This window comes from Haemorhous mexicanus, chromosome 9 (assembly GCF_027477595.1).
Source record: "Haemorhous mexicanus isolate bHaeMex1 chromosome 9, bHaeMex1.pri, whole genome shotgun sequence".
NCBI classification, from domain to species: Eukaryota; Metazoa; Chordata; class Aves; order Passeriformes; family Fringillidae; genus Haemorhous; species Haemorhous mexicanus.
Genome location: NC_082349.1, coordinates 19,983,334 through 20,127,512, shown reverse-complemented (window position 1 = coordinate 20,127,512; position 144,179 = coordinate 19,983,334). Strand labels below are relative to the sequence as shown.

The 144,179-nt window shown below is 40.6% G+C and overlaps 4 protein-coding genes and 1 long non-coding RNA gene across 9 annotated transcripts; all 5 read right to left on the bottom strand.

Annotated features, from left to right (window-relative positions):
• Positions 1–73,831: 73,831 nt before the first annotated feature.
• On the bottom strand, positions 73,832–97,013 carry LOC132331205 (uncharacterized). 4 transcript variants are annotated; one of them, XR_009487508.1, is made up of 7 exons: positions 96,821–97,013; positions 96,129–96,216; positions 92,478–95,958; positions 91,189–91,333; positions 88,397–88,501; positions 87,914–88,032; positions 73,832–73,920 (listed from the first exon to the last, which is right to left on the bottom strand). It is a non-coding gene; the product is annotated as an uncharacterized LOC132331205 (long non-coding RNA). The 4 variants fall into 4 exon arrangements; XR_009487510.1 differs by lacking the exon at positions 73,832–73,920 and adding an exon at positions 87,655–87,834; XR_009487507.1 differs by lacking the exon at positions 73,832–73,920 and having other exon boundaries at positions 87,655–88,032.
• Positions 97,014–98,206: 1,193 nt separating this feature from the next.
• Positions 98,207–103,174, bottom strand: LOC132331203 (pancreatic alpha-amylase). Its single transcript, XM_059854414.1, has 10 exons — positions 102,986–103,174; positions 102,230–102,376; positions 101,833–102,030; positions 100,309–100,539; positions 99,752–99,885; positions 99,544–99,666; positions 99,333–99,432; positions 99,000–99,121; positions 98,765–98,890; positions 98,207–98,514 (listed from the first exon to the last, which is right to left on the bottom strand). The coding sequence occupies exons 1-10, from the start codon at positions 103,154–103,156 to the stop codon at positions 98,325–98,327; spliced, it is 1,542 nt and encodes a 513-aa protein (XP_059710397.1). The 5' UTR covers positions 103,157–103,174; the 3' UTR covers positions 98,207–98,324.
• Positions 103,175–107,733: 4,559 nt separating this feature from the next.
• On the bottom strand, positions 107,734–116,122 carry LOC132331204 (pancreatic alpha-amylase-like). The gene is made up of 11 exons (XM_059854415.1): positions 115,979–116,122; positions 113,597–113,812; positions 111,970–112,116; positions 111,488–111,685; positions 110,733–110,963; positions 109,700–109,833; positions 109,492–109,614; positions 109,281–109,380; positions 108,948–109,069; positions 108,713–108,838; positions 107,734–108,164 (listed from the first exon to the last, which is right to left on the bottom strand). Exons 2-11 carry the CDS (start codon positions 113,762–113,764, stop codon positions 107,975–107,977), a joined length of 1,539 nt encoding a protein of 512 aa, XP_059710398.1. The 5' UTR covers positions 113,765–113,812; positions 115,979–116,122; the 3' UTR covers positions 107,734–107,974.
• A 910-nt stretch (positions 116,123–117,032) lies between these two features.
• Positions 117,033–131,062, bottom strand: RNPC3 (RNA binding region (RNP1, RRM) containing 3). 2 transcript variants are annotated; one of them, XM_059854413.1, is made up of 15 exons: positions 130,808–131,062; positions 129,785–129,832; positions 128,551–128,669; positions 127,861–127,941; positions 127,048–127,159; positions 126,507–126,575; positions 125,770–125,915; positions 124,662–124,787; positions 123,785–123,921; positions 122,846–123,007; positions 122,582–122,676; positions 122,444–122,502; positions 121,778–121,910; positions 120,873–120,945; positions 117,033–118,176 (listed from the first exon to the last, which is right to left on the bottom strand). In XM_059854413.1, the coding sequence occupies exons 1-14, from the start codon at positions 131,045–131,047 to the stop codon at positions 120,886–120,888; spliced, it is 1,587 nt and encodes a 528-aa protein (XP_059710396.1). In that variant the 5' UTR covers positions 131,048–131,062; the 3' UTR covers positions 117,033–118,176; positions 120,873–120,885. The 2 variants fall into 2 exon arrangements, with proteins under 2 accessions (XP_059710396.1, XP_059710395.1); XM_059854412.1 differs by having other exon boundaries at positions 117,033–117,255.
• Positions 131,063–135,771: 4,709 nt separating this feature from the next.
• LOC132331201 (pancreatic alpha-amylase-like) lies at positions 135,772–141,408 on the bottom strand. The gene is made up of 10 exons (XM_059854411.1): positions 141,219–141,408; positions 140,463–140,609; positions 140,066–140,263; positions 137,834–138,064; positions 137,317–137,450; positions 137,109–137,231; positions 136,898–136,997; positions 136,565–136,686; positions 136,330–136,455; positions 135,772–136,079 (listed from the first exon to the last, which is right to left on the bottom strand). Exons 1-10 carry the CDS (start codon positions 141,387–141,389, stop codon positions 135,890–135,892), a joined length of 1,542 nt encoding a protein of 513 aa, XP_059710394.1. The 5' UTR covers positions 141,390–141,408; the 3' UTR covers positions 135,772–135,889.
• Between the last annotated feature and the right edge of the window lie 2,771 nt (positions 141,409–144,179).

Here is a 144,179-nt window from a genome sequence, read left to right as displayed (position 1 = left end):
ACTTCCCATTTTGTTTTGGTGACATTAGAAGGAAAACTAGACAGGAATGAGACAGGAAGATTGAGCCTGTCAGCCTTGTGAGTGCTGGTAATCAGGCCCAAATCAAGCACCAGAGAGGGGTGGTTGGTAGAAACTATCTGTAACAAATAGAGAGAACTGCTACCAAAATTGATGCAAAATAGATTCTTATGAAGGACAGAAATACCTCATCTGTGTCCCTACCTGTTCCACACTTCATTGGCCATTACTCTCCTTTTTGTCTGGGCAGCTTTACTCCCTTTTAGGCATTTAAGTCATTGCTATTATGGAGTATTTTATGCTTTGTTACCAAAATGTATTGCAAAGATAGCTGACAGTAAATAGAGGCTAATAGTGAGGATAATCAGGTGTCATTGAAATCCATCTCTGTAGCAATGTTAAGAAAGAAAGTGGTGTAGCTTCAGAACTTAGGAGCTAGTAGAGCTGTCTGTGATTCCAATTTAGGAAACAAAAAGGATTCTGTAAAAAATAAATTTCTTTAATTGCTTAACTCTGTTGTAGAGTAGTTGCAAATAACATGAAATGTGTATATAGTTGCTAACTGAAAATTAAATAATACAAACCTTTGCCAATAAAAGCTTATAATTATACAGAGAAATAATAAAGGGTGTCTGCCCAGATACCTCATTATCTGCATGATATGGCATCATTAAATTATTTGACTAAAACAGTCAATGTGACAACAGAAAGGATTCTCATTAGTACTCTTCTATCATATTTAGGAAGAATCCTGAGATTAAAAATTTTATCTGTGAGCCAGAAAAGGATTGTACTCTCACCAGTAATTAAAATCTCTTCAGGTTTTCTGGTCTTCTAATGGTCTAATATTGAAATTCCTGCTGTGGGAAAGGCTTATATCACTTTGTAACTCTGACTTGAAAGAGATGAACATTTTTAGTGTTCAAAAAATAATAGGCTTTCACTGAAGAAGCCATTAAGCACCTTTCTTCTGTATGTTTTTCCCCCTAGTGTTTCAGTTCTTTCTAATCCTCAATTCTGTAAAAGTTAATACTGTCTATTAGTATAATTTACATCAGATAAAGGGTGGCTTTCATAAAGCCAAGCTTTATGTGTACCTGAAGGTATTACTTGAAGTATACAACCCCTCCTGTACCTGAGATGAAATGTCTTTAATAGACACTCACAAACATTTATGTTCATGAGAAAATTCTCATTAAAAATACAGTCTACTTAAAATCAAAGAAAATATGAACCTTTAGACATCAGTAAATGTTCGTGATTGACTTTCTGATAGAGAAAATTTACTGTGCTAGATTTATGAATTAGCAATCATTTTCCAAGAGAATTGACCCCTCTTTAAATTGTTTGCATAAGGATTTTCAAAAATCATTTGTTGTATTCCTCCAACTGTTTTGGTGCTGGGCTAGAAGGGCAGAACCTCCTCCCTGGTGCTGCTGGCCCCGGGTCCCTTGCTGCAGCCCAGCACAGGGCAGGCTTGGCTTTCTGGGCTGCAGGAAGAGATTTCTGGGCCTTGTTGAGCTGCTTGTGCCACAGCTTCTCATTGCTGATCAGCTTTGGTGTCACTCTGGGACACAGATTGGCCCTGGTCTTTCCTGGAATAAGTATCCTCTGCTTTCTCCATCTGTGGCACCTTTTGTAGCAAGGCCTCTGCAATAATTTCCATAACACAATTTCTATCAACCCAGAGCTTTCCAAACTATAGGAATCTGTAGACTGTTACTTTTAGATTTTATGTTTATGAAATCTACTTAGAATAAAAATTGCTTCTGCTATCCTCCTGTTCTTATCTGATGGAAGCTGTATGTTACTTTTAGGGAAGGTGCAGCCAGTTCAGATCTGTTTCCCAAAACACATGAGATGCACATTAAGTTTCCCCTCTGGATTAGTGTGAGTAATTCCAGATGCACTGCATTTATGCACTAGCTGTGTGAGACAATCTTCCAGAGAATACTGATTGCTACACCCTAGAAACATCTTAAGGAGTGAACTGGAATAATTAAGATAAAGATGATATCTAATAGGTATCACACCTATTTAATTCTATTTGACCACTAAAGAATTATCATAGAGAAAACCTGCAAATAAAATTATCAGGCAGTATCTATTTTTCTTTTTAGACAGAGACATTGGAAAGTTTTTTCTGCAATTTTGCTTTTATTGTATGGCATAAAGAGGCTCTTTGGTAGGAAAAAATGTATTATTATGCATTCAAATATCCCTTTTGACAGGAACAGCTGAAGCTTGACATCTATGTGGTCTTGAAACATGATCATGCACGGTAAGGCTCTCTGCTGGCAAACCTGCAACACTTAGGGTTGCTGCAAAGAATTCCATTTTTCAGTATGATGAACCCTCGATTCTGATCCTCAGAATCCTCTATTCTGAGCATGCATCATACATAAAGAAGAATCAGTTTGGTTGTAAAGATGTCTGAATCTTAACACAAATGTAAAAATGGTTACCCCAGGTAACGAGTCAATAGCAGCCTGAGCCACTTTATATCTTTATTAATATATTTCCTATTTTTAGTATATTAAAAAATTGCCTTTTGAGGTATTGATAGTTTTAAAAAGTTTGCACTCTCTAACTATATCGTTGAGATAGACTCAAAGTAGGACACTGACCTGGGCACCAGACCTGCAGTGATGGTCTGAATCTCAATCTTGTAAATATCTTCAGATTAGCTGTGAAGTGAACTGAGTGAAAATCTTGGATCTGAGCTCATTATGGTTTGGGGACAGCTGAAATTGAAGAGGTTTTTATTGTGCCTTTAGTTTATGACTCCTGATCTTTTATTTCATTAATGTTATTTTAATTAAAAATCTGAAACATTCACCAAAGTGATAAGGATCCCTTACACAAAAAGGCTGCTTGAGTGACTTCCTCTAATAAGATTGATGTGGCAATATGTATCATGATCTATGCCCTTAAACTGCAGTATTTCCCACATTTGTATGAGATATGACTAAATAGCTGTATTTGATCAGTTGAAAGTGCAAGCACAAGCAGAAAAGAATTAAAATGTATTTTAATTCATAGGGTTTTCTTATAACAAGAGCTGAAATAGTTGTAACCCATGCTGCTTTTGTTGGCACTCCATACATATGTGACAAGTATGGATAGTATAACATTTTTAGGAGAAATGTGGCTTGACTGGAATAATGGCTCATTAACATTCTGGTGAAAGGATATGGTTTTCTTCAGATAGTTTCATGGGTTTGCACCAATTTAAATGTAAAACCTTGAGAGACATTTAACAGGAGCGAGTAACACACAGTCATCAATGAGGTGACCCTTCCTTGTGTCTGAACACAGCTGCCATTGTCAGGGCCTTTTGCAATCAAAAATTATCTCTCTTGTAAAGAATAATGACTGGGGTTTTTTCTTTTAATGTGTGTATTCTTCCCTATCTGAATAGACAGTGAAATAAATGGATGTGATCTAGAACTGAAATCAAACTTTCACTCATCAAAAAAAAATATTATATCCCCAGTCTCTAAAATTGTGGTCTTGTTTTCATAACAAAATAAAGGATATTTCTTCCTCACCCCTGGATTCCTTGATATAGTTCACATATAAGTTACTATACCTTGTGGCATACCTTGACTCCCAAGGGATATTATGGTTCAGGCTGAGCTTTAGTCATCTCAGATGTCTAGAGTCACTGTCTTCTCCATCTCCTTGCCTTTAATACCTTCCCTTCTGAAGAGTCAACTGTTCTGACTTATTTGACTTGTTATTCCAAATACTTTTTCTTCTTTTATTCTGTTATTTTCATCACCACTGTATTATATCCCTCCAGGGAACACCTGATGCTTTGGGCACAGTGCTTTGCATGTGAATTAGACTATTCTGTTCTGTATGAATTTTTGTAATGTGTTTATTACCTCAGGATCTGGGCACCTCCCAGTGGTACATTAAGTAACCAAATCTGTCACAGCTTATTTGCTTCCTTAGACTTGCAGGGGAATATTTTCCTTTGGTGTGGTTTTCTGTTGCTATTTTTGAAATATGAGACATGTTTACTTGTGCTACAGAGAGAGATGAAATAACCGTCTCTCACACTTGGGGCAGAAGCATTGAGTTCTTGGATCCCAGGGATATTCCCCCCACAGTAAATTCCCAAATAAACAGGAGCCTCTGCCCAGCTTTCACAAAGGCAGAGATGTGACTTTTTTAGTAAAAGGGTAATAATTACCACAAATGCAAATACAGAAATAGTAATTGAAATGCTGATAGAAATATTATAGAAATAATACAGAAATAGCTCTTGGCTACTCAGAGAGTGCTTTTAACCATACAATTCAAGTAAGATTTTACTGATGATCTCTTAAAAAAAAAAAAAAGACCAAATTACTAGCTTGCCATGTAGCAGTGTGTCTAAAAATGTTTCCTGGATGTTAAACCTAATTTCCGTTATAGATAATATAGTTAACAATATTGGTGAGAAAAAGGGATGAGTTTTGTTTCCTAGAACACATTTTTCTTTTATTGATTTCTCTAATAAATTTAGTAATGATTATTTTTTTGTAAATGCGATCATATATGCAAGTTACAGTTTATTTGGTGAATTATCTTCAGGTGTACTGTATTGGCTTCAGTTTGTCATATATTTGTGTGCAGTGGCATCATCAAACCTGACATCCTCAAAATGGGAATTGCCTATAACAAAAACACAGATGAATTCTAGAAACTAATTATTTTTATAAACATGAGGCATTATTTGTCTTACAGATTTTTGAGTTAAAATATTATGAGGGAACCAATCGATTCATAGGTCTCAGAGGATTGAGTCAGAACTGGGTTTGCAGTTGTTATCTGATAAGGACTGTTGATGCTATCATCTCTCTCCATCCCCTGAATAGTGAACACGAAGGCTCTTCCTGCTCAGCAAGGCTTATTTCTGTTAGATTGGCTTCTAAACCAACCTAATGCAGGTCACAAAGTGTAGTAAATTGGCAGCTGCTCTAACTGATGAAAAAAATAATTGCAGTGTGAGGCAGGGGAAGTTCTAAACTAATTTTTCCTTTGCAGAAAATAGGTATTATCAAATGCAGAGAAAGCTATGTTAAAGTAACCTTGAATTTTTGCCTTGAAGTCAAAAGCAGCTGGAATTTTCAGTCATGGTAATTGGTACATCTGAACAGTTGCATAATGAAGCTCCAACATCTAAAGAAGTTTTGTGCACATCCCCCACCCAATTCAAAGGTGTTATTTTTCCAGGAAGGAAGCCTGTAGAGCTGGGACTTTGATTCACACCCTTCAGAATGATGTCCTTGGGACCTTTTTAATGCTTTGATGTGGGCCAGAATGGTAAGGCTGTGTATCTGAAATTGGCACATTTTACATTTAACTTCAGGAACTCAAAATCAGGTCATTGTAATGTCAGAAGAGATAACATTGGGATCTCAGCATTAACTATGAGTATAGTCAGAAAATGAAAAAAATAACCAGGCAATTTTGAGTCTCTTTTCTCAAATTCTAGGATGTAAAGAAATATATATACAAGTTAGACTACAAAATATTGAGAGATAGTGAATTAATTATTTATACTGCTTTATGTTATGAAGGTGAGAGGCTGTTGGTGGGAAAGTAAATGTGAATTGTGTCAGAAGGGCATAAACAGAATCACAGAATCACTTAGGTTGGAAAAGACCTCCAAGATTGAGTGCAACATTTGACTGAGCCTTGTCAACTAAACCAAAGCATTAAGTACCACACCCAGTTGTTTCTTGAATACCTCCAAGAATGTTGACTCCACCACCTCCCTGGGCAGCCCCTTCCTTCACCCTTTCAGAGAAGAAATTCTTCCTGATGTCCGACCTGAACCTCCCCTGGTGCAGCTTGGAACCAACCTTCTTATCCTGTTGCTGTTTGCCTGGGAGAGAGGCCAACCCCCACCTGACTGCAACCTCTTTGGGATAGTTTTAGAGAGCAATAATGTCTTCCCTGGACCTCCTTTTCTTCAGGCTAAACATCCCCAGCCTCCTCAGACTTTCCTGATCTGACTTACTCTCCAGACCCTTCCCCAGTTCCCTTGATCCCTGGACACGTTCCAGCAGTTCTAAGGAACAAAATTCCTTGGTTTCTTTCATCTCTGTGATTTCCAATGACCCAATATGAATTGTAAATATGTAGAAGATTGCTAGGCAACAAAATCTCATTGCATATTCTTCACCAATTCTAGCGATAATGCCTTTTAAAATGCCTGCAGATTGTTTTATCACAAACTTCAGGATAATTTCCCTTCTACGCCACAGCATTTTGGTCTAGCAGAAGAAATTCTTTCAAAAACTGAGGTAAATATCTGGTGCAGCTTAAGGATACACCCTGAAGCAGAACATAATGTTTGCATAAGAAATTACTGACTTATCACATAAATTTTCCTGTGTAATTTGCTAGTTTGCCTCCAAGGGGCATGTAAACCTGAGAAAGAGAGAAGTCAAATGTAAAATAAGTATTTCTGCTTTTAAAAAGCTGTCTTATCTGAGGACTTAGTATGTTGTATCCTGATAGGAAGGGGTTTGTCTCTCTGGGATACGTGGAAAATTTTGTAGGCAACTTGTGCTACTTCTCAGTTGATGCATTGAAGTTGCACTCCCTGCATGTTATGCTGCAGCAGGGTGATATTGGCGTGTCCTCTTGCTTCTTAGAAAATGAATTTCAACATCAAGGATATTAAAGATGACAAAAGTCTATACAGCTGAATTGCCAGGAACTGGTAATGGTTTATCAGAAAATTTTATCTTGTTTTAATGTAGTGTAACAAAGAAGCTATTTTAAAAAGATGAAGACCTTACACACACGAGGTGAAAATGTGAACTACATATAGTCATCCAAAAGATTGAAGGGAAATGGTGACTGTATGATGTTAAGCATGCTTATATATAGATTACTTGGAACTGAAAATGCAGCTCTAAATTAATAACAGCAGTGAAAAGAAGCGTAAAAGGGATGGGCTGGTAGAGCCTGATACAAAGCATCACTGCTTTAAACATTTATTGTTTGAAACACTGCTGGTTGGTGGCCAGCAAAATTGTAATGTTTGCACTGAGTATCTTCTATTAATCACATGGGTTGTTTGAGAAGAACATTGTTGGATGTCATGGGTGAATTGGGAATGTGGTGCCTCTCCTGCTTCTGACAAGTGAGGGGATTTGTGTGTGTGAGCCAATGTCCCTCCTAAATCATTAAAAAAGGACTTCAGGTTCAGTGGCCAGCAGATCAGATTGCTCTTCGTTGACCATCAGAGATGTTTTTATCATTGATTCTCATTTGCTTCTCTCAGTCAATAAACTACACACAGCACTATCTAAAATAGCTCTCTCTGCTGAGGTCAAGTGTCTCCCACAAGTCATCAAGTTCATGACATGAAAGGGTCAGAGGTGTTCGCTGGAGAAAGGCAGTGATCACCTGGGATTAATTTAAGGAACCTTGTGGTTACAAAGCACAAAGAAGGCTTTCCCTAGGAATTAATTTTTAAATTGATACTTATTAAATTCAGCGAAGCAAAACCAGACTGCATCACTGATCTGTTCCCTGTGTAATGTGCGTGTGTATTCCCAATAATTTAAACCACTGAAAACCAGAAAGATGCTATTTTTGTAGGACTGCCCACTGTCATACACTGGAGAAAACTTATACAACTATCAGCATCTATTTTGGGGCTATAATCCATTTGTAAGATGCAGACCATCTTTAGATGGTCTTCATGCAGAACTCAGTGCATGAACATGTAGACTCACTGTGTTCCCAGCAGAATCTTGGGTTTACCTAAACACCACAGAAGAGAAAATGTAGCTCTTGAAGTATCTTCAAAAATAGCATTGTCTTTGTGACTTATCACAGTCTGGGCTTGTCCTTTTGTTGTGCTCAAACCACGGTGCTCAATAAAGAGTGGTTCTGTTGAATAACTGGGAAGAGACTTTCTGGCCAGGCTTTTGAGAACCATGCCATGATGGGCTCTGCTGGAAGCCACATTTTGCATATCTTACAATAGCAGCACTTTTGTCAGTGCCAGAACTGTTGTAGTCAGTCATCATTCATGGGAGTGTAATATCTTTGTAATGCCAAGTGGGAGAAGGACAACGACACCAGGCTGCAATGCATGAAACATGCACATCCTAAACACATGGAAATGTCTGTGACTGCAGATGGCCATCTCCAGTCCATTTTAAAGTAAGCACTTGACCATTTGTGCATCAGAATGTGATTCACTAGACCATAACACCGTGAAATGGTACCATATAATATTCTTTCTGTCATTAGGTTGGCCATGAAATCTCAGTGCTACCAACATATATTAAGAGGAAAATGACCTACTAAAGAACAGACCTCATCTTATTAAATGAATGATAAAATTGAGCAATACCATTTAAAAAAAAAATAAAAGGAGGAGCAAATCAGGTAAAAATTGTGAAATACTGCACTAATTTAGCTGTAATGACAACATAAGTCACAAATTTAGCTTTTGGAGACGTGTGAGGGAAATTACAGTGCAGTATTGCAGATGTCAGTTCACATGTCAGCCTTGTTCTTGTGATTAAAAGGAATGTCTGCAAAACCTGAAGCAGCAGTATTATTCATATGAACGTTGAGAAAACAGATTGAATGCAGCTGAAACCACTCAGGTGGAAGCAGAAGCTTTGTTGTTCCAGGCAGAATACACGAGCAGAGATGACAAAGTTTTAGTTGCAAAGATCACACTGGTGCCACCACAATATATACTTTATAGTATCAAAGCAGAGCTCACATCTGGCTGACATGCCAAAGGTTGCTTTGCTTTGCTTTGTTTCAAAAGCTTCTCTCTTTTTTTCCTTTGCTGCATGAGGTGGTGGCATTGCTTAGCTGGGAGATGGATCTAACAGCTCTGTGGAGTGCAGTGTTCTCCAGCATTAGGACAATCCTCTGTTTGCCTGTTGTGAACAGACCGTCTGCTTTGCAATGCTCAGGTGATGTAAAGAAACCAGATCATGAAAAAAACTGTTTCTGAGTGCCTGCCTGCACATTTCTCTCCCAGTAGTTTTGGTTCAGCAGTTCAATCTGCACTGACAACTGGCAACACAAAGCCAGATTTTGAATAGTTTCTGTTAACTAACATGCAGATGGGGACTTCTGAATGTGCCTGGGCACAAACTTCCATGGAAGCTTGATCAGGAATAAGCTTTTGATTGTGATTCATCAAAAATCCCTTCAAAACAAGAAGTAAAGTGAGAGAGGGGTCTTATATAATGGGACAAAAGGAATATATATATATATCACCTGGTTTTCTCACAGTGCAGTGCTGGGAGCCAAGCCATCTTTGGCATGGCTATAGTCTGCATCTGTCACCTGCTTTAATGTTGACTGTTCATCTTTTCAACATCTACTTCTTTCTGTTTTCTCTCATCATCTCCTTTTTGCTCCCATCCTTTCACCATGAAAGGATTAGTGTAGGTGAACATCTTTTAAACGCATCCCATCCAGATTCATTTGAAACCTACCATTTCAGAAGCCTTTGAGCCTTTACTTAAATCTTTTAAATCATCTCTATACTGATCTCTGCTAGAGACCAAGCATATGATAAAAACTATGAGCTAGGGAAAAATTCCTAATGCCAGAGTGAAGTCAGCAGGGATGGTCCAGATCATAAACCTGTTTCCTTCTGTAAGGGCAATGATTGAAATGCCAGTCCCTGCTATGCAAGGTGGCTGAAATTGCAGAATTATGATAAGCACTAGCACAAACTTTACTTGGTTTGCTTCCTGGCTGGGTTTGCTCTCATTTTGCTAGCTGAACTGAAAAAGGAAGGAAATTATTTGGCTGATTTTACATCAGGGAGAGATGGCAGGAAACTATTTTTTTTTTTTTTTTTTAATGTACATTTTCTATTTTGTAGTCCTCAAAATTTATGTTGTTGAAAGTACTGTTCAAAATACATCACTGGAATTCTGCAGGAACACATTAGAGTTTTGTGCAATGCTAAATTTTATCAGTTTGCTCTACAAAGTGTTTCTCCTAGGGTGTATAGTTCCTACCAAGCAAGAGTTGCAAAAAGGAATGTGGGTGGCACACTCTTTCTATTCCTGTACCATCATGCTTCGTATTGCCTGAATTTATTCATCTGCATTTTCCTCTGGTTTAAAACCTGGTTCCAAATTTTCATGACACTTTGAAAAGATCCAGAAATAAGCTTTCTTTTGGTCCTTACAATAATTTTCTCAGACTTTTCAAATTCTTTTGCTCAGTCTTGCAAAACTTTTTATTAAATAATTTTCTTCAGTAAAATACTTGTATCTTTCCCCAGTCAAAGAAAAATGTCCATCTGAGGTCTTTTCTTTCAGTAGTTCTTGTCTTTGGAGACAGGTATTTATTTGAATATAATTGCATTATTTCAATGCTTACCAATATTCTCCACAGATTCTTAGCAGTGAATCCCTCTCCTAAATTGGCACACACTGATCCACTGATAGCAGAAGTGTGCTTCTTCCTGCTTCAAATTCAACCAGAAAAACTTTCTTGCTTAGTCTCATTGGAGTATCGAATTGATTAATAGAAATGTGCTTTGCAGAACATCTGCCCCTGACAACAGGGCTGCAAAGGGATGCCATCCCCATGCAGAGAGCACAGCTGGGTGTGCTGATGTCAGCTCCTCCACTGGCCAATAACACTTTTTGGAATCTAAAAGTTTTTCTTCTATTTTGTGTAACTGCATTATGGTCACTGTTCTGCCTGCACAGGTTAAGAGGTACTTTCTATATCTGAGAGGCATTACAAACCATCAGTCTTCCTCCAGCTAACCTTCACTTTCCACACAGGTGAAGTCACTTATGAACTATTATTATTATTATTATTATTATTATTATTATTATTATTATTATTATTATTATATCATCATCATCATCATTCCCCTGAAAGTACAAGCATCTCTGATTGGGATTTCTTAGAACACTGCAAATAGAAAACTGACAGTGGAAGAAAACTCTAGAATGAGGCTCCCTTTTATGTATCCTGAAGTGATTTTTGCTGTTTCATGGTAGCTTATGAAGTTTGGTTTGAGACTGTCCTGTGACCCAGTATGGATAACCCAGTAATTATCACTGTGCACCTTGGCATCCAAGGAGGTCCACTGGAGCTGAGGGTGGTAGGAAGATTTCCTAGCTGTATGTAATGAAATAATGAAGCAGGAATACCTGGTTCATGTGCAGAGCTATCTGGAATATAGACAGTCAACTCAGTCCTCCCATAAATTTTTGAGTTCAGTCCTCTCAGGTGGGAAGAGACAGGAACAATTTCTACCCACTATCCAATTATCAGCAAATGAGACTGCAGTCTGTAAAAAGGCAAACCATTCTAACAAGCTTGAAAAAAGGCTTTTACCCCACCTTTACCATTAACTCTTTTTATATCACTCATGTCTACCTCTTTCTGTTATTCTTTTGGTTTTTACCACACTGTGACAAGGATAGCAGTGGATAAATGCTACATCATGAACACCAAAAAAGCATCTTCTATTAGAAATTACATCCCATCTATGGCTGGTAAAATTGTATATTAATTCTTCTTTGGGCATCAAAGGTATTATAGAATATCTTGGGTTGGAAGGGACTTAAAGATCAACTAATTATATGAAGAAGAAAACCTTTAGGAAGAGTTGTCACAAATATTTTCTTATATAAAAAAGGTTTTTTTGTAATCATGGTAGACTAACCTGAGAAATAGATTTCTCTTCCCATTTACTGTGTATCCAAGCATCTCATTCTCAGACCATTTAAAAAGTAATGGAGTCATGCCAGATAGACAGAACTCAAAATTTTGCTGAGTGCAGGTAAAATAAGTCCATTGCCTGAAGCTGATATGAAGGGAACCTGAACAGGAGGTACAGTTACACCAGTTGGGAGGTACAGTTATAAAATTGCACATTTCAAATAGAAGACAAATACTTTCAGGACCACTTTCTTTAAAAACCTCATTTTTTCAATACTTCAATGCACAATAGTGAACAAAATAATAAAGCAAGTAGGACCAGAAGAAGATTTCCTTTACAACAAAGGAAATTAACCACATTGCAAAAGAGGTTTGGGTTGATTCCAGTAATATAATGAAATGTGTATTTTTAACCATCACTTTTTACATTTTTCCTTTTGACCTAATACTGGGGTAGAGAGCTTTAATTAAAATGGATTACTGTCAGTGAGCCCAAGCACAGGGACAGAAAGATTAGGAAGCAGCAGGCAACCAAGGAAGAGCATAATAACCAGAGACAGACTTAGGTTTCAGATGGAAAAAAAAGCACCATAGCTGCCACCTTAAATTCTCCTGTAGCAGCTTTCTACTGAATAAACAAAAGAAGGTACATTATAAAAGGCTGCACAGGTCAAAATATGAGTTTACTTTTAATTGGAAGACTTTATCATCTTCTGCAAGATTTAATTGCTTAAACTTTTAGTGGCTTAAAATCTATATTAAACGGAAGGCAGGGGAAAAATAAAGGGAATAGCTATAAGAACAAGTCATGGAGATGGATGGGGAAAAAAAGTGGCTTTGCTAATTTTGGAAGTGAAATAGTATCATTAAACAAAGAAGATTAATAATTCATATATGAATTTATTATTGTTTTGTAGTGTGAAACCAAACAAGCAAGATTTCAAAATAAAAGGTAAGCCATTGAGAAAAATGAAATGAAGGATTTGAATTTAGAAAAGATGAGTTTTAATTCTTTCTCATGTGACCTAACATCTCTAGAACATTAGGAGTTTTGCAATAGTCATAGGAGATGATGGTCTTCACCTTCCACAGGTACGTAACAAAGAATATTCATTGGAAAATGAGATTTGCTTTCCTTTCCCTCCCATAGTTTATCCAGATACATTAGATAAAATTCCTGTCTAAATAGGACAAAATCAACTGGGTTCTGTTTTTCTGGTTGGGGTTTGCTTTGGTCCTTTTTTAGCTAATAATGCAATCTGATGTCTACATCAAGCAAAGTGACACATTAAATACACAATTTTATGTTTGTTGTTAGTATTTTTTGATATTTTTGTCAAAATCTCTGAAAACACACCCTGTGGGCGTTTCACTTTTGTCACTGGCATACTGCTCTCTCCCTAAGGGACAGTTTAGTCCTGGGAAATCACAGAGGAAATATTGTTAGTTTTCTTCTGATATTATACACAGTTGTGGCACATTAATTCGGGATTACACCAATAGTCACTGTTTTCTGCACTGATTTTTACTTAGACTATTATTTTCTGGCACCTTCAGGAAGAGGAGCACCAGATTACTACGAGGTGGAGGAGGAGAGAAGCTGGAATTGGGCTGCAGGCTGTGGGCTGTGCCTGCAGAGTTCTGTGGCAGCACAGAGAACTTGTCTCTGCCAGACCTTGGGGGGAAGAAGTGGGAGCTGGCAGACACCCTGCAGACAGGAGCCTGCCAGATGAGTGACTACAGGCACTCACCCCCATATTGGGACATTTAAGGGTGTTGCTGACCATGTGTGACAGGTCACTGATGAATGCCATCCAGTGGTTTTTGGAGCAGTGTCTAAACCCAGTAAGGGTCTGGGCGTCCCCCGGCGCTCAGTCCCTGCCATAGCTGTCACACCATGCTCCAGAGGGACAGGAGTCAAGGCACACTTGTTAGCACACTGATCCAGAAACACTGGAACACTCTCATTATCTGTGCAAATGGAGTCATTACAGGACTCCTCTAGGGCAGAATTTCATTTTTGCTTTAAATAGCTTCACAAGTTCGATGGTGATTTCTGCTTCCCGTGAGATGTGCAGAGCACACCCTTGCTCCTGTCTAGGGTTACCCACTCAGAGCAAGAGCATGCAGTTTTCCTGTCACTGCAACCACTAGAAATGGTTAGTGGGGCTGTGAATGCAGTTTCAGAGAAGGTTTCTGTTCTACAATTTCTCTAGAAATCTCACTCATTATTTCCACCTCTTGGTTCTTTGCAGACATCATTTTGAAAGGAATAATGCCAGTCATTGCTGCCTTACAAGAGCTTCTTTCATGAGCTCTCTGTAAAGAGGTTTAGCTCACAGTAGCCCATGTTTGTCATAATCTGGGACTGCTAAACCCAAGCCCTGTTTTACAGCATGCTCTGATTTCGTGTAGTATGTCTTAAGCTTAGACTGGAGCCCAAAATCTGACTAATAACTCTTTAAAAATTTACTAGATTTATAAAATTGGTAAAGAGGTGACAGCAGCAACAGAGTGTGAAACCCTGAAATTAAGATATATCAGTTCAAACCTGCAGAAAATAAGTCAAGTACAGCACTGAACAGCCAAACCAAATATCTTTGTATTGGCACGTCAGAAATTTGATTTATTGAAGTTTTTCTTACACTTATGTTCAGGCTGTTGAGTGTAGAGAGAGAGAAATCTTTTCAGTGGTCATAAGGACTCTTCAGTGACACAACACTGACTGTTGTAACTCTTTCTTCAAACAGTTTCTTGTAGGTTTCAAAAGTCATCACATTTTTCCATTTAGCCCCCAATGAAGATCAAAGTCAACATTCAGTCCTCACAATATGAGTGGCTATTTGTGATAGGAAATCAAATTCAGTTTTAAGTTTAGTACAATTATTAAAATAGAGCTACCCTTTTTTCTGAACTGGGGTGACAGTACATTCATATTTCGGAAATTTCAATATTTTATAAAAGGTCTACATAGCTAAGTGTGTTCAGTGACATATTTAGAAATATCACTGGGCACGAAAGTTGAAATTAAAGACATGGTGAGATTTACATGTCAGAATGAAAAGCAGCTCATCATAAATACCCCTGGTTGCTGTAGTTAGTTTTACCACCAGCCTTCAGGTGTGCCAGTGAAACACTGGACTCTGCAGAAAATGCATTTTAAATACTTGCAATTTTATTTGTTACAGATTTTAATATTGATGATGACTATATTACAGCAGAGTGGCTGAAAAGCTGACTTGGTGCTCAGGGCATTTCTGGCTTCTCTGCCTGATTGATTTTGCTGCCCTGTTTTGGCCTGGAATGAGGAGTTGCACCATAATGACACAAATTCCTGGAGCTAGCAACACATGTTATATGCTGTTGGAGAGTGTGAAATGCACACTTTCCAGTGCTAATAGTTATTTGTTTATTTTTAATTTCCTGGTTCATGAAGTGCAACTCCCCTTCAGACTGTACTGCTGCCTGCTTGCTGTGGCCTGCAGTTGTCCAGATTTCTAATTGCCTTCTCTCATGTCGAGGGAAAACTCAAGGGGAAATGTTTCAGAAGTACTGATTTCAATGCTGCCATTTCCATTTTTGAATGTTTCCTTCCACTGGATTTATAACTCGATAGCCAGAAACATAAGAGGATGTCACATTATTAAAATAAAAAGAGAATTAGGTCGATTCCCTTCAAGAGTGTTCCATTCCCAGTTAATGTCCAGGTTAAGACTCCCCTTGTTTTCATACAGAACATGATCCAACCATTTTTTTCCTCCAGTTAATCTGCCTTTCCATTAGCTCCTTAGAGAAAACAGTAACACACTAATATTCTTTTGGTTTCATGGCCAAATATGGGTATTTCTCCAGGCTCATTCATTACTATTCATCTAATAGCTACTTTAAGGTTTATGAGAAAAAGTAAAACCTACCACAGGGATAATCTCAAATATGGCAAGCAGCTTTTGCCAAATGCTTCACAGCAGCTCTGCAATTATCTTATTGCTTTATTTCTCAGAAGGGAAACACTCTTTCCTCAAGCTTTTGCTGTAAAAACTGTGGAACTCTAAAAAATTACTTCTATTTTAAAGGTCTGATTTCACATGAAAATTATATGCATTGCAAATGTTTTCTTGGCAATTTACTTGTCATAAATGCCTATTGTACTGAAAAACTCTACATGGAATTGGATGTATTTATTCTGCATGTGCTTAGGAATTTGTAAAAAAGACACAATGACAATAAAAATAGAAATATTATGACTCTCTGAAAACCCCCAGATACAATGATTGTTTTCAACTCAAATGTAGCTTTCTGAGGTCTGTGTAAACCAGGCTTCCTAGCAGGGATTAGGTACATGCTATTGTACTTCCATAATGAGGAGAGCACTGAACCAAACAAAAATATTGTGCAGTATTGAGAGAAGACATTCAGAGCTGGTGCACATAAAATAGTGCAGCTAAGAGCACATAAGGCTCACAGGACTGCTGTGTTTGGGCCATTATTGCTCTGAATGCAAAGCTTAGCTTTGTTGTTTAAAACCTACTCTGAGAAGAGTTGCAATGGCCCTCACTCTGCTCCAGCTCAAAGCCTGCATCCAGAGTGGAGCTTGGAAAATCCTTCCCAGCTTTTGGAGGGAAATGTGCCCAAGGGGCAGTGGCTCTAGTGTAAAATCTGAAATAACTTGATTTTCACATTTCTGCTGGAGTGAGCCTGAATCCAGCCCTCAGTATTTTCACTAGCCTGGGGGAAGCACAGCAGGCTTTGAAGTGGAGAGTCCTTCCTGGCACTAGCAGGACAGAGATACAGATGTTTTCACCCAGGCTGGTGAAAACTCTTTGAATGGGTTTCATGTCCAGCTGTCTGTCACTGAAAGCCTCTCAGTTTTTAATTGTCAAATGATTAGCTGGATGGAATGCACTGCCAGGGAAAGTGGAGAGGTCAGTGTCCCTGGCAGTGTTTAAATGGCACAGAGATGTGATACCTGGTGACAGGGTGCACCTGTGACCTCAGCAGGGCTGGGTTAATGGCTGGATTTGGTGATCTTGGTGGTTTTTTCCAGTCTGAATGAGTGTGTGACTCCAGTGCAGTTGCTCATGGCAGACTGCCCTGCTGTGTGTGCAGATGCAGTGTTGGGGTGGCTGCACATGCACTCACAGGAGGGCTCTGGTTTCTCTTTGCTCCTCCTCCAAATGCTGAAGATTAGGGGGGTTTCCTCCCCATAGTCTTGGGAGCATCCCATTTTGCTTAGGAGAAAGCAGAGGCACACAAATAGAGCTTGAGGGTGGTATTGTTATTATTTGATTAAAATTGCTGGGGAATTTTTCAGAAAAAATGCTAGAAGCTGTTTGTTCACTAAAACTAATCATTTTTCCTCAGAAAACAGTCCTCTGGGTAATCTCTTGTAATAAATTATTTCATTTAAATGTATAATTCTGATGTTTCCTGCACGGAATATACTGAGAGGTTTAAGGTAAAATTAAGCATTTTGTTAGGAAGTAGTTTTGAGGGTTTTGTCTGTTCAGGCTTTTTGGAATTGTGGATTTCCTCTTTCAACACAAAAACATCTAAGACTGGAAACCTGTGCCGCCTGTCTGACCAGATTTGCTGCATATTTTTGGACAGAAAGAAAATTTAATTGGAAGAAAATTGTGTAAGATATTCCTTCCCCAAAGGTTTTATGCCACACATACGGTGAAAGAAAGCTGTTTTCATTAAAACTCTAGCAAGGAGAGGATTAGAGTATGGCCAGAGTTGCTCAAGAAGCCCTTAATGGTGTCAGAAAGTACCCCCAGCTAGTGCTGGTACATCAGAGCTGTGTGTCATCTCTGGTAGGGGCTGAGCTCAGTCAGCTGGTGACTCTGGTTTGTTCTCCCACATGCCAAGTGTCATTAGAGAACTTCTTGGAAAATCTTTGTCTGGTGCAGGCAGGGCAGCTCCTGGAGTCAGGAGAGACAGGTGGAGACTGCACCCCTGGGTGCTGAGGTCAGGGCTCACCTGGGGCTGGGCTGGGAGCCTGCAGGGGCCTCTCGGGGCAGGAGGGCTCTGCTGAGGCTGCCTTGGGAACAGGGATTCCCTGGGGAGCTGCTATCAGTGCTGGGAGAGCCCCCAGCAGAAAAGGGCTGGATGAACTCTTCCTGGCACAGGAGTGGTGCTCTGCTGTGGACCTGAATTTGGCTTCCTGAAGATGAGGATTAAATATGAGTTATTTCCTCTTCAGCCTTGGGGCAGCAGCACTCACTGGGAAGAGCTGAGCGAGGGGCTGGATGGATGTGAGCTGTGCACCTTCCCTGCCCTTTCCAGCAGGAGTGCTGGAGGATTTATCCATGATGTACACTGGGAATTGGTCTTGAGTAAGAGCAGCAAAAACCTCAGCTTGCCAATGTCTGCAGTGGGATCACACCTGGCTTGTTTTATGTTGCAGTAAGAGGCAATGCCCAGCTGTAAGAAGGACTTGGCATGAAGATCTTGAGGTAATTTGATGATACAGGATGACTTTAGTGAAGAGTTCAAGGAGTGCTGAGTTGGAGGTGGCTCCAGACTGCTCTGGAATTGTTGAGCTGAGGCCAGTGCTCAGCCCCCCTCGGCTGGTTTGGATGCTGGACCTGAGGCACAGCACAAAAACACTTGCACCATTAGATAGCCCTGGAGGGACTTCTCAGCCCCTGTATTTGGCAAGCACAAAACAGCTGAGCTGGCCATGGGTCTGCTCTGTATTCACCTCTGCCTTAAGAGGCCTGAGCCAGGCAATACCTGGATCCAATAAAGCCCATCAGTGCTGCTCTGGGAAGGCTCTTCCAGAAGAGATGGTGTGCAGTGCCATGCAGCAGGCTCCTGCCTAAGCCTCATGGAGGAGACCCAAATTAAATCATATCTGCAGAAGCTGCTGTTCCCTAGATACCAATATGAAAATAATCCATTTCTAAAGATAAATTCTTCTCATACATCAAAAGTAGAGTACATCAAATGCTGCAAGAAGGAAAAAAACAGTAGCTGTAGGGATGGTTTCAGAAATTTCAGAGTGTGTAGAGGAAACCCAGAGCTGTTAGCATATTTTTTTTACCTTTTTGACAGCGAGTAAATGTTCTGTGGCAGACAAATCTGCAGGAAATAAAATTTTATGATGTGCTGTAACCATCCTGGTTATATATCTATACACTACTGGCAGGCTATCAAAAGACACACATTTCCAGCGTTTCTGAATGTGACTTGAAAGCAGCTTGACTTCTGTAATCATAAACACTGACAAGTGTACTCTGCCTACATGGACCAGATGATGTCTCTCTTCATATTAGCATGGTGGTGTTGTACAAGCAGTCCAGTGAGATCAAAATTAACTGAGAAGAAAAGGGAAATTTCTGTCTTGCCTAAATATTGGTCATAAACCAATGTGCCTATAAAAGGAAACTGCAGCTCCTTCTGTTTTCTATCCTATTGAGTTACTGCTCAAACTAACAGTAACTAGTGCTGGCAATTATTCCTTCTTCATTCTGTGCATCTCAGTAGTATGAAAACAAACTCTCTTTTCATTTATCCTAAGATAATCCCTAATGGAGGGGTGCTACTGACCATGAAAGCAATGATAGCTAATTGCAGACATAAAATACCTCTCTTCATGTGTGTACATTTTATAAGAACTCCTCAGATGAATCTGTATGGTGCACAGCTGTACTGTATCCTCTCCAAGCCAGCACTGTCACACACAAGCACATAACCCAGGTGTAAGCATATCATTCCAAAACACCTCCCCTTTTCAGCTCCTATTCCCACCTTCTAGAAATTATGCATGTGGTTTCTAGCTCAGTTGAAAACCAGGAGTAATTAATGATTTAATCATCTTTTCTTATGGGAAGGTAGTAGTTACCATAATGAGTGCATGATGAAAAATAATAACAAGCATACAACTTAACAAAACCCATTGGGCTCTGTCCTTTTACAAAGGCAGTGCAGTGGTGTGTGTGTACCTAATTACCACGCTGAAGAACAGAAGCAGTAAATGTAAACAATTTGGCTCTAATCTTGTTGTCAGGACCTTCATCATTAATGGAAAATGTCCTTGTTCTGGCTGCTGTTGTCTGGGCTGATGAAAAGCTGTTCTGTCGGTGTCACATGCAAAAATTGCTCTGTGCAGCAACCTGGGGGTCGTTGATAAAAGAAGATGAAAAAAGCAATACCAAGCTGAAAAATTAATTATTGTATTGAAAATATGCTTTACACTATACAAGGCTGAGGTAGAACAAAATTAAATCCCCAGGGAAAAGCCACAAAGTACAGTAATATAGAGTAAATTAAAGGAAAATACGCAACTTAATGGAAATGACCACTCAATCAAAGGATTTGACAGTGGTCCATGATTCTGCTGTTTTACTTTCAGGCATTTGGACTTTCACATTTTTAGTCTATGCTCTTTATTTTGCTCTTAATGTAAAAATGTGTTAGCTAATCCTCTCTAATGCTTGCAAATCAAGGAAAGTTTCAAAGATGAAAGTAGAGCTCTTCCTGGGTAGCTTTTGTCTAAGTGTTCTTAGCAGTAGAGGTTCTTAGCCATAATATACTGCCCATGAATCAAAGAGAATAATTTCACTACAGCCAGAGGAAAGGCTTGTGGATGTCTGTTATTTAGGAGGCAACAAATAATGGATGATGTGGAAAATATTGAACGTTAAGTGCTGTCTTGCTGCTGACTTACAGAAGGCTTTAATGTTACTAGATGTTTGTTTGATAGCACTAAAACTAAGAAAAAAGGGTCACAAGAATATTCCAAAGTTAAGGAAAGAATGGACTGCAGGATAATTTTAGAGAAATCAGAGGTTAATAGAAAAGTTTAACCAAAAAAAAAAAAAAGCAAACTTGCAGGAGAGCCTTCAAGGAACTAGCTGAGGTGTCTCGAGGGGCAGAAGAGACAAAGCAGAGAAATGCACATCTAGCATCTATATTTAAAAGGAATTTACTCCTTTCTTGTATTGTGCAGCTTGTCACCTGGCTCAAACATCTAAAAAGACAGCAAAATATTAAATAACAGCATTGCAAGCACCAGGAGACTTACAGCAGTGTGAGAGCACCCTAGAGTGATGCCAGACAGGATAATAAGCCCAGTCTAATGTACAAACAACTGGTTCGAGGGTGGGACGCCACAGCTGGGACATATCTTGATACTGCCCCAAACTTATGAAAAGCAAAGCAAATACAAATCAGATGTGTTCAGCTGTCATCCCAATAAAGGGTTCAAAAGCTGCTTGTTTTCTTGTCCATGTTGTGCTGCAGCCCAGGTGTCACAGAGGGGTCAGCACGCTCTGTGTTTCTTTGCTGCTGAGTGACAGCTCTGCATTCCGAGCACCACTGGCTGAGCACAGACCTGTGGGGTGGTTTTCCAGCTACACAACCACTCCCTCAGATTTCCCTCCAGCTCCCTGGTTCAGGATCTCAGCCACATCAGGCTTGCCATGGGCACAGTTTGCAGGAAGCAGTGGCTCTCCCACCATCACTGACCTAGAGCCTGGTGCAGGGGCCACCAGACCAAAAGCCAAAGGTGGGATTCTATCACAATTCCTGTGGCACATCCCCAGGGGCACAGGCGGGGTCTGTGGGCTCCTGTGGCTGTGGGAATGAAGCCAGCCTCAGGGAAAAGCCTCATCTCCATAGTGGATACCTAGGAAAGGGCTTCTTGGGATCATTACTGGGAAATTTCTCCTCCTGATCCTGAAAACAGCTCAGTAAAATAAACACAATTCTTTTCAGAGAGAAAAATATAGAGTGCACCAAGACATTCAGTGTACCAATTTTCAGCATACTTTCTGCATAATTAGCATGCTATTAGAAAAAATAACTAGAAGGCACATTTAGAAATCTTTTTTGCTCAGGGCTCTTCACTGTACAAAGCTGAAATACCGTGACAGATTTTAAACAGCAATTGCTATTTATACTGGTACTATAAAACCTCCTGAAGTGAATTTTTCTTTAAGCTTCTCAGCCTAAACCTCGACTACACATTCTCCCTGTGCTGTACCTGTGGATGCCTAGCATTAACTTAGTCAGGGATGCTGTGTTTAGCCTTTCCTCAAAGTCAAGTCAAAATCTACCATGAAGCTCTGTGCAGCTGAATGCATTAGTATTCCAGAGGTGAAGTCAGAACACACCTGTACACTGACTTCTATTTTGAATCAATTTTATAGCCTTAAATGATTAGTGCCTGAAATAAATGATTGAATATGCCTCGAGAGAAAATGTGTGAGGAATAAAAAGATGAAAAATGCTTGGTTTTGTGGAGAGACCTGGAGCAGATTTATCTTGTTAGAAAAGTTGCTAGAGTGACAATGAGGTAAAAATCTGAATTTTCTTTTTCAATTAACAGATTTGCTAAGACAGTTTTCCCAGAATGTTTAAAATCTTTTCTAGCATAGTGGTTTATCTTGCACTGCCTGTATGTTCCTCCTTTTATCTGTAAAAAGTTGCACATATACACTGGGGCTGCTCACTGTTAACCAAAACTTATGACAAATGTTCCCTGTTGAAAAGGGACTTGATTGACTTATCCATGGCCAACTCCTACACTGTAAGATCATTCCACCCACCTGTGATTTGAAAAGATGACCTAGGAATGGATCTGAAGTCCTTAGGAGTGCTTTTAAACAGTGTGTATGTGGCAGGGCAGACAGTAGCATCCCCTCAGAACTGGTTTTAAGATGTATTTCTTGTAAGGCCTCAGCAGAGTTTTACAATTAATTCATACAGAAATTTCTCTTCTAAGTCTTTGGGAAATAAAATCATTTAACTGGAACAAGATCACCTTTTTTTAGACTCACTGAGCAGAACCTGAGGAGAACAGCATCTCCTGCCTCCTTTGGATGGGAAAGTGTTTCTACCTTTCGTTTGTAGCAGACCTTATTTGTCTGGACATTCATATGATTAAGCATATTGCTGAAAAAGCACAGGCCTTATGTGATCCTTGTGCAGGGGAACATAAAGTGTCCAACCAGCTTACAGTGAGGCTGGATTAGCATTGGACAGCTTTTCTGCTCCTGACAAGCTCACCCAGACATTCCAAGGCTTATGTGTTTTTACCTTCCAGACAGATGGAAAAGGCAATTTCAAACAAATTAAATAAACCAAACCTACTCTTTTGAAAGGACTTCTTTCAAAAAAAAAAAAAATTGTTATTTGATTAACAGTAGAACCCTCCTTACCACCTTCTGCAAAATTGCCACCCTACTAAAGAGAGCAACCACCTTTCTAAACCTTGGATCCCTCTGTGTAGGGGCTTCATGATTTTATCCTCCAGGGATTCAGACCAGTGCAGCTCATTAAAGACAGATTGTTCCCATGGAGGGTGAATCTCCCTGAATTTGGCATTATGTCAGTACAAATGGGGTATTTCCACAGGCTTTCATTCCTGGTGTGCTGCTGAAGCCCAGACCCCACTGCCTCGTGCTCCCTCCCCTACAAGGAACAAAAGCACACTTTTTATTTTTGTCAAAACCATGGCATGCACGGGCCACCTCTGGAAGATGCACATGCCAAGGCCCAGAGCAACAGCAGAGGACATGCATGGCTGACAAATGCTGCAAGGTGTAGCCTTGAATGCAACAACACATCTCCCATCTGCAATTTTCCTTAAAAATCACACAGCCAAAGCTCATCCTCTCTCTTTCTTGCTAAAGTAGGTGTTTTGTTGTAAAGCAGAAATTAATTCCCTCATAATTAGTAATTTTCAAAGGACTTTGCCTTTTCCTGTAAAAGCAAATCCTATACTTGATCCACTTACACTACATGATACTGCAAGCCTTTCACAGACACTGTTAGCTGCTCATTTATCTTGCACTAGTGATAGTCTTTGAGCTGACCTGTGGTGTGACTTTAGCTGAATGGAATGTAAAACAGGAGCTGATAAAGAGCATTTTTACATCTCAAGGTCATAAATATTGAACAGATTCCCTGTCACGCTTGTAAAGAAGAGTGTCACGCCTCTTTTGGTGTTGCAGTCAGTCTTTGAAAAGCACAGGCCTGGCAGGAGTGCTGGGGTAAATATAGAATACATCTTCACACTTCTAAAGGAGTACAGAACCACTTCTATAAATTTAATAATAAATACAAACAGTTTGTGCTTCAAAATGGTACATTAATGCACTGCTAGCACTGTAATAGCAGACACTCAAAATCAGAATATTTTAGAAGGCTGGGCTGTTCTCATTGTAATGTGGCCAAGCTGCACATCCCAAATTATATATGGCATATTTTAATAGTCAGAATGTATTAAAACTTACATTTTAAAATCCACTTTCTTTTTCAATATGTGAAGCTTCTGTTAATGAGGAGTGAATGACAAAGGCAGATTTGGAGGTGATCTCTTCAGTGGTTAGAAATTTTCAAACTCCACGGTTTCACATCTGTTTTGACCATCAGGTTGATTTTAAAATCATGCTGGATGAAATAACCAGTTCTCTCCTCAGATGTAATTAGTTTCCCATTTAAATCATCTCAAACTCTGAACTGTAGGTTTTTTTTAGTTTTCTAAATGTGGTTAAATATAAAGGGTTTGCATATTTTTTAAAAACATGTAGACATGGAGAATTTAGAGAACATCAGCAATTCCATAGTCTTCCTTGTCAAAGTGTCTACTGGGAAATAGAAAAGGCTGAGGGATAATTCATAATTTTTGTTTGAGACTAACACTGAAAACTCCACCAAACTGATTTGTTTCGAGGGTGCTTGGCTGCTACCAGTTTGTAATTTGTTATCTGGACTTATTACAATGGGTGAGGCATCTTTGCTTCTCTCTCTTCACACCAAGAGCAGCATTAGTGAGCACTTCAGTTCAGACCTATTTTGATGATCTGAGCATCAGACAACATTTTGTGATCCTGATGTGGTCTCTAAACAACACACTAAAATTTGTATCACTTTTGAAGGCTGAATTCAGCACAATTTAAATATACTATTTGTCTTAACTGCTGCTTACTGCAGAATCTGAATAAGTACATCACATTTAGATTTCACTTTTTAAGAAGTGCATGCTTTGTCATAGGTGGAAAAGTTAGAGACTATTGAACTCCTCTCTGTTTCATCTGCTAAAGAGCTTTAATTAAAATGGGGATCTCATTAGCAGAGACATTAATCTATAATTTATTGTTTCATTTTTCCAAATGATTCCTAAAGCATAACTTATGTGACAGGTCCAAACAATTGATAAAACCAGTCTGCAGTCTGACACAGGTTGAGTTTTTTAACAGACTTATCAAAAGTCTTTGACATTTTAAAAAATTTCTGCCTGTTAGGGAGAGTAACGTTCTTCCCCATTAGAGAGACTTTTTCATCAATGGCAGTGATTGATAGAGAGAGTCTATTCCTGCTAGAAAATGACCCCATCCACATTCTGAATCGAAATAAGACACTGGAGTCTTAGTTGCACAGATGTGTCCTTGCCCAGTCTGCACAGACAGAGCAGCACAGAGAGTGCTGATGCCCAGCTGTGGAAGTTTGCTTGCTCTGCCTGTCTGAGCTCACTTCTGCACCCACTCAGTTTGTGCTCCCGAATTTCAGGCAGCCACTCTGCACACTGTGTTGCAATTGAGGAGTCATATCAATTGAACAGTATCCAAAATCTCTCTCTTATCTCTATCAGGTTGTGCTGTATCATGGCCTCAGAATGTTCATCAGTTAAGGTTTTTTTTCCCTGCTGAGGATATCAGTTATCCACTCCCAGAACCACCAATCATCCAGGAAAATATGGACTTTCTCCTTCTTGAAGCTTGCAGAAGAAAGTGATGGAAGTAAAACTGAACTTATAAGTGCTTCTCTTTTTCCCCTATTACGAGCAAATTCAGCAATGTAAATGGGCTATAAAAAAAAATTTTGTTATTCAGTGAGCAAGAAACTTCGATTTAGTTACCTGCACCAGACTGTTCTAAATTGCACATCCTGTCCAATGCCATCTAAGCCTCATGAAGCTAAAGGATTGCTGTAATTGAGGGCCAGCCATCCTTTATTTGCTGAACAAAACAATACCAAGCAAAACCACAAGCCCTTTTGTGAATCTGAGACAAATGGATGTGATTGAGGTTCCTGAGTCAAAAAGGAAATTGGAGCCCCAGTGATGTGGTTAGACTTGAGGGGTTGTGAAGACTTGGAAAATACTGGGGGGCCAGGGCTTTTGGAAGGCTTCTCCTCAGCTGGCAAAAGCCACAGGGCTTGTTGGAACTCTAGGGCAATTTTCCAGCAAGGAGGTTTAGAAGTTGTGCCATGGAAGTCGTGTATGACACAGGAGATGTTTCTTGTCAGAAACTTCTGAGCTGAACTCTCTGCTTCCCACCTTCTGAGCCCTTGCAGGCAGTGTCTGCTCCTGACTCCAGCAGGTGGGGGGGATTGTCCTCCCACACTTTGTGTCTGGCTGCCAGCCTGAAAGGGCAGGCAGGAAAGAAGCCATGATGTGGCCTGAAAGGTTCACTCAGCTGTTGCTTCAAGAAAAAAGCTTTGCCTTAATATATACTAAGGGGTTAAGAGGGAAATGAAAATTTTTCTTTCAGTAAAGGCAAATGGCTAAACAGTTTTAGCTGAAATCTGCTAAAAGCCATTTGCCCCTGGGTGGCCACAAAGCAGGAAAATATCACCAGAGAAGGAAAATGTTTCAAAAAGTTCTCTGAATGAAAGAAACAGAAAGTTATAATGGCACTCCTGACTTAACCTTACCAGCTCCTGCTACTGGAGCTTACTGTAATGCTGCATCTTATCTGACCCAAATCCTAAACCAAATAGTTTTGCTCTCTGTTCCTTTATGTTTTGCTGCTGGCTACAGATAAAATTGAGCATGTTTCATTCAAAGAATATTAGTGTCTAGATACTGATTGTTCATCCACTCCTAGACACAAAAGAAATAGTAAAGGGTATTTGCCTCAACATAATGACTTCATCAAACAAATGGAACACAAGTATTGTAGAAACAGTACTGTAGAAGCAAAGAGAGTTTTCATAAACTGAAGAACAGGAGGATAGGGATGACTATTGCACTTTCAGGGAACAAAACTGGTGATTCCTTTGATAAACAGCATCATAAAACAAAGCTGGGTGTTATTAAAATGTGTCTTGTCCCTGTAATTTTGTAAAAGATGGTGTAAATCTTTGGGGCTCTTTTGCTTATATCCTTCAAAATAAAAGGACTCTTAATTCATAATTTATAAGCACAGCCACTCCAGTGAGTGTTCCTGCAGGCTACTCTGACTACCTTAGCAACCACCAGAGAATGCTAAGCAGGAACAGCAGTGACCCTTTTGGACATAAATAGGTTTCTCCTCATACCAATTGATAATTTCTTTTCTCTGGACTGTTAATTCCTTTGTCCTCTTCTACCCAGGGTGTTAGCTGGTCATCTGCACACTGTTGTAAAGATGAAAAGAGTGGCAATAACCCGGAGACATCTTCAGTGCTCCATGCTGACAGGGCAGAGGCAGCCTGCATCGATTGCCACGTCTAACTGGTAATGAGAATGTAAACTCAGCCTTGTGCTGCTCTCCATCAAAGCAATGCAAGTCCAGCCTTCCTTCTGCACAGGCCTGCATTCATTTCTCCAGCTGTCAATATGTCCTGATAGAGCTTTTAGAGACTTATCAATATTTAACTGCACTTCTATTGACTCAGCAATTACACAGTAATTGATTTAAGATTGATTATAACCATGTTAACGTTTTAATGGTCAAAGAGTAATATAACTAACTGAACATGATATTATTTTAGGCTTTTATTACCTTTGTCCATGTTTATTATTGTTCCTTGTCACCAGATTTTAAGTTTTGTTTAATGTTGTATTGTTCATCAAAAATAACTGAGAATATTCTTTATAGCTTTACTCTTTGCCAGAATTAATTCTTATTTTTACAGCATAATGTTTTTACTATAATTAAAATATTCAAGTGGATCTCTTCAGAATATCTTGTTACTAGGTAAAACACACGAAAAGTGTGAGTACTGGCAACCAATCAATTAATCCCCTGTGCCACACATGAGGCAGTTAGCTAAAGGATAAGACAACTAAGTTATTTTATCAACTGCAGTGCTGTATCCAAGAGCTGGGTTTGATGAATGATGCTTTTCATTAATCAGTTTTATTGATTTCTTGTGTGGAGAGCTCTGAGACCAAGCTGGAGCTACAGCAGGTTTGAGCTCTGCCAGCTGTGGAGATAGAAATATCAGCCAAGAAAAATACCCAAAAAATAAAACCAGGAATGTGGAAAGATGGAATTTTTTCCCAGTGCAAGTGATTAATTCAGCCCAGTTGGTGCTGCTAACTCTTTGTTTCTCTTGGTAGGTGAGGTGTAGTGAAGGTAGTGTGAGATCTGTTGTGTACAAGAGCAGTGGGATGTGAGGGCAGGACCAGCTGCAGCCAGGACCAGGCTGGGATTTTGCCTGTTGGACAAAATTTTGCCTGTTTTTTGTTTGGTTGGTTTTGGTTTTTTTTTTTTGGTTTTTTTTTGTTTTGTTTTTTGGTTTGTTTTTTTTTTTTTTTTAAGCTAGCAAAATAAATACAAGTGCAACAGAAAAATGAGAAGTTAGACTGCAGGTGTTCAGAGAGTGTCCCTATAATCCATTTTCCCATTTTCACCCAGTCTTTTCTGAGATGCTCAGAGCTTAATTTAAGAAAATCTAACACTGTATTTTTAGCTGTCTCTTGTCATGACTTACCTCGCTGGGGCACTTTCTAAGAACCCACTTCTGAAGTTTTTCTCAAGACACAGAGGCTGGTTGCTCTCACAAATAGACCTTGGGAGACTGAGTGTTAGATCTGGGCCTTAATCAAAGGGGAAAAAGAGGAAAGGAATCTTCAAAGGATGCCTCAGTATGCAAACCAAGAGGTCTGTGAGCTATTTCACTGCAGAGCCAACTTGTTCACTGGTATCAACTAAAAATGATGTTTTCTGCAATGAAGTAGGGAGGTTTGAAGTTTCTGAAAGTTTGTGAATCCTGCTTTGAAAAGCTCCCAGAAAGCTGCCACTTGCTGGGCTGCTACATCAAAGATGGCAAACCTTACTCTTCAGCACTGTCATTGCAGGATTTGGTCAGACTTGCAGCTATTTATGGATGTGCAATTGTGGCATTCTTTCCTGTTCCTTATCAACCACTGGAAGTTTTGTAACTTTCAGGCAGGAGCAGTCCTGCAGACATCCTTTCAGAGAATTGTCAGGGTTGGAGGGATCTCTGGAGATCATCCAGGCAGGGTCACCTGGAGCAGGTGACACAGGAACATGTCCAGGTAGAATTTGGATGTCCCCAGAGAGGGAGACTCCATGACCTCCCTGGGCAGCTGTTCAGTGCTCTGCCACCTTCAGTGCAAAGCTCTTCCTCATGTTGAGGTGAAACTTCTTGTGCTTCAGTTTATGACCATGACCACTAGTCACAATTTTATTTTATGAATGTTAGATGGAATGGAAGCTCTTCCAATGAAAAGGAATTTTATGCATACTCCTTTTATTTTTTTTCTCTCCTTCCTTTCAGCTATTCCATCCTTCTTCTCAAAGCTGAGGTTCAGTCTGATATTGTATTTAGGGTGGCAAGTGTAAAAGTAAAATAGAAGGAAGTCCTTTAATATTAATACAAGCAGTTTAATTGGCATGTAGTGAGAAAAATCATCAGAACCTTCACTAAATACTAAGGTTGCTCCTACTGTGTACAGAGATTCCTTGAGATATGTGGTTCCAACACACCCACCTTGTGGTGCCATTTCAGCACAGCAGCTCAGACTAGGCATGGGAATCAGCACTTGCCATAGCAGACATTAATGTGGTAAATATGGCTTCAGGATTCCTTCTGCCATCTACAGTGCCCAGCATGAAAGACTTTGACTGTTGCCTTCTCACCACTCCAGGGATGCCAGAACCCAGAGCCTCTCCCAGCTGCAGAATGGGATCTGCTCCACAGCAGCCTGCTGGCCTTTGGGGGCTTGCCTGGGTTTGTATCAGGAGCTGCAGGGCAGAACCTTCACTGGAGCAAGGTGGAAAACACCTTCTTTACCAAATAATGTGAGAGGCTGCACGAGTGCCAAAACACCATCTTTACCAAATAATGTGAGAGGCTGCACGAGTGCAGGAAGGCTTGAAAGGCAACAGGAAACTTTCTTGAAGAGTCCAGGGAGTTATTCCTGAAGGTTTGAGAAACCTATTTTTTGGTAAAATATTGGTTGAATCACTATAGAAAGAGCCTCATACTAAGGCTGAATTTTTTATAAAAGAAAAAAAAAAACCACAGACATTCTTACAGCACTGGAAAAAATAGGTCCTCCTCCCCCAGAAATAATCACAGTTAAGAAGCTGGTTTGGAAATTAATTTCATTTCTGTCTTGCATCTAGAGAGATATTAGATGTACATAAACACCCAGAAAACCCTTTTGTTCTGACCTTGTTGCAATTTTCACTACTTTGCACCAGGCCTGGGCCTGCAGTGGATCATTTGACTCCCCTCATTTGCTGAAAGCAAATTAGGACAGTCAGAAAAAGTCAGTGTGCTGCCTCAGAAAAAGTTTCTGTGTTCAGGATTCCTCTGCATCCAGTCAATTTGGATAAGGACTATCAGGTGAAAAAGTTGATTCCTGCTCAGTCAGACTGCTGATGGGGAAATAAATAAAACATTTTAAAAGGACAAGCCTGTCCACATGTCTACACTTGATTTTAAAACTTCATGCTTTATTTAACATTCTTATACATAGGTAGAAAGTACTGAATTTCACATTCAATACTTCATTTTAATTAAAATATAATACCAGGGGGGAAATCTCAAACACACTGCCTGTAAAAGAAAAAGGAAATAAACCAAGCAAAAGCCTGGCATGACAGAGTTTTAACTCAATTCTTAGAGTCTCCTTTTGTACCTGTCCTGCCTGAAACAGAGCAGCTGAAATTTTAGAGCCATTGGGTGTCACAGTTTTATTTGAAAGTAGAAGAGGCTGCAGCTGCCTCAAATTCCTCCAAATTATGTCTGAGATACCTCAAAGTAAATAGCTGGGGATACTTGAACCTGAGAAGAAGTTGGTCCTTAATTCTGGATCCTTGTTTGCTGTATGCATCCAGAGGCTCTTTGTTTCTCCCCTGACACCCACAGCAGCCCACAAGGAATGCATTTTGTTTGTTTGTTTGCTGCTGTGTTTGCTTGCTTGTTTCTCACGAGCTTTGGGTGAGATTTGGGTATAGCTATGCTCTCCCTGGCTGACAGTCAGAGCCCAAAGGAGCTTCCCCAGTTCTCATCTTCTCTCAGACATCTGCAGAGCCCAGGCAGGAATTCTGTCCAGCCTTCGATGCATCTCTTCTCATGCTGCTTCTTCTCACCTTTGTGCAAAATCTAGGTGGATTCCTAAAGGGATTCTGTGATTTTTAGCTGCTGCCAGAGATGGCAGTAAGATTTAATACTTCCCTTTCATGGGGGTTTTTAATGCAGTTTGTGTTTTAACTAATTAAATTCTGATACATGATATACATCTCTCGTTGTGGTTACAGTTCTGCACATTATATTTTTTTTTAATGATCAGTGCTTTTTTTTCTATTTAGCTTCTTTATAATGACTTTATAAACTTAAAAAAAAAATTCCTTAAAATATACAGGTAGCTCTGCAAAAAAGTTTTCTGTTCAAGTTGGTCAAAAGAAGCTTGGGCCTGCAGCTACACAAACACCTGTGTCAGGCTGTATATTATAATGTGGCTCTGAGAGACAAGGCAGCAAGGGCAGGACTGAACTTTTACAATGCTTCTCCTACTTTTTAGCTTCATCTCTTTTGGGACAATATCAAAAGGAAAAGGAAAAACCCTTAGCTGTCATTTATTATATGTTGACATTCCCTGGCTCCAAAGGTAGCCCAAACCCAGTTCCAATTCCTTCACTTCTGTGTAACAGGAGGTCTAGAAACAGTTGTTTTGCATGACAAATTGCACTGTTACAGCCACTCTTGTAATTAGTATGGAAGGTAGATATGTTAGATTTAGGGGGGGGGAATGTACAAAAGATTAATTGCAGTCTATTAAAATTCTAAATTCATCATCACTGGAAATTTTTTTGTCATTTTATACCAGAGTGGAAAAACTTCAATGCATCCATGAAACGAGTCCAGCATGTGCTAATCTGCCATGCCAATATCATTCCAACTTGAGGGCCCAAATGTATTATAAAGCATAACTCCTCCAGAGCTGAAATCTTCAGGAAGGCTTTGAGGGCAGAGTCTGTGAAACACAGATTGAAGCTGCCATGGTTCATGTATAAACACAGAACTTAATCTAGCAGAACCCGTAAAAGCAAGACCTTCTTAATTGCCCCAGGTATCCAAACAGAAGGGGTGTTATTAGAAAGTCCATTTTTCATAATGGTTTGGGGCACTGCTTGTTTTAAAATGGATTGAAAGACCTCCAAAGCAGTGGAGATTTCCATATGTTTTAAATTAAACAGTTTTAATGTCTTTTATATTGGCTAGCAATTGCCACAGTAGAATTACTTTTTTAGCATAATTATGTCTGCAAACATGCAGTGTTTAGGTAGATTATTATAAGTCTATGTCTCTCTCTTTTTTTTCCTAGTCAGTTGTATCATAGAATATTAAAGATTTTTAATAATGTATTGTCAGCCACTGAAGGGGCATAGAAGAGGAGATGGTCTTTCTTCATTAGCCTCTTCCAGGATAGCAGTGTGACTTCTGAGAATACCACTCAGGGCCATTTAAATCAGTACATCATTTCTTTCTTTAAGGTAATCATTGAAGTATTCCCTCAAAAAAGTAACCTGATGAAGACAAGTGGGGTCAAATCTGACAAAAACAAATTGTTCTTCACTACTGAAAATCCCATTTGGTAATGAAAAGATCAGTTCAAACCAGGATTTCTCTTCTGAGCTTTGAGAAACTTGTATTTTCTTACTACAAGTGAACAGAGGTTAAGTGCAAAACAAACCTCTTCTGCCCTTCTTGTCTGACTGCAACATACCAAAAAAAAAAAAAAAACCAAAAAAAAACCCAGAAAATCCCTGTCACTAGCACTTCTTTACTTTTTCATAATATCCATAGCTTAATTTATCCTAAAATTATTATAGCTTGATGATCAGCCAACTAGGAACACTCATCATAATGTTCACTGGCTGTTTGCAAAGAGTTACATCGGGGTAATTTAATGCAAGTTACTTTTGTGAACACTTGCTTAAAATCCAACTCACAGACAACATAAGCAGCTGAGACATCTCATTGTGATAGTGCTGGGAAGAGCACTTTGTACCTGCCCCTGGAACTGCTTATAGGAACAAGCTAAAATCACAGGAAATGCATCCTGGAGAGTCCCAAAGTGCTGGAACACCTCATCTTTGTTTCTGTATCAATTGTTCTCTCTCAGTAAACTTTTCCCCACCTTTGTCCCTGCTGGGATAGCCAATGGTTGACATAATTTCTTCTATTTCATATGCATAAACCTGCATGATGAGTCATTTTTTTATAAGCTTAAGTTAACTGTTAGTGTTTATCCTGTGTGAATCATGACCTAATGGGCTCTATGTGCACTTAAGAAATTAGTGGAGAGTATTAAATACTCTGAAATCACTAGAATGGCTTTGCTATTTGTTTCAGTGCAGATGCTGAATCATCAGATGCTGATGTTTGTCATCTAATAATGACAAACATTTTAGCAATGAAATGGCTGGAAAATGGGGATGTCTTTGCCATTGCCCAGAGAGGGACTCACATCCAGGATAATACCCCAGAAAGCATTTTGATATCTAGTTTTCATTGCTGGCCACAACCATCAGGGCACAGCATTTCTTTCCTTCTAATGCCATTCCTTCTCCCTCAGCTCTGGACCAGAATTCATTCTTCCAGCTCTGTCTTCTCTGCTGTCCTGAACCCCTTCTCCACCAGTCTCTAACTGATAATTCTCATTCTAACTCGGGAAGGAAACCAGCATTCCTTGCCTGCATTCACATTCCACCTGGCCCTGCCCTGAGAGGTCTGTGCTCCCAGCACAAGGCTGAGCCTGCCCAGGGATGGCCCCTGGGGGGACACAAGGCTCCTCCTCCAACTGCTGGTGGCCAGAGGTGGCAGAAGGGACACAAGGAGAGGCCAGCAGGGTCATAGAGAGTCAGGGAATGTTGAGAGAAGGAAGGGAAAGGAGAAATGGAAAAGGAGAGTGGTTAGTGGGCAGAAGCCATAGAAGAGGAGGGATCAAAAAGGTGAAGATAGTGATGAGGGAGACTAGATAATTTTTACATTTTTTTAATGTTTAGAATAGAAAAGCACATTGAGTTGCAAATTTAAAATAAATGTTTAGTAGCAGTATTTATAGAAATATGTCCAAAAATAAAAGAAGAACTTTTTGCAACAGGGACTATTTTTGCTGCTACAGAGCCAAAACAAACTGTAGGTGCTATAATATTAAACCAAATGAAGCAACCAAAAAAAATCACTGGTACTTATATAGGATATAAAGACACCCTGAATGTTCATAATTTCTACCCTGAGTTCATTGTTCTGTAAATTTGATTTTTATGTCTGTATAAAAAAAAAATTTGTGAAATTTTCAGTTTGCAAAGTGAAAATTTGATCAATTCAGAAGAAATAGATGATGGTGAATGGGAAACTGAGCTGGTAAACACAGATTTAAAGGACCTGTGAAAGTTCTAAGGAGAAACATCTTTTGATCTTTGAAGTTCTGCTGCTCTGTCAACATCATCCATAACTTTGACTGTCCTTTCTATTCTGAAATAGCTGGCTAAGTCATAAAAATAAATAATAGAGATACTGTCCAAAGGTTATTTTAATCATGGATATTGACCCAACAGTAAAACGAGGATGGAAAGGTTTCTTGGTAATATATTTGTAATCTCAGGGTTTTCCTTCTCACAGTAGCCATGGGATTTGGTACAGGAAAGGCATTCAAGAGGCCACTCTGCCATCACCAAATCAGCCAGGAGTGGTGTTGTTTCACATCTGTTTTCTGGCCACCTCAGAGAAGCAGGTATAGTTTCATTTCTTATGATTATCTGAGGCTGCAGTAATAAAAAAAAAAAAAAAACAAACAGATACTGTTGTACTTCAAAGGCTAGACAGAAATGAAACATTTTTTCCAAGCAAATTTGGAAGGCATGTTCTGTCCTCACTGCTCTTCCTTTCAAAGTTCTCTTCATTTGCACTCCATTTTTGCATTGTCTAAACACATCCCAGTGAACTGAAGCTGGTTTAAGGGAGCTAACAATCATAAATTATTTGCATTAATTTTTTGCTTGAAAAAACCTTGGCCAACATAGTTCTAAAATGACCACGTGTCTCTTTACATTTCCAGAGGAAAAACAAAAAGGAGATTGTAGAGGTGGGAAATAACTTGTAAATGCACTTGATTGCAAACCTATTCAGCCTCTGAGCCTTTTTCTGTGATAGTCAAAAAGGCCCTCAAACTACCCTCCTAAAATTATGCCTTGCTGCAAATGTTTATACAGGAACTGGCTCTACAAGGTAAAAGAGCTCAGTCCCCAGGTGTTTATCCAGTGTTTGCATGGCTTCCCCAATGCTTATGATAAATAGCACCTCTCCTAAAGCAGTGCTTGTTTCCTTCCCCTGTTTGTAGGCAGCTGTCATGTACCCAGCTGAGTTTCTGCTCAGCTGATCTCCTGTGTGTGTATGTCACCCTTCTAAACAATCTTCAGAAGTCCAATAGCACTGGTTGCCTTTCCTGCTGGGCTTGGCAGTGTTTGCTTGTGCCTGAGTGAGGAGCTCCCTGTGTGATCAGTCAGAGGCTGAGGGAGGCACCCTGCCCAGAGACAGGGCCTGAAGGAGCAATGCCTCCACCCAGCTCTTTGAGAGGGGAGCAGCCAACAGAGGAAAATAGAGAGGACTGGCAAGACTGGTGTGATTTTGTCTCCACTCACCAAAGAGAGTCAGTATTCAAGGCTGCAATAGATAATTATGAGCCCTTCTGTGGAACTGGTCAGTAAATTAAGCTGTGATGTGCTCAGAAAAGACAAATGACAACAGTTCTGCTCCTTTCCTTGATTCTGCTCCTCATCCTAGCAATGAGAGCATTCTGCAGGCCTTCCTCCAACAGACTGGATTTCACATTTCCCACTGGAGTCCCCTGAAGGAAATGTATGGGCAGTAGCACTGTTCCTAAATCCTTAGGGAATTGAACACTTGGAGTCAAATGCAACTAGAGCATGATTATATAAATCTTGTAAGAATAGACTTTAATTCTCTAGAAGAAAAAAATAGACATTCTTTAATTACTTTTGCTAGCCTTTCCTCACTTTAGATTTGCTCTGAGCGTGAATCGCAGATATGATAATGTTATCCTCCTTCAAAAATGATTGTTGGGATGGCAAAAGCAGGATATGGCTGCTCCTTTGAAATTCTGCCCTTAGGATAGAGAGAAAAGTTGGGCTGACTCAGAAATTGGACATTTTAGTGTGCTTCATTTCTGTCTCAAAGGTGAATTCTTGTTAAATGCTAGGTTCAAGTGCAAGAGCTGAAAACCTGTGACTACAATGTCTGAGCTGCAGGTACAACCCAGAACTGAAGACAGGAGGACAAGACAGAAGTCTCAAGATGAGACAAAATAATTGCTAAAATTGACAGTTAAACAAAAAGTAAAAAAAAAAGCAAACCTAATTCAGGTGTGCATGAGTGTATGTACAATTTTTTTATTGTTTCACTAGTAAGAATATAGTCATCTAAACAGATGTCATGATGACTGAATTAATGTGTGGAGGACTAATGCCAGGTAGATTGAATGTGGAGTGGAACACCTCTTCTCTGACACAGGAAGCACAAGCTTTCCAGAACAGTAAATGTCCTTTTTGCAAGTCTGCTCAGGGTCTGGCTGTGACCCATCAGCCTGGGCTCAGCTGACCTGAGTAAAAAACTCTTCACTGATAACTGATTCAGCAAACAGAGCACAGGGGCAGTTCAAAGCTGCCTAAGGCAGGATGAAACAGAGGTGGCAGAGAGCAGTGTGGTGACCACAGTGGAAAAGGGATGGCCACCATTACAAAAGCACCACAATAGCAGATTTACACTCACCAGGGTGGCAGAAAAACTGCCCAGCCCAGCTCGGGGAGCAAACACTGGTCTGATTTGCCTCTCAGGTTGCCTCAGAGCCCAGGTGTCCTGTTCAGACAGGGTGTCCTTGTTCCCACTGGAAGCTGCAGAGGCTCATGCTCCAGCTGCACCATGGTGCCTGGCTCTGTTTTGCCTTAATTCCATAATACTTTTGGCAGCAATTCTCTTTTTTTTTTTTTTTTTTCTTCTTTTTCACTTTATTTGGAGAAAAATAGAAAATGGCAGAAGTGCTCAGATATGGAGCTACACTTAGAGAATCATAAGTTCCCAGTTTGATACTTCAAAGTGCCTTCTTTCATATTAATCTAGAACACAGTTTTCAAGGAAGTGACAGAGAGTCTGTAATTTTATGTAGAATATTAAAATAATTGCTTTCTATAGCTGCTTGCATTCTAAGTCAATCCACTGTCTAAAAAGCTACAATATATTTCAGTGCCATTTTTTTTCAGCTACAACACTTTAAAACACAAAAAATTCCCTTTTCCAAGTCAGTGCAGACAGAATGCACTGAGTAAGAATCTGCCAATTTCCCTTCATGCTTGATCTTTGCTTCCTTGATCATTTCTGTAATCTCTATCACTTTGGCTGTCTATGCCTCCACTCGTAGCATTAACCTTGATGTTTTGTAATAGATGTCTCACATGGCCTTTGCTCTTTCCTGCTCTCTCCCTTAATTTCCTTGGCTATCCACACTAGTGGCTTCTTCTTTTATAGCCTATTTATTTCCCAGTGTTCTGTTCTTTCCTTGGACTCCCATTTAATTAAAGCTGTACTGTCAAGCTGAAAATCACATTTCCATCTGAAAATGTTGTGTCTTCTCTTGTTACACAAAGCCCTTGAGGTGACTGGCTAAAACACAGGGAGGGCTGGGGGGTGTGGGGAGTGTGCCTTGCCTTTTGTCATTTCACTTACCTTGTGTAACATTCCAGCATTATTCCACTGGCTGCCACTTCTGCTGCCTTAGACACTTCTGCCACTGGCTGTTTGCAGGAGGAGGAGAGAAATAACCCTTCCAGCCTCCCTTCATTTCCCCTGTGGCCTCAGAGGAATACAAGTCAGTACTGAATGAATTAAGGTGTATTACTGTGCTGCCCTAAAAGAAAATTAAACTCCAGACCTCTTGCTTCACCCGCTGTTAGGGAAGGACCAGGATGTGTATGGGCAGTTCTGGGATGTTTTCATTTGTGTTTCATGACTTCTGACAATGCAGCCACTTCTGTGTGTTCTCTGCTTTTCCCTGCCCTCTTATCATGTACCAATCACAGAGCAAATATGGCCCTCTCAAATAAACCAAATATTGAATACAGAAAAGCTCTTTTTGTCCATAAGTACCCTCAATTAGGAGAGAAATAACTCCTGCTGCACCAAAACTCTCTATTTAGGGGCTGTATCTACTTTTTAAATGTCTAATTTTAAAAACTCACCCAAAAGAGTGTTATAATGCTATTGTCATCCCTTACTTCAGCAGATACACTTATACTCCCAGCAAACAAGACATTGTGTTGCATACTTCAAGCCCATTTGAAAATAGGCACTGAGAATAGTAACAATAACCCCTATAAATTATGAATATGGAGATATTTATGTGTTACTGTAAAACAGAGAGATAACACACAGAACAGAACTAGGAAATGTGGTGGTGATTTATATCTTTAAATAACTTATGGCCTTCTTAAATTAGGTGCCTGGAAAGATTGCCCACAGTGACACCATAACTGAGCTGTCCAAGTTCACAAGGACTATTATTTTTTTCTTATTTTCCTTTTTTTCTTTTAACTACTTCATAGTATTGCTGGTGGTGAGCACAGAATGTTAGAGCTGTTGTAAGAATTAAGATCACTTTGAAAAGGCAGGACAGGGAAGGAGTAGGGAATAAGGGGTTATCTCTTTCTATGAAAGGAAAAATAGAATTTTCTTAATAGAATTACTGGGTTTCTTTTAAGGTTTTGAGCCATTCAAATTTTAAAGATTTTAACACGAGAGGGAAAAGGGCTTCTGAGAACCCAGTCCACTGAAAACCCTGGACTGCACAGCCACCTTACCCACTGGGTTATCCCACAAAAGGGAAATTTCTCCACACTAATATCAGGATTTTTTGAATAATTGCAATGACAGATTTTGGCAAAAGACCTTTTACCAAAGGGACTTTCATGCTTGCTTCAATATAGAATGTTTTATTCCTGCTGGTAAAAGAATAAATGCTGTCTGGCCAGCTCTCGGTGCTTTCTAAGTGTATTATACTCTATATTGAGAAAATATTACAGTAAATAGATGTGAATTTACTAAGCTCTGGAAAGGAATGGCTTGCTCAGTGTGTGGGTGAATTTCTTAATAAAGGTGCTGGGTCAGGGTTAGATGTCTGTTTACCAAAGAGGGTTATCAGTGCTTTGCCTCATGCATTGTCACAGACCCCAGCTTTAGATCAGGGTGTTATTGCCTGGCAGGATTTCTGCTCCTAGTCTGAAAGTGCTCAGTCTCAAACATAAAAAAAATTAAAGTAGAAGCTTCTTTCTTGTTTAGTTTAAACAAGGTTTTTTTATTGTCTATAAACCTGATAAGTAAAATCTTTTTTTTATAATAATTTAAGATATTATTCCTGAAATCTAGACTGCACTGAATGGGTGATTCAGGCACCACGAGGAGCCTCCTTCCCTCAGATAAATGGAAGCATTGGATACCCTCATGGCTGGGAAAAAGAGTCAGATTTTCGTTTATAGACCACTTTATACAAATATTGTACTTTAACACATTATTTTTTTCACATGCAGACATGAGCTATCCCTCTGATCAAAATGAAAGTTATTCAGTTAGCTGAAATTAGCTGTTGGGAGCAACACAGGGAAGGCTTTTAAGCCCTAGAAAGGGCTTAAAACAGTGGCTGGAGAGCTGATTGAAGGAAATGTCAAAATTAGAAAATAGGTCTTTTCACATCAAAAGTCCCAACATTTTATTCTAAAGATTGAAAGAAAAGGATTTTATTCCTGAGGGAGTTTCAGAGCACTCTGATGTCTTCCACAGTCCTGACACTACTTGACTTTCTGCAACTTCTTGGAAAGAAGTTACAAAGCAAAGGTTTCATTTGTTGTTTCAAAATCTCTGGGACAGATCTTTGGCACCAGTATTTCCTGAGACTAATGAAAAATTATATTTTGAGGGTGCTAAAGATTTTTACTATTTAAATTCTTAGTGAAACCCCATGCAACACTGCTGTTAAAATTCTGATTTTCTTTGCGTTGCTGGTAAGAACTCAGACGCTGGGAGATGAAAAAACTGGATAAGAATAATTCCTTTTTAGCAGAATAACTAGCTGAACAAACAGTATGTAATTTTCTTAATAAAGCTGACAGTGGAAGTGTCTTTTTGGATATTCATCTGCTTCTGGATGGTGTCATAAAGATGCCAGAAGCACTCTTTCCACCTGCAGTTGCCAAAGGGATTGTGCCCTTTTCTGCCCAGGTCCCTCAGAATGGTTATCCGTGGCTCTTTGTTCCCAGCTTCAATTACACTGAGCATCTTGGAAGGTTTATTTTCCATTTTCAGTTCAGCAGCATTGCAGGCACAGAGCACATTCTCATGTGTTAGATTTTATGTACTGTTTCTGTATTCAGTGCAGGTTCTTGGTTTCAGTCTCTTCTTTGGATCTTTCAAATCTGTTCCTCTTGTCATGCTCTGCCCTTGTACCCGAGATGAGCTGAGATAACCCACTGCAGGTATTTTGGCAGTTGCAAGAAAGTGTCATTGGCAGGGTATAATTCAGCATTTTCTTTTGCTCTTGATCCTTGAAGATTGTTGACCTGCAGAATACATAGCTCAGCCTATTAAATATATCTTTTAGTTGCTTTCACAGGGAACTTGAGGAGATAGTGAGGTACGAAGGCAGGATTATGATTTTGCCTTCAGTCCAATTAAGTGGAATTTATATCAAGGGAAACTTCACAATTAAAGTTGGCTTGCACAAGGATCAGTTTTGTCCAAGTCTACTAATGGGATTTTAATTTTTGATTGATCTGATTCTACTTTCACACAGTACAGATGAAAGGAACTACAGTGAACTCCCTGAACCCTCACAACTGGAAAAAAAAGGATAATTTCTGCCTATGCAGCTTAGCCTTTTTAACACTAACTGCTGAAAAACAGATGCACATACCCAATGGCGTGTGTTCAATTTTTCCATTTCTCATGCTAATGTAGAATAGTTAACGTGCTCTCTCTAAAATGCCTGCTACCTTAATGTGTAAGACAGAGCAAAGTAAAATGAGTCTTATTCCTCTTTCATTTCACAAGAAAATTATTCTTGGCTATTGCTTTATATAGATTTGCATGATGGTGACTTGGGTTAAATAGACTTCTCAGCTTTTCTATCCAAATTTATGATGGGAACAATTCCTTGTAAGTCTCATTATCACAATAAAATCCTATTACAATATGATGGGGGGGAAAAAACCCAAACAGAAACATTTACAACATTTACTTGCAAGTCTGCTTTAGTGATTGGCATCTTTATGATACCCAGGTGCTCTGCATGTTCCTTTATGAGAATTGAATTACATGACCTGGAAGTTCAGAGTAAATGTTTCAGCTTTTCTAGTCCTTGAAAAGCATTAAGGTGGAGAAGATGCTGCAATACTTGTTAGTGAAACTATTTGGAAATTGAATTACAGATGCTCTCAGGGCCACATCCTATCCTTATGTAATTTACAGAGGCAAGTTATCTCCCTGACCCTCAAACCTCTGGTACAACTGCTTCCTTGCTAAATAAAAACAACTAGATCATCTACTCTGACAAGCCAAAGCTGGGAACCGTTTTTTAAAGCCCAAGTCTAGCATGTCCCTTGCTTATTATTGCAGGATGTCCCTTCCTTCTGCAGCTGGAGGTGCTCAGCCCTCCCTGGATGATGCTTGCTGCACCTGTGGGCAGTGCCCTCAGGGGTTTGGTCTGTTTAGGGGTGCTGAACAGTCTCTGAAAACTCCAAAATGCAAACCTCCCTTTGAAAGGGGTTATCTCACACCAAGTTTCCTCGTTACCCTTTCTGCAGTGCCTGGCTCTGGAGGAAGGTCAGGCAGGGACCTGGAAGGGCAGATAACAGCCCTGCCCTTGAGCTCCATGGCTGGGGAGGACGGGCTGTCCCTGCTGCGAGCTCCCAGGGCTGGGGCTGTGCTGCCAGAGGGCAGATGGGAGAGGGGAGATGGGCTGGGAACAGCAGCTCTCTGTAGGTGCTGGTGGGCTGTTCAGGGCATGAAGGAAATGGGCAAAACCCTTTCTTTGGTCAGGATACTTCCCTGCCAAAGCACACCTGAAGGGGTCTCCTCTCTGTCTGGTTGTGACACTGCAAAGTTGGACCCAATGACTTATTAGTTCATTCAATGAGGTGTTTAGCTAAAATTCTAGATACTTTGTGTTACTGAAAGTAAGAATAAGAAAACAGGATGGCATGAAGAATGACATTGATATTGCATGAAAAGAAAATGTCAAAGTACATAATGCAGTAGTACAATAAAGGTTTTTACCAGATTTTCTCAAGTTTAGAAGAGTCAGTTTCCTCAGATTTAGAAGAGTCCTGGTGTATAAAAGAAACTTATTTGGGCAAAAAAAAATAATGCTCCTGAGCAAACATATAATATTATAGAAATTACATTGTGTTATATCAATTTGTGTCATTGATTCTAATATCTGGTGTAGAAGGAAATTTGTAGCACTTTAATATAGGCTGTCACAACTGATCCCAAAAGTGTTGGACACCATGGTTTGTTTCCTAGGGGAGAATGTTTATACTCTAAATAATATTTAGCTGGCAAAAAAGAAAATTCATAAGTGCTAGAACTCCTAGATAAATTGTAAAAATGTGAACCAGATAACAGCAAAATAAGACTTTGTTAAATTGTAGTGGACTATTCTCTTCTTGGAATTTATTCCAGCCTCACTGATAGAGGGCTCATTATTTGAATGCCATCATGGCTGGTTTAGTTAACTACTCTATCTTGCAAAAATGCCAGAAAAATAAATTTTTATTGGGAAAGGTAAATATGCCAGGTTACACAGGTGCACAGGTTACCTGGACCCTTCACCTCACAGGTTTCCAAGGTTGAAGTAATCCTTTAATCTTCTGAGTGAATCTCAAGGCTCTCTTTTTTAATGCTGTACTACAGTTTCATCTACTTTTTCTTTTTTTTTTTTTTTTTTTTTTTTTTTTTTTTTTTTTTTTTTTTTTACTTTTCTGGATCTCCTTGCTAAATCTGTTCTGTGTTTATTAGGTGCTGGAGGTGTCCCTTCAGCCTTACTGACAGCAAAGGCTCTGGTGAAGCATTTTTCATAAAAAAAAAGAAGATGATTTTCCAGGCTATTCAAAGGGTCATTACTAATGGCAAGGAAAAGGTTTTGAACCTGATCTTGGCCAAATGACAGAAGAGATCAGTGAAAGAAAACATAAGGATGTCACAGAAAATGGAACAGGATAGTAGAATGGGAATGCATACTGGCTGAATGCAAGCCTTTTTTATCTAGGAGCTGATTTCTCATTCAGATCATTTAATTAAATGCATTGATGTTTATTTATTACCTTCTGGTAAATTATGGGGGTTTTGTATATTTTATTCTCCCTCTTTCACATTAACAATAGTGCTTGTCTTGCACCCCAGAATGGCAGCTAGTGAAGAACACACCACATGCTCACTCACTTTGGCCAAGGAGCAGCTGCTGAGCCTTTATTGTGTTTGAGAAGCTGTGCAATTTCTCACCCAGGGCTGGGGAGATTGAGATGGTGCAGAGTCCTAAAGAGCCCCAGTGGTGACAACCTGTAAGTAACAAGAACAGGAGGTGTTATGTCATCTTGGCAAAATTACAGCTTTGGAATATCACTTTAACTATGAGTAATTCCCTCATAATCTGTATTTGTGTTGATTTTGGACTGCCTCCTGAAGTCCTTAAAGGTGTGCAGAGCAAGTGTGGGAATGCTGCAGAGTTCCATGGGGGCACAGCACCTCAGACAATAAATGCTGAGTAAAACCCACAGACTCTGCTCACACCATCAGCTCAGTCACTGGCCTTGCCTGTGCTTGAGTCCTGACTCATGGAGCCCCCAAACCCATGGGAGTCCCTTCCCTTTTCCTTGTTCAGTGACTGTTTAGGGTGATAGTGTCCAAATGCCTGGGTGCCAACACTGAGAAAGCTCCTAATTCTAATCATGTGCTTCAGATTTTTTTGACTTTTGTGATTCACTTCTTCCTCATTTTAAATGCAAGACCTAGTTCTGAGTTGTTCAGTGCCAGGTCCAACTGAGGAAGTATAATAGCAATTTTTACAATGTCTTTCTATCGCCCTTTCCTTTGAACATAATTTGAAATCTATTTTGTCAGATAAATCATCAAATATCCTTGTGATTTCCATGTATTCTTTCTTTCTATAATGCCAATTAAATGTCTGGTGAAAGAAATGGACAAGCAATGTTGGGCAAATTGAACTTGGCCTGAGGCTCACCTTATCTCCAAACTGACTCCACAATCTGTGGTTTGAAGGGCCATAGAAGTGCTATGTCAGTAGAAAGCTCCAGCAAGAGAGAAATAGCTCATGTTATCATCTAATGTAAAGGGGAAAAGATAGCAGAAATAAGTAATGTAACTCAGTATGAATTGTGCAAATTAGGATGTTTTGCTTCATTTAAAAAGTTTCAAAAGCTAGAAAGGGTTTGGTACATAATACATCCATTACAAGGAGTTGGTATAAATCCCTCAGGTGGGCATTATTGAAATAAGATATATATATATATATATATATATATATATATATATATAAAAGATCTGACTTTTCTCCAAATAATTTTATCTGAAAATTCCTGTAAAAATTTTTATTTGCAGATAATTGAAAATTCACATTTGGTATGTGAGTTCAAAATACTGTCTCATCATCTCCTGTGAGGAAGATCAGCATAGCACTCCCATGCATTTTGTATTTTCCTATCAATTGTTGTCCCTCTCCTGCTTTCTATTGTATTCATTATTCTGAAAGTTTTGAATTTGCATATGTAAGTATTATTCAGATCTGTATCTTTTTAAAAAGCTAGTTTACATCTTCATAAAAATTATCTATAAAAATGCTGTCAGCATTGAAAACAAAAGGAGTAAGAATGTCTTGTCAGTGAGCTGCTGATTGGATGGAGCTTTCTAGATTTGCCTGCAATTTCTGGTGCCAGCACCAGTGATCCTGTGTCAGCCTGAACCTAGACCTAGATTTTTATGTAGAGATTTAGGTGTATTAATAACTCAGAGAGGTCTGGGTCTCAAAACCAACATTCCTCATTTCTCTTATCTGTCAACTGGTGCTTTTCCTCATCTTGCATCTCCTGATTTCTTTAATTCCACGTGCAGCAGTATTTTAATTACACAGTTGATTTCCACAACAGGTGCAAAATTGTTTTCCAGAACTATACAAAAATCATCATAAAGATGGGGGGGGTGTAAAATAAAAAAACTCTTTTTCTTTCTCTCTTATGAGGAGAAGGGGTTGAAGCATTTTCTAAGTTGACACAACACAAATAAAGAATGCAAACTTTAAAGAAAAAAAAATTAAACTAAGAATTTTCAATTTATTGTAGGTTGGAGATAATTAGTATAATTATTGATGAGCTCAAATTACCAGTTAGTGTCACTGGCTAGTTTTAGGAATATGAGCTGAGGACCCCTCCTAATCAGTTAAAAAAAAAAAGCAAAACAAAACACTTTTTGTGCCCCAAGTCATGTCTACAAGAGAATAATGTTTTCTGTCAGTCACACCCATTCCACCTTGTCTCCATTAGAAGTTTAGTATATGGGCAGGTTAAGAGCACCATTCTGCAGCATATGAGGAGTTTTCTTTAATGCTTTAATAAAACCATTTCCAGGGCCCACTCACCTAGAGTGGCTCCTGCAGGAGGTATCTCTTTACATATGCATTTGTTAGGAGAGTTTAAGTGATGGGAAAAGAAAGTGCAGTGCAGTTAATACAATTTTGATTTTTTATTACTTGGGGTTAGTCAGCTGGAAAACTGGCTCTCTTGCTTTAAACTGTTTTGCTATTTAAGTGTGTCAGCATCTGAAAAATCTCTGTGGACCATAGCTTTGAACTGAAAAGGCAGCATTGCTGACATCTGACTGAGAGCTGTCCTGTTGGGTAGTAATTACCCTCCTGAGGTGCACTTTCAGGGTTCACTGGCAGTAGAAGGTGGGATGTGGGCAGCACGAAGGAAGCACTGGATGTTGGTGCTGCCTGCTGTGAGATCCTGGAAATACTTCCCTTCCCTAGAATGTGAGGAGTGTTGGAGGATGGGGGAACTTTGTCGAGGTTTTTCTCAGTAGCAAATGTGATTGCCTTTGGGACCCTGGACTCCCCATGAGCTGGTGATCTGCAGGGGTTGCCAAGGGGGTTCCATGACCAGCAGAGAGGGCATTGGAGGAGGTGGCTCAAGCTGCACTAATGCCCAGGGCCTTCATTTCTGGCACTGGCTGAAGAAACCAACAACCCCTGAAAACACTCCAGGTTAATGTGCTGGCAATGTGGAGATTGTGTTTGGTAGGAGCACCACAGTGGATGCAACCATCAATCTCAGAGGTTTTTCTCAATGAGTACAACTGTCCCTAACAGAGAAAAAAGGTTGTAAATTCCCTGGCTTGTGTTACACAGGGACATGGAGATGGGACCTGCCTCCTCTCCAGCCTGTGCAGAGTACAGCTGGAGCTGCTCTGGAGCTCGGGGACTGTTTCTCACAGGAACTGTGGAAGCATGCACTGGTGGAAATCCATTTGCCTTGATTCCATCCTAACACTGACCTGCACAACAGTGCAGTGCTGTCAAGCAACTTACCTCAGGATGAGAGTAGAATTGGATCATAGTCATGGCCCTGGTCAGCAACTGCTGTTCTTTTTTTCATTTTTATTTTGGCTGCTTAGAAAGAGAGGGAATGGCCTGTTGCATCTTATATGGTCAAATGGACTTTGCTGAGGTGATGCCCAAATTCCCCATAAATTATCACTTTTCACCTGGAAAAGGTCTCATTGTGAGCATCTCAGGATTCATATTTAACTGAAAAAAAAACACCCCTCTGTCTGCAGTGTAAATTCTGTGCTGCAGCCCTTCAGCCTAGGATTTAAAATCTCCTGAGCAGGAAGCAAATTAAACAAGCATTTATTCCCTCACTTTCATTGGGTGAAACCCCACTGCTTTGTATCTCATCAGGCCTGAGTGATGTTGTGTCACATCCCAGGCAGGGCAGTGCTCTGCCTCCTTTGCTCTGTGGCTGATTTCATAGCAGGAGTGCTATGAGATATGAGTGGGTAACAGCAATATCACCTATGGCTCCCTCGAGAGATCAGCTCCTTTATTCATGAGTCTGTGTATCTAAAGGAGGGTGCTGAACCAGAAGTAAAACTGTTAGCTGTCAGGAGAATGGAATTAGTCTTGGTTTATTCTGTCAAAAATAGGGGAAAATAAAGACCAGAAAAACCCCAAACTCAAGCCAGTGATTTTCATGTAAAACCACTCGTGCAGAGTATCTTGTAAAGACTCTGTGTATTTCTATTCAGCACTGCTGCCAGGTCAAACGCTGCTGTTTTCACACTGGACTGCAGAGGTACTCCTCAACTCTTATCCATACATTGTCCTTTAAAGAAAGCTATGTTTCTGGAGGCAGTCTTTTTGAAGAACAGAATTCTCCTTGATCTGTCATTGCAGCTGGGGTTAAGAAAAAGCTCAGCTTTATTAAGTGCTGTGAGAAAACCTTTATGTCCCTCACATTGAAGACTTCGTGCATGTGCAATGCCTTTGCATACTTCTAAATGTTTTATACAGGAAATAAATGAAAAACCTAAATGCTAAACTTCATACCATTTTTGTCTGGCCAAAAAAATAATTAAATAGCAGGTTACATCAATCCAGTATTGTCCGTGTCAGTGAGACTTCATTAGCAGATGCTGTTATAATGTGGATCATACATTTTCCCTGAAAGAGGCACATGTGTGATAGCTGTCCCTTAACAGATAATTTAGGCTGACTCCAGAAAACACTCAGATTCAGTCTTCTGTGGATATCTTCCTTTACTGGCAGTTTTGCCTGCGTTTTCATTGCTTGCAGTGGCCATTTAACTGGAGAAATGCAACTCCCAGCATGAAAGGATTATTTTGCTAATCTTCCTTAAGGCTTCCCCCCAAGTATTCTGTCAATGTGAGGTTGTTGGTAGGAGACAACATAAACCTAATATAAATCCTGTTTTTTGGAACTGTGATTTGAAGTTGCACAGCATTCCATAGTCATGTGGAGGGGTATTTTGTAGAATGCTTGTTATTCATTCTTTCATTCCTCTGTCCCTTAAATCTAAGACCCAATAGGAATAATGTTTTCCTCTAGCTGCCCTGGCAAATATGGCTTTTATTACAGGAGATTCACACAATTTTCAAATCCAATTAGACTTATACCACCCTGCTGAGGCATACATTAAACTTTAGCAAATGAATCTTATGGAATGGCCTGCTTCTTCTGCCATAGTACTTCTTCCTTTTAGTAAAGGATTCTTCAACCTGAAATTTATTTTTTTCTGTTTTTCTATGGTGCGTTCTTTCAGTAAAGGAAAAATTTGGAAACACAGAAATGTATTCAGAGGCAGTGCAGTAAATGGGACAGTGTGTTCCATCTGAGATAATAGAGATGACCTGCTGGTTAATAAAAGATAAAACCATTTCCAGAGCCCTGAACCAACTGCGAGAGAACCCAAAAGGAAAAGGATTTTTTTCTGTGTAAGCTTTTTAGAAAAGAAAAATGAAACAAAAAAACCCACCACCCTTCCACCTCCATTCTACATGTGCATTGGAAATATGTCTCATTAACTAGATGAATCTATTGTCCCAAAGGTACATTTCAATGTGATTTCACCAAGAAAAAAGATTTACTGAGATTCTCCTTGGTGAAAGAGATCCTGACAAAACCACAGATCATTATAGCCAGAGTTGGACCTGACAGATTCTTGCTGTTTGACTGACCCTTAATTATGTTAAGTGTGAGAAAATTTTGCCTAGCACATCAGAATATGAACTAACACACTAAATATTTTATTCTGTGCTAAATTAAGTATTACAGGTTTTAATTCATCTTCATCAAGCACCCTTATTGAAAATACAACGGGCACAACGCAGCAGTGGGAGAGGCATTATAATTAAAGCACAAATAAGCAGAGCATGTGACTCTATTAAAATTTATTATTAAGCTATTCTTTGCAAAATGTGTCATAGCTTTAGCAGTGCTTTGCCATAATGAAGTGTTCTAGCCAAGGCCCTGGGGTTTTGGGTCTGTTAATACTGCAAAGCCAGTCCTGGTAAGTGGGAGGGGCTGTGTGGCAGCCCGAAGCCTCCTGGGGCTTCATTTCCCATCCTTTGAAGAGCAAACTGCCCCAGGGCATGGATCAGGGGAGCCTGCACCACTCTGCACCCCTGGCATCCCCCCCAGGTCCCACCCAGAGCAGCAGAGCACCAACCTTGGGAGCCTTAGGGAAAGCCAGACCTGCTGGAGAACAAGGAGGTGCTGGAGAGGGTGATTCCTGAGATGGTGTTGGGATAACCCCCGTGCCTTCTCAGTGTTGTGCCTGGGACTGATCTGTTCAAGGGCCAGCTCTGGGACCAGGGAGCCCAGCAGTGCCTTTGCCTCTGCTCCTCCCTGTGCCACGCAGGAGCGCCGGGACTCTGGGGCTCAGCCCTGGCAGCTTTGTTCTTCAGACCTAGGCCTGCAGACTGGAATCCCAGCAGGTCCAAGAAGGGCCAAAACTGTTTGCTTTGGACACTTTGATGAAAACTTCTCTATTTGTAGCAAGACTTTCTGGATGGCACAGATCTTTGTTTGTCTGTTATACATTATTTTCACTCCTCTATTTTTATTTCAATTAATTTTTACTTTTGTTTGTCTGAGATTCTGATACTGAGACCATCCTGTTTGTGAGTGCACTTAATTTGTCCCTACAGCTGCAGGCTGAAAATCTTTAGCTATGGCTGTGGCAAATGACTAATCTGCACACATTGTTGCTCATGAACATATTGTGTCATGTTTGCTTTAGTGAATGATCTGGTGTCAAACTATACAGGGAGTCTTTCTGCCATTTGTGTTATGATTTCTTTTTGTTACCATGAAGTTTACATGTATAGGCTTAGGACTGTGTTAATTTTGGTTTTCTGCCTTGTTACCTTGTGATTGTGGTTCTTATCACAACTTTGTCAATTCTTTACTGAGTATATTCAATTTCCAGCAGAATATGCCTGGAGATAATCACCCTTTTCCCCCTCTGCAATACCTGTACTTTCTTGTCAGTGATTCACCCAGACACTGTTCCTTTCCTGAACATGCAGTTTTAATAGAAATGCCAAAGGTAGTGAGCCTACTTTAATGACTAAGTGCATTGAATGTCACAGAGTGGATGCATTAAAAAAGGAGTTGAGACATTCCCCAAAAAAACTTTTGAAACTCAATAAGAAATATGGCTAATCTTTAACAACAAGCTTGTGGCTGTGGTCTCATGTAGAAGGATCCCATGTCATACCCTGAGGGAGCTAGTGTGTATCTCTTTCCCAGAGGCAGGACAGATCAGGGAATTTGCCAGTTTACATCTTCTGCTAGGAAGTGGCTGGCCAGGGAGAACAGGCAGGAAATGACTCCAGCCTTATTTTCTTCACCTTCCCTCCTGGATCACCTTTGTTTCTGGTTTGGAAGGATAATAATTTACAGCTCTCTTTTGCTCAGGGATGGACATGAAGGCAAAATCAACCTTCTGTCAGAAATCATGTGAACTAGTTGGTTTTAGAGCCATCGATTCATCAATGGCACTTTTTCTAGTCAAAATAATGGTACTCCAGCTAAAGGTACTCCAACTAACTGCTCTCCAGTTCTTGTTTATGCTTTATTTATATCAGCCTGTCTCCAGAGCCAGCAGGAGTCATTGCTAGCAAGAGGTTCTCCTCCTGTTTCAAGTTGGAAAGGCTGGGTAAAGCTGCAGGCTGTTACCAAGGAGGAGGAACCAGCAGGGTGTGCATAGCCAGGCTGCCAGCTTCCTTTGCACAGGGCAATCTCTCAGGAAGCAGGGCTCTCCTGCTAAACACTCCTCCTCCAGTTAGTGCCAAAGAGAGGAGTCATCTAATCCATAAATATTAGAGCTGAAAAAACCTCTGTGGTCACCAGCTCCAGCCCCTGCAAACAATGGAGCTGGATGTGATCCTCAGGATGAACATTTGCCTCAAAGTCAGTGATCCTCCCTGCCAGATTACCTCCCTCCTCTCTCTTTTAGTCTATTTAATCTGCATTTTCCCCTTCAGTAATTCTGAGCTATTACTGTGCTTCTACCTGCTTTCCCCATCCTCCCACACCACCCTCCACTTTCTTGTTATTAATTCTTCTTAAGTACTCACAGCCTGCTATCATTTCATCTTCTCTCTAGACAGGGCAAATTCAACAGTTGGCTTTCTTGCCTAACTTCTCTTAGTACAATAGCTGCTGTCTTCTGAACTTTGAGGGTTTTTTTGTTTGCTGCCTGCCCTAGTTAAGTGTTCTTTTCTCTTTAAATCTAACATGATTTCCTAGCAGGGAATGCTCAGAGCATTGCAGATGAAGCCTTACCAGCCAGGACTGTGTAAAACATTTCAATTCCATGTACAATATCTTAGTGCATGTAGCCACAAGGACAGTAATCAATGGGATTGCAGAAAACATTGAATTTTATAGAAATCAAAGGAAAAATCACTGAGCCCTGTGGAAAACAGTGAAAGATGAATTAGGACAGAAAGATTTAGAAATTTGTAGAATTATATCGTCTTAATAGTCCAAAGACAGGTATCTGTAGATTTAGGTTTTAGTTTTTATTTTTTAGGAAAAAAAATCTATAAAAAACATTTTTTTAAGAAGGAATTACACTTTAAATCCTCATTTCTTCTGTCCTACAGAAAGTGCTTTGGGCCAAGCTCCTTTGCTGATCATTAGCCCGTGCTGAGTGCACACAGCCCTTTGCCCTTGGTCTGCAGGGCTCCCCAGTCCTGCCTCACACAGCACAATACCCAGAGCTCTGCCTCTTCTTGCCTGGCTGATGCATCACATTCTAAAGCACAGCATGGACTGAGTGCAGGTGAAATAACTTAGCATAAAGACAAGGTCTGGTCTGAAAGAATCAGCCCCAGTTCGGGTTTGGAGTTAAGAGCATATTGAAAAGAAATATCTCTATCTCTTCTAAAATTGCTTCTAAATTGAAGGCAGGGAAGTGTTGGCTTATTACATAAGGTTTATATTTTTTAATATTAAAATTATGGCTTATATATTATATGTTTGCTTTAATTTTAATTGCAAATAATTTTGCATAATGTATGTTCAAGATTGTCTGAAACAAGTATACAATACCTCATCATGCTTCCCTCTCAATACATTGTGAAAAATAATGGGGGAGAAGGATATCCACTTAAAACCATAAAATCTTTAATTAAAGGTATCTATATGGGAAGCTTCTTTCTTCAGAACATTATTAAATATTGCCACCTTCAGGTGAAAGCGTATCTAAACATTTAAAGGGAATTTTTCACACAAACTCTTATAATTTTTCATCATAACTATTTTTATATCATGTTTATGCTTTTTCTTCTGACAGTTAAGCACAGAAGGGCAAACAGGGTGGTGTGCTGAATTTGGGGAAATTCAATTCCTTGGGTTTGAGGAAAGCAAAGCAGAGCGGAAGGAAGCACCACAGTTAATACATTAAACCCAAATAGTGTGTGGTTTCCTTGAACAAATCATCTCAGAGAACTAGAATCCTGCAGTTTACTTTTATGTGGTTTCACCTCTTGCAAAACTTCTTCCAAATTCTCCCTTTCTAATATGGAAGAATAAAGATGATTTTTAAAGTTAGTAGAATTGTCTTGGTTGAAATTCAGGTCATATTTAAGCTTAAATTTATAAGAGAAATTCCCTAAATTAAGGAGAGACAACTAATTCTCCTGGAAAAGAAAGGAAATTTATGATTATTAAACAGTGATATCAATCCATAGCAAAATTCTCAAAGCTATTTGCCTTACCAAACATTTCAATCTCTCTTTAAGTTTAGTGAAAAAAACAATTATAAATACAAGTACCCCTACTGGAGAGGGCACTCACATTAAATAACATTCACTTTGTTCCTGGTCTTGCCTCTGCTGGTTTCTTCCAGTGCTAAGTAGGAAGATTGGTCCATGGCAGTGAGTTATCGATTAACTGATGGCAGGATCCCATTTCCTGTGTATCTAAAGTCAAATTCTTCTCAAACATGGCATTACACAAACAGTGCCTTCCACCCAGAGAAACATGTCATGCTGCTCAGTAATAGCAATGGCAAACACTCCCTTTGGTCTGAGCATAACGCTCCACTTCCCACTTCAATGGTTTTGCACTGTTGCACTAAAGAGCTGGCACATTACTCCCCACAGGTGGCTGCATTTCAGCGCCTGGGTGAAGAGAGTCTCTATTTCATCTTTCAGCTGTAGTGAGTACTAAACATATCATGGGGCTCCTCTATTTCCACAGGCTATTAACCTTCCAAAACATTTATCTCCAATGCTAAACTTTCCGGGGCTTCGGCTTCGATTCCAGCAAATGTCTCTATTCAAAAACGGTGCATTGAGAATGGATTAAGTCCCCTTGCAACAAATAGCAACCATATGCCAGAGCTAAACCTGGCCTGGAACAGCTTTCTGAACTTATTCCTTCCCAAAAGTAACATTTTTATTTTGGCAAGTTTGAGCAAAACTTCTTCATCCATTTCTCAATAAGAGAGCGGCAATAAGACAAATAATCTTACTGAACTTCTGTTCATAAAAGCATTTTGAAATATTGTAATTTATAAATAGTATTTTCTTAGTATTTACGAAATGCAGCAGAAGGTTTTAAGAACTGAAAGCTGAGACCTCTAAAGGAAAATGGTAGGTCTGCAAGACTTGGCAAAAAAACCTTTAACTTTCTTCTGGGGAAATACATCCAGCAGAAAAACACAACCTCCTAAACAAGCAGTTTAAGTTGCCTGTTTGCTGAAGGTAATATTTGCTTAATATACAAATATTAAAGGGTGGCTCTCGATAGGTGGCTGGGCAGGTTTAACCACGGGCACTGCGACAGCCTCGGTGTCAGTACAGTCCTGAGTGACCCTGCAGGGAGACACTTTCTCAGGGAGAGGGAGGCATGCAGGTACAGCCAGCCTGTGCAAAGTGTGCTTCCCCCACCCAGCCTGACCTGTACTGCCACGACCCTGCTGGAGTGGAAACCACCAGTGGCACTCATACTGTATGTGCAGGCTGTGATGGCTGCAGCCAGCCCAAAGCAGGTTCAGGGGAAACAGCAATCAGCTCAGTAGCCAAGGGCTAATGTGAACAATACACCCACCTAACCACAGTGCTGCCCAGTGTCCAATTCAAGCCAGATCTGGGAGAATTAAACCTCTGTACTCGGTCTGCAGTTCTGATTCTACGATTCTGCTCCATGAATATTGAACAGCCCACAGCCTGTTGAGCTCTCCTGCCCAGCAGTGGGCTGCACACCAGAATCTTCCCTGGGGTAGGGCTGCCTCTCAAGGTTTCTGCTATTCAAGTCTGAGAAACTCTTTGTCACATCAGATACTTGGTAAATTAATAAGGAATAGACACACTGAAATTCTGAAATTTTAGCTAAGTGACGTGAAGGATGGATGGTGAGTAATAATCCTTTGGACATAAACCACTGACCAAGTCTGGGACTAAGTCTGAATTGAGCTGCTCCTGAACTCTCCTCTGAGATGTTTAGAATGCAAGAGGGTCCTTTATGAACCTCATGATCTTCCAGACAGTTTTGTCTGATCCTATTCATTATGCAGTAAGTTCTTGTGTACCTTGCCATCAAATCCTGTTAAATCAGTGTTGTTAACTCAGTGTCTTTTCTCAATCAGATATATTGTTGCTTCTCTCTTATGAGTGAATGCATCACTCCATCCACAACATCTAAACAAGATGCTGCATATGCCATGTATATAAAGTACTGCACAGCTCTTGCAGAGAAAGTAATAGCTAAGCATTCAATACCTCATTTTCATTCCCTCTGTCATTTAGAAAATGTGGCTGAAGATGAGATATTCTCTGCTTTTATAAAATGGAGGATTATAACAAAAAATGAAGGGCTGTAGAAGAGGATGGTTAGTCAGAAATACTTTCTACAGTAGAAAGAGGAAATAAAACTGAAATGAGGTACTAAAGGGAGGAAAACTCATCCAACAGTAATTCAGCATTCAGTCACTGGCAAAGGGAGCTTAGCAGTCCAAATAAGAGATTTTAAAATATTTAATCTGCAGGATCTGTGGAATTATGTATAATTCCACTGGCTGTTTTCTCAAATTAAATTGATCGAGATCTTTGCATTTTATTACATGGATTTATTCTGATTAGTTCTAAAACTAAAAGTCTTCCAAAAGAAGATTGAGAAACTCAATTTTTTTTTTTTTTTTAGGGTGTCATGGGTTTATTAACATTACAGCATTCTTCCTGCACCCATGGTAGAAAAACTGCTGTGGTTCAGCGTAGCTGGGAGGGGGTAGCTATGATACTCACCACAGTGGTACCAGAACACCATCATCTCTGAAGAGTTTGAGAATGAATGGCTCATATAAATGTAGACTATCATTACTATATACTGAATTGGGCCATGCTGAATAGGGATAGCTGTTTTATTGGGTCTATCTCCATGGAAACTGGTGACAGTGTAGAGTATTGCCTGCTAGTTAATCAAGATAGTATTGGCACATGCTCTGCTTAAGAGGCCTGACTTAGTTTCTGCAAAATAAAGTGTCCTTTAGCCAGGTGACAAACAGGGGTGAAATCCTGAACTGGTTGTGAAGTGCACAAGCTGCCAAATCAGGGTAAAGTAGCACATTTCCCTCCTCCCTTGGGTAGCTCAGACAGGAGTGCAGTGGTGCTGGCTGGGGCAGGAGCAGTCTGCCAGCACCTCACCAAATCCCTGCTGGGGGAGGCACTGGCTGACCACTGGCAGCATCAATTCTTGCCTGGCATTTCTGCAGCTCATAGCAGGTGAGTGAGTGCTGTGCAGCCCAGGAACAGCCACAGCCCAGACCTGGCACTGCCCAGCAAAGCCACCCCAAACAAGTCCCTGTGTGCAGCACCTTCCTCCAGCACAGCTTTTGGAGAGCTGAGGAGATGTGTTCCACAAGACCTCTGGCATTTCACTTCTTCTTTTTGTGCCTGAGCCAGAGGGGACCTTTTACTGTGGATTTGGGAAAGTGTCCTGGGACTGTGACTCTCTGAAGTACAAACCAGGAGTTCTGCTAAATTAAACAGTCTGTGGAAGAACTAATTCTGTTTTTAATGTTGAGAGGCACTGGATTTGATCGACTTGGCATATGTGGGAGTGCCACAGCTTTGTTTTCTCAGCCTTAAGCCATTCACTTAACTGTACTATAACAAAATAGGAGTCCACAATTTTTTTCCATAACAATACTAATTTTCTCTTACCTGAAAAATCATATAGCCTCTCTGTAGGTACAAAAAAATTCCCCAAACAAAAATTCTTTGATTTCTTTGTTAGAATCATGCTAGTAAACACTGCAAATCGTTGTGGTCTTCATAATGGGGCATTAAAATGAAAAGTCCACAGATGCTCTGCCATGATTTACAGCCTTGCTGATAAACACCTCGGGCTGTTTTATTTTACCACAGAACCAAAGAGAATTAACTATTTTTCCTGTATGGAGAAGCCCTGAAGATACTGATAAGCCTTTTCCAATAAAAATTAGTAAAGTCACCATGAAACTGGTAGATAGTCTTGGTAATTATATAAGCATTGTTTTTAAAATTATTATTTGATACATGAAATATTGTTTCCCATATTGAAAATGCTATTGAATATTCTGTGCAGTGAATCTGGCAACTGCTGGAAGCCATGTCTTATCAGGGCTGCTTGAAAGATACATTGTAAACTGAAAATAATTTAAAGTGCATTCTGCTTTAGAGTTTCCATAAAAATTCAGTATTACTATGGTTCTCTTTTCATGCTGTCAGCAATTTCTGGACTCTGCAAAACTTTGGATTTGCTCCTTATTCTTAACTGAAAGACACAGTAAAAACTGAGAACCCTATGATGTTATTTTCTTTACTTCTAACGTGGACTACAAATCTGTTGTCAATAAGCTGTCATCCCTCGTATTCTATATTGGACATATTTGTTGAAACCTCAGCTGCTGAAACCATGCCCACAACTAGTCTCATCTAACTCACACTGTCTGAGATTTAAAGTAGTCACTTCTCCTCCTTCTGTGAGCAGCCTGTTTGGTGGAGTTCAGGACCCAGTGAGCTATGAGACTTTCTAGAGAAGCTTAACCCTCTGTTTGACTCACAGAAATAGCCTGAGCATTACCTTTTCCCTTTTCTGAAACTCTGGGTTCCTTATCCTAAAACTTATGTAACTCTTTGCATACTTTGTTTTGACCATCTGTAAGCAGAACAGTACCTTGCTTGTTGTTCATCTTTGCAGTTTGTTTTAGGATTAGCAAACTATAAAATATGTCTTCTTTACTTTTCCATCTAGTTCACATTTAAGTGAAAGGGAGGATGTGCAAAGTCTGCTTCCAATGCTCTCTACACCTCACAGGTACTGGGGCTCTCCTCTGCCTCCTGGCTGAACAGAGTTATTCAGTTCCTTCAGTGCAGAGGCTCGTGGTGGGACCAAGAAAGACTCAGGGGTATCTCCTCAAGGAAATGCTCAGAAAAGCTCATAGGACAGCCCATAAAGTATTCCAGACTCAAATATCCTACTTGCAATTACAGCTGTATAATCTAGAGGAATAACTTCTGGTTTAGAGAGGTAAGAACAAAAAGCAGCTCTATTAACTTAGCTCTTCCTAGGCTGTGAGAATGTTGGTTATGGATAGGTTGGCCCAGGACAATTAGAAAAGAAACTTTTTTTTAAACTGCTGTGGGAGTTAATTCTTTATGTGCTCTTAATTTATTGTTTCACAGGGAAGATTAATCAGTCTTGTAATTAGTTTTGTTCTCTATAATCCTTTTCAAGACATTGGATGAAATAAAATTATGATCAAGACTAATGATGGACTTGGATCAAGAGCCTTTTCTCTCTGTCATGAAATGGAATGTTATGAAAAGGTTTACTCTCATTATTAGTTTAGGAAAGAAGAATCAAGTCAAACAACAGGGCAAAAAATGAAGGAGAAGGCAAAGTTGGCAGCAGGCAGAGAAAGACAGCTTCCATCTCTTCCCAGTTTGTTAGAAAATACCTTTCCCTCTCTCAGCATCACCTTTCATTCCCCCTACTCCCAAATTATGTTAAAATATTTACTGAGGTTGGTCTTTAAACCCACAGCAGCTAAACCACTTTAGCATGGGGTGAATTTATAACAGGTTTCTTATAATTTGTGCCCAGGGACATCATTATGCAAGTGTCATGCATAACAGCCAGGCTAAATGGTGAAACTAAAAGGAAAAGAAAGGAAATCACTCATGGACATGCCTGGGAATCAACACAGTGGTTTTCTCTGAAGCAATTCAGTCATGTTGAGAAGATATATGCTTGGACCATTTTAAAATTTGTTATTATTTACACAGTAGACTGTAACACCTCTGAAACTTACTGCAGTGTTTATTCAATAGAACAGCTCTGTATTTTTGGTCCATCAGGTCAAAATGCATTTAAGCAATTATGAAAGGGCACATTTTACTCAGTGTCCCTTAGTGGCTCCCCTGGAGCCTGTTGTGTTGTGCAGCCCTTTGTAGTAGGTTGCAATTCCAACATTAATGCAGGCATACTCATGGTGTGCCCTTTCAGGAAGAGCTAAGGACTGACTCCTTTCTAACCACTCAGGTTCCTGTACAGACAGGGAGATTGTTCCAAGCAGCATTACATTATGCCAAGATTCTGTCTCTCTCCCTAAGAGGAGATTTGCCTTCTGGATGTCAGCAGGCCAGTGGGATTTAATGGTACACTCCAAATTTCACTGGAGGATTGTATGGTTAAACTAATATGAAAAAAAACCAAAATTTCCTCCAGTTCTCTGGTAACCCTTGCTTGCTTGAAAATCTCATTTTTTTTTTCTGGTGCATCTGTAAATATCTCCTTGACAATATCTCAAGCCCACAAATTTAGTGCTTTTAAATGACATACACTTGTCTTTATCTTGCATTGATTCTTGTCAGTGTTTCCCTGCAGAGGAGATCTGTATGTTTGTGGTGATCCAAAAAGGAAGGTGAAGCAGTAAGCTGGAGTGACCTGGGAAAGCCTGAAGTGCAAGGCTGTACTTCTCAAACCAGAAGCATCTCTCCAGGCTGCATGAGGAAGGAGCACTTCTGTAAACAGCAGTCTCTCGAGACTACAAGTGTTTTCACCTGTGCCTGGCTTTCCCCCAGCACGAAAACCCCACTCCTGAGTTACCTCCTTCAGACCCTTTGACAAGACAAGGACTCTGTGTTACCTGTGAAAACACCTCCATAGTTAAAACATGGTCCAGAATCTCAGCTACTGCATGTTTGGTTTAGGACTGGAAATATTTATTCCCTTACTTTTGTGAGACAAAATTGATTAATGCTTGGATATTTTTTATTTCTACTTTTTCTTGTTTTAGTTCCTTCACAGCTGCTGGCATTGCTGAGGCATTAACACCAGTAAGAGGGGAGTTTGCATATGCAAATTTTACTCCCTTAATTAAAAGCAGGAGCACTTGATTACAGTGCTGAGCCCCAGAGCTGCAACTATGTAAACAAAGGTTACATGCTCAGAAAAGAAAATTGAGCCCTAAGTCACAGTTTTGTGATAGACTTCTGTTAGTTTTTAGTTAACATGAAGCCCAGTGCCAAATTTAATTCCTTATTCCCAGACAGAAGTGCATGCTCTTCCAGAAGCACGCTTTGTGGTTATTTTCTTTGGGTTTGGGATTGTTTTCTTCTCATTTTGTATTTGCTCTTCTGACTTGGAATGCCCTTGTTTCCTGGCTGGTAGCAATAAAGCAATTAAGCGCAGGTGTAGCTTGAAGAATGTGATGCAGCATCTAGAAAAAGTGATTAACAGGAAAAATAAGCCACAGGCTTTAATTTGTTTCTTAATTGTCATCCAGGTGTGTCCTTAGTCATTCAAAATTGTGAGGATGCTGAGCTTCTGCTGGCTCCAGGAGCCATGAGGACTGACTGCTGGACCTGAGAATAGTTTGGTGAGGCTTTGTCTCTTGCAGTAACCACCTTTCCCAAAAATGCCTCTTCCTGTCTTTGCACAGTGGTCCTTAGTCCCCCCAGTTATCCTGAAATGATTGCTCTTGGTAAATTGAGTCATCCAAATCACCTGGTCCTTAGTCCCCCCAGTTATCCTGAAATGATTGCTCTTGGTAAATTGAGTCATCCAAATCCCCTGGGCACAAGAAAAACAAAAGGACCAGCAGAGCACCCCGGTACTGTGTGCTGTCTCTAAAGCAGCTGGTGTCAATTCTCTAATTCTTTGCAGAGTTCCAGAAAGAGTGCAGGCATGACGTGGGGTGAAGCAGGGGAAAAAGGGCTGGGGAGAGCTGTGCTGAGGAGCATGAATGTCTTAGACTGGCTATACCAATGCCATGAGCATGCCTTGCAGACAGACCCTCTCTGACAAAGACAGTGGTGTGTTACATTTTAGATTTTTCTAAGCCTAAAACCATGTAGCAATGCAGGAGATTCCCCTTCCTTACATGGGTGGGTCTTACTGAGCTGACAAGTTCCCTTTTTGAGCAGTCACTTATCTCACAGTCTTAACAAACAAGAGCAAGGCTGAATCAGATATGGGGAGGAAAAGGACACAAGATGCTTTACACTGGTGTGGTTCTGACAAACCCACACTTCTCTGGGTGCTTCTTTAATAAGTCACAGGTATGGTGCCATGCAGGGGTGATACTCTGCCCTTTCATGCTGCTACATGGGCTTGGCAAGGCAAAGGTGGCTCTGCATGCTGCTAGCCAGCACACAATAGGACCTGTTTTAGGAGCTCTGGGATTTTCTGAGGTTATGGTGTGGTGTGCCCTGTTAGTGTTTTTTCAAAACAACATTGCAGGGAATTATATTTTTACTGTGATCTTTAATACTTTGGGGTCTTGTCTGCTCACTGTCTATCTGTGGGCTTCTGCTGATGGGAAAGATATGTAGCAATTTCAGTATCTGCACTAATGATGCCCCAGAAATAGCAGAATGCAGCCCATATGTGACAGTTTCAGTTTGTAAACTCCCCTAACTTTTTTCACTGAAGGGTACAAGTCAGGCCCCCTCTCCACACACAGCCTCTAATTGATTAGAAACAACTAACTACAAAAGAAAATTTGTAAAATAAATTGCCACAAACTTCACAGGACCAATGAAAGCACAGCTGGCAGGACCCAAGATCAAGGCAGATCACAGCTGCACAAGTACTGATCAGAGTACAGCCTTGGGTGAGATTCATTGTCATTAAGACAATTTTGATCAAACCCCATTGAATCAAGGCACATATTCACCAACTCCACACACTGACCCCAGCATAACCACTGAGATTGCTGTCCTCTGATCTGTGACATGGAGATTTCACATTGCCTGGAAAATGAATCTCTGCATCTTGCCTTAATTTGGCATGGTGCTTAGAACACAGCACGAAACACAAACTGGATTGTTGACAGAAGGCAATGCATTTCCTGAAGGTGAGCTAGAACCCAAACACCCAGGGCAGGTTCCTGTTATCCAGGTATATTATTTTGCCAGCTCCTGCATGCATCCCATTCCCATTGATGGCAGTTTCAGCCACACACATGTGGATCTTCCATTAACACTAATGGGCAATACCTGCACATAGATCCTGGGCTAACACTGGTGGGAATTACATCCACCTGCAACACTCATTAGCATTAATGAGGGTTCTCCTGTGGCTATCTAATGATCATTAATGGGAATTACACACATGTGTGCTTCTCATTACCATTAGTGGCACGTGCACTTCTCATTACTATTGATGTTAAATGCAGGAAGCCCTACCTCCCATTAATATTAGGAGGAAAGTTGCACTCACTGCAAGGAAAAAACTATTCCTGACACATCCTCAATGAGGAAGTTTGAGCCGTTGTTAACTCTGTTTGTTTGTGCTGTCTTTCAGTGAATTATCCAAGTCTCCGTGACCTTGGCCACCAGGCATAAGCTTTGTTCCCATATGAATGAAGTAGTTCTGCAAAAGTCCAAACATTCTTTTCTTTGGAAGCAGACAGCATGTCATCTCTGTGGTTTTTAAGCAAACGTATTTCTAAATTGCTGCTGTTTCAAAGAAAGCTCTGTATATGCTTTTCAGAGCATAGGGTGGCACACTCCAGCTGCTGACTTATTGCCATAGGCACACCAAATTTATTATGAGTTCTTGTCATCATAACTCCATTTTACATCATGCACTAATGCAGTATTGTGTTAAAGTCTGACATGGTTCCTGATGAATGAAGTAGAGACTAAAGGCCACAGCCTCCCCGCTGAGTAAAAAACTGTATGAGTTTACTACAGGACGGAGCTTTTTATCCTTCCAGTTACAAAGGCATTAAACTTCAGTAACCCTTTAAAAATGGGCACTCACACCTGCCAGTGGTTTCCACTGGCTTTTCTGTAGCAATGTAGTTTGAGTCTCCTTTAGAACAAGTGCCAGGACTGCTGGCTGCTGCCAGTGTGAGCACAGGGACCCCCGTGGCGGGGCAGCCAAGGGCTTTGCTAATGGAGAGGATTTCCCCCTCTCTCTTCCAAGGGCCAGCACTGCTTGGGTGGGTGCTGAAGAGAAAGGCTGTGCATGTGGTGTGAGCAGTGGTGACCAAACAGAGCTAAGGAAGAATGCTGACCTCCCTATCCATTATGTATATGGAGATAAGGGAAGGTGATTGCACCAAGTCCTGAACTGGGAATCAAGTGATTTGCTACAAGTTCTCACCTTCATATCTTATAATTTTCATATTGCTAGGACAAATCCTACTTTTTCTATTCTTTGGTATACCCCCCACTTTGAACAGAAGAATTACAACCTGAAACAGGATCTCGAGATGCCACTGTAAGCACTTAGCTCCAGTTAATACGAACAAAAACAACCCCATCAGATATAAGCTATTTAAAACAGAGAGCAATATATTTAGTTTTAAAAGTGCCCTTTGGTAAGATAGTCTTATTGCTTTTCTCATTACTGTGCAGAATTAGAATAATCATTGCCCATGCAAATTAGTTACAAGAAACAATATTTGCAAATAGCAGATGAAAATTAAAGGATTATATTTGGCAAACACAACTGCTAGATCAGATTCCCCGAGGCTGGGGGAGATACAGATTGCACCTTCCGTGCTGTACAGGAATACCTCGGGGCAGGGAAGGGCAGGCTGTTCCACTGAAGCTGTTGGGCCATTCCAGGAGCTTTCTGGAGAGAGGCAGCAGGAGTGTGAGAGCAGTGTCCAGCTCTCACAAGAGTTGCAGACAAAGTGCCCAGAGAGAGCCTCTCCCCTGCCCAGGCTCTGCCCCTTGGCAGCACACCCCGTTACCACATGCTGGTTCTGCCTCAGTGGGGGCACTTAGGAGGTGCTGCTGCTTTCTTTACAAGCAGGTGTTTCATTGCTGGGCTCCTTGACCACAGCCCCTGTATGGGCTCTGTATGTAACCAATTCACACGAAAATCAACAACCAAGTCAGAGAGAGCTGGCACAATGCATAAAGCTGTTTACAAGGTAAACAGACCCTGAGACTCAGATATATGCTTACATAAGGTGCACACACTTATCCACACTCATACACACCCGTCCTGGAGAGTACAATGCAGCAAAGGTGATTCCAGCGTTGATCTAGTCTAGGATGACAGATGTTAGAAGACATCCAGGAAAATCACAATAATAGTATTCTGTTTGGCTCCAGCAGCATTAACGATTCTAATCTGTAACTACAGCTTTCACTTATAATTCAGACTTTAGCTGCTAAACAAACTAAATAATTTATCAAGTACAATATGTTCTAACTCTGCAGCTTGCAAAAACTGCAGCCATACCTTTATTTCAAAGAGTCACCAAATGGTGGAAATGTCAAGCTCTTCCTTAAAGTGCATCTTCCTCAATTCCCCGGGTAGATAGCACTGATTTTTTATTTTTTCCTGAAGATGTTTTATTGTTTTCCTACTTTTCATCAGGGTGGGGTTGCCATGGCAATAAAGTAGGATGTCTTGCTGGATTTCACCTTTGCTGTCTTGCTTCATATGGTTCTCCCTCCTCAGAGCAAACATGGTGGACGCAATGCACATACAGATGTCTGATTTCAGATTTCTTTCTCGAGTGTGCTTGGCAGCTGCTCTCCTGAGACAGGCAAAGCAGCACTTGGCAAGCAGCACTTCACTTTGCATTCATCTTCCCACTCTCTAGTGGCCACCATCATGTCTCCCTTGCACTGTGAGCTCTCTTTTAAGATGGACAAAGCTTTTCATGAAAGACTTGCTTCCAACGTAAACAAAAACTTTTGCTTAAGCATTTCAATTAACCAAATGACCAAATCAATTCTCCTCTCAAAGTTAGTTGAGGCCAAGTGGCAAAATATGCTGCAATAGATATAAACACCCATTACATATCCCAGCAATCTCCCCAGTTACTGGATTTAAAAGGCTGAGTTTAGGCTGTGATGCTATGCTGGTGAACTGGGTCTCACCTTTCCCTCAGTCAGTGTTTATTGCCATTCCAGTTTTCCCATTTAGATTTGTCCCAGGAAGAAAAAGTTCAAAAATTAAATCACTCACTGGGTTGAAGAGTTTTCATTTTATATATCTTTCCTGCATCCTTCAAAAATAGATTATAAATCTGTTATCGACATCTGAATTTCACAGTGGTAGCATCTCAAAAACCCAGATGAAAAGGATGGTAAATGCAGACAGAAGTCACAGTCCTTCAGTGAACATTGCAGATCAGCTCTTCTCTCCTTGTGGAGGACCAACAGTGGAAAGAGCTGAAATTTCAGGATACACTAATGAATAATGCATCCCATGCCACAAAATTATCACTAATATCACAAGTATTTAAAACTCCATATCCAGTAGCTATATATCTCAAAAGTATTTTTAAAATACATGGCATTTTTAATATGATGGGATTTTTTCCCTTTGGTGTTTGGATTCCTCTTTGCAATTCTACCAAATTAAAATAGGGATGTACTACATGAACTCCTGTGGATTAGCCATGATGCTTTTCTTTGTCACTTTCCAAAACTCTGCTTGTAATGGCCAAGCTGAGAAAAAGTTTCCCAGTTTCCAGGTCAAGGGTTTATGCTCTGCTTTCCTTCTTTCTGCCTTACTCACTGGAGTAGCATTAAGTTTCTCTTTGATTTTGATAACACTGCCTTGGCAGAACATGAGTATAATTTTAAAGTATCATTATATTATTTGTTCTTCTGACTCCCTTGGTCTCTGCTTGCCAGTCCCATTTTTTTTCTTGGAAAGATACTATTAGCATAATTATTATTCTAACATTATAACACCCCAGAGACATGGCCATTGTCTCCCTTTGCCATTCAGTGAATGCCACAGGAAACTTACAATCTGGGCAGAAGACAAAAAATAACACATGTATATCAAAGCAGATAAGAAGAGTGCTTCGAGACTCCATGACTGTGCATGCTAAGCAGCAGTGATGCTGAGCAGCAGCACTGTGATGGTCTCTTACTGTTGGTGCATTAGAATAAAAGAGATTGAAGAGGAACTTCCAGGAGCTGTTCCTTCAGAACCTCTTTCATAGGATGGAGTACAGCAAAGAGCATGAAGTTGCTTCTCTGAGTGTCTTGTGGCTGGTGTAAGACGTTGGCTTGGCAGATTAATGGGTGATAGGAATTGATTTCTTAGCAAAGTCACTCAGAAGACTGGAGAAAATCTTCTGTGATGTGAGAAGGTTTAGTGCACTTTGCTTTGCTGACCTGGAACATCTCTTTCCAACCTGGTAGTAATGGCCTGCTAACAACAGGCTCACTGCTGCTATCATGATGAGGATAATCTGTATTTTAGAAGACAGACTCTACTATTTCTTCCCCAAAGTAACACTTCTGTGCATGACATATCACAGCCACAGAGATTATCATGGCTGTAGAGCAAGCTGTGCCTTGGCTGCTTCTCTCCAGGTTATTTTTCAGGACAGAAGCCACACTTCCTGCTACTTTGGACAGGACCAGGCCATCTTGTGCCTTTTAAACCAAACCTCAGCCCAGTTTATCAATGCATGTGACACAACTTCAGCTGGCACCAGTGGGCCTTTCCTCAGGCCAGTTTGACAGTGCCTGGTTTTAGTGACCTAAAAGCAGGTTCTGCACAAAAAAGCCTCCAGTGTTCATTCTGTTGCCTGAAATGTGTGGCATGTGTAGGTCCCTTGTCCTGGAAAGCTGTGCTACATCTGCTGACTTTCTGCTATTTTTGGAATGCACCAAGCCCCAGGAAACATGTGCAAAGAAAAAAATCAGAATTTTTTAAAGGTATTTATATCGCTTAGCATTTTTATCAGGAAGATTTCAAAGTATTTTATGTGAATATTACTGTTATTCCCAGATTATAGCTGGTAGGACTTGGGTAACATATAGATCAGGTTTAGATAGATTTCCTCAAATCCATGGCAGAGTTAAGTGATGAAACTATGAATGGGATCCCCCATCTTGACTTTCTGTTCCATGTTGTAACTATCACATATTTCTATGCCATGTATGTTTCTGGTATTTACAATTTAATTCAGCTGCACTCCCTGCCATTAATTCAGTGACAATATGAGCATTTGCAGGAGTGGGGTTGCAGGGCCTCTTTTTTGGGCAGGCTGTGTGTGCTGTTTACTGTTTAAAAAGCATGTAGTGTGAAAATCTGATGGCTCTTGAAAATATCTTCCTGGACATTTTGCTGAGCCTGCCAAGAAAACTGATAATTAACAAAAGTAATTTTTGTGACAGAAACAAAAAGGTTGACCATATGCTTTGCTTATAGTCCTATACCATTTCTCAGGAAGAAAAATAGAAATTCAACCAGCATTGAGAATCATTAGAACTGAAAATACAGTTCATTACTTACCATGTTTACCTTGAATAAAAACAGAATTCATTTTTTATGTTCGACTGTATCATTAGAAAGATCTTAACCTGTGATTAACAAACTTTCCTAGGCCCAAGGACACCTGGCTGAATTGGGGTGCTGAAGAATGTTCTGGTGTGATATTACCTGGGTCAGCATATGAGCTCTAGCTGTAATTGATTCAAATAATGTTAAAAAAATAGATAACTGCCTCAGATTTTACTGTTCTGGAGGGAAAGGTCAGCTGAGGAGGATTCCTAACTGCTGCTGAGAGAAAAAAAGAAATTGCATAGGCTTCACTGCTGTAAAATCAAGCCACTGCAATGCAACAGTGCAGCTGCAAAAGGATGGAGTACAGAGAGGTGCTTGATATGTGTATGCATGTGAACACATTTATGAAAAGTATTTTATTGTAGCACTTCAAAAAGTCTTGCAGGCCAGGGAAATGCCTTAGCTTTTCCATATGTAATATTTCAGTAATAGCGATGCTAATGGAATATTGGCACATATAATCATTTCTCTGTGTTAAGATAGTAAAGTTATTCAGAACTTTCATGTAAACAGAAGGTTTCTTTGAGAACTATCTCTATTCACTGTGTTTTTACTTGGCAGCAGGAGTACAAACAACTCTTGACTAGGGTAGGGGAATGACAATACTCAGTCACCCTTTAATTCACTTACTGCTGAGATGCCCAGCAAGCCCTGTGACACCTTTTTCCAGCTGCTACAAACTGTCTATTTGGGAGGATAATTCCAGCTTCTTTCTGCTGACCTGGGCTGGATTTAAGTTACTGTCCTAAAAGGAAAAGCCTGGCAAGGGTCATGAAACTTTGAATGCATTTATTTTTAGGACACTCAAGCAGAGGGCAAGCAGAGATGAGTGAGACTTGGAATAAGAGAAGATCACCCCTCTTCAAACAAACAGGGGCTCTCTGACCTGTAATTGAAGCTAGCTCATGGTATCTTATTTCTTGTGGGTGTTATAGTACCTACATGTAGTCAGAGAGGCAAAAGAATTCTGATATCAGCACAATTCATATGATGATGAGCCAGAGCCCTTTCAGTTAAGAGCTGAGGTACATTTTGTCTGTGCAACTGGATGAGCACCATTGCACTACATGTGACTGTTTTTCTTCAGCTGTGTGATGGCTTGACTTTTAACCATTGTCTTTATTTCTCCATGTGAGTAGTTCCCTGAAAAGGAATACAATATTAATAATCTTGAAGAGTTGAGAAATTTTTGATATGAACATGCTTTAATTGCCTTGCCAAACAGAATCAATAAGGAAATATCTCATGTCTTGAAAATGGTTCTGATAAATTGAATAGAGTATTAGTATGTGTTTATCAAACAGTCCAGATCAGAATACTCTTGTTTTCAGAAATTGGATGCAATGTGGCTTAAACAGCAAGACAAAAAATTCTTTTCTGATTAAAGAATATTGTGAAGGACAGGTCAGTCTCTGATTTCTATGTTCATTTTAGAAACACTCCATGTGAATACAACAATAATACAAACTTGAAGGATTTAAATCCTGTTTAGGGTGAGACAAACCCACAATTCTTAACAACCACATTGCTCAACCTGAGAGAAAGTAGGATTTTATTTTCACTTTCAAACAGGCTAGAAGCTCTCTCTGGAAACAGGAACCAGTTAGTGTCATCACAGCAAACACCAAGAGATATCAGTGAGGGCTTGTAACTTCAGCCAAGCCTCTCAGAACAAAATCAGACAAACTCTTCAGTGACAAAGATTCAGCATTAGTGCAAAAGCTTCTGGTTATAAAATAGTGAGGGGAGGAAAAAGACATGCTGTATAGGTGAAATCTCAGCAGACTGATTCATTTTTTTTCCATGAAGCATTAGCAAGGTTTTAAATAGCTGCAACCTGCATATTAAAAATGCCCATGTGTATAATACATGAACAAGGGCACCTTGGCTGAATACATTATGGAACAGCACTGTCCTCTTTACCCCCTTCACAACCACACTTTGCTTGCTTAAGTGAATAGTCAAGAATAGTGATGAGCACTTATCAAAAGTTAAATTAGGCAATCAGTCAATAGATTAAGACTCTATTTAAAAAAAAAAAAAAAAAAAAAAGCATTCCTCCACCAGTTCCTTTCTTTCCCCCACTTTCTAAAACCAGGCCATTTCTCTGCAGCTCTTCATTAGACACAAAGCCTGGAAAATGGTCATGTTTTATCTACAGACTGACTGAGGCTTTTTTGTGATTCATTCACCTGCTGCTCCAGCAAAGACATAATCCCATCTTCATTTATATACCTAAGAGACAATTCAGATACAGGAAAGAATGTCTGCTACCAAAAGGAATCTGCTACATCTGCTGGGCTTGATATATGTGAAGTGTGGCTAAAATCTCTCTGCAGCTGTTTGTCTTTGTATTTAGCAGGAGACAATGTCATAATGCACTTGTAGGGCAGGAGTGACATGCCAAATATTTCAACAAGACATGTAGATTCTATGCTGTGCTATTCAAAAAAAAAAAAAGAAAAAAAAATACTGATTCTGACTAGCCATATATTCCTGACCCATAAACCCATTTCAAGAAACAGAGGCACAGAATTTTTTGATTTAGTAGTTTAACTTTCTCCCTGTGTAACCATTCTGTTGCAGCTCTCAGCAGAAGGACAAAAGCAATTCTGCTTTTTAATGATGCACTCTCTCTAATGATGAAGGGGAAAAAGAGTGTAAGTTTTCTGGTCAGGATAACTCTTGTCAGTGCTGCTGGTTTTTAGCTCTCAAGTGAGTGAGACAATGTATAGCTCCAAGAGATGAAGCTTCTGAATTGCTGTTATCAGTGAGAGCTTGCTGAGAAGATGAAGTGCATGCCTACACTTCTATTTCATAGTCCATGGAAATTAACATCATTTTGAGCCCTGCTTGCAGGCCTTTACAGATACCTGGAATGTATTTTTTCCATCTGACTCATGTCTCTGTGAGTCATTTATGGGGCTTTCATATGCAGAGGTGGGTTTTAGGCTATTTATGATGCTTCTTTTAGTATATTTAAGCCCTCCTTTTTAACAGGGACTCAGCACACAAGGAAAAGAAGTTTCTTCTGGACAATAATTTACAATTATACAAATTCCAAAGATGTTCAGAAGATGGAAATCCCTTCCTATTGTAACCACAAACTATTTCCAAGAGCAGACTCTTATTTACTGCATTTCATCATAAGTAAGGAAATCTGCCCCTCCTCGTGTGACCTGGATAAATCATATGATCTTGGCAGCTCTCATCATTCCTATGGCCCAGAGCTGGAGAGGAGTCCAGGATGAAGCAGGGCCAGGGCAGACCCCTCAGTCCTTTGCAGGCTGTGTCACACTGGGTGTGGGGCTGGCAGGAGGGCAGAGCCAAAACCTTGTTCCCTGGGAACAAACATCAGCACTGCAGGGGAACAAAAGATGCAAAAACAAAAGATGCAAGAGCACTAAAATGGCAGAGCTGCTGTCTTTGCTGAAAGAAAAGATAAAACCAGCAGACAAAGGCATTGACAAAGAAAGGATTCAGGGTTTATTGTTACCTCCAGTGGAAATTTCACTGGTTTTGTGTTGTGCACCCTGTTATTATGCTAAGGGCATGAAATTAAACTTCCTTTCTTCTCCTAGACTGTTTGCAAGTTGCTTCTCCATCAAGACGTACTCCTTGAAAATGGCTGCCAAATTTTGAAGATGATAAAACAAAGCAATCAATTCCTGTTTAAAATAATCAGATAATAGTTAGCAAAAAAAAAATTTATTTCTGTCTGCCTTTTCAAACCCCTATTGAGATAAAAGGGGTTTGTGTGTGAAAAAATCAGTAACCTCCAAGACATAGCACTTCTGTGGGAAGATTGGAATGGTCTTTTCAGGGCTTTCTCTTTATTTTGAAAATATTTAGAGATATAGATTTGAACAGACAAAAGAAAGGGATGAGACACCCGAAAAGAAAAGTATGAAACAATATTGAAATGATGTGTGATTTCATTCTTGCCTGAGGGCATGCTGAATTCATCAAGAGAGTCCCTCAGGATATTTCACAGTGTGGTGGTACACGGGCTGCTTCCCTGACAGGTCATTACTGCACACCATGCTGGGATCCAGGACACAGCATGCTGCTGGCTGCCCTACCTGCCTTGCTCTCAGGGTAGTCCCTGTAAACATAGGCCAAGGACTCTGTCTTTGGCATCCCAGATGTCCAAGCAGACTCACAAGACGAGTGATTGATTTCCACTACAGGACAGAGCTGTCAGGAAAAGTCATCCTCAATTCAGAAGGTTTCTAGACAGGCTCCTTGAAAAACTGAGGGGCCTAACATAGTCAGCTGTGTGGGGCTGGCTTCTTGAAGAACTCCTTTCTGACTTCATGTACAGCAGCAGCCTCTGAGTGACTGAAATAAATCCATTAAAAAGCAGGAGGGAATACAACAACAAGTACAGAACAATAGGAGGGCTGAATTGAAAATACACATTAGAGATGCATTAGAATGAATGAAACTGCAAGAAAAAAGTACTTTGTTTGTGGGTGCAGTGCAGGCACCTCTTAGCCAGCAGAAGAACTTCTTTTCTGTGTCACACGGTGTATCTCAGAGGGGAAAATCTGAGCTTTGTATGAGAGTTCTATGGTTTTGAAACCCAGGCTGGCTCCTCTGGTCTTGCAGGAGGTGTCACTGCACTGATGGCCCTGGAGAAGGAGGACATCCCCTCCCAAGCAGCCTTCCCTGGCAAGAAATTACCATCTGACCTTGGCCCACCAGTCAAGTAGCAAAGCAATAACAGAGTGCAAAACCTGAGTGCTTGAAGATAGGCTGGGCAGAGTTTAGTGATCCAAGACCTTTATCTAATTAGGCCTTCAGAAGTTTGCATTGCTCCTGCAAACTGTTGGTGAAAAAAGGTTTTTTTAGTAGCAGCTGATGTTTATAATGATTTTTAAAGCAAATCACCCAAATGTTGTGCTTTATAAATAGTACAGCTGTGAAAGTTTTAGGGATACAAGGAAAATGGGAAATACAGTGTTACTTGTGTCCAGCAAAATATTCAGCCTTCCGAAGGGAGGCAAAATTTTGGGGTTTTCAGGCATGCAGGTTATTTAGGACTCTTTGCATTTAGATTCAGAACCTTGAAAAATTAGTTTTCTGGCAGCATTACTCCCCTCCTAAAACTGAAATACCAGTTTGTGATAATAACAGATACACACTCAGGGCATGGTCATGCAAAAAGAAAAAAAACTTAAATATTCAATTTTTATGCTAGATTAAAAGAATTTGACTTTTGGCCAGTTAAAATAATTTTTTTAAATCTGTTGAGTTCTTCCTATAACTTTCTTGATTACTTGGACAGAGAAATCACTTTTTGATATATGGTAAGAGAAAACATCTATTTAGAATTAGATTGGGAGGTGTATCTGTAACCTTATTGTTCCTTTTTTTAAATCTGAATGAACATTTCTTATTACAGTGGAATAGAAAAATGTGGGAGTCAATAAATAGTGTATCAGTATGTGCTAGCAGAATTGAGGAAGTGCAGTTGGGGATAGAGAATGGCTTGAGGCTGCTATGTAGTTTTTACTAATCTACAGGGTAAAATGTTCAGCTATGTACTTATCCTTTCTTCCTTTCTTTCTTCTTTCTTAGAAATAACTTCAGTCAGTTTATTGACTAGTTTTTACCCCAGATTTTTAAATTGTAAAAGTTGCTGTGACTCCTGGTTTCTCCAGGTACCTGTCACCTTGACAGCACTTGCAGGCTTGAATCAAAGCTGCCTTGCATGTTTGGAAAAGTCCTCAGTTTGTGAAGGCCCTGCCAGATGATTGAATGGGAACATCAGAAACCAAAGCTATCTTACTGTAGTTCTTTGCAACACAAAAATGTTCATTGGTGTTTTATGTAAGGTTTAATAAGAGCTTCTTCCCTGAGCACTTGAGGTTTTAAGCCAAAACCATAATAATATGACAAGCAGGAGGCAGGGTGTGCAGGACATGTGCACATGAGTAATCAATGCATACTCACTCTCTGCTTGATCTGCATTACAGAATTTAATCCTGCTTCTTTGTGGATACAGATGGCTCCTTTGCACTGCAGCCAGCCTTGGTTTTCCCACAGGAAGACAGAAAACAGTGGATGGCCACATGGGAGTACACAGGTGATGGACTGCACAAAGCTAAATTTCATCACTTGTTCACATGGCAGTAACATAATGGAAGTAAGTAGATGAAGGACTAATAATTCTAGAATAGAGAAAAATTTAATACTAAACATACAAAAAGCAGCCAGTAAATGTAAATGTGCTGTCATGTCATAGCAGGAAATGAGGCTTCTCTGCCTCAGCTTCCCCATCTATAAGTGAATTGGTCCACAAAGTTTCTTGGCTTCCAAAAATTTTTAAAACCAGTCATAGAAAGGCAACTTTTCTTACAGGAGACTACTCCTATTTAAAAATGGTTTTTAGTCAGGACAGTTTCCTTTATTCTCTTCTGCTTTTGTAATGTCCCATTATTTCTAATTTCTGAGTTGCATTATTGTCTCAGCCCACTCTCTGAAGCTCCTCTCCCAGCACAGTCAGAGTTACTGGGGCACTCTTGGTCAGTGTTCAGCTGCAGTACATGATTCTCATAGATGTTCCAATCAGTCAAATTGTTCTGTGCTTAAACATTAGCATTGCTTCTTGAGTTTTTTTTCCCTAAGCTCAATGTCTCACCATCTATCATTGCCCTTCTTTTATAGCTTGTCAGCCAATTTAAAATCCATGGACTGTGCTCGTTTCTAACCCAACTGAATTTGTTTTTTTAAGCACCATTTCTGAAATATTGCATCTGCTGTCTACCAATACTGGAAACAAGATCCAAAATTGCTCAGGGTTACAAATTTGTGACCCCCCACTGTAGTCAGCTTGTGCTCCAACACGTATGTCTGGGATCATAATTTCACTCATTGCTGTTTATTGCTCATGTTTCTGCTGTCAGCTGCTTACTTTCCTTTAAAAAAACCCCAAAACCTCACTTCTGTTATTTTCCTAGGGAATGCAATGTAGTTTACCAGATGATCATTTCCACCATCACTCTTTATTCATCTTCTAAAGTTCAGTGCCATCCAGCCATCTGGTCTTTCATTAGTTCTGCAAAAGCCCTAACCTACAAAGAAAAAAAAAAATACTCACATGGCTAATTTTAAGTATGTGAATCCTAACGATGCAAAGAAGACTGCTCATATTTTTTGACAGAGGCTTATAGGTAACTCTTGAAGAATCAGGCCATAAAATGCTCTAAAAAGATTTCTGTGGTTAATCATATAAAGTAATTAGCATGCACACTGCAATGTACTTCACACAGAAGTGCTAATGGGCCTGTATTAAGGTTTTCCATGCATTTCTTAACTAGCTCTTTATCAATCACCTGGGCATCAGACTTGTGGCAATAGGAGGAGCAGTGTAAGTATTCACCTGAAACATGTTGATGGATGTATGCTTTCAGGACATTTGGAATGAAATACAGAGTGTTCATCATTTCTTAATTAGCCACTTTTGCTTTCTGTCTTCCTCACTGGTGCTAGAGATCCACATATGAGTACATTCACTTTAGGATCAGCATGATCTTTTTTTGGTCTTCTTCCTTAAATAGCAGATTTTCTCTCAAACTACTCGTCCTCACTAATATATGTGTAAAACCCCATCTTATCTGTTTGGTATTCTGCAATGAGGATTCATTTCTTTCTGTCTAGAGAGGTGTTACTGCAAAGGAGCAGGTTTTTTTCATGACTTTATCTGAGAAACACCTTTCAATTTGCATTGCTTAGTTAAAAAACATCTGCCCTGCACCAATTTTTAGAATGCCATTATTTAGGTGTGAACCATTTTGTGAAAGGCAGCTTGTTACTGCTTTATATCATAAAAATCCTTTAAACACCTACTCTTTGAACTTCTGACTCATCAGTCTGGCATCTGAAATTCTCTTCTGTTAATTACAAAATACTGATCTTGCTCATTACCACTGTAACAATAACACCTAGTTAGGCATAGAATGCTGCTTCTCCTGGAAAACTGCAATGTTTCAGTGCTTTCTGTCACTTAGCTTATTAAATCAGTTTGCACATACCCAGTTTTGCACATGCCTCTGCAAAATCCTCAATGTTCTTTTGTAGGCTTCTGAATTCAGACCCGGTGATGTGGAATACACAGGATGAATATCACTTGTTACCATTAACTTGTAGATCTTACCCCAGCCCAAAAATGCATTGTTGTGTATTTTGCTGAGCAACAGAGACCATGTATTTTGTCTTTTTGAGTATGGATCAGTAAAACAAGAGAAATCAAGTATGTTTTCCCTGGACCTGTAGTATCTCTGCAACTGAATTTCCAGAGAGCCAGTAAATGGCTTAACTGGAACACTGCTCCTTCTGAAAAGGAAAGGCCTCCAAACCACCTTAAATGTTAGAAAATATTAATCAGAAAAGGTTAAGGCAAATTTACCTACCTACCTCCAACTGATTTGGGTCAGCAGGGACTATTCAGGGTTACATTATCTGCTTTTATATCATCTATTTGTTATGTGCATTTCCATACAAGAACAGCTTAGGAGAAAGGAACATCCTGAAGATAACATGACCAGGACAAACAGATGGACTGGCCAAACTCTGGAGTTGGACTATGCACAGATGTAAATAATCAACAAACAGCTCTTCCCCTAAAACAAAACCACAAAATATCCCCAGTAGGATCTTTTGGATTAAAAGATTTCAATTCCCACTATATACTTATGTAATCACAGTCCAGATGAGAAATTATGAATGATAATGACAAGCAAGGGTTGGGTTGACATACCAGTACTAAACTGTCAGCTGGAAAGTTACATAGGTAGTAAGTAAGTTTGAAATAAACACTACAATGTGTTTCCTGACATTCACAACTCAGGAAAAAATGTATTTTTAAACTTCTTGAAAGCCAGCCACTTTTTGAAAGCCTCTATATTAAAAGCATGGTGAATTCCTTTCAAGCTAAGCATAACAGGCCTGATGGACCAGGATGTTCTCTGGGATAAGCAAACATGGCATCTCCAGAAAGAAGAAATTTCAGCAGAGCAAACTCAGTTCAGGATCATTTAATGCAAAATCTCCATGCAATTTCCTTTTATTTAAACCATTATTAAGAAATATCCTTCAGCTTATCACATGTGAAGCATAAGCTTCCTTTGGTATTAACTTTGACACTTGGGGGATTATATTAATATAAGTGATAGTACCTGTTAGTGAGCATTTGATTGCCCTCAATGCAGAAGGATTTACTCTTGTTATTGATTTGTTGGCTAATATATTGGTTGGAAATCCCCTGGTATTGCTGGTAGCTGCGTATTCTAAATTTTATTGGATTTGTGGGCTATTTTCCTCTGTCTTTTAACTTATGATCACTTTATAAAAAGAAGAGCCCAAGAGTAAGTTGAAAAACAATCTGTGTTTTTATTTTGCTGAGAAGGAAAGCTGTCTTGTTTTGCTTTGTTCCTGGTTGTTGATTGCCTTTGTCTGGCTTTTGTCATGGTTACTCTTGAGACAGGCAGCAAACAGAATACATTGCTCCAGGAGCCAGCAAGAGAGGAGCCATTACCTCTAATGGGCAAGGGGTCACCTGGGCAAGTTCTGCTTCATGCAGAGGATAGAAATCAAACCCACAGATCCTTCAGCTGCCATGAGTGTACGGGCTGCTGGGACTTCTTTTATAGCACGACTTTCCTCCTAATCATCTCACTCAGTCCTTGGGGCAGGGGTTGATGAAAGCCAACAGAAGCTAGCCTGACCCTTGAGGGCAATGCCGTGGGCATGCAGGCAGGCCCTGCCTGCTGGCACAGCCCACGGTGGGCAGGCATGGCACCCAGGGCTATGCAGGGCTCTGTCCCTTCCCCTGCAGGGAAAATACAGCCAGGGAGAGCTCCTGCATCCCAGGGCTGTGCAGGGCTCTGTCCCTCCCCTGCAGGTGGCACACAGCCAGGGAGAGCTCCTGCATCCCAGGGCTGTGCAGGGCTCTGTTTGTCCTTCCCCTGCAGGTAAAACACAGCCAGGGAGAGCTCCTGCATCCCAGGGCTGTGCAAGGCTCTGTCCCTCCCCTGCAGGTGGCACACAGCCAGGGAGAGCTCCTGCATCCCAGGGCTGTGCAAGGCTCTGTCCCTTCCCTACAGGTGGGACACAGCCAGGGAGAGCTCCTGCACCCCAGGGCTGTGCAGGGCTCTGTCCTTCCCCTGCAGGTAAAACACAGCAAGGGAGAGCTCCTGCATCCCAGGGCTGTGCAGAGCTCTGTCCCTTCCCCTGCAGGTGGCACACAGCCAGGGAGAGCTCCTGCATCCCAGGCCTGTGCAGGGCTCTGTTCCTCCCCTGCAGGTAAAACACAGCCAGGGAGAGCTCCTGCATCCCAGGGCTGTGCAGGGCTCTGTCCCTCCCCTGCAGGCAAAACAGCCAGGGAGAGCTCCTGCATCCCAGGGCTGTGCAGGGCTCTGTCCCTTCCCCTGCAGGTGGCACACAGCCAGGGAGAGCTCCTGCATCCCAGGGCTGTGCAAGGCTCTGTCCCTTCCCCTGCAGGTGGCACACAGCCAGGGAGAGCTCCTGCATCCCAGGGCTGTGCAGGGCTCTGTCTGTCCTTCCCCTGCAGGTAAAACACAGCCAGGGAGAGCTCCTGCATCCCGGGGCTGTGCAGGGCTCTGTTTGTCCCTCCCCTGCAGGTAAAACACAGCCAGGGAGAGCTCCTGCATCCCAGGGCTGTGCAGGGCTCTGTCACTTCCCCTGCAGGTAAAACACAGCCAGGGAGAGCTCCTGCATCCCAGGGCTGTGCAGGGCTCTGTCTGTCCTTCCCCTGCAGGTAAAACACAGCCAGGGAGAGCTCCTGCATCCCAGGGCTGTGCAGGGCTCTGTCCCTTTTCCTGCAGGTAAAACACAGCCAGGGAGAGCTCCTGCATCCCAGGGCTGTGCAGAGCTCTGTCCCTTCCCCTGCAGGTGGCACACAGCCAGGGAGAGCTCCTGCATCCCAGGGCTGTGCAGGGCTCTGTCCTTCCCCTGCAGGTAAAACACAGCCAGGGAGAGCTCCTGCATCCCAGGGCTGTGCAGGGCTCTGTTTGTCCCTCCCCTGCAGGTGGCACACAGCCAGGGAGAGCTCCTGCATCCCAGGGCTGTGCAGGGCTCTGTCACTTCCCCTGCAGGTAAAACACAGCCAGGGAGAGCTCCTGCATCCCAGGGCTGTGCAGAGCTCTGTCCCTTCCCCTGCAGGTGGCACACAGCCAGGGAGAGCTCCTGCATCCCAGGGCTGTGCAGGGCTCTGTCCCTCCCCTGCAGGTGGCACACAGCCAGGGAGAGCTCCTGGAAGTCTGTGGTGGTGGCAGCAGTGTCTGGCTTGCCCATTCCCGTGCTTAGCCTTGCTCTGTGCTCCAGTAATCAATACATTCTCAGTCTTTTTTATTTGGTCCCCAGGAGAGGTAAATTGATTTATCTTTATCTTTTCTGTGCCAAGGCGTAATTCCTATGTCCTTACACACTAAAATTTCTGTTAGAATACCATAGAAGTGTCACAAATAATAAATGCAAAATTGGGCCTCCAGGACACAAAATGTCTCCTCTTTAGTTTTCTTCGAGATTGATTCATAAAACTTGATCAGAATTAACAACAACGAAAAAGGGAGTTTAATTAAACCCATATTGGGAAGTGTCTAAAGAAATAAAGTGTTTCATTATGTTCTCCTAATATATCCTACAATATTCATCCAATTAAGGTTGGCACTCAAGTTATTTTTAAGATGTGGAATGAATAAGATAACCTAAGATATTGTATGATTGCTCCAGCTGAGACATAATAGTTGAAAGTCATTTTTTCCAATAAAAATAACTGTGAACAGTGCTATTAATTCATTGTAATGATGCTACTGGGAGAAGTGTATGACTTCCACTGCTGAATAATCAACAAAAGTAAATTAGCTTTAAGCAACAAAATGTGCATGTATGTGTATGTCTGTGAGTGTAAATGACCTTGAGAAAGAAGAATTGAGAAAAGCAGGTTAAATACAGTTTTAACCATCATAAGAATTTTTAAAATTATATATTTTGAAATATAATCCATGTAAATTCAATACTCTGCAAGGCAAAATTCATTGTCAGTCTCTTCTTACATATAATAACTAAAATTCACAGACGTGTACTTGTACCTGAAACATTTCCAAATTTTGTATTTATCCCGTGAAGAAATATGCTTCCTGGTGCATTTCATTTTTGCTTCTAATTAAGAAATTCAGGAACAAAACATGAAATTTAATAAATCTGCAGCTTCTTGCCTTTTGTCTCTCAGCCCTCACCATCTCTTTCAAGTGGGCCATATTTAAAGAGAAAGCATTTCTCCATTTGTAGATATTTTTGATCAGCCTTTTCAAGCCAGTTTAAAACATTCAACTTCTTAACACAGGAAATTAATTTTCAGCTGTATTTATCTATTAATTTGAGTCCTTCCTTCCTTCACTTTGAAGACTACATGTTTTTCAGTTTGGAGTGCTTCACAGCTGGAAAATTAGAAATACTAGATTAAGTGTTGATTATTTAATTTATTAATATCCCCCACTGGCTCTTTCTTATTTGTTTGTTTTATGGTGGTTGTTTTCCTATGAGAACATAGATAGAGAGATATAAAGAAGAGTCAAACACTTAATGAAATATTGATTTTCATCTTGTCTCAAAAGGAACCCGTACTTCCACAGTTTCTCTGCTGCAAATGTTCTGTGCACAAATATATATAAACAGAGCATTTTTGAACATAACCTCAGAGTGGCCATTGTGAAATTATTATATTGGTTTGGTGTACAACTCTTACCAACAATTATTTTCAAGCAGAATTTAGTATAGCTATATTTATTTTAGCAGAAATATGCACATCAAGGGACATGTGAATTCCATAGTATTTCTACTGCCTAAAAGTGCAACTTGAATGGTGATAGATGTATGAGACATAATTAGAAGCAAATTAGAGATGGATTAGTATGGTTATTGTATCCACAACTGATTTTAAGATACTTAAATCTAACAGTACTGATGTACTTCAGCCCATCAAAAGTTCAGGCAAATATTCATGTGCTCTTGTGCTGCTTTAGAGTCAAGAATCAAGTCTCAGCAATCAGTTATAGGATTCAAGCTTCTTTTGATGATAAATCACCTGAAATAAATATTGTGATGTTGACATGTATCAGTTATATGGTATTATTGACTAAAATATGTGAATGATTTCTACTAAGTATGATACACATGGTGAATATATTTGTGACTGTGCTGAATGACAGTGGCTGAGTAGACAAATCATGCCTTTCATTGATTGGAATTGATTAGAATGGTTACCTTAGATTTTTCTTGTCTGGAATTATCTAAAACTACAAAACTGCAATTAAGCCTATTCCAGTGCCTGACCAACCTCTCAGGAAAGAATTGCTTCCTGGAGCCCAGACTAAACTTTGATATACTCACATCTAATGCACAGGCTCAGTCAGTGTCTCAAGACCTTTTCATTTGACCTGTTAAGGCTCTGGTGAAAGGACACATTCCCCCACCAGCCTCTTGTAGCCGTTGGTGTGCACAGCTGGGCAGAAAGACAAATTCTGGATTCTATGCCTGTGAGAGGCAGGAAAGACAATCATTATTCAGTGGGGTTGGTGTCTTCCAGAGTCTCTTGCTTCATGCAGTGTGTGTGTGTGCCTGTGTGCACAGAGGGACTGCTGGGGCTTTCCCATCTCTATGTGTAAGTGATGTTTCTATTCAGATATTTGAAGCCCCATCACTGTTTGGGATTTTCTTTAAAGCACTCTCAGGCTGAGAGGAAGTGGCAATGCTCTTGGGCTACGTAATTGTGCCGCTTTGCTTTTTATGGTACCTTGTGAAATAAAATGCTTGATTAAATTTTATAAAGGCTCTAAGGTTCCTGAAATGTTGGCTGAAAAAAATCCTTTATGAGATTTTATCCCAAGTCTATTGGTGTTGGCAGTTGCATAGTAACAATGAGGAGCTGCAGTGTGTTTTGGCTGTGTCCCAGAAAGACCCCTGGCTGAAAAAGGGACTCAGGGACTTTTCATGGACTACTGGTGTGATGAAAATATGTGTCCAAGTGTAAGTCAGACATCAGAGCCTTAAAGAGCTACACAGATGAAAATAAAATACTGTTGTCTCCAAATTCAAGCCACCATGAGCTTTTAACAATGGTTTGCAGCTTGCTAGATAATATATGCAAAAACACAGATTTGATGGATAAGTTTTGTCACCCAAACTGATGCTGGGTATCCTAGGTTTGCCTGAATCCATAGGAACTAAGACACAAGAACAATTCTAAATGGGAAAGCAAAAGCTTCTTTTTAAAATTGCCTCTTTAACCTATGAAATAGCATGTAGAGTAAAAAACTCATTCACAGAATTATTTTTTTTACATGAAAAGCTGCAGAATCTTTAAAACAAGTGACCCTTCCATCCTCATCTAACGCGAGGAGTTTTAACATAAACTGACTTTAGTGATTTGCACTTTGGCCTTGCCTATTAAAATGAAAGTATACTAAAGAGAGAGCTGGAAGAAACTGTCATAAATAATGAACACTTTCATTATTATCAAGCAATTCAATTGCATTTTCGTTGGGAAAGGCCTTTTATGCAGCTAGGGTATGTAACTTGCTTCACCTGCTCATTTTGAGTTCTAACAGAAAGTTTTGAGGACCTGAGCAGAGAAAGTCTTCCTAAGCATATAAACCATAATAGTGATCTAACAGATGCCTTCAACATCTGTGCTTTGCTGGCTTATAAAATTTCTATGAGAGTTTGTTTTGATGATGTGAGCAGCATTTCCTCATGCTTTCTATGCATGAGAAAACAAACAAATGCAGGGATATTGCACTGCCATTCCATCAATGAAATATTGTAAGAATCCAGTTTTCTGTAGGAAACAGTGCTACAATGGCACTCCATCCTCTCTACTACCTATAAACCAATGGTCCCAAGCCTTAGGGGAAAAAAAAATCTCCCTATAATCCTATAGACTGCCTTTTTCCACACGTGTTTTCTGTTAAACAAGTACTATTAATGAACATTTTCTAAGATTGATTGTCATCTAGCAAAAGCTAGAAAAACTTTGAGAGCTCATCTCTGGCAGGACAGGAACAAATCAGTACTGTGATTAATGTGAATTTCTACAGCTAAAACTTTCTCCTAGAAGGATAGAACACATTTCTTTTAAAGGAAGAAAAGAAAGAGGACTCTAATATTAAATCTCTTAGATGCTTTAAACATGCTAAGTATATTTAAAGCTATTTGTCTTAAAGTAAATATGAAGTGATGGAATTTGGTTCTATTAAACTGGATAGTAAAACCATCCTAGTAGGTTCCTCTAGTTCCATAAAGTTCCAGCTAAATCATTGAGATGGAGCTTAGAAGTGTTGATACTTTTGAGAACCTTTCTGCTAAATGTAAGCTTCTGTTCTTCCGATTTAGAAATTCAGCTGAATGCTTATAAACACAAAAGTAGCCCCCAGAGAGCTCTGTCTGAATTGTTCTCTAGACTATGCATTTTGAAAATGTGCATTAAACTTCTGAAGTTGGCATATCTTTCAGGGCTGTTCAGTGTAAGCACTGGGTGTTCAAAGAGCTGGGAAACCTGCTCACCCATTTGGCTTTTACACTTCTGGTCAGTATTGCAATAAGATGTTGAGAAGCTAAATCTAAAGTGCTGTATTTCCCTCTATAAAATTTATTTGCTTACTGGATCACTTTTCATGCAAAAGTGTTGAAATTATCATATAACTGTCTTTGGGCTTTTTAATAGACATGACAGAAATATAACAATATCTGGTATCATCAAGTGGGCTGATGTTAAAGTTTTAGCAGAACACCTGTTTTACTATTTTTAAGTCTCTGAGTTTTGAAAATTCATCTCTCCTATTGCTGGTTTCCTAAATTTATGTGCTATCCAGAGGTTGCTGAAAAATTTATGATGTCTTCCTTCTCATTATCAAGCACTCTTCCTCTTTCTAGCAGTTCTATATTAGTCTGATTCTGTGCAGGGAAAAACCCAAAACACTACTGTTACAAGTTTTTAAGTACTCTGGAGTAGAAGGTGAGAAGCTGGGGAGATATTCCAAATATTTCAATGACAACAAATTTAAACCAATAGTGATTTTACCAGGATGTTGGAAGGAGATTGTTGAATTTGGAGCAGAATGGTGACTCCCTGATCATGTTGAAGGTAGCCAGAAAAGTACATTTGACTTGTACACAGGATACAAGTTTCTTTTGCTCAGAAAACTTTCAAAAATTCCATCACTTTCCAAAAAAAAAAAAAAAAAAAAAAAAAGATTCAATTACCAGGGGAAAGAATATAAAGCCTTGCAGAGCTTTTGCAGTCTCATAGAAAAGATGCAAAAAACATGTACAAAGGGATCTAGAGATGTAGATGCGATTCAGCCAGGTTTTGCTAAAATGACTGGGATAAATAAGACCACAGAGCATGGCCAGAAGCCATCCTTTGGCAGACAATATTCCATCTGTACACCACTCCCTGTGAGCAGGTCAGGCTCTTGTTGCTGATGCTTGTCCCCACAAATTTTCAGTGCCATAACAGTATTGGTTTTCACCTGTTAGAGCTGCTCCCTGTAGGAAGTCTCTGCAGGATAAAAAAAGATATGATAGCACAGGGGGCTTTCCTCTATAAATTTCCTTCATACAGCACCTGCAGGCAAAACACCCAAGGTAACCAATTCCCCTTCCAGGGCCAGCTCACAAGGAGCAGCTGCTGCTTGCTAAATGCTTCCTTCCATACCCTAATCTGTCACCTCCTGTAACTCTAGAACTGTCTTGTGGACATAGCACTATTCTAATTTTCTGCCAGTGTCTTCTGTTGGCAAGTGCTTTCTGCCACCTCTCAAACACAAAAATAAAACCTGTGCTTCTTGCCTCTGTGGCAGCATTATTACTCTTTAATGGCAAATAAAAATGGTAGCAAAATGTTTGTTGCTGTAGTAAGGATTCTTTAACCTGAAAACATTGTGAAGGAATGATCTGGCTATTTTTAAGATAGGAAAAGAAGTGTGAAGGTGTAAACCTTGGTGCTTTGTGCTTTATTTTATGTAATTGAGCAGTTTCTCACATCTAAAGAAGCTATCCCATAATCCCCTACATCCTTTTCTTGCTCTTTCTATAGATGCAGGTCATTTTCAAGGACAGAATATTGGACAGGATATGTGGGGCTTGTGCTCTGGCACAGCAGATCCAGTGCTCAAATTCAAGGTGACTTACAGCACAGCTGCTGTCCTTTGGTCCTGGAGCCTGTTCCTCGTGTCATCCTCTGATAAGGTGTGGCAAAGTGACAAGTTACCTAGATGTATTTAATTTGAAATGAAATATGTTGCTCTTTTTTTGCCTCTGTTTATTAATTTTTTATTTTAATGGCATGTCATCTAAAAATATATACTTGAAAATTCTTCTGAGCTAGGGAAGGTATTACCCTACAGGTCACTTTATTATTTATTTATGCTTTCTTCCACACTGTCATGCTACAAAATATGCAGCAAAGAGATTCTAAGTTTTAGGAGAGGTAGGTGATGTCACAATGAAGAGTGAATAAAATAATTAGCAATATCAATTATGATTTTTGTGTGTGTGTGTGTGTGTGTGTGTGTGTCTCGTACTGCTTTGAAGGTACACCTTTGAATGCACAGCCTGGCCCACACTGTGTTTGCACAGGAAACACTAAAAGTTCTGCTAAATCCTTTCCTGTTCTGACCTTCCAGATCTTCTCTGCTTCAGTGAACACTTTTGCATCCTGACCTGCAGCAGGTTTGGCTTGTTATGGTAAATCATGGCAGGCTGTTTTTGAGGACCCCACACACTTGGTACCAAAAGCTGTGTGTTCTCAGCCTGCTGCACACACATCCTTCACCCCCACTTCACTCCAAACAGGCTGAGAATTTGAGTTGGAAGGTGGGTAAGAGAACTCTGTCTCATCACCTATAAAGGCAGAGCCCCCACCATAGGACACACAAACAGGTAACTAGGTATGAACATCTAAATACTTGGAGGTATAGGAGAAAATTCAATTTTTAATACCTGCGTGGAGAAATGTTACATTTTCTCAGGAAAACTTGAATTATGACAGAGAGGTTATACTGAGATCAATGTGAAGTTTTTGCTTCCATAGAGAGTAGATATTGATGGCTATTGATGAAAATTATGCAGCAAATCTAGGTTAAAAATCATGCCTCAGCTGTTTGTCCACAATGCTTGGATGTTCAGGCAAGCAATGAATAAAAATGTTGGGTTCACCTGGCACTTGATATCATCTCCTTGAAAAGAATTCTGTCTGCAAGAGTGAGCCTATGCAGTTCAAGGTGAGACAAGTAAGACCCACAAATAAAGTAGGGTGAGATACTTGCTGTTTCTTATTTGGAAAGGAGTTCTGTGCAATGCAGTAAGTATCCCATTGTCTAATAAAGTTTTGGTTCTAGTTTGGTTTAAAACATATTCTTAAGAGTTGTTATTTTCTGGAAATTCTGTAAAACTTTTCCATGAGAATTGAGCTCAGTTCCATATTCAGTAGAAAGGGGCATATTAGGGCTAAGAACTGCACCCTTAAATTAACATCAATAGCAGCTGTGTGTGAGCATCCAAGGACAGACTTTTTTTTTTCCTCAGGGTATGTTCTACTTTGATGTTCCTAAAGTCTATAACCTTTTAAAGTTAATGGAAGTTACATGCTGCAGTATACATCAAGGAAAAAAGATACACCCTGCAGTTAAATATAATAACATTCCTCTCCATAGACCACTACTGGGCACTGTGTTCACATTGCTGAAAAACATGCCTTGAATTAGGCTCTGTACTAGTGATTTATGTACTTATTTACATCTGCCACTGCAAACAGAAATAGAAATGTTGGCCTGTCATGGCAATGGGCAGACTAACAAGTTCCTACTACACCATGACAAATCATTAGTGTGGCAAATCAGCAGCTCTGCAGCTGCAACTGCCAGCTCCCAGCAGTGCTGCCTGACACAGACTAAAGCAGCAAGGGCTGACCTGCTGAGAGTGATTTCCCTCATGATTCTGGAGGCATGTGTGTGTCTGGGCCTCCTTTGGCCACTAGTGGAGAGGCAAGACTAGATTTTCTGGGTTTATATCATTATGTGTGTCCCTGGAATAGAATTTCTTTACAGCTCTCCACCATTCCTCCCAGCACTGTGAAAGCTTGCGTGTATGTTTGTGCCCATGAGTTTCTCTGCCTGTGAGGACCCCCTGTGCCTGGCTGTGTCACCACCCAGCTCTCATTCCCATGTTGGGAGCTCCCCACCCATCTTTGAGCTGCTGCTGCAGAAACACTGTGCTGTGATTGTTTTGTTATAAGAGACAACAGCAATAACTATTTAATAACATAACCAGGTATTGCCTCACAAAAGGGAATATGATGTTTACCCTTGAGTATACAGCATCATTTTATCTGCTTGCTCTGAATGACACCTTTTGTATGCAGCACGTTATATATCGTTGAAGCAAAGCCATGGCAGCTTCCTGCATCTGTTCTCTGCTGCCTGCAAGTGGCTGTAATTATTAACATGATAGCTAATCAACAATAGCTGCCAGACAGTATTTATTTGCCTCGAATTTCTCTTCTCCAGAAACTGAGGACATGAAAGAGAAAACGAGTGCACAATATGTTCATTGATTGCAATAGGTTCATTGTTATCGCTACACGTTTTCTGTTGAAATCCAGTTACATTGTTCCACTGGAGTCTGAGCCACAATACGAAACAAAAACCTGTTCTACAGTACTTCTTAAAAGGAAAATAAAAACAAACAAACCCTGCAGATATCACTAACTTGTGATTATCTCCTGGAAAATATCCATCTCACACTATAGTTGCAAACAAGTGGTGTGCATACTATCTGCTCTGGATGTTCCCAACACTATTGTTTCAGTTGAGTAAGCTTGATATTTTAAACAGTATTGCCATCTTGTGGTTTGACAAGTTTTATCATTTTGTTTCTTTTTGCAATTTTTTGATCTTTATTTATTGGCAAGAATTCCTGAAATGCTGTAGCACATGCAACAGGATAAGTACTGTCCCAGTTATAAAAGATTCACAGAAAGAAAAAAAAAAGCCTATATCTGAATGTCATAATATATCTGAATGTTCATCAGTCCTTTAACAATGCAATTTTATCTTCTTCCCCTGAAAGGAGGGCAGTAGGGTCATTGTGAGGCACCAGATTATAAAGGCTGCCTTATTAATTATTGCCACTTTATAAATTAGTTTGTTCCAGACACATATCCTTCAGCAAGTGTCTGGACTCTTCACATGTGCTGAGTAGCACCTAGTGTTACATGCTCCCACTGAAGGAAAGAGGCTGTGACTTCTGCTGCAGATTAAGAGATAGGCAAAACAATTTTCTCTCTCAGGAAAAATGTCAAGCTACTTATTTTCTGTTCAAATAGCAAGTCTTATATCAGTATTTATATTCTGTTATATTCTTGTTATCAATCTTCTGCTGATCCTGAGAAAGTATTACCCAACAGACACCCAGAGCCAGGGCTTTCCATATGTGAAGCAAGGCCCTTTAAGTGAGCAATGGTTTCCCTGGGTCTTTGCTCTTTCACATTCATCTTGCAATTGTTCTACCTGCTATGAAATCAGTAGTTTTCAATATTCTGGATTTAAGCTCCTGTAAAAATCTGCCACTTACTAAACAGGTACCTTTGCAAATCTCACCAGTGTGAAACACTGTGTGGTGTACATGAGCTCATGAATTCTATCTTTTTCATTCAGGACACTGAGCTTATGAAGAATTTTCTGGTTTGGAGATAAAGTCCAAGGACACCACATTGTTAGGGAGGAAATTTATTGGCAAATAACTTTTCTTGAAAAACCAAGGATTCCTGACAAACTTTCTCCATATTCAAGCTTATCAAAGCTGTACATATTGGTGAAGTATTCTGTTTTAACTTTCCTGACCATTAATCAAGATAGATGGGTTGTGGAAGTGATATCTTCAGCCTGGAAAGTCCCAAAGTGAGTAGCCTGCTGATGGAAATATGCTAAACACAAAACCAGGATCTGTATTTACATACAAGTTTCAGGACTGAGTTATAATACTTACTGACATCCTGGTGTTTCCTTGAGTAGAGAGCTGGAAGATCCAGCATTGTTCCTCTTTTTACTCCAAAGATGAATAGCCTATTCCAAAAATACTATCCTGCCTGGTAAGAAACTTTCCTTCTGTAAGAAACCAGAAAGCAAACATATGAAAATAAATTAAGATTTTAACAAGCTTTGAGTCTTCTGATGGATAAAAGCAAACTAAATCATTCTTTCACTGTTGTGATACCAGAAAATGTAGTGTTGAGATGCTTCAAGTTTCAGAACACATTATACATGATGCACTAAACATCCTTTACACCTAGAACCTGACTGAGAGAAAAGATGAGAAATTTATCTATGCATGAATGTTCATCATTTGAACATCTGCCAAAATCTATCTAGTTATTTTAATTCTCCTGTTCAGCAAAGCTGACCATCTGCTCTGTCATCAGCAAAGATCTTGTTCTGAGAGCTAAATCAAAAGATCACCTGTCTTGCATACCTTGTTCTCGCTTCACAGAAACAACATTTTAATGGTATCCATCTGTAGGAGTGATGGTGACCTGCAGCAGGCACATACTCATTGAGTCACAATTAGCAGCTGGAGCTGTAGAAATCAGAACATCAGTTTAAACGTTTAGGCTCTATCAGTGACTAAAAGGTGTACTGCTTGAAAGAGTCATTCTGTATAATTGTAATACAGAATTTTCAGACACCTATAAAAGCCAATGACTCAGAAATTAAAATATACACACATTTCTTAAGGTGATACTAAAGTCTGCAATAAAACCATTGAACTTTTATCTTTATATTTTTGGGTACACCATAATGCAGAAAGGTTCTATCACTGCCTAAATATAAAGTGTAATACATACAACAAATTGACAAAGTAGTTTTTAATATGAGAAACTGAGCTTTTTAGTGTTCTGATTTTAATATAATTTCTCAAACTACAGAAGAGCATATTCTATTTTATGAGGGAAAGTAAGAGACTGATGTTAGAACCTTTACTCTGGTTCAGTGCTCAATAAGAGAAAAGTGTTAAAGAACAGGATATTATCAGATCATTTGACTTAGCTAATGGGTTTCTGCATTGCTTGCACAGCCAACACTGGCCTTGCAGAATTTTATTGTCTTAGATTTAACAATAAGAATGTAGAAGCTTTTTAGGGTTCACAGAATTCACAGAATCATTAGGTTGGAAGAGACCTTAAAGACCATCGAGTCCAACCCAAGCCCCAACACCTCACCTAAACCATGGCACCGAGTGCCACATCCAGTGTTGTTTTAAACACATCCAGGGATGGTGACTCTACCACCTCCCCAGGCAGGCCATTCTAGAACTTCATCCCTCAAAGACTAGTAAAGTCTTCAACAAAGTGTTAACTTTCCCACAGAGGGAAATCTCCCAGAACCAGGATCTTCGAGGCTGGCTCCCCTGGCTCAGGCTGCCAGAGGAGAGCTGCTCCAGCCACGTGTCTGTTCCTGCAGCCCCAGCCAGCTGACCTGACCTGGGCCTCCAAACGCTGCCAACACTTGCAGTGTTTTGCTACAGCTGCCAAAACTGGAACTTTTCTCTAATTGAGGCTGCATTGTTGATGCTTAGCACTTAGCAAAAGGCACCATTTATGCTTTGTGCTTATTTGCAGTTCAGCAGAAATCTTTTGTCTAGCATTGGAGTGAAGTTGTTTCTGTGTGCTGGGTATAGTACTGTCAGCAAAAATTACATGATTACATCATTTCCTATCAATACCAATTAGTGGTTATTTTCCAGAACAGTCCAATTTAGATGAAGCTAAGCTATTAACTTTATTAGTATTTACATTACCCTGATGATCATGATTCAGCTTCTTTAATTAGGCACATCAGTATGTCTGAGTGCACTTCTGTAGACAGTCTTTTTAATTTTATTTTTTTTTTGTTAGAGACTCGTTACTGACACATCACTTTCTGTTCCCAGAAACATTTAGCAATTGGCCCTTATCCTTGAATTACACATGATCTTTTTGAAATACTTTTTAATTGAAAAATCATAGGATGGCACTCAAGGAGTAGAGATGATTTGAAATTAAAAAGAAAAATCAAATAATGCTTGTCTTTACTACACAGCTTCACAGCAGCTGAGATTTCCCAGGCTCAGCCTGTCTCTGTCAGCCTCCTGTCACTACAGTTTAACTGCTGGCCCGGGCAAATTGGGGAAAAAGGGCCTCTGATATTTCATATAAACTTGATGCATTTTTTCCTCTATAGAGAGTGGCCTGTTTCAATAGGTAAGATGTTCAAGTAGATGACATTAGCATACTATCTCTGAACAAAGCACTTTCCTCTGTGCTGAAGCTGTCCGGGTAATGGTAAAAAGTGATTCTGAAGGTTGATACTAAGTATAATTGAATGCATTCAGGGCACAACTGCAAATCTCTCGAAAATGTCATAAACTGTGCAAAACTACTTCCTTGGTGACAGTTTGTTGAACATAAAAATGGAATCTGAAGAGCCTAAGCTATTTATTTCAATTCAGTGAGATACTCAGCAAAGCTTACAACTCTGCTATATTCCATACAAATGCAGGGTCTCTTAAACACACAGATAATGTCATCTATGTTATAAATATAGATCCAACACTGCCTGTTTGGGTATCTCTGTGTATATGCAATATAAAACCACCAGTACTTAGAGAAATAATATATTTACTTTGCACAATTTAAATATTTTCAAAATTAGAGAGCAACAGAATTTATATACTCTATCTCTGGCTTAGAGCATATTGTTTCTAATGCAAACAGCAGGATAGTTTAAAATAGCAAAATTGTGCCTATGACTTCAATGGCAGCATGGACAGTTTCTCTAAAATCTTTAGATTTGTTTCAGAAAATTTGTAAATTCACACTTACTAACACTTTGTCCTCAGTTTTGCTGATAGAAGCATTTGTGTATTTGTGTAGTATGGCTCTAAAAACTAAAAACAGGCAGACGATGTAGAGAGTGTAGAGAATAACTTAAAGAGTATTACATAGCTATGAAGAAAATATTTTTCTAATGACATGACACAAGGAATTGTGTTTTCTTGATGGTTTGGTTTTTTGAGAGCAGAATACCTTTCATTTTTCAAGGATGACAGAAAATGCATGGAGCCATGGCCTGTGGAGTTGCCAAGGTGCTCTGCAGCACTAGGCTCCTGAAAGTCCAAAGTAATTTTAATTAGTAGCAGCACAAATGTATTTTGAACAGCTGAACTGAATAAAGTAATTATTTTATTCTGTATGTGACTGCCTTGAAATGAGACACCAAACAGACCTGTCAACCCTCCTGCTTTTCTTATAAGACTCTTCCACATGGAAAGAGAGGGAAGTCATCTGTTCTCTTCTCCTTCTTCCAAATCTGAAGTCACCTCCCACCACAGTAAATATTTCAAGTGCCCATGTAGAAATAGAATGTATTCCTGCAAAATAGTGAAGGGAGAAGGACAGACATCAGGTTTCCTTAAAAAAACCCCAAAACATAAAGACAAGTTTGAAAAAGAGCTGCCATTTCTGAGAAATAGAAGGAGTAGGAAGAGTTCAGGCTGAAGATGTTTTACTGTGTAAAGGGTGTAAGGCTTCAGTAAAAAGTTCTCCACTATTCCCTCATTTGTTAGGATAAGGGTGAATTAAAATTCCATCTCACTGCAAAATAATACAAGCTTTTTTAAAGATATCCTAATCTCTGTAGAGTCAATAAAAAGTAAGACTCAATCTTTCAAACACTTTAAGGGAAATATGCATAAACAAAACAAGTTAACTGTCTCTTGTCAGTCTCACTGCTAATTTTTTTCCTGAAGTGATATCTATTTGATCTCAATGAAAATTCTGGATGCAACAAGAAATGTGAGATTTCACCATCAATTTTACCAGAAATAGAAACATATTTGCTGATTCAGATTCCTAAAAATTTATTTGCAGAAACTGAGCATAAAGTGATCCATAAATATTTCATTTAATTTTCAACTAAAGAGCTCAAGGGATATTTTGGAAGCATAAGGAATGAAAAAAACCCAACAGATGTAGATGTGTGAGATGTGTGCACATGGACACACACTATATATACATACATACATACATACACACATATATATACATATATACATACATATACATACATACATATATATACAAACAATTATATGTTACTTGATTTTACACTAGTCAGACCACTTGTTTCCCAATATTTTCAGGGCAGACAGATGCATTGAAACAAGGTTATTTACACCTGCAATTATTATGGGTAAACTAACAAATTTTATAAGTTTGTAAGTATCAATCCATTTGAGGCCATGATTCTACTGAATTGTAGTACTAGAAAAATCTTGTTACTAGGGGGTTTTTTGTGTGTTTACCTAGATAAAAAAGAGGAAGGGGAAAATGAAAGTGCATTTCAATTTGTGGCAGTTGATTTTATTCTTGTTATTCAACATTATACTGACATGCAGCATACACTTAGTTTCTTGCTATTGGTAGGAAATATTGTCAGGGGAAAGAAAAGATACTTTTTAAGGTGATTAAAGAGCTATAATGAACTATAATATGAAAATGTAAATTTTATCTTACTGATAAAAAGAAGTCTGCCCATAAAGTCCATTAGGCAGTAGAGTAGCACTTCAAAAGAAGTCACGGATGGATCAACAAAGTCATGTTCAAAGTAGGCCAGATAAAACAGTTGAGAGGTGTGTTGAGAGGATCATCTTGTAATTATAGTGCAACTGAAATGACCCCAATGGTCTTATCCAACCTTCTGATCTCTAAGTGTGGGATAAACAGAACATGGCATTTGAGTGTGAAGATCAAATGAACAGAAAGCCACCTGTGTCTCTAGAAGATGAGTATTTTTCCAAAGTTAGCAGACATGTAAAAGGGCAATTGTATTTCATGCATAACAAATAAGAAGACAGTGAATCATGGCTGAATTATGGGATGTTTCCTTCTTTTAGAAAAAACCACACAGCCCTCCACAGTGAAGTTACATCCCTTCTCCGGTTTCTCGGCTTTCTAAATATGATCTAGACTTGTTAAGACAAACCTTGTCCAGTCTCATACGAGGTGAAAAAATTACTTGGCTGGTTGTACAATGAGGTTTTGGTACCCACACAGTGCCACAAGGAGTATCAGCAGAGATAACGTGGTCTTCCTCCTGAAGAGCTGGAGAAAGCATTTTCCCACAATGTAAAAAAGTCAGGAAAATGGGGTTTTATTGCAGCTATTTTGGCTTCCACTTTGGCAGTTTCTACATCTGTAGGGGCTTTTTTTGCAGAGCTGCCACATTTGCTTCCCTTGGCAAGCAATGGGGTATTTATGTAGAGACCACAACTCAATTTATGTTATCGAGGCTGGCAATGAATGTGGTAGTTATTATATGTAAGAGATGGCTAACTTTAAACATTTGTAGGAGAGCTACTGAAATGGATTCTGAAGAACAGCAGAAAACCAAATCCAAATCCATTGCTCATACTTTTATGACACATTTCCTTCTCTCTTTGTATCATCTGAGCTCTCTTATCGAGAGATTTTAATATCTAGAGCTTTTAATATGCAGATTTTAATATACAGAGCTTACAAGCCTGATACTTAAATATGGCAATCTATTTGTCAGCACAAAGTCTTTACTTTTATGACAAAGTAAATAGTTTGCTACAGGTTACAGCACCATAAAGTTCTATCATTCACAGCTGCTCTAATTTCTTTTCCCAGTTAAAGCATGCATGTCCCATCTACAAGACACAAACATGGTGCTTGCTGAACTGCTAGTTTTATTCCTGTTTTTCCCTTTTCAATCTGCAAGTTCTACCCATAAATACAGTTTGCTCCTCTAGACAAGTCATCTAGGACTTTGCCTCTTCTCTGTGATCTGTCTTGTTCTAGCTATCATTTTAGTCAATCTTGGTACTCCTTTTAGCTTGCCACCTATCTGATTGTTCTGCCCTGCTCTCTGCCCAGCCCTGCTCTGACTGTTCTGTCCTGTCCCTGTACCCAATGCACGTATCAGCTGTCCTTTGCTAACTTCACTGTCTAGAAAAAGGTAGATTCAAGGGGTATTTGAGCAAAGGCAGAAATGCACAAAGAACCCAGACTGAGAAACCTCATGTGATTAGCCTTTATTGCCTTGCTTGCTGTTGTACCCCATTATGTGTCTCCACAAGGTTCAGAGGAACTTCTCTGAGATGCAATGATACCAGTCCCTGGAAATCCACATGCACTCCATGCCAGATATCCCAGAGTCAATCTCAGCAGGAAAGTTCTGATATGTTGTTGATCCCAATATGATCTTGCTTCATCTTTACAGTAAAATATTGTCCTGCCATTTTCTGCCAGACCACGCAAATTACATATGTTTAAATATAATCAAAAGGGTGATGACAAATGCTGAAGAGCAGGAGTGTAAACAACAAGTGAAGAGATATTTAGATGTCTGTAGAGGTGTGCAGTTAATTAAGCTAGCTACTTCTCAGTCTTGTTGGCCAGATAATGCAATCTAATTATTAGTTTACGACCAAGACATACCAAACATTTGCCTTTCTCTGACAAACATTTGGTATTTCCATTTTCAACTCAGAAGTGCCACAGCACAGCCCACTTTTTGCTGCTCTCCTACATCACCTTTCTTAATCCTACACTAAATAATCTGGCTATTTCTCCCCACCCTAAGTGCTTTAGTGCACCAACTGGGTAAAAATCCAAGCACTTGCTCTCACTTTGTCTCTAGTCACTGGAGATAATTCACCACTACCATCTCAAACAGTGTCACCAGCATTCCTTCTTACAACCATTCTGATTTAACATTAGGGCAAAATTAAAATTGCCTCAGCATGAAAACAGTTGTAAAGGAAATATCTGTATACTGTTCAGAATTGTGCTATGAGACTAATACACTAAAACTATTAAAAACACAGATTGCAGATAAACACATGATCAGCAATTTAAAAGTTAGTGTTGTGTGTTGAGTTTTTCATTTGTTTCCCCTTAAAAGAAAATAACTTGAATAAAATTTTTACAGTCTCCATAAAAGAGACAATAGATTGTTACTTTCCCTTTACAGAACTCCATCTTCTCTCAGAAAAGTAACAGTGATTCAGGGAAATAATAAGCTGACACAAAGACATGCAGAGCTGAACAAAAGTTTCTATATTTGCTGTTGCACTTATCTGAAAAAATAAGTTGCCATGAATAATTCAGTAAACAACTTTCTGGTCTACTCATAGTACACTAGGAGTTCATGGTTTTCTAATCTCACTGTTTATTTCCATTTATCTGACAAATATACAATTTTAATTCTGTGGATTAAACCCACTAGAAAGATAAATTATCAAATTATACAACATTTCAGTTTGGATGAATGTGAAAGTGCTTACTGTCTGAATGTGTCTCTCTGTCTATATAGATATATCTTTCTAACTTAAATATGAGCAGTGAGCAGTTGTACATACAAGCAGCTGCTCACTTTGCTTTGTTGTACTGCACTTTCATTAAATTCTGAACACTATTATGCTGAAAGCCCCATTTAGAGACAGACCTATGGGAAAAATAAATAGAAAAAAAATATGACAAAAAAGAACATATTTGTAAATTTACAATGCATTTTTAGAATCAGGGATTAATTACACAGCTAAATTCACTGTTTGGCCAATGGAAGTGAGCACCATTTCTAAGAGAAAAAGAAATATTGCATTGTGCAACAAAATTCTAAAATTTTATGATTCAGCAGATCTGTTGTCCCATCCTGTTGTGCCCCAGCAAATGCCTTACCTAAAATTTGATAATTTCATAACATAATTTCAATTTTTCATTGAACACTGGTATAAAAAAATTAAGGCCTTAATGTCATCACTTCACACAGAAGAGTAGCAATAGAAATTATAAAAATAAAGATAAACATTTACCAGTACTACCATCCCTTGGAAAACTTAGAGATCAGCAGTAAGGTTAACTGTAACTCTGGGTTTAGTGAGTTATCTGAAAGATCTGGTGTTGCTCTGGATGACACTGTTGCTTTCTTCATCATCTTTGTACTCAAATTATAAGGCAATGTGCCAAAATCCTGAAATAAAAGGAACAAAAACCAAGGTCTGAATGCAATTTAGGTCCTTTCAAAGCAGTGAACATTTGACCCACAAAGTTTTTCTTACACCTGAAGAAAGTGTCTCACGATTTCTTTTTCTCCATGTTCTATTTCATGCCACTGTGAAATGCAGAGCTACGTGAACCTACCTTAAGCAAAACACTCATTGCACTCCAGCATCCTTGGGAATGGATCCACATCTGTTCACAGGCACAGACAGCCCTCTGCACATTCAGCCTGTTGATTTAGGGACACCTCAGATCACTGTGTGGCATTTCAATCATTTGCCTCTGTGGCATTGTGTTCCTAAAGATTTGTTATTATTGGTTGTGTTAGTTGTTTTGTGCTAAGAAAATGGTTTGGTCCTTGGTTCCCCCCATGTTCTCCCCTCACGATGGTTTGTCCCAGGTTGCTTGTTACTTTCCTTTCCCGCCGCTTGCCTGCCCATCAAACCCAGCGATCCTTCCCTCCTCCCTCCCCGCCCTTATAAGTCCTCTCCCCTCCCAGTGGTGCCGCCTACTCCCCTTGTCATTTACTGTAACCACCCCCCTTTTGTTCGAGATTTTTCGATGTCAGTCATCCTTACTGTGCTGTATGATTTGCCTCCAGAGCTTTTCCCCTCCTATGTATGATCCCCATTGGTTCAAGTATGTTGTCCATTCCTCCCCTGCCTTTTCCTTATTAGTTACCCTGAGTCTCCTCCTTCCACGCCCACTCCCTTTATCAGTTCTCCCCCCCCCCCCCCCCCCCGAGCCTGTCTCCCTTGTCACTTGCCACTGGACCCGTTGAGGAATAAAGCTTCCTTGACAGCCATGCAAGTGTCCTCTCTTTCGTCCTTTACCTTGGACTCCTCGTGGTCTCATCTTCCCCTGTGCCACCCACGCCACAGACGGCACCACCGCCTGGGGTCCTCTAAGAGATCCTGGGGGTGGCAAATCTTGTGGCTGCCTCCGGCCAAGCTTGGGGAGCAGACAGCCGGGACTGGCTTGCTCCCGTGGCCTCAGGGAAGGACCACAGCCACAAAAGCTGTGGGGCCTGGGGGTGGAGTTGCAACTTGACACGTGAACTGATTATTCCATTTGGGATTGAGCAATGTCTGAATAACAGAGGATGGAATCCTGCTCTCTGAGGGGTGGAGCTGAGTGCAGGGCTTAAGAGAGCTCCTGTCAATTTCAGAGGGGCCCAAGGACTCCCTGGCCCACCCCTGTGGGCCAATAACCGGTTTGCAAAGGCCATGGACACCCTGTCACATGAGTCCCCAGCTCTTTGGCACATCTCCACTGATGCGGGGGCTGAGTGCAGGGATCCAGGAGATGCTGGCCACAGCCAGCGAGGGAGAGAGATGGGAGGTACAGTGCTGGGCCAGGGACACTCGCCCGACTGCCCTGACAGACACTTGGAGCCCTTGGGCACACCGGGAGCCAATATCCACCACCAACACCACAGAAAGGAAACTTAAAACTGCACCTTGACCTCAAACTGGAACAACCTCCTTCCATTTTTCTCTCCAGACGGGGATGCAGCCACCACTTTTGGCCTAGCAGAGATTCTGATCTAAAGCAAGGCCTGCACACTTGCTTTTACCTCAGCATTTTCCCACTGCTGACAAGGGATTTGGGAAAGCTGCCAAACCTGTACCGCGTTTGCATATTTCTTTGAGATATTTGAGAATAAGGGTGCCTAACACACCAGAGGCAGGAACTTGCTGTGCCTCAGCCAGTGGCACAAGGTGGAAGCAATGCCTGGATCTATCGTGTGTTCTCAGGCACCTTCAGCACCCGCACAGGGAGCGTTTCCTTGCCTCAAACCACTGAGGCAAACGATGCAAGAGCTGAGATTTTGCTTTGTCCAGACACAAGCTGACTGTGAAGCAGGAAACCTGCTGGTGTCACTGATGCCACAGCCTGGAATAACTGATTGGCACAGCCCAGCTTCCGTCAGTGACCCAGACCCCCGGCTTGAGTTGTCATAGCGAAGGGACAAACTCTGTACGTAGGCACTGCTCATAGCTGACAGCCCACAAGGTGGCTGCTCTGGGATACAAGTGTGTGTGCATGGATCAGCCCTGGAAATACTGCACTTTGGCTTAGCCATTTTAGCTGGCTTGGATTATTTTTTTTCTCTCCAGTGTTTTTGTTGCACAGGAACTGGAGTGCTGCATTGCCTTAACACCTACCACTGCATCGCCACTTTTTACATCTAATTCATTAAGGGAAAAACATTGCTCTTCAATTTGAATGCCATTTATTATTCAATAGAGAATCACTCATGCTCAAAAAGCAGAGAATAACATATGGGGGAAACAGTAATACACAGGTCAAAGAGAGGAGGCTATTTCTCCTGATTTATAACTTAGCATCAACATGAATTGCAATAAATGGATCTTCAACATCGGTATTAATCTGGAAATTAGCCATTCCATCACCAGAAACAAACACCTGCTTTCCAGTACAACTGTTGTTCTCCTTCTGTCCAGAAATAACATCACAGTAGGTACCACCAGGCAGTCCAGTTTGCACATTGACATTCATATTCCTGTGAGAAAAAAACCACGATTTATGCATTGTTTTTGAAACAGATATTTCAAATGATGTGTAAGATTTCTGAACATGATCTTACTCCCCTATTTGAAGGGCATTGTAAAGCGTGAGCTTTCTGATCCCAACCCTCCTACACTCCCATTTTAGCTCTCTGGAGCCAGCATGCACTCAAATAACTCATGTTGGATTGCTGATGAGGGATGCTATTGTTCTTTCTGGAGACACTGTTTCTGCCACCAACTCACCAGTCATCATTATTGAAGATGATGAAGCCTTTATTCCCACGGCCAAAAGCCACTTGATTGCTGCCATTGTCCCACCAGTTGGAGAAAGGCTCACCATCCACCACGTTACGGAAGATAACCATGTTCCTGAGAACACAAGCAATGTCTGCCACTGCCCCTGCAACACCTCTAGAGCCACATGGAGCACGAAGCAAAAGCAGCTGCTTTTACTTCTTGTTTCTCCCCAGTGCCCCACCTGATCTGACGCCAGCGATGTTCACAAACCCAGTCGTTGCCGCAGGTCGTGTCCGGATTGATTGTAACGGGCTTTATGGAGCCATCGGAGTAACTTGGGGGTCCATACCAGTCATTGACGTCCTGTCATTAAAAAGAAAGCTTTCTATCTTCTGACTGAAAATGCAGAGAGCTCTTCTGGTGAACAAAGCTAGAGGGAGCATCAAACTTTCACCGGCTACATTCAGCCGGGGACAGGGAAATCACTCCACAATCTGAAATGCACTGGACTGCTTCTCTGGCCCTGCTCTCACCCTTAATCCCCATGGGTGGATCTTCAGCATTAACAGCTCACCTTTCCATTTTCAAAATGTCTTGGCCAGCGAAAACTTGACATCACACGTGTGAAGCCATACGGATGGGCAAGCATGAAACCAACTGCCATTTTATAGAGCCTGTTTGGTGGACAAACAAGGAATGAGACATGGAAGGACGAACCTGCCAGAGAACACACAGATAAACAAGCAAAAGCATGCAGCACCATCCACACATGAGCAATCCCTTACCTGGCATCCCAGAAGGTCAGAATGGAAGCTCCACCAGCCCCGTGTCCTCTCTGGTTGTCGTGATTATCCACAAAGACCAGGGCTCTGTCGGAAGGCACAAAGCCCCAGCCTTCTCCCCAGTTCCTAAACAAAAACACAGACTTGAAGCTACCCTGTCAATTGGTGTATCCAGTGAATCCTGGATAAGTTGCAGCACCTTCATCCTTACTTTAAGTAGGCCATCTTTTCTCCGTTCCACTTGCGGATCACTGTCCCCAGTTTGGCACCGTACTTGAATTCTGTCACTCGGCCATTTCCAAAGTACTCGCTGCCTTTGATGGGCTCTGTACCCAAGTCAATTACCTAGTACAGGAAAGAATACCTGCATCTTTTCTTGTCTCATCACAAAGACCAGCAATGCAATGTACAGAACTTAACACGAGTCTTTGCTTTATATTGAGGAGAAAGTAATTTTGTATTTGTACTGTGTAGATCAACAGAAATTCAGAATAAGTCATGAGGGACACATTTAAAAAACTTGACTGATGAAAAGAAAAATAAAGTTGATTGACAATCTGTTGTGGAGGCATTTTTAAAAATCAAAACTGCCTAGGTCTGCAAATTAAGTAAATTGAGCCCCTTCAATTTACTTAGGGGCTCTTTAAGTAAATTGAGAGCCCCTTCTAGGGTAAGTTGGGTGAAGATGCATTGTTGCTCCTCTGAAGGAGTAGGCAAAAGAGATTCAAAAGACAAAGGCAAACATAAAGGAGAAAATGTGGAGATTACCTCCTGGTAAATGAAAGGTTTAGTTCCTGCAGAAAACCACTGAGTGTTTAGATCATGCAGCTTGTCCAGAAAAGCTCTTATGTCCCCAGGCCACATGTGCTTGGCAGCATCAATTCGGAATCCTGCTACACCAATGTCAATGAGGTGGTTCATGTACTCTGCAACCTTTGAGCGCACATAGTCCTTCTCCATGGCCAGATCCAGAAGGCCGGTCACACGGCAGTCCCGGACCTGTGCAACAGAAAAAGAAAAAATAGATATCTGTGTATTACACCAAAGGAGGGGTGGAAGTGGGGTGGTGGTTAATGAGGTTATATTGGATTGGGAAGAAGTGAGGGAGTGATATCTGGAGTAAAGGTTTTGACTTCACAAGTCATCGTTGCACATGATAAAGCCCTGCTGTCCTGGAGACAGCTGAACAGCTGCCTTCCAATGGGAAGTGGTGAATAAATTCTTGATTTACTCTGCTTAAGTGTGTGGCTTTCTCTTTAAACTCTCTCTATCTCAATCCATGAGTTTTCTCCGTTTTACTCTTCCAGTTCTCTGCCCCATCCCACTGAAAGTAGGAGGCTGAGTGGTGTTTAGCTGCCAGCTGAGTTAAACCACAAGTCCTCTTTGGTGCCCAACATGGGACTCAAAGGGTTCGAATTAACAACGGCCATGATTAATGTGCTAGATGGAATTTGCAGCTATTATTGCTGTTTTGCTAATAATTGACAGGCTCCTGTGCTTGCCATGGAGCTCGCTGGCCTCACTGTGCATTAGAGTCTAGGGCTGATAGCAGCTGCTTTGTGCTTTGGCTGCAGCTGCAGCCTGTGCTGCTGATCCCCTCACCCTGGGACATTCTGATCCTGGCACTGGCCATGGCCTGGGCTGGCACCTGAAGGACTGCAGTGTCTGGGTGACTCCAAGCCAGAGCAGGGGTAAAGGGAGGAGTTCATTGCAACATTAAACATGATGGTCTAGTCCAAGGGAACTGGGAGTGGACATTGTCGTGGAAATACCTTTAACTTGTTCTACTCCAGCATTTGAGAAATGTGTTATAGGGATTACCACATTAGAAGCCACCAGAGCCCATGAAGGACAAGCCCTACATGAAGCTGTGCAAGTGCAGAAACATTATAATGTATTGTGTCAAAGTGGCTGAAGGGAGAGCTTGAGAAAGAACTGCTACATATTCTAACTACAAAAAGCAGTAAGTTGTGTAACTGCAGCACCACCTTGCACTACTGTCAGTTTTCCAAGGGGGCTCCTTATCATGATCACCTGAGTTTCTAAGCTATGAAAATGAGCTCACACTGAGCTGAGTACACTGGGCTCACTTCAGGGGCAAACATCTGCACATAGGTTCTTGATTCCTCGGTACTTAGGATATTTTGGGCCACACGTACCTATGGTCACTACTTCATTCACTTGTCAAGTGACTAAGCATTGGTTTTGTGAGGCACTACACCATTTGATTTTACTGCAGACTTAACATGTCAAAAAAAAAAAAAAATTGCAAATTTTTCCAGTGGAAGTTACCTGATAGATATCATTATAATTTTCAACATTTCCACTTCCAGTGTGACATCTGCCGTCATTGAAATCCCAGCCAGAGTATGGGACAGCTGGAAAATCTCTGTTTCCAGTATTGAAATAGCTTCCACAGGTAGAATGTGTGCCTGAGCCACCTGCAGCCCCACACATATGGTTGACAACAGCATCCACATAGATACGAACCTAGAAAAGCAATATGTGCATTTCAGTATGTTTTATAGCAAATTTGAAGTGACAGCCAGGGCTTTGCCACATCACTATTAAGTTGATTATTTTCCCTTTCAGTTTCTTCTCAGTTTACACCTCCTTTGAGGACAGCAGCACCTTCCCTCAGCTGAAACAGCACTTCTTGCTGTATCAGACAGATTTTCAAGGCACTTACTCCAACATCGTTGCACCTCTTCACCATGTCTCTGAATTCGTCTTCATTTCCTGATCGAGTACAGATCTTGTAGCTAATGGGCTGGTATCTTTCCCACCAGGGTCTGTTCGGGCTAGTAACGACAATATTTTCATTTGGAGGTGAAACCTGCAGATGAAATTATGTACTTTGATAAGAAATCAAGTGGTTTTACTTCAACATTTTAAGGGCAAAATCTGCACTCAGGACCTCTGCCCTCAGAGGAGAGTTAGTACCCGACCCAGTCTCCCTCCCACAGCAGAAGTTCAGGTCTGTGAGATGTCTGTCTTGTACACTGGCAAGAAAGGCAATTTGGTTTGTTCCTGTGAGTTGCCCAGGTCCAGCATGGTCCTGCTTTCCAGGACATGTGCATGGAAGGCCTGAAACCACAGGAATTATTTTTACCTGTAACAGTGACAGCCTTAGGAATGCCAAACCTCACTGCTTCTATACTTCATTTAGAACAAGGCCAGGAGCTTTACCTTCTACTTAGCTTTCAGGGGAAGCCTTTCAGCATGCCCCTTTGGAACTCATCTGCTAGACATACACCATCATTCATTCCTACAGGGTCCTGCACAGTTAGCGCTGCTTCTAAAAGCACTTACTACTACTTCCTACCCTCCCTCCTCAGCAGCAAAGTTACTTAGAGATGACTGTCTCAAACTCAGGAATTATTGATCAAATTATTGATCAAATGTTACAATGCCATTTTCCTCCTGCTCACAGGAAACAACTCACCTGAACGCCTCCAAATCCATGTGGAGCTAAGTAGCGCTCACACTCCTCAGCAATATCCTTCCAGCGCCATTCAAAGAGATGCACAATAGAGGTTCTCTTTGGGAGAGTGTTGGGGTTGTACTGCCCCCAGCAAAGCCCTGCAGCTGCGAGGAGGAGGAGAAGGATCCGCATGGTGCCTTCAGTGTAAGGCTGTGGTCTCTGCACCGCCTATTTATGCACCGGCAGGATGACAGAGTTCCTGTAGCAGGTGACAAAATTCACATGGATCAATGCTATCAGTTATTATTTGGGTAGATAGAGCAATATCATTATTTGGTTTGTTTTTTCTCCTGAATAACCCAAACAGCTGAAGATAAAATACTTTTTCACAATGATTATACTCTATCATAAACCAAGTGGTTCATGAGCAGTGCACCCAAATCCAGAACTTCACTCCTTCCAATCACATAAACAAAGATACTTTATCAAAAGTATTCCAAAATGTGGAAAATCAGACAGCTGCAGAAGCTGCCACCACCCTCTTGGCCTTGGGAGAGATAAACACCCAAGGATAAGAGGCGAGGGCAAGAGTTAAGACATCCTGTCTGGACGCTCTGACCGCTCTGGCAAAAGAAAATAACAAGGACATTGCTGGCGAAAGAGTGATAACTGAGAAGATTGTGTTACTAAGGGAACAGGGGTAAAGGAGTCTGAGTGGAAAATTTTGGACACAATTTAGTGTTTTATAAATCTGGTAAACTGATGCTACCAAGAGCTTTGCTTGCATAGCATGGTCCGTGTCCCTCAATCCCTGGGAATGGTGTCCCATATGAGGAATGACAATTCGCCTATCTGGCTGTTCTGGGGATGCCCCACAGAACTGAAGTGCTGCTGAAAGGCAGCAGGAGCCAGCTGGCATCCATCCCTTCAGGTTTTGATGGTGAGCTGTGGAGGCCAGGGGCAGTAATATGTCTTCAGAAGTACAACATGTCTTTGAACTTATGTCTAAACTTTTAGAAAAGCCCAGAAAAACAGCTGCTTCTCATTCTCTTGAGGTGATTTTACACTGGGTAGAATCACACATTAAACGGTTAAAGGCCAGCATGGCTTTCCCAGTGGAACTGTGGGATGGACAGGGCAATGAGTTGTCCCTCTCTGGAGAGCTGCTTTAGAAACTCTTTAAGCTCAGGAGGGTTCCAGGAAAGAATCATCTCCCAGTGCCCCCTCAGCAACAGACAAGGACTCTGCAGAGGAGCTTTTAACATCCCCTTCTGCCTACAATCCATGACATCTGGATCTTTCTATGCAAGTCACAATCCAATGGAAAGCAAGATGCTTCCACAGCTGATTTTGATCAGTGTTTGTTCGATGAAAAACCATGGAATGGTGAGTACTGGGGAGATGTTCCAGTAGTGTCAGTGAAACTTACAAATATTACAGGAATTTCTCCATATTGGAGCCACTGTCATTATGGGTTAAACACCCTGTACCTCTTTCCTAAATGAAAGAGACCTTGAGATTAAAAAACTCCTGTAAGCAGTTGCAACTGGAGTACTAAGAAAGATACTGATAATGATGGGCACGGATCCAAGACACAGATCCTGAGAACAAATCCACAGAACGGATCCAAAGAATGGATCGATCCTCAATTTGGTGCACGGTGTTGCTGGCAGTAGTGAGCCCCCTCAGAGCTCCCTCTGCCCACGGTTGGCCCCATGGGTGGTATTAGCCCCCTAGGCTTGAAAGCCCCCCCGGCCTGTCAGAGCTCTCCTGCCTCCTCCCACACCTGGGCGGCAGTGCTGACCTGGTCCCCCGAGAGCCGCCCATCAGCTCCTGCACAGCAGGATCAAGCCCTGCATGAAGTACTGAAGCTACAGTTACAGTTACAGTGCCTGCAGGATGCATTGAAATACATTTGTTAAAATTAACCTTGTATTTTCAGGGAGCTGTGATTTTTAACAGGATTGTTTACTAGAGAGGTCATTCACTGACAGTCATTAACTAAATCATATAGTGAATTTGAATTTGATCTGCAGCAGTTTAATCCCTCCAGTAAATCCATGTTGCTGCTATTTTGGTCACGGAACAGTTGTTTATCTACGTGTTGTTCCTTGATGTCTAACTGTTGTACGACAGACTTCCAGTAACTTTTTTGTAATAATAAAGTCAAAATGATTTTTGTTATATTTAAGTGATATTAATTCTCAATTCTGTTATGTTTCAATTTAGTACAGTTTAAGTAATGGTAAAATTCAGTTCTGTTGAATTTAAGTGATGTTAAGTTTACCTTCTGTTAAATTGAAGTTCTGGTGCACTTAAGTTCTGCCAAATTATGATGCCGTTAAGGTTAAGTACCATTAAGTTAATTTCTGTTAAGATTAATTTTTGTTCAAATTAATTTCTGTCAAGTTTATGTGTTGATAAGTTTAAACAAAGTAAAATTTAAGTTATTAAATTTAAGGTCTGTATTTTATGCTCTATTAAGATCAATTCAGTTTCAGTAATGTTAACATTCCTCCTGCCTAAACAGCATGGCCCCTGAACTCCAACCATATGAACTTTAGAACAGTAGCCATTTATTTCCACTTCCCAATTTGACATTATCCTTTTATTCTCCTATTTGAGTCTCTTTGTCAGTGACATGATTGTATTTGATAAGTTTTGTCTGATTGTGATCTGTATTCCATGTAATATAGACAGATAAACAGTAATAGCCTTAATAAGATAATGGCCTTACAGGTGCAAACTCTTTTAACATCCGGGTATAGAAACCCTTTACATAAAAAACAAAAAAAGGGGGAGATATGGAAGATCAGATAGCCATAGAAGCTGAACAAGGTGGTGCTGCCATCCTCTTAGCCCTGGGAGAGATAAATTCAAGGCAAGGACAAAAGTGAAGACATCCTGTCTGGTCACTCTGACTGCTCTGGCAAAAGAAAGTAACAAGGACATTGCTGGCGAAAGAATGATAACTGTGAAGATTGTGTTACTAAGGGAACAGGGGCAAAGGAGTCTGAGTAGAAAATTTTGTATAGAACATAGAGACCTCTAAATACTGGTGAACTATTGTAATAAATGGTTTTACTTGCATAGCATGGTCTGTGTCTCTCAATCCCTGCACCAAAACATACACAGACCCTCTGAAGGTAAAACGAGTGGGAGCTGATTGAAAGATGACTGGAATCTAACAGCATTAAGAGAATGAATGAGTTTGCCAGCATGTAGGTGTCTTGCTCTCAGAATTAGACTGAGTTCAGACCAGGGTATGAACAACGGTCATGGTTTTATACTGGCCCAACACCAGGCACCCATGAGAGTTGCTTGCTCACCCTCCTCTGCCACATCTGGGCAGTGGAGAGGAAAAAAAATTAACGAAGGGCTTATGAGTGAGATAAGGACTGCAAAAAAACATTTAAGGGCAAAACAGGTTCAACTTAAGGTTGCAAAGTGACTTTATTACAAACAGAATCAGAGGTGGATAATGAGAAGTAAAACAAGCCCTTAAAACACTGTTTCACTCCAGCCCCTCCTCCTTCCCACCGACAGCGCAGGGAGACAAGACATGGGGGTTTTGGTAAGTTCTTCACCAAGATTCTCTTCTGCTGCTCAGGGAGAGGAGTCCTCCCTCTGTGAGGATATGGGGTCCCTCCCATATGTGAACTGCCCTGGCGTAGGTCCGCTCTCAAGAGCAGCAGCCAAACCTCACTTGCTGCAGCATGAGTCCTTCTCATGGGCACACAGCCTCCCAAAACTGCTGCGACCTGGGTCTCTCTTCCCACGGGGTACAGTCCTTCAAAGACAGGCTGCTCCAGCCTGGAAGCAAGGGCCCCCTCTCTCCACTGGGTCTTCCACTGGATCACAGACTCCTCCAGGCATCCACTTGCTCCAGCATGGGCACCTCCCCCATGGGCTGTGAGTGGATCTCTGCATCTCCCATGGATTCCCATGGGCACAACTGCTTCACCATGGCCATCACTATGAGCCCAGCAGAGGAATCTTGGCTCTGGCACCTGGAGCACCTCCTCTCCCTCCTTCTGCACTGACCTTGGTGTGTCCAAGGTTTGTTCTCACCTCCTCCTCTTTTCTGACTAGAAGAAAAACCATGTGACTTTGTTTTGATTTTCTTCTTAAATATGTTAGCACAGAGGCATTACCAACCTCTCTCATTGGTCCAGTTTTGGCCAGCAGCATGTCCATCTTCAGAGCCATCAGGGATTGGCTCTGCTGGAAATGGTGGAAGCTTCCAGCAGCTTCTCACAGGAGCCACCTCTGTAGTACCCTAGCTACCAAAAACCAGGCCGTGCAAAACCAATACAACAGAGTCAAGGAAAACCCAATATCTGATGCAAACGATAGAGAGAGATGAGTTTTAGCTGCCTGACTGAATTTGAAAGCTAGAGCTGTTTTCCAAGTCCTTTCCTGAATTTCCTACAATTTCCTCCTTCAAAAAAAAAAGACCTTTGACTTTTTTTCATGAAATGATTTCAAGTCTTCATTTCAAACTGACTTAAGACAGTTCTTAGCAACAATCCTTATTGAATAAATGAGAATAATGAACAATTAATAAATTTGAGTAATACTAACAATAAAACTATACTCTAAGAGAATACGAAGACTAGAAAATCAACTTGAATTGTGCCATGTTTCAGCACAAAGGAATCTTCTCTTGGTTTCTGGATATCCTGTCAATTATAGCAATCCTGCTTGCCCCTAAAGAGAATCACATTTCCACTTCTGCACAGAGCAGCACGATTTTAAATTCAATAATGTCAATTTCTCCTTCCATTTTTTATTAGCGCCTTAACTGAATAAAGTACACTTACAAATGCATGCAGATGTATAGCACCACTCCCAGATGTGCATGGCACCACCAGTTCCCATCTCTGTACAGAGATGGGGACTGGTGCTCAGTCTCGGTTCATGCAGTCCTGAGCCAGGACATTCTGCACATCTGTTTGCTCTTAACAAAGATACAGACGAGAAGGAACAGCACATGCAGAACACATCTGGTTACAATTTAGCATCAACATGAATGGCAATGAATGGGTCCTGGTCTTCATTCCCAATTAGGAAATTAGCCATGCCATCAGCAGCAACGTGAACTTCAACTGCTGTGCAGAAGTCACCTTCCTTTTGCCCAGAAATGATATCACAGTAAGTGCCAGCAGGCAGACCAGTTTGCAGAGATACATTCAAGGACCTTTGGAATAGAATGAAGTGCAGTAAGCATTATGAGGACACTAAAATGCTCTTCAAATCATACTGGAAACCTCAGATGTTAAGTAATTCTGGAATTATCCTCTACAAATTGCTCATCACCACAACCGCCAGCTACTTATTAGAGCCCTAACATACTCCTGCTCTCTTATCATCTCATTCTCGCGCAAACAATTCCAATACAGTTTTTAAAACTGTCACATTTAGAACATATTCATGAGTTTACAAGTTCTCTCACTTCTATAAATTTAGACTTTGCTGGTTGACCAGGCCTAGTGACATAACCAGCTTCAGAACTGAGCAATAGAAAGACCACACTAGGTCTAAACTGCAAAGACTGAAGAGTCCCTATGGTAGAGTGGAAAATGCTATGTTTAAATTGTAAAACACTGTCAATAATATTCATTAGAAAGATCTATTCAAGCTAGCAATACCTTAAAAGGTTTCACTACTAGTTAGCTTTATAAAATATATATTGAAAACATAGTAATTTTCTTATAATAAATTGTAATTTACTTCACTCTTACTCACCAGTCATCATTATTGAAGATGATGAAGCCTTTATTCCCACGGCCAAAAGCCACTTGATTGCTGCCATTGTCCCACCAGTTGGAGAAAGGCTCACCATCCACCACGTTACGGAAGATAACCATGTTCCTGAGAACACAAGCAATGTCTGCCTCTGCCCCTGCAACACCTCTAGAGCCACATGGAGCAGGAAGCAAAAGCAACTGCTTTTACTTCTTGTTTCTCCCCAGTGCCCCACCTGATCTGACGCCAGCGATGTTCACAAACCCAGTCGTTGCCGCAGGTCGTGTCCGGATTGATTGTAACGGGCTTTATGGAGCCATCGGAGTAACTTGGGGGTCCATACCAGTCATTGACGTCCTGTCATTAAAAAGAAAGGTTTCTATCTTCTGACTGAAAATGCAGAGAGCTCTTCTGGTGAACAAAGCTAGAGGGAGCATCAAACTTTCACCGGCTACATTCAGCCGGGGACAGGGAAATCACTCCACAACCTGAAATGCACTGGACTGCTTCTCTGGCCCTGCTCTCACCCTTAATCCCCACAGGTGGATCTTCAGCATTAACAGCTCACCTTTCCATTTTCAAAATATCTTGGCCAGCGAAAACTTGACATCACACGTGTGAAGCCATACGGATGGGCAAGCATGAAACCAACTGCCATTTTATAGAGCCTGTTTGGTGGACAAACAAGGAATGAGACATGGAAGGACGAACCTGCCAGAGAACACACAGATAAACAAGCAAAAGCATGCAGCACCATCCACACATGAGCAATCCCTTACCTGGCATCCCAGAAGGTCAGAATGGAAGCTCCACCAGCCCCGTGTCCTCTCTGGTTGTCGTGATTATCCACAAAGACCAGGGCTCTGTCGGAAGGCACAAAGCCCCAGCCTTCTCCCCAGTTCCTAAACAAAAACACAGACTTGAAGCTACCCTGTCAATTGGTATATCCAGTGAATCCTGGATAAGTTGCAGCACCTTCATCCTTACTTTAAGTAGGCCATCTTTTCTCCGTCCCACTTGCGGAGCACTGTCCCCAGTTTGGCACCGTACTTGAATTCTGTCACTCGGCCATTTCCAAAGTAATCACTGCCCTTGATGGGCTCTCCACCCAAGTCAATTACCTGGTACAGGAAAGATAGAGCATGTCTTTCTACTCAAAAACCAAACAAATAAGACACTGCTTTAGACATTGCTTCAAGCAAGAGGACAGTACTTGAGCTAATTATATTATTTGGCTTTCTTGCAAAATTGCATGCAAGGCTATTTTCTCCTTTTAGCTCAGCCCAGCTCATGAACCCCTTTTCCATTTTTGTCCTGTATCTCCTTACCCCAGCTGATAAATATTACCCATGATTAAGGCTTGGGCTGTACTTCCTTTTTATTTAGTATGGTCACCAATGCCTCTGCTTCCTGCAGTTGGGCTGCATCCTTTCACTATGGAGCTAAAGAATGTTTCTATTTGCCTAGACTTTGCAGACAAGATGCTAATTTAATAAAATACGTGCAGCGAGTTTAGCTTCTGCTGACTGAAACCAACACTCACCTGCTTGTTCCAATTTGTTATTCAAACGTAAAACACAAATTCAGAATATCAAGTAACAGTTGTTATGCCATTGGAAAATAAACTTTCAGTCCCTAATCAACACTTATGTCTTCTGTTGCAATTTATTATCTAGAATTTAAAATTCAGGAAATTAAATCTCTTTTTTAAACCAACAGAATTTCTTTTTTAAACCAACAGAATTTTTACACTAACTTCAATGTAGTAGATTTCATCTCAATATAATTTCCAGGTTACCTAATTCCAGTAGGTCCAAAACAAGTGGGGCATTTTGCACATCAATTACAATTTATGAAGAGATTAGATATTTGCAGATCATGATTGAAGATGGAATTGAGGATGGTTTCTGTAGATCTGCTTGGGCTCAGCCCATGCAAAGCATTGCCATGTGTGACTGAGTCTGTACTGGGCCTGCAAGAAATTTGTTTGTGAAGTAAAATTTAAAAAAATAAAGATTACCTCTTGGTAAATGAAAGGTTTAGTTCCTGCAGGAAACCACTGAGTATTTAGATCTTCCAGCTCATCTAAAATGGCCTTGACATCGGCAGGCCACATGTGCTTGGCAGCGTCGATGCGGAAGCCCGCCACGCCGAGGCCGAGGAGCTGGTTCAGGTACGCGGCAACCCTGGAGCGCACGTGGGCCTTGTCCAGGGCCAGGTCCAGCAGGCTGACCAGGCGGCAGTCCCGCACCTGAAATCAAACCCTTCTCACCTAATAAACTCCATGTAGTGCTCTACACAGCTTTTGAATGCTCTTGGCCTATATTGCAATGCCAAATAAAACCTCCAGCAGCCTTTGTTCCCTAGGCATTTCTTTCCTTTGCAAAGTCATCCACACAGAAGCTGAAATAAGAAATTGAATTTACCCCTCTTCTGAAATTTTGACCAAGGAAAACTTCCAAATTACAATAAAAGGCAGATAATAACTTCTACCTTTTTTAGCACACTAAATAGATTTTATGAGCTTTAAATTGTCTTTATTAATTAGCTAAGCACATTTGTCTGAATCTGAAATTGAGCCATTGTCTCAAGTACAGCTATCCTTTTAATAAGTGGTGTTCCTGACAACAACACTAACCTCTGTTATTAATTTGGATGGCTTTTCATGAGGCTTTTTTTAATTCCTTTTAAAAAATGTCTCACTGTAAATGAGAGTAAAGAAATCACAGCACGGGAAGGAACAGATGTAAATTAAAATCACACTTGTAGGCTTACCTGAGATATATCATGATAATTCTCAATGTTTCCACTTCTAGATTTACATTTATGATCATTAAAGTCCAAGGCAGAATAGGGCACAGCTGGGAAATCTTCAGTCCTTGCATTGAAATAGCTTCCACAAGTAGCATGGTCACCAGCCCCAGCATTAGCTCCACACATATGGTTGATTACTGCATCCACATAAATGTGCACCTAGAGAACAGTATCCACATAACAACTTGAAAAAGCTACTTCCCACAGCACCACTAATTAATGTTCTCTCTCCCATACCTCCTGCCCTATCCCCTTACTTCTGCTTGCTTGCTTCAGCCAATATTTTATTCCATTTTTTTTATTAGCATACAGCAAGGGTGATAAAACATGCAGCTCAGCAGACACTGCATCAGGTAACACTGCATCAATTTTTTAAAATGGTAGAATCACTGCCTGGCTATATCCTTGCATTGTAAACACCAGAAGGTTTAAAAAGTACTTACTCCAACATTGTTGCACCGGGTCACCATGTCTCTAAATTCAGTTTCGTTTCCAGATCTTGTGCACAGCTTGTAGCTGACAGGCTGGTATCTTTCCCACCATGGCTGCCGGGGGTCAGTAATGATAACATTTTCATTTGGAGGTGAAATCTGTCAATAAAACAAGGACACTTGGTAACAGGATGCTGAAAATGGTTAATTTGTTTGACCAGTATTTTTAGAGAAAGAACATTTTTAGAGAACACTTAGATCCTCAGAATCCTCTGCTTACACTGTAGTAAGCTGGAAACAAAAGACTGAGGCCTGGCCTTCAACAGGTAGAAAGCCAGTATAAAAATTAGGCCTATGAACAGAGTGGCCTAATTTTCTTTGTGACTTCAAGCTTCAAAAAGAAGCATCTGAAATTGAAGGACTAGGTCAGCAGAGGAAGGAAGTGACTGCATAACAACTGACGTAACATCCTGCCTTTAAAACCGATCCAACCTCCTGTTCTTGTAATGCTTTGGATGAATGTATTCTTGACCTAATTCTTGTAAGTTTCCAGGTGAGTTATACCTCTTCCTTTAACAGACTTTTCAGGATACTTTTTAGGCAATATGCTTTTGCTGCTACCTCCAAGCCTCCGGGCACAACAACCTGATCCAACCACTTCTCAGAAAGACCCCTACAGCCTCTTAGCTGCCACACCTTCCTGACCAGCTCAGCAAGCCATCATCTGAAAAAAACTTCTGAGACCCTGCCACAGAATGGATTAAAATACTAAACAGGCCACAGTCTGAGAAATCAGTTTCAAGTCTATCTGGTGTGTGTGCCTGGAAGGTAGGTTGCAAAGACAAGATGATTATTTGAAAACTATGGGAGAGTTTTCACTCAGGCCAGCTTGCAATCTCTTGGGCTGCAAGAGACAGGCAGCCTTCACACCAATTTTTCCTGAGCAATGTGACAGGCAAACGGAAATACTTGAATAAGTGGCTGCTCTCCTGCCATGCTACCCCACCCAAATGCCAGTTCTGGTTCCACAGGAACACATCTCTGTTGTTCAGACAGAACTGACTCACACAGGGACACCATCACCAGAACCTGTGCTCAGTTCACTTCTGCCTGCCCACACCAGGTTCCTGCAAAGAAGAGTCTCTCAGTGGCTTACTGTGACACTGTGCTACACAGAGAGAAACTTGCCAGTTTGGGTGAACACAATGAGCAGTCTTTTGTACTTAATTATTCAACACCTTCAGCACTTTTTTGTTCTCTTTGGAAGCCCTTTGTTCAGTCATAGTTTCATTTTACATTTATCTACCTCTTAAGAGCTTTTCTCGATTTAAACAATATCAAGCAGATAAACATAGGTTACTCTTCACAGCAATAAAAAAAAAAAGATTTAGCAAGTGATGTGCAATTCTAATTCATCTAAATGTAATAGCACAGACTGCAAAACATGCACTTTGGAGCAATGAAATAAATTCATGCTTACTTGAAGATTGCTGAAAAATATATTTGTCAGCATTTACTACTTCCATTACCAATTTCTATTTTTCTTGTTCAGTACCTGCCCTTTGACGAACATTTTCTGTGAAAAACAAATTATCATCTATGTAGCAATTTCACTACCTACTGATAGGAACAGACATACCTGAACTCCTCCAAATCCATGTGGAGCTAAGTAGCGCTCACACTCCTCAGCAATATCCTGCCAGCGCCATTCAAAGAGATGCACAATAGAGGTTCTCTTTGGGAGAGTGTTGGGGTTGTACTGCCCCCAGCAAAGCCCTACAACTAACAGCAGAAAATAGATCCCCATCCAGTGCTCTGTGAACAGCTGGGCTCTTCTCACTAACCATCAGTGTTCCTGTAAGAGGGTAAAGTACACATTAGAAAATACACATTTAAAGGTTAACACCCATCTCTGGGTGTTATTTACCTGTTACTTTGTATGAGAACTGGATTTTATCTAAAGTATATCAAATTCCCACACTAATAGTAACTTTGTTTCCATGCACTTAAAATTGAGATGTTGCCTAATGCAGGCTGCCTCCAGAATGCAAAAGTTGTGGGTTTATTAGAATAAAGAAAAAAAACTATCTCAAAGGGCAATGGAATACTTATATACACTGAAATGGACATTTTGTTTCTCATTTTAATGTACATTATTTTACATTCCTATTTAGTATTGAGAGGCATCTTTTTTTTTCCCAAATGGTGTTGCTACAACTTGGAACATATTTGGACAAGACCTTTCAGAGGCAGCATATTTCTTGCCATGATTTGTTATGAAACCCCAGATATTTTGGAGCTTTAACATATGCGAGTCTGTCATTCATGATATGCATGACATTTCTCATTCAAACAACAGCCTGAAATCTGGAAGATCTCTCAGATACAGCAATCATTAATTATAGAGGCTCAAATCCAGAAATGCTAAATGTCTTATCTCTGCACGCCTGTAGGATTTGTGTGGAGATAGTCTCCTTTTAGGAACATGGGCAAGGGCATGCAGATGTTGGAAGTACTGTGAAGCTCCATAACCAAGAAATCTCCTTCCGGGTGCCCAAGCACAGAGTTCTGCAAAAGGAGCTTTCCAGAAGCTTGAAGCTACGTTTCCTTCTGATGAGCTAGGCTAGGAATTGCATTTCCCAACTCACATCCTATTTGTATTTACTTAGGGACAAACAAAGACAACGATCCTTATATCAAAATTACCTCTCCTTTTCCTTACCTAGAGAGATTCAACATGTAACAAACCAGAAACCAAACAACTATCAAGGTTTACATAACTCTGCTGAGAACCTTATAAAACTTATATTGCACTCTTCCTGTTTAGAAGTTGATTTAGAGAGTCCGAGATACAAAGAAGTCCTACAAGATGAACTTCTGCAAACAAATGGCTGAACTAATACTTCCCTTATAACAAAATACAGAATCTTGTTACTTTCCTGTAAGTATCTATTCTTTATAAAAAGTTATCTTTCAGTAACAGGGCAAAGGGAGATGCCAGTCGCAAGGGAAACCAAACACCTCAGTGAAGGTTTAAACATGAACACAAGGACCCTCAGGTTTGCTACACAAAGGAAACCGGTGCTTTTCCTGATTTAGTACACACTTGGGAATGCCCTGCTGAAAACTCCAACCTGCTGTGATAGTTAGCCAGCCATAAATGGATTTAAAATTTTACGTGACTTCTACAAAACTGCCCTCATTTCTGCCTCAAGGAATGGATGATCTGTATCTCTCAGTTAGTGGAGCACTCTTTGAAGCAAATTTAGTCACAAAATATAGTTTATAAAATGTAGAACCAGCCGTCCAGAGCCTACTGCTATCAGCTGTCACTGCTCTTCACAAGCAGGCAGAGTTATTTAGAATTAAGCATTTGGTATATTTAGCTGGCTTTTGTGCTTGTGAACAAAATAGCTTTAATGCAATTATTTACTTGTAGATCTTCAATAAAGTATACAGATTAAGTTTCAGCCACAAGCAGTTGTTCTGAGTGCTTCTATTTTCATGAAGGAATGCTTTCTGGCCCTGATAGGAAGAACATACATTAAGAGAAAATGAGCTAAGAAAATTCCATCCTTGATGAGAAAAGCCATTTATTAGATTGGCAAGTTTTACTTACAGCAGTAAATATGCAAAGTAGTAAATGACACAAAGTACTAAGAATAATGTACCTTGACCAACCAGCTCCAAAGCCTAGTGCCTAACGATTCAGTGTAGATTTTCATTTCTCTGAAGCAGGTTTATGGCTGCTCTGCCTTCAATACAAGTAATAATAAGAGAATGGGGATCTTGAAATCTTCACCGCACTCGGAAGGTTCTAGCTTCAAAATAATTTCGAAACTTGGAAAAACGCTAAGAGGCCATGTGGAAGAGAGCAACACTGACTGCAATGCAGGGAACCTGGGAGCGGAGGGTGTCCGCAGAGCCCTACCGCTGTCCTGGCCAACACGGGAACTCGGGTCACCCTGTCAGTGCTGGGTCACGGCCCGAGCGGTGCCGCCCACCGCCATCGCCAACACACCTGCGACCGTGTTCAGATCTGCGGGATGCCTCAGCAGCCCCGTGTTTCCTACAGGCGAAGCAAGCCCTCGGAGGCCCCTTGGAGGCTGCCGGCAGGGCTCCCCGTGCGGCGCGGACGCCGTGGATCGCGGCCCGGCCCGCACCGCCCGGCCCGGCCCGCACCGCCCCTTCCGCCGCGCCGCGCCACCGCCCGGGCACGGCGAGCCCCGCCCCGCCCCAGGGACAAGGCGGACAGGGCACAGCTCTCTGAACGTTCACTTTCCCCACTTTCTTACACAGTATTTTTGTCCTTGAGCACAGCACCACCTTGCTGTTATCCTACTTTGGCGCTTTGAAAATTCATTTGCGGGCCTTTGGTCCTGTAGCTCAGCATAGGTTTCAGGACACGCTGCTGTAGAACCACAGAAGCATTTAAGTTGAAAAAGCCCTCTAGAATTGAACGAACAACACAGTTCTCATGGGAATGCAGCAAGTAAAATAAGAATGATTCCAGAAAAAGCACTTCAAAGGAATCTGCAAAGCCAGCTACTATTGGAAAAAAATAGCAAAGATAGACTTCCTTTGGTCCAGCCACCAATGCTACTGATTTAGACTGCTTGCAGCTGAAGTAATGACAAATCCTCTACACCAGCTCCCACAGCATCAGATATGATTTAGTCATTTATGGAATAACTCTTTAAGTTCACTGGACTAGAATATCTTGTCAATTAATTGTCATTGCAGTAATTCCCACATGGTTTTAGACAGTTCAAGTAACCAGCCCTGTATGTAGCAAATCTCTGTGACCACTGTTATCACCACCCTCAACAGGGCAAGGACCACATCTATGCCAGTTTTAGCTGCTACTCTGGTTTTAATGACTTCAGTCTCACCACTGGCAGTTTTCAAGTTGCAGGTGAACAATGCAAGGTAATTAGTGAGGAACAACAGGGCCCAGTTTCACAGTACAAATTCAGGCCTGTGCACCCGTCCTTCTGCTTGGTCTCCAAGACAAAAAGACCCATCCTGCCCAAAACCCCAAGAACAAAAGTCAAAACAAAGAGAAGGCAGCAAAATGAAGAGAAGGGAAATAATTTATTAGATATCACAAGCAATCTAACATACATTTATGATGTAGTAAGTCTTGTGGTATTTAAAGATATGTGGAATCCTTAAGACAGGAAAATTTATTCTCTGCCTTAAATGAAATGCAACTACGCACAGTTCAAGAGTCCTGATGATCACACTGCTTCTTCCCCAGCTCGATGATACTTGAAAGAGAAGGAACACAAAAGGGACCTGGAATATTACAAAGGCATGTTAAAAGTAAGAACTACCAAAAAATTGCAGTGCTATACTGGCTTTTGACAACTAAATTGAAAGATGCTTAGTGTTTTAAAAAGTGCTTAATGTCTGTAAAAAATACATTTTAATGCAGACTGTATTAATTTTATATTATAGAATGTTAAATAGAAATGTAGTATGAAAACCACAGGAAACATGTAGGTCACTAGCAACAACACTACCTGGGTGAAGACAGCAATGTAAAAAAACCCAAACAACCAACAAAAAGGTAGCAGTGATTAATAGTTGATAATTAGTCCATCTCCAAATATTTAATTGCAAGATATTGTTAATTTTCTTCTTTATTCAAAGAAGACAAAGTAAGGAATGTATTAACTAAATCAACTCCAAACTGTTTCTCATGTACCAGGACAACAGTAATCATCAAATGATCTAAAATACTGGTCAACCCCTTAATATTAAAACTGCTCTGCAATGTGTTTTAGCCAACATATTATTATATTAATATGTTTTTAAAATAAAACATGGTGGCTTGGTCAGTGTGAGCTCAGCACAGCTTCACACAGATCAGCTGGTATGAGCTAGAACTGTTCTACTAAGGAATAGGACCACAAATTAGTAGGGTGTCTGAGGAAGAAGGTGAAGGCCACCTTTTAAGACTAAGAACCTTCATTGTGTCTATTCACACAACACAGACAACTCATTGGTTTCTTCCCCCCCCCCCAAAAAAATTTGCTTTTTAAAATTATTAGGTTAGCTCAAGCTTAAAACATGTTAACTCCTCCCCACACCTACTCTAAATGAAAACTTATGATGCAGTTGAGGGCTACAGGAAACATTGCACAAAAAAGGATACAACAAGAAAGGATACACTCTGCATGACAGTATTATTGCAGTATTTACGCAGGAATGTTTCTAAAGAAGAACAGCAGAATGTGGTTTAATTTTACTTGATTCTCAGTATTGCACACACATAACTTTATGCTACCTACCAAAAAAAAAAAGCAAATATGCCTCTTTGATAAAAAACAATTCTAACCCCTTATGAGACTTAATGAGGGCTGATGAATCCATTAACACTAAATTTCATATTCAAAAGAAAATACATTTTTGATAACTCAAACTATTAGGACACCAGCAGATTCTTCCATCTCCTTCAAGTCTTTGCCATTTTACAGACTCACTTTATTTCCATCAAGTCCAAAACCCAATCATGTTTCCCTTTAATGCCAGCTTTCAAGCCACTTCTTCCTTATGAAGAAGCTGGAGACCTCTCAACATCAGTTTCTTCCACATAACTTATCTCCCAAACAGTTGTATTTTAGCTACAGGAAAAAGTCACTTTAGGTGAACTTTTTGCCAGTCCATCCATAAAGAGACATTTCAACCAGCAGGGAGTTCTGCAGTATTTTATAAACCATATTGTTTTATAAACATACTGTTTGTCAAAAAAAAAAAAAAAAAAAAAAGATAATACCTTTGTAGGAAAAAAAACCCTAAAAAAACCCCAAAACAAAACAAAAAGCCAACAAAACCCACCCAACAACAGAAAAACAACCCTAGACTCAAGCAGACTCAAGTTTTTATCATGGAAATTTGCTTCATAAATCAGCATCCATCCGAATATTCCAGCAGGAACAGAAAAAACAGTCATACAGAAATAGGGATCAGCTTAACCATTACTTGAAAAATGCAACAAGTAGCAACAAGTATTTTTAATTAATCCTCAAGGATCCTTAGAAATCTGTGTAACTCCTCAGCACATTGTTATGACTAAAACATATAAACAGTCAAGGTTAGTGAGAAGTTCTGCCCATGGACTGAGAACACCAGGGACACTTGTAAGATGGTAACTCATGGAAGACTTTCAGGTCCACAATTAAATATAGCCCCAGTATGGTTTGCTCACTCTAGAAAAAGCTTCTGAGTTGACCATCAAAATAATAACAAATCAGCACTTTGTTATTTTCTTTATGCAATTCAAGTATTTAGCATGTTTAATGAATTCAGAATTAATGTACAAAATGAGTTGGTGAGTTGAAAAAAGAGGGAATTCCTAAAAGTATAAAAGTGTTCAGACTTCATCAGGTTCTCCAACAGCTAAAATACTTCAATATTTTTTTTAATATAAGAAACCTTAGTAATCTCATTAGACACTAGATTATACAAATAGAAGGTTTTTTCTAACAAGAAAGGAGTTGCAAACAAAACTGAAATAGTCTCATAAATACTTGATCCTAATAGAACACTTTAGCCAAGGCTCTTTTCAATAAACAGTACAGAAGACCTATAAAAAAGTGATCTTTAATTTGACAAAATAAAAATTTTTCAAACTACAAACAAGAACACAAAATAGGAAGTAAGACCAAAGAGAGAGAAACAAGCCTAAATCTGATTTTAAAAATCCTTAGACAATGGATGGAATGAGGAACCTACAATAAGAGTAGGTGTTAAAAATAGAAATACTGCCACCACAATAACCACACTGTGGGCTTTACAACCATTTTGTAAAATTCAAAACCAAATGTTCACATCCTTTATTTCAAATTCAGGTTTTCTTCAGAGTAACAAGGATTAAGCTCCAGGTTAAAAACACACCAATGGGTTAAGTAATGTTTCATAAGCACTCGGGCTAAGACTTCAGGTAATTTTAAGCGGAGGCAGAGCCAGAGTGATCTCAACTGTAACCAGAAATTAAGGTCTGTGCCCTTTAAACTGGAGCTAACTCATGTATCAGAGGGTGCAGACTGAGAAATAAACACTTTTTAGTACCAGTTACTTCACATGGTCATTTTCTAGTTCACTATGCAAATGTTTGCAGGCCATGAAACCAGTTAGGTAAATTAGAGCTGATTTGGCTTGACTTACTCTTACATAAATGAAATACTGAGAGTAGGTAGCAGTGAAGTAAAGCTACATGATAAGAAATAAAAGTTAAATAGTGTCTTCTAGCAGAAAGGTGCTTTCTCATTATGTTTAAATAATGCCAAAAATCAGGATCTACATATTCCACAACAAAGGAAGCCCTGATCAATGCAACACTACGCAGCACTTTCCAAGAGAATATCCTTCACTAATTCAGACAAGTTTAAAGGTTACTGCAACAGCACTAAGAACTCATTTTCTGAAGTTAGAAAAGATTCTTTAGAGCCAGCAGAAGTTTACTGCTGGAACCAGTTCTTCAGGATCACTTTACAATGGCAGGGATGGAAAGGAAGGAGTTAAGAGGCAACACTTTTCAATACCCAAACCCTGGGAGATTACTAAAAGATAAGTGGTCCAATTCCACAAAATTATTCTCCTTATCTTTGTAAATTAAGGATTAGAGAAACTGACAAGTGTCCTACAATATCAGGATTAGGAAAATATTGGCCCGAGTTTTTTAACACAGGAAAAAACAAAGTTTTAAACTTATACCAACTATATACCTTGCACTCTGTTTTTCTGATATAGGCACACATTTAAGAAAATAAATTTGTATGGAACACTTCCTCTCCATTATCAATATTCCTAAAGAAGCTGTTAAAGAGAGAGTAAATAAAACCAAACAAACACTAATAAAAACCCCCAGCCCAATCCTTTGTTTTTACTTTCAGGCAGAGAGTCTATACCTTATGCAGGATTTTACTTTTTTCTTTTCCCTTCGTTGGCATCCTGTTTTGGTCTAGCTGAACGAGCAAATTGCTGAGATTCTATTAAGGACTACAAGTGTCTGGTAAGTAGAAGTCAATTAAGAAAGACAAAAAAGATTACTTCTACAAATCAGTCTAGAAAGTGACCTTTATCTGTGAATCAATTCTACTACAGTATTTAGTATTATAACAGTGTCTATTAGTCAAAGATTAGGACCTCACTGACACACAGTACAGGAGTTATTAGAGAGCCCATTAGGAGGACTAACTGGGAATGGGTTAGATACAAACAAGGGAACTACAGTAGGATAAATGTTTGATATTTACAAACTTCCAACCCAGCATGTTAATTCTTAACTTTGATGTCTCAGTATTAGAGTGGAAAAACAGTAAAAGCAGCAGATGCTGGGGTTAATGTGAGTATAAAGAAACTGAAGTGAAAAGTAAGAATGGACTTTCACACAAAAAGACCAGTGCTATGCAATCAAAAGGAGACAGTTCCAGCTGAAAAACCCATCTAGAACCACTTACTCTTACAGGAATGCTTCTTATGATTGTGATTCTGCAAACACACACTTAACCAAGTCCAAAACCTTGTATTTAATTTAAATACAGTGGTCATGCAAGCTAAATTATCTTCTATAGTGTCTTTGCAGGATCAAAGATTTAAGACCAGGGAATTCTGTTCTTAAATCACTTTTACTTTCCTATTTCAGAAGAGTTGCCTCTGTGGTTTTTTCAGCTACCATAAATAGTGCACTGTGTTCTGCTGACTGGTTTTCTTAAGGCATTTTTTATTTTGCAGAACACTGTAAAAACAAAACTTGGCAGAGACTGGCAGAGATGACAAAGAATATAATGCAAATGCTTGAAGAAAAGGATACAACCACCATGGGTTTTTCAAATAAGACATAGCCATTTGCTTCTTTTAGTGCTTTAGCAGCTGCCTTCTCATTGGGAAGTCCAATGAAAGCCTGTCCCTTCATCCGGCCTTCTTTCATCAAACGGATATCAAACCTAGGGGCACAGCACAGAACTGGGAATTACTCACGTTTAACAAACCTTGCAGATTTCACAGTACAAATGCACAATTCTCATGCTTCAGTTGGGAGAAATAGCAGAAACAGAAGAAAAGCCTACAAGGAGGCGTGATGTCCTTGGAGACCATTTTGCTTGGGGAAACCATTTCCTAAAAGGTCATATTAAACTGCAGGATAGCAAATTGATGTGCAGTACTACTCAACAGGACATATGCAAAATGATCAGATACACACAATCACCTACACAGTTCATTCTGTGTCACACAGCCAAAAAAAGTAAATCTGGGAATGAAAATATAAAGGCAAAATAATAGGGTCTTCAGTCACTCATCATAAAATAATTCAATTTCTTAATCTTCATAAATTAAGATTTTTAGGTCTAACACATTTTTGTTTATGCAGAAACACAGAAAATGTGAATATGGCTATTTTTGAAAATCACAGTTTTCAGAAGTGTCACAGACGTTAATATGAAAGGCTTAATTCTAACCAAGTATGAAAGAAACTCACATATTGCGTTCCACCTCTGACTGGAAGTCAACATATCTTCCAAAAATGAACTTCAGATCCTGAAATTAAAGTGTAGGTATAAGATGAATGCTAAGAAAAAGGCTTTTTGATAGATATTTAATTTGCTTGTTTACTTACCTTTTCTTGAACTTGTTTAGCTAAATTCTTCACATATATCCTGCAATTTGGATCACCTGGCTCATAGTTTTTGAAAACAGAATATTTTTCCATTTCTTGAAGACAAAAAAATAATAAAACACGCTTTAGTTCATTTACTTTGCACATTTGCTCAGTATAAAATAATTCACTATATGCTCAATTAAGAAAATAAACATTTATTTCAGCTATTTGTTGCAACAAATAAAAAAGCTGTTACTAGATAATTTATTCTCACAGTTATACCTTCTCTAGAAAGTCTGTTTTTTTCTAGATCTTTTCTAGAAATAAATTCTGATGGTATTTCATCATCTTCCTCTTCAGTTTCCATTTTATCATTTGAGCTAGGAGCTGGGAAAATCCTTCCAAAGCCTGTATTGTTGATTTCTTCTGTGGTTGCATAAAGGTCTGAAAATTCAACAAATTATGTAAGTGGTTTTTACCTTTATTCACACCAAAATCAAGAGCCAGCAAGAAAATCATACTCTTTCCAGCAACATTTTAATAGAGCAGACTTTGTAAAGCAATTTGAGTACACCCTTAAAAATGAGTCTTAATCCCTGGTTTGACAAAAGCACCTGCACTGTATAGTCCTATAAAACCCCATGTAGTAAAAATAAAGGCCATGGCACACATTAGTTAGCATAAACCTTGTCTTGCTGTTCAATCCTGTATCCATTTCATTATTTTCCCTTAAAGAAACTGGATATTACTGTAAATACCAAGAACCACAGACTGACCATAAGCCTCTAAAAAGCCATCACACCTGATTGTTATCAGTGCCCAGCATTCTTATGGCAGATAATCGGTGCACCAGAGAAAAGGGATTGGCAATCACTCGGATGCTGCTAAGAGCTGGAAAAGGAAAATCTGAAACTAGCCTGATATATTCATTTACACCATAAAATACTGAAAATTTGTAACATTTGCATCTTATCATTTAAAATACAGTGCAATGTACCATAAAACATAAAGCACATAGGAGAGAGACCTTTAAAATCCTCTGGATCCTTTCCAAAGCTTGTAACATGGGAAAAACAGCAAATACAAATATGATGAACTTGGTGTTGAAAGCTCCAATAAAGAAAGGGAAAAGAATTTCCTGGTGTAAATTTCAGATCCCTTTATATACTGAAGCCACAATGACTTGAACATTAAATACATTTGAAGTACAAACTCTCTTACCATTTTTTTCTTCTTTTTCTGGGTTTATCTGAAGAACAGCTGGGATCTCAGTACTAATATGAAACTCTATTTTTTTATGACCTATGTGCTGCAGCTGCTCAAAGACATCTGAAGGTGACAGTGTAGGGTGCGAGTTACTGTTCAAAACAACAACATGTTAATTAAAGACTCGGACACCAATGAATGCATGCTCAAACACCAAATTTCTTCCAGCTAAATTTTATGCTGCTGTTTACCACAAACACATGTTCTCCATTTCATACACTTCCCCAACAGAGTTTTAGGTTATTAAAACACTGCATATACAGAAGGTATGTCTGGCCGTGGGAGTAAAACCAACCATCATGTACCACAGTACAATACACACAGGTATTTTTTAAAACCTTCATCAGTAACTTCAGCATGAAAAATAAGTGGCATTGCTGCTGCTCTCACCTAGTATATAAAATTTATGACATTTTTTAAAAAATGTAGAAGATCACTTGGAGGAAGCAGGCAGCCATTAGTAAAAATGAATTCACAATCATTCATCACAACATAGAAATACTGCACTGCTGTCTACTGTGGCATAGAACTGCAGTTCTAAGACCCAAACTCATTTTAAAGCAAGCCAGTTTCTATTCTTCCAGTGTTGTACTTTGAGTTTTTTGTTTTAAGAAGCAGTCCAAACAATAAATCCAAATTGCTTTGGTCACAGCTGTGATGTGAAACTAGTTATCTTTTTAGGAAAAGGAATTTCTATTAGTTTGTCAGGAAGAGAAATAGAGCTTGAATCAGGCACACTTTAAGGTTGTTGACCAGACTTTAGTTCAAACTAGAAGAAAACCTGGATTTTTAGAGCAATGAAACCAATAGGATAAGTGCAAAAAACACAAACCTGTGGGAAGTACACACAGGAACATTCAACATGTCCTTAATTCTTTGCTTTTTTCTAACACCACGCTTCTTTGTATTTATTGGTCTTTTAGGCTGAAGGGTTGCTAATTCCATCAACTTGGTCATTCTATTTTAAACAAAAACAAAAAGAAAACCAAACAAAAATAAAACAAAGAGGTTTACAGTTTATTTGAAAATACTAATTTTAAAAACTCTTCCCCTTTCCTTAAAGCCCCCGACATAGAATTTTTCAGAATATAATTGTGTGTATATATATATATATATACACACACACACACATATATACAATTTTTTATATATATATAATATACCTTAAAACTGAAGCTGTACCACACAGCAAATCGATATACACAGAGCACTTAAGGACTGACCAAAATCGTAACATGTCAGTGATGCCCTTCCTTCCCCAAGCATGCTCCTTACTGGGACACTGAAGCTGTGAGAGAAGCTGTGATGGCCCAAGCTGAACCTGATTTTATAACACTCAACAGGGGTACCTTTTTCCAAATACAGCATAGGGACTTTCTGATTTATTTCTCAGTTTAGACAGCAAAGGAAAAAGCTGCTTTTTAAAGTAGAGGTAGCTGTATTTTTTTAATCTTTAAGCTATGATGTAATTCAGTCCCAAAACTGCAAGAGAATCCTCAGCACAAATATTATCACCCCTAGCACACCTGCTGATGTACAAAGAATGTTCTAGAAGTTGGTGTGCACATACGATTCAGGCTGAGGAGTCAATTTACAAGGATGTGGAGCAATGAAGACTTCAGAAAATAATCTAATTTTTGCTTCCTTACATCTGCACTCTTCAAGCTGAGTTTTTGTTTAGTTGGGATTTTTTGGACATGGGAACAAAGGAAAACTTGCACACAAATAGGCCACTCTCCTTTTCTTGCTGCATTTAAACCTGCACTGTCCTTCTGCACTCTGGACTTTCTCTAAGCATCTGGAAAGATTTCTTCTTCTCTCTACTAGATGCTAAATCTATAATACTACAAACATTACCACTTGCTGAACTGGAAGCTGGAAAAGTAAAACCACTCCTTTGAGCGAGCCCAAAACCTTGCAAATGACTGTAAAATGCATACCTCTCCTTTTCCTCATCATTATCACTTTCATATTCTGATTCATCCCCCCTAGACAGTCCTTCTTCCTCTTCAGGCAAAGGAGGCTCTTCAGGAGGCAGAGGTGGGATTGGAGGAGGTGGCACAGGTACTGGTAAATACTCTTCATACTAATTATGGGGGAGAAGTTGGAAAAATTAAACTTCTTGAAGGAAAAAACCTGAACGTACCTTGTTTCCTTACTAACAACAGTCAAAGCAATTAATAATAATTTAACAACTATTTCCTCCAAGTATGCTTATAGGGATCTACACACCATTTTGGTAAACTACATTACTAATGAAAGACTTTCCACAAGTAAAACAATCTGCTTTCTGAAGCATAACAGTGAATGGTTTAATTCTTTTAAGTTGAGATGAGGAAAAAATAAAGCAACCATGGCCTTGGATTTTCACTTTGCACTCAGCTTCAAGGACTTTCCTGAGAAGAATACAGTCCAAGCATATGGGTGAAGGCTTAGGCTCCAAAGCCATCTCAGCTTCAACAGTGAAGCAACAGTTTGAAACATTCCAGTGGTGTTACTGTAGATGGGTATTTCTTTGTTCTAAGTATAGTCCAAAGAATTGCTTTAGAAGACCAACATGTACCCAGTGAAATGCAGCAGGATTTGCAATCCTCTAGAAATTCAGATCTCCTACTGCTGCTAACATTTTAAATTGTGAATCAATCCTACAGTACTGAGAACATATTTAAAATGTTACCATGGGAGGGCGAGCAGTGATTGGTCCAAAAGGTGGAGGAAGATTCATTTTATTCATCAGATGGAGTACCTGAAATGAGTCAAAATAAGTAGGTTCCCTTTGAATAAGTAAGTGATAACAATTCCTTGCTAGGTAAAATAGCCAATCACTCCTGGCAGGTATAAATCAGCACAGTTTTAATTTTCACAAACAATGTAAAACTTGCACTTGAGATCCAACACTAATAGTCAATATAAGCAACACCCTATCAAGGCTAATAAAAAACATACAGCATCTTCTCAGAGTGAAATTTCAGGTACTCAAGGCACATCTAATTAGGAAGAGCATATCCAGTTAAGTCTTCAGTGTCAATTAAGTAATCTACCTCAGGTTACTAAAATCTCATTACCTCAGCACAGTAAAAAACTAAGATTAGTTAACACTATCACAGAAAGCCCAAGTTAGTATTTATGATGACAAAAATAATTACTTCTGTGGATAATTAAAAGAGGAAAAATTAAATGTCTTAAGTTTTCTACTTTTTCCCCCGTTTTTTACTTACCTGGACATAAAATTTGGGCACGCTTGCCAAGGCATTTGCTATATTTGCTAGAATTGCACTTGAAGGTGGTGGATACAAATATTTGAGGCAAGAATTGATGGGAAAGGTGAGGCTGAGGAAAAAAAGATTGAAAGCAAGACACTTTAACATTACTGCCATTTAATCACCTGTAACAATTAATGATTACTAGAGGCTTCGCTATTGATTACATCTGAAGTAACACTGAAATATTATTATTTTCCCTAGAACAGTTTTGGGCCACTTAGAATGCCTTTAACATCATGGAGCAGTCCCCAGTGCATGAGAGATCTACTGGGCTTGGGCATACTGAAAGTATCAAGCTAGGCAGGAGCCTAAAGCAAACAGAAACCATCAACATGTCCAAAACCAAAAGCACAGCAGAGTGGCCTGTACAAACATCAGAAACTCAGCATTAGTTTCAAAAAATTTACTACTTCCTATAGGCTAAAATGAAATGGGGTGGGAGGGGGGAAGGAAAAACATCAGGAAAAAGAAGTCAGTGATATTCTCCTGTTAACACTGGGAGAACCTCAGCCCTCCAACCCCCCAAGAAAGCAATGTGTAGTGCTAGAAGGCTGTTCTGCAATCCACAAGCTCCAAACACAAGCCACTATGCAGATGTTAGGATTCTAAACTTGAGGAACTGAAATTCCATCTTTATGACAACTCCTGCATTCCTGAGGAACAGTAGCATAGGAGGAAACAAAACTCTTCTACAACAGTACAAAACACATTTCAAAATAATCTGTAACAGAATAAAATAATTAAGATAAATAAAACCCTGATACTAACCCATGGCTGGGTGCAATTCCATTCTCTATTTTAACACAGTTTGGCTCTGTCTTCTCTTCTTCTTTCACTGGTTCTTCTAAACTGAAAATTAATTTAGTCTTAATTAAAACAGGGCAAAATTAGGTATGCCTAATGTAATATATAAAATATGCATCATCTACTAATAAATATAAAAAATAAATTAGCATAGGTATTTTTAGCATCTTTTACCCACTGCATTACTACAGCTGTTACCAATTCTTCATAATTAATACATGAGGATAATTACAGTAGTGACAGTCTTCTAAAATAAATACTTATGCAGATTTAAGTAAGACTCCCTATATTCAAACACTCATGACTTAAATCCACTCAAAGGAAAAGAATTGAAATTATTTATCATGCACTCTCTTCAGAGACCATAAATTCAAAGGTATTAAATTATTGATTTGTTCATATTCAGAAATTGGAATAAATAACTTGAAAACTCTACTACAGTATTGTTAATTAAGCAGTAACACATAGCTTTTATCGCTTATCTGCACATTCCACAGGTGCAAATGACACAGTCATTGTCCGACAGAGCTGTTTGTTAAGACTTCCAAGTGGTTACAATTTATCCTTTGAGTTACAAATACCACCTAAGTGTCATGACTCCAGAATCCCCTTTCCTTGACCACAAAAATAACAAGGAAATTATTCTGCACATACCTTTTGCACTTGTCTGAGGCAGAAGGCTGGCTAAGTACCTGTGCACTCTCTTGCTCCTTTGCAAATTCAACAACTAATGTGTGACCCAAAAGTTTCAGCTGATGCAGTCTTGACAAAGCCTTCAAGTAATTACAGAGGAGAAGAGAAAGGGAAGAGGACAAACAAAAGAATTGTTTTAAAGCATAACTGTTTTTCCTTTGAGTGGTACAGTGGCCATAGGATGCAGTCCCAACTGCTTTAAGCTAAGCCTGTGCTACTGTGGGCAGGAGAGTTCTGCACTGCTTGTGTCTTCCCAGCTCTGCTTTCAGCAGGATTTCCTGGCAGGAAGGAAAGGGACAGGCTGCACAGCCAGAACCACTGCACAGGTTGGTCACCTGAACACAGAGCAGCCCTAACAATCAGACTTTTCACACAGCCTACTAAATTGCTGCAATTTCAAATAACCAGCCTTTTGCTCCTGAAGTACAAACATGCTAAACTCTGTCAGTAACAGCTAGGAGTTTTAAAATCAAGATTTTAACAGTGGCTCTAGGAAGATCCAGCATTCTTCAAGTTCAGAGCACAGCAGGCTGCTAACAACTGGCACAAGCACCTAATTCACCACTGTTCACCTCACACAGTCTTTAACTTTTTTAGTCCTATAAAGTGTGGCCTAAAAAAAATAGAAGCAATGTTAAAAAAAAAAACAAAACAAAACCCTAAACCCAAGTTATAAGGAGGAAGTTCTGACCCAGGCTTTATAACCAGACTAGTATTTAAAAAGCATTATTAGTATAACCTTTTTGGCATACAATCTCCTATTAATACAGTAGTTTTCTTATCAAAGTTGGGCATTCAAGGCAGATTTGTATTGTGAGAATCACTAGGACTTTTATAGCAAACACACAATTACACAGGAGACAAGGAAACTCTGCTTGGCTTATAGTTTGTATATAAGTGCACACACATCCTAAACAGTGCTCTGATCAGTCTCAGCTTCTCTAACTTTGCCAGGCTAGATCAGATGAATTCCACAAACCTCTTTCAATCCACCTTTCCTAGGACACTAGGAAACACAGAAGTGTTCAAGAATTTTATCAAATCCTGCAAGCAACTCCTGCAACAGAACTCTCATCCTACATTGTGCTACTCTGTTTTTTTCCTAGCCCTAAGTACCAGATGACGTGTAAACCACATTAGAGCATTGGCAATTCAGTGCTTTGCTAAAACTTTCAATAACAAACTCAATACTAACCTTTGCAGCTGCATTTTCACTGGGAAAGGTGGCAAAAGCAGTATGTTTCTAGAAAACAAACAAAAAGTTATAATGTATTTGAATAAAAAACATAAGAAACTGCATGTAAAACACTGAGGCACAAACACATTGTAAGTTCAAGTTTACATATTTGAAAGTTACCAGATAGGAATCATCTAATTCCCATTCAGGGCAAACATGAAGGACTAGAAACCATTTTTCTTATGAATTTTGGAAAAGTACCTCCTGTAGTCAAAACTAAGACATAAGCTCAGCAGTCTGAGGAATACAGGACAAGTGGGGTTTTTTTAACTAGCAAAAACCATTCTAAACTGCAAGAAAGTACATATCCAAACCAGAAAATTCATTTGAGCCCCTCACAAAACATTTTCATCAAAGCAACTCTTACTAAAAGTAACGCTCTTTCTACTACAGAAGTTTTAAGGACTGTGCTCTGAACGTTTGAATGGTTTCTACTTTTACCCTTAATTTTACAAATTAAATCAAATCCTCATAGAGTATACCTTCCAAGTTAGTTTTGTTTTAGCAAACTTTATTACTCCATCTTGCCACTGCATGATTCCGTACCCAAAATCATTGTAACCAAGTCAGTAACTCTAATATCCCATGCTCATCTAGACCATGACCCTGATAAAATAAGCAGACATCATCTGCAGTTCTGCAAAACACAAGGCTCTTTATGAAAAGTACTTATCACAAAACATATACATCCATGTTTTCGTAATCTGGAGGAAGAAGAAATCAAACCAGAGATTTCAAGAGAGCTGTGAATCTGCATCCCTGCAGGCGCCAAGAGGCCCTTCTGCAGGGCTTCAGCCCAGCCTGGCTGGCAGCAGCAAAAGGCCAAAGCCGCGGGCAGGGCGCTTGCGGCGGGCCGGAACCCGGAGCCGCCCGCTGTCCCGAGTGTCCCGCGGGGCTCCCCGGGAGCGGGACCCCTGCCCCTGCCTGGCTCCAGGCTGAGCCCTGCCCGCGGCCCGCCCCGGCCCCGCTCCCGGCCCTCACCAGCCGCCCGTGGTCCGACAGGACGCGCACAGACACGGCCCCGAAGTGCTGCAGCAGATCCTCCTTCTCCGCCGCCGTCAGCTCGGCGGGCAGGTGCCGCACCAGCAGCGTCCGCCCGCGCCGCCGTGAGACGCCGGGGTGCGGCGGGACGCCGGGGTGCGGCGGGATGGCGCCCAGCCCCGGGCCGCCCGCGGGTCCCGGCCCGCCCACCCGCAGCTCCTCAGGGCCCGGCGCCGCCATCGCCGCGCAGGGCCCGGCACCGCCAAGCGCCGCCAGCGGAACCGGCGGCGCAAATCGCGCGAGAGCGGGAGCCAGGCCGCTGCCTCAGATCTCGCGAGACTGCCACCCCCGGTGGAGGAGGCGGGAAACGCGCGCGGCGGGGGCTGCGGCCGCTGCGCGCAGAGCCTGCCTGGGGAACTCCGCGGTGCTGCTCCCCTCACCCTTCAACGCTTAGGAGCTTGTCCGCACACCAAATCCTAAGGAGTGTTGCTCTCAAAATGCCCTCTCCTCAGCCTTTAGTTACAGAGACTTGTCCCTTCCTCCCTCCCATGAACAGGGAGGTACTGAGCTGTGCCTGGCCGCGGGAAACACCCCCCATAATTGCAGCAATCAGCATGGACAGATTGCTGCCACCTACCACAGCAGCCACCCAGGCGGCCCTCAAACCTGCCTTGTTCTGGAGGACACAGGCTATGATCCTAAGCGAGAGTGAAATCCCCGATCTTAACTGATGAAATCTCAGGTCTTACCGTACTAGATTAGCTGTTTGCTGGCTGGCAGAAGCCGTGCCAGCCTGTTGCCACAGGCCGTGGGTCCCACAGAGGCACAGCGCCGGGCCTGGAGCACTTGCTGTGGCTCTGAGGCTCTGAGCAGCTGGAGCACCCAGGGACACCCAGGCTCTGCCACTGTGCTGGGGTGTGCTGGAGCCAGCCATGGGGAAAACTTGCTTGGAACCTGGTCCATAGGATGGGTGCTTGCCACACCTCCCCATAGAAAAAGCAAGGCCTTCAGTCCATAAAGTCCTCAAGGGCCCTTCAGTTTTCCTGAGCGGTCATGCTGGACCTGGTGCTGTGCCCACTGTGCACCTGCAGGGCCTTGGCCGTGCACATTTGGAGACTGAGCACCGACAGCTCGGGCAAAGACCTGGCCGTTGTGGGTGGGCACAGCAGTCTCGTTGGGTGGATCAGATGGCAATCCAAATTCCTCCAAACAAGTTTGGGAAGGAGTTGGGTAAAAAAGGATCTTGTAAAGGGATCTATGGGAAAAGCAGAAATGTAGGAGCAATTTCTTACGGGATGTGTTACTGCATTTTTGTTGCTGCCATAAGTATAAGCTAGGCAATATCTATGAAGTGGGAAGCAGGTGGAATAATTGACACAGTGTGCAAATAGAGTGGTGTATTTTCTCTTTTGGTAACACCAGCAGTACTGTTTTTTTTTTTTTTTCTGAGGCTGTTGAAACTTTAAAAGTAGCACTGACCAGCCCAGCCAGTTCTGTGTGTGGCTTGTGGTTTGTATAAAGTCCAGAAGATTTTCTGGGGAATGTTGGCCAACACGCAGTTGTAGCAGATGGGAAGATAAAAATTGTAAATGCAAGCCTGTGGTGGCTGTGCTGTTGCATCCTGTTTAAATTGGCCTGACTTGTAATTCACTCCTGGGTAATGACTTCAGAGAACTTTTTATGCAGTAGATCTGTGAAACTCGTATGCAAAGCAAACCTTCCTGTTTCCCTTGTAGTGTTCTAGTACATTCCAGTTATTTATGTTCACATCATTCACCAGATGGTAAAATAATGAAATAACTTCAAATATGTTTTCCCCTCAGAACTAAGGATCACTGTTCCCAGTTCTGCTTAGAGAAGGCTGAGGAAACTATGTACTCCTTAGTTACACTGAACAATTGACAAGAACTGTTTCACTTGAAATAACTAATATCTCGTGGCTCTTCAGCCCACTGTTCCTCCTAGCACAAAATCTCCCTAAAAATAGAGAAAAACTCTTCTAAAGACTCTTTACCCTGTTAGACCAGGCTGCTGAAGCTGAACCCCTCTAGAGCAGAGGTTTAACATAGCAATGTGCAAGTCAGGCTGATAAAAAATGTGCACATGTTTTTTCTAAGACACGGAAAGTAAAAAAAAAAAAAACAACTTTAAAAAGATTCACTTTCTCTCACCCTCTGGTCTACAGTCAAAATATATTAATAGTATGTTACCTTTTTTACTTTCTACAGCATTTAATTTGTAGATTTTTGAGCAATAGAGTTCCTCAACACCAATGCATCATGTTTTTGTGTTGAAATCCATGGCTTAGAAGTTCTTTGCTTATACAGAGATTGAATGCAAGTGGTTTAGCAGCACCAGTATGAGTCAGAACTACAGACTCATTCAGGTGGGAAAGGAGGGAGATCCTTTTGCAGCAATCTCGAGTCCAGTCAAAGTCCAGTTCCTACTGGACTTTGCAAGCAAGGTCAATACTGAAATCCAACTGCATCATTCAGGACTTTCTCTGGCCTGGTGTCAAAAGGCCCTAAGGGTAAAGATTCCACAGCCTGTATAGACAAGCTTTTCCACACCTTAATTAACCTTCTAGTGATTTTTTTCCCCTTTTTCTCCATTTGAACATATTTGACTATATTTTTGTAAATATGTTGTAACTTCATGAAGACAAAAATTCAAATTCCAGTTAAAATGTATTGAGTTGGTAAGAACGACAATCTGATCTGTAACTATACAAACAATGACTTGCAGAACTGTAGATTATGCAGCCAAGGCTGTTTGAGTGGTTCTCCAGGTGGAGTCTGCTTTTTCTTTTTTTGAATAGAATCAAAATGTGGGTGGCAAATGCTGTGTAGCACTCCAGTTTCTATAAAGCTTCTAAGCTGCTCTTGTATGTTTGCATGCATGTGTGTCTCCATACACATCATTGATTCCAGGGCCTCTGCTGTCATGCTAGGCCTGTATTTCTGCATTAGGGATAAATATTTCCTTCTCCACTGAATGATTACTTGTTACTGCAGCTTAGATCAAATCTGGTTTTCAGCACAGAGGTTAAAGTAAATTAAATTTGGCATAGCCTCCTCATAAGGAAAATTGATGCTACATCTAAACAAGTTAAGACAGTGCTCCAGACAGGCCTGTGTGAGTTCAAGCAAAACAAATCTGACATCTCTCAGACCTGAGGCTTTGAAAGCCTGTGGCTCTTTATTAATAATGGCAATACAGTATTTACTGGCTTGCAGACCAGCATCCTATATAACCAGGTCATTGCTGCAATAACAGCTCTCTAGATCAAAAAATATTGGAGTTATAGACAGAATTAGATGTTATTCAGACTCAGTTCCCAAAGGATAATTTTCCTGCCTAATTTCTTGTGAGCTACACAAGCCTGGGAAGGTGTTTTTTTGTTAAGAGTTTTGGAAGCCTCAGGCCAAAATGTTTTGATTACTGAGGTAAAAAAGAAAACCACCAGAGCAGCTTTGAGGTACAAATGACAACACTACTGGGCAAAATCTGATTTTCATGGTGGCAGTTTAGTAACTGTCTTCATATTCATCTCAACAGCATGGTGTAAGAAAGTGCTTTAGAAAGAAGGCAGCAGAAGGGCCCTGCTGAGGCTGGCAGGATCCTGGCCGTTCCTGCCGGAATGGTGTCCATGCTACCGAGGCTCCAGGCATGGGTGAGCTGCATTTCATCCTATTGCACAGCCCCAGGGGTTTGTGTGCAGGGTTTTGGTAGCCACTGGGTTACAGGGCTGGCATCTGTGAGAAGCTGCTGGAAGTTTCCCCTTCCAGAAGAGCTGGTGCCAGCTGGCCCCAAGGTGGACCTGAACTGTTTTGCCCAGGACAGGCGTTCCCCATCCAGGAGCCTTTGGCCACACTTCCTGTGCCCTGCCCTACTGAGGAGGGCAGGCAGAGAGGAGCTGTGGTGGGCACCTGGCATCCAGACAAGGCCAACCCCCACAGCTATGTAGGCATACACACAACCTGAGACTGCAAAATGATTGCTGATTGCTGATTCACTAAAAATGACTTTTTGCAAAAAGAGAAAGTTAATATTGAAAAAAGGCTTTAGGTCAGATAACAGCTTTCCTGAGCATAAGCAGCCATTTTCCTTATGCTGGTAATTTTTCTGTCTTAATAAAATGAAAAAGCAATGGATAATCCACCAAAAATTCTGCTTTTCATATTTCACCATGAGATAATCCTGTGACTCATGAATGAAAAAAAAAAAGAAAAAAAAAGAGAGGAAAGAAAAAGAAAACTAAAAAGAAAAAAAATTACAAAAATAAACTTAAGTATAAATTTACAATGCATTTCTGAAATAAGAGATTAATTACATAGCTAAATTCATGGTTTAGCCAATGAAAGTGAGCACTGTTTCTATGAGAAAATGAAATACTGCATAGTGCCACAAAATTCTGAAATTGTACGATTCAGCAGATCTGTTGTGCCATCCTGTTGTGCCCCATCAAATATCTTACCTAAAATTTGATAATTTCATACCAAAACTTCAATTTTTCCTTGAACTTTGGTATAAAAAAATTAAGGCAATAGTGTCATCATTTCACATAGAAGAATAGCAATAGAAATTATAAAAATTAAGATAAACATTTCCTAGTACTAACATGCTTTTGAAAACTTAGAGATCAGCAGTAAAGTTAACTAAGCCCAGCTTCCGTCAGTGACCCAGACCCCCGGCTTGAGTTGTCATAAGGAAGGGACAAACTCTGTACGTAGGCACTGCTCATAGCTGACAGCCCACAAGGTGGCTGCTCTGGGATACAAGTGTGCGTGCATGGGTAAGCCCTGGAAATACTGCACTTTGGCTTAGCCATTTTAGCTGGCTTGGATTATTTTTTTTCTCTCCAGTGTTTTTGTCACACAGGAACTGGAGTGCTGCATTGCCTTAACACCTACCACTGCATCGCCACTTTGTACATCTAATTCATTAAGGGAAAAACATTACTCTTCAATTTGAATGCCATTTATTATTCAATAGAGAATCACTCATGCTCAAAAAGCAGAGAATAACATATGGGGGAAACAGTAATACACAGGTCAAAGAGAGGAGGCTATTTCTCCTGAATTATAACTTGGCATCAACATGAATTGCAATAAATGGATCTTCAACATCGGTATTAATCTGGAAATTAGCCATTCCATCACCAGAAACAAACACCTGCTTTCCAGTACAACTGTTGTTCTCCTTTTGTCCAGAAATAACATCACAGTAGGTACCACCAGGCAGTCCAGTTTGCACATTGACATTCATATTCCTGTGAGAAAATAAACACGATTTATGCATTGTTTTTAAAACAGATTTTTCAAATGATGTGTAAGATTTCTGAACATGATCTTACTCCCCTATTTGAAGGGCATTGTAAAGTGTGAGATTTCTGATCCCGACCCTCCTACACTCCCATTTTAGCTCTCTAGAGCCAGCATGCACTCAAATAACTCATGTTGGATTGCTGATGAGGGATGCTATTGTTCTTTCTGGAGACACTGTTTCTGCCACCAACTCACCAGTCATCATTATTGAAGATGATGAAGCCTTTATTCCCACGGCCAAAAGCCACTTGATTGCTGCCATTGTCCCACCAGTTGGAGAAAGGCTCACCATCCACCACGTTACGGAAGATAACCATGTTCCTGAGAACACAAGCAATGTCTGCCACTGCCCCTGCAACACCTCTAGAGCCACATGGAGCAGGAAGCAAAAGCAACTGCTTTTACTTCTTGTTTCTCCCCAGTGCCCCACCTGATCTGACGCCAGCGATGTTCACAAACCCAGTCGTTGCCGCAGGTCGTGTCCGGATTGATTGTAACGGGCTTTATGGAGCCATCTGAGTAACTTGGGGGTCCATACCAGTCATTGACGTCCTGTCATTAAAAAGAAAGATTTCTATCTTCTGACTGAAAATGCAGAGAGCTCTTCTGGTGAACAAAGCTAGAGGGAGCATCAAACTTTCACCGGCTACATTCAGCCGGGGACAGGGAAATCACTCCACAACCTGAAATGCACTGGACTGCTTCTCTGGCCCTGCTCCCACCCTTAATCCCCATGGGTGGATCTTCAGCATTAACAGCTCACCTTTCCATTTTCAAAATGTCTTGGCCAGCGAAAACTTGACATCACACGTGTGAAGCCATACGGATGGGCAAGCATGAAACCAACTGCCATTTTATAGAGCCTGTTTGGTGGACAAACAAGGAATGAGACATGGAAGGACGAACCTGCCAGAGAACACACAGATAAACAAGCAAAAGCATGCAGCACCATCCACACATGAGCAATCCCTTACCTGGCATCCCAGAAGGTCAGAATGGAAGCTCCACCAGCCCCGTGTCCTCTCTGGTTGTCGTGATTATCCACAAAGACCAGGGCTCTGTCAGAAGGCACAAAGCCCCAGCCTTCTCCCCAGTTCCTAAACAAAAACACAGACTTGAAGCTACCCTGTCAATTGGTGTATCCAGTGAATCCTGGATAAGTTGCAGCACCTTCATCCTTACTTTAAGTAGGCCATCTTTTCTCCGTCCCACTTGCGGAGCACTGTCCCCAGTTTGGCACCGTACTTGAATTCTGTCACTCGGCCATTTTCAAAGTAATCACTGCCCTTGATGGGCTCTCCACCCAAGTCAATTACCTGGTATAGGAAAGAAAACCTGCATCTCTTGTCTCACAAAGCCCAACAATGCAAGGTACAGAACTTAACACAAGTTCTTGCTTTACATTGAGAAGAAAGTAATTATGTATTTGTACTGTGTAGATGAACAGAAATTCAGAATAAGACATGAGGGACACATATAAAAACATGACTGATGAAAGGAAAGATAAAGCTGATTGACAATCTGTTGTGGAGGCATTTTTAAAAATCAAAACTGCCTAGGTCTGCAGGGTTGCTCCAAGTAAATTGTGACCTCGTTCTAGGGTAAGTTGGGCGAAGATGTATTGTTGCTCCTCTGAAGGAGTAGGCAAAAGAGACTCAAAAGACAAAGGCAAACATAAAGGAGAAAATGTGGAGATTACCTCCTGGTAAATGAAAGGTTTAGTTCCTGCAGAAAACCACTGAGTGTTTAGATCATGCAGCTTGTCCAGAAAAGCTCTTATGTCCCCAGGCCACATGTGCTTGGCAGCATCAATTCGGAATCCTGCTACACCAATGTCAATGAGGTGGTTCATGTACTCTGCAACCTTTGAGCGCACATAGTCCTTCTCCAGGGCCAGATCCAGAAGGCTGCTCAAGCGGCAGTCCCGGACCTGTGCAACAGAAAAAGAAAAAATAGATATCTGTGTATTACACCAAAGGAGGGGTGGAAGTGGGGTGGTGGTTAATGAGGTTATATTGGATTGGGAAGAAGTGAGGGAGTGATATCTGGAGTAATGGCTTTGACTTCACAAGTCACCGTTGCACATGATAAAGCCCTGCTGTCCTGGAGACAGCTGAACAGCTGGCTTCCAATGGGAAATGGTGAATAAATTCTTGATTTACTCTGCTTATGTGTGTGGCTTTCTCTTTAAACTCTCTCTATCTCAATCCATGAGTTTTCTCCGTTTTACTCTTCCAGTTCTCTGCTGCATCCCACTGAAAGTAGGAGGCTGAGTGGTGTTTAGCTGCCAGCTGAGTTAAACCACAAGTCCTCTTTGGTGCCCAACATGGGACTCAAAGGGTTCGAATTAACAACGGCCATGATTAATGTGCTAGATGGAATTTGCAGCTATTATTGCTGTTTGGCTCATAATTGACAGGCTCCTGTGCTTGCCATGGAGCTCGCTGGCCTCACTGTGCATTAGAGTCTAGGGCTGATAGCAGCTGCTTTGTGCTTTGGCTGCAGCTGCAGCCTGTGCTGCTGATCCCCTCACCCTGGGACGTTCTGATCCCAGCACTGGCCATGGCCTGGGCTGGCACCCGGCCGGGGCAGCGCTGCTGCTCCTGTGCTGCTGGACTGGACACGCTGGAACTCCAGAGTGGACTCGAGCCACAGGGACTGTGACCTGTGCGTGAGTCCGCGGTGGGACAGGGACATCTGGGAGTGCCTGTGGCTGTGGAAAAGTCCACAGCAGAGCAGGTACCTCTGGAAGTGCCTGTGGCTGGCTGTGGAAAAGTTCACAGCAGTGCAGGTACCTCTGGGAGTGCCTGTGGCTGTGGAAGTGTCCACAGCAGAGCAGGTTCCTCTGGAAGTGCCCGTGGCCTTGGCCGTCGCTGTGTCAGTGCCACAGCCGAGGCCCCCCTGAAGGCCTCGGGGCCCAGGGCCAGCTCCGTGCTGCAGCAGGGACACCTTGAAGCACCAGCAGCTGTTTGTGGGGCCCTGCTGGAGCCCCTCAGGGTGTGGCCATGGACAAACCCCAGCAGGGCAGGAACAGCCTGCAGGGACTGCAGCCAGGAGCAAGGCCAGGCTGGGCAGGTTTGCTTTCTGAGGGGACAGTGGATGTGGGTGAGGCCATGCTGGAGCAGATCTGGTTCTGGGGACACTGAGGCCCATGGACAGGGCCGTGCTGGCACAGCTGCCCCTCAGAGCCCCTGTGGCTGTGGATAAATCCATGCAGCAGCCACGTCCCCCTGGAGAGCCTGTGGCCCACAGAAATGGCTGCGCTTGGGGCAGGTACAGCCCTGAGGGACTGCGGTGACTGGGTACATCCAAGCCAGAGCAGGGGTAAAGGGAGGAGTTCATTGCAACATTAAACATGATGGTCTAGTCCAAGGGAACTGGGAGTGGACATTGTCGTGGAAATACCTTTAACTTGTTCTACTCCAGCATTTGAGAAATGTGTTATACGGATTACCACAGCAGAAGCCACCAGAGCCCATGAAGGACAAGCCCTACACGAAGCTGTGCAAGTGCAGAAACATTATAATGTATTGTGTCAAAGTGGCTGAAGGGAGAGCTTGAGAAAGAACTGCTACATATTCTAACTACAAAAAGCAGTAAGTTGTGTAACTGCAGCACCACCTTGCACTACTGTCAGTTTTCCAAGGGGGCTCCTTATCATGATCACCTGAGTTTCTTAGCTATGAAAATGAGCTCACACTGAGCTGAGTACACTGGGCTCACTTCAGGGGCAAACATCTGCACATAGGTTCTTGATTCCTCGGTACTTAGGATATTTTGGGCCACACGTACCTATGGTCACTACTTCATTCACTTGTCAAGTGACTAAGCATTGGTTTTGTGAGGCACTACACCATTTGATTTTACTGCAGACTTAACAGAACACGTAAAAAAAAAAAAAAAAAAGGAAAAATTTTCCAGTGGAAGTTACCTGATAGATATCATTATAACTTTCAATTTCTCCACTTCCAGTGTGACATCTGCCATCATTGAAATCCCAGCCAGAGTATGGGACAGCTGGAAAATCTCTGTTTCCAGCATTAAAATAGCTTCCACAGGTAGAATGTGTGCCTGAGCCACCTGCAGCCCCACACATATGGTTGACAACAGCATCCACATAGATACGAACCTGGAAAAACAATATGTGCATTTCAGTATGTTTTGTAGCAAATTTGAAGTGACAGCCAGGGCTTTGCCACATCACTGTTAAGTTGATTATTTTCCCTTTCAGTTTCTTCTCAGTTTGCACCTCCTTTGAGGACAGCAGCACCTTCCCTCAGCTGAAACAGCACTTCTTGCTGTATCAGACAGATTTTCAAGGCACTTACTCCAACATCGTTGCACCTCTTCACCATGTCTCTGAATTCGTCTTCATTTCCTGATCGAGTACAGATCTTGTAGCTAATGGGCTGGTATCTTTCCCACCAGGGTCTGTTCGGGCTAGTAATGACAAGATTTTCATTTGGAGGTGAAACCTGCAGATGAAATTATGTACTTTGATAAGAAATCAAGTGGTTTTACTTCAACATTTTAAGGGCAAAGTCTGCACTCAGGACCTCTGCCCTCAGAGGAGAGTTAGTACCCGACCCAGTCTCCCTCCCACAGCAGAAGTTCAGGTCTGTGAGATGTCTGTCTTGTACACTGGCAAGAAAGGCAATTTGGTTTGTTCCTGTGAGTTGCCCAGGTCCAGCATGGTCCTGCTTTCCAGGACATGTGCATGGAAGGCCTGAAACCACAGGAATTATTTTTACCTGTAACAGTGACAGCCTTAGGAATGCCAAACCTCACTGCTTCTATACTTCATTTAGAACAAGGCCAGGAGCTTTACCTTCTACTTAGCTTTCAGGGGAAGCCTTTCAGCATGCCCCTTTGGAACTCATCTGCTAGACATACACCATCATTCATCCCTACAGGGTCCTGCAGAGTTAGCGCTGCTTCTAAAAGCACTTACTACTACTTCCTACCCTCCCTCCTCAGCAGCAAAGTTACTTAGAGATGACTGTCTCAAACTCAGGCATTATTGATCAAATTATTGATCAAATGTTACAATGCCATTTTCCTCCTGCTCACAGGAAACAACTCACCTGAACGCCTCCAAATCCATGTGGAGCTAAGTAGCGCTCACACTCCTCAGCAATATCCTTCCAGCGCCATTCAAAGAGATGCACAATAGAGGTTCTCTTTGGGAGAGTGTTGGGGTTGTACTGCCCCCAGCAAAGCCCTGCAGCTGCGAGGAGGAGGAGAAGGATCCGCATGGTGCCTTCAGTGTAAGGCTGTGGTCTCTTCACTGCCTATTTATGCACCGGCAGGATGACAGAGTTCCTGTAGCAGGTGACAAAATTCACATGGATCAATGCTATCAGTTATTATTTGGGTAGATAGAGCAATATCATTATTTGGTTTGTTTTTTCTCCTGAATAACCCAAACAGCTGAAGATAAAATACTTTTTCACAATGATTATACACCATCATAAACCAAGTGGTTCATGAGCAGTGCACCCAAATCCAGAACTTCACTCCTTCCAATCACATAAACAAAGATACTTTATCAAAAGTATTCCAAAATGTGGAAAATCAGACAGCTGCAGAAGCTGAACTGGGTAGTGCCACCATCCTCTTGGCCTTGGGAGAGATAAACTCAGTCAAGGACAAAAGTGAAGACATCCTGTCTGGACGCTCTGACCGCTCTGGCAAAAGAAAATAACAAGGACATTGCTGGCGAAAGAGTGATAACTGAGAAGATTGTGTTACTAAGGGAACAGGGGCAAAGGAGTCTGAGTGGAAAATTTTGGACACAATTTAGTGACCTCTAAATACTGGTAAACTGATACAACAAAGAGCTTTGCTTGCTTAGCATGGTCCGTGTCCCTCAATCCCTGGGAATGGTGTCCCATATGAGGAATGACAATTTGCCTATCTGGCTGTTCTGGGGATGCCCCACAGAACTGAAGTGCTGCTGAAAGGCAGCAGGAGCCAGCTGGCATCCATCCCTTCAGGTTTTGATGGTGAGCTGTGGGGGCCGTGGGCAGTAATATGTCTTCAGAAGTACAACATGTCTTTGAACTTATGTCTAAACTTTTAGAAAAGCCCAGAAAAACAGCTGCTTCTCATTCTCTTGAGGTGATTTTACACTGGGCAGAATCACACATTAAAGGATTAAAGGCCAGCATGGCTTTCCCAGTGGAACTGTGGGATGAACAGGGCAATGAGAGGTGATAAGATCCCAGCTGGTTTTGTATCTGTTTTGTACTTGTTTCACCCAGGACAGGTGTTCCCCATTGGTGTCTGGGCCCAGGAGCCTTTGCCCACACTTCCTGTGCCCTGCCCTGCTGAGGAGGGCAGGCAGAGAGGAGCTGTGGTGGGCACCTGGCACCCAGACAAGGCCAGCCCCCCACAGCTATGTAGGCATACATACAACCTGAGGCTGCAAAATGATTGCTGAATCACAAAAAATGACTTTCTGTAAAAAGAGAAAGTTAATATTTAAAAAAGGCTTTAGGTCAGATAACAGCTTTCCTGAGCATAAGCAGCCATTTTCTTTATGCTGGTAATTTTTCTGTCTGAATAAAATACAAAAACAACGAACAATCCACCAAAAATTCTCCTTTCATATTTGACCACTAGATGATGCTGTAACTCTTACTTGCCAATGATACTGTACTGTTAACATTTTGGTTTATTTATGGAACTCTGCAGCATTTTTTATATGAAAAGTTGGTGTTTTCTTTTTCTTGTATGCATTGTAGCTGTAAGCACATATAGGCTGGTTCATTTCTATACAAATCGTTATGGATCAGAGCAATAACTCTTTCTGACAATATGAGGAAATTTACATTATTTTTGAAGCTGTTCTTATGCTTCTCCTTAGATGCAGATGTGGACTGCTTTGAGTAAAGACTTTTGCTAAAAGGGGAAAGTATACTGAGAAGAGATTTGAGATATCCAATTCAGGTAGTTCTTTCTGGTTTTCTGTGCTACATAGTGAGAATGGTAGGTTTAGTTTCAGTTTTGGAATTTATTTTTCTGTGCTGTAAGAGCATCTGGAATTATGGAGGACATTTCTGTTTAGCAATTACTGCTAAAAAATAGGTGATCTTATTTATTTGCATAGGCATTATTTCTGTTTTCTGTTTCCATAAGTCATTTCCTGCTTTTATATTTAGAAGTGCAGTGGTTTGATCCACATTGTTGGGGGTCCTAGCCACGAGCTCCATTTGCCTTCCACACATGACACCATCGTACTGATGATCTTCTCAAAGTGATTTCAAGAGAACAGCATTCTTTCACGTCAGCTAATTATTTTTCACCATTTGCCATTTCTATGAACACCTACAAACACATTTTATTTTTTGCAGCAGTTCTTCCATCTTCTTATCAGAAATGTTAATACAATAAGGCTTTACTGATTGCAGTAGACAAGGCAATACTCCATCAGCTACCTTCTGTACAGAGGTGCTAAAGGCACAGCTCCATTCAGGTGATCCCCATATGTCAAAACCAGAGGAGGAATGAAAACAGGTTATACAATTCAGAACAGCTTGCAAGCTAGGTCAGTGCCAGTCACTTCCAGCAGAAAAGAGCTTTGGAACTAGCTTAATATCGGCCTTTCCCACTTTTAGACATGCATGTAGCACACTTCTGCCAGTCAGAGATCTGGATCTTATTTTCAATATGTAAGCAAGGAAATTGCACTCTCTGAGAGGTAAGGAGTACATAAAGCCTGTTTTTCCCTCACTGAAATGGCATCTGCCACTCACACTGGGGTCTGATTGGGAAATGCCTACACGACACTACAATTCCAACTTCACTGGGACATTTCTCTATCCACAGCAGGCTCTGAGGTGAGGGATAATTCACATTCATTTTACAAGTAAGCTTCATTTTTGCAAACTCATTAACAATTATACTGAAACTGAACTCCTGTCACATAACTGTGCAAACTCTCATTTTGAACATGTTTTCACTAATTTACTTGGAGATAGGCTTGTACAAAATCACCAGGTTGCAGTAATTCTGCTGAATACACAGGATAATACTCATTTTAC

Coding starts and splice junctions, on each gene's coding strand:
- LOC132331203 (XM_059854414.1), bottom strand. CDS start 103,156: ATGCGGATCCTTCTCCTCCTCCTCGCAGCTGCAGGGCTTTGCTGGGGG. Junction 100,540..101,832: donor ATTATAATGATATCTATCAG/GTAACTTCCACT, acceptor TCTGTTGCACAG/GTCCGGGACTGCCGTGTGAC. Junction 98,891..98,999: donor CATCGCTGGCGTCAGATCAG/GTGGGGCACTGG, acceptor TTGTGTTCTCAG/GAACATGGTTATCTTCCGTA.
- LOC132331204 (XM_059854415.1), bottom strand. CDS start 113,764: ATGGGGATCTATTTTCTGCTGTTAGTTGTAGGGCTTTGCTGGGGGCAG. Junction 111,686..111,969: donor CCCGGTGCAACAATGTTGGA/GTAAGTACTTTT, acceptor ACTGTTCTCTAG/GTGCACATTTATGTGGATGC. Junction 109,615..109,699: donor GAAAAGATGGCCTACTTAAA/GTAAGGATGAAG, acceptor GTTTTTGTTTAG/GAACTGGGGAGAAGGCTGGG.
- RNPC3 (XM_059854413.1), bottom strand. CDS start 131,047: ATGGCGGCGCCGGGCCCTGAGGAGCTGCGGGTGGGCGGGCCGGGACCC. Junction 126,576..127,047: donor TGCCCAAATTTTATGTCCAG/GTAAGTAAAAAA, acceptor GACTCATTTCAG/GTACTCCATCTGATGAATAA. Junction 124,788..125,769: donor AATGATGAGGAAAAGGAGAG/GTATGCATTTTA, acceptor TGTTTAAAATAG/AATGACCAAGTTGATGGAAT.
- LOC132331201 (XM_059854411.1), bottom strand. CDS start 141,389: ATGCGGATCCTTCTCCTCCTCCTCGCAGCTGCAGGGCTTTGCTGGGGG. Junction 140,264..140,462: donor AGAGGTGCAACGATGTTGGA/GTAAGTGCCTTG, acceptor TTGTTTTTCCAG/GTTCGTATCTATGTGGATGC. Junction 136,080..136,329: donor ATCTTCAATAATGATGACTG/GTGAGTTGGTGG, acceptor ATTTTCTCACAG/GAATATGAATGTCAATGTGC.